Here is a 118,810-nt window from a genome sequence, read left to right on the forward strand (position 1 = left end):
CTGCTTTTTTTCATTTTCTAAATTAGTAACGAAATTTTGTAACGTGTCCTCAATCTGCCAAACACACGAGAATACGAAGAGACGCGGATTAGATAAGTCGTCATCCGTAACCCTGATCAGCCGAGTCAGTTTGTCCGGGAATCCGTCCGTGATATGCAAACAAACAACAAACAAGTTTAATTTTTACAACTCTACATTTGTCATATTTGTCATTCGCGCACGCATGGTGAGGGCTGTTGAATTTATTTTTTTACGAAAGAAAAGTGCCCCAAGCCGAAAGTAAAAATAATTACACAAAAGAAAAAAAACACAAAAGGTGAAAATAAATTAAGCCAAAATCACTCCCCCCCTCTTTGAAATCGTTGTTTGCACTACTTCTTGACGTTGCTACTCTTGAGCACGGCCCCGGCCACCTTGCCACTGCCCTTCGTCAGCGTGACCAGCTTCTGCACCAGTTTGGACACCTCCTCCGACGCAATTTGCTCCTGCTGCTGATTCTCCACGTCCTCCCCGTCACCACCACCTCCCGTTCCGGTTCCAACGGCCGCCGGCTTCCCATTCTTGGCGTGGGCCTGCACGTGCAGCGCGTACTCCACCGCGTTCAAGAACCGGCGCGCACACAGATGACACTTGAGCTCCTTGTTGGGCGTCCGGCTGATGCCGCCACCACCGCCGCGAGACGGCACCGTCACCTTCTTCCGGGTCATTCCGCCACCCCCTCCTCCCCCATTGCTACTGCACGTGGACGTGTCCGTTTCGTCGCCCGAACGGGTCGTCGTCGAGCTGCTGGCACTGCGATTCGCCGAGGACGAGCCACTTCCGGTCGTCGTCGGAGGACGGATCGACATGCGCTGCTGCTTCCTCTTGGCGGCATCCGGCGTGCCGCCGCGCTTCACGCTGGCCGCCCTTTCCCGTTCGCCCTCGGCCAGCAGGCGGCGCTTCTCCGGCAGCGGAACCTTGTCGCAGTTGGACACGACGTGGTTCGTGAGGAACCGGGCCCCGGCAAACGCCTTGCCGCAGTACTGGCACTTGGCACCGGAGCTGACCACGTCGGAGCTCTTGGTGGGGGATGATGGCTGGGGTGGCGAATTCTGGTGGACCGTCTTCAGGTGCGTCTCGTAGGATGACCGCAGCCGGAAGATGCGCTGGCACTGGCCACAGGTGAACGTTTCCGGCTTCTTGAACGAAGACGACACCGCCGCCGACGTTGGCGGACGGATTCGGGATTGCTGGTGAACGGTAACCGGTTTGTTCCGCGGGGACACGCGAATCGCTTCCTTGACGGGGGCCAGCGATTTGCGCTGTTTGGCCGCGGGTTGTTCCGCGCTCGTGAGTTTGTCCGGCAGGGAGGACGTGGCCGTTACGGGGGCGGCTGCTGTGGCGGGACGTTTGCCGAGGAGGGTGCGGCGGGTGGAGGCCGAGGTGAGGCTCGAGGAGGAGGAGCTGCTGCTGCCGTCGGGACCGTTGGACAGGGTTGTCTTGGCGGGGATTTTGAGGGCGACGCGCGGGGCTGTGAAGAGAAGAGGAAAGGGGTTTTTAAGGTTGAATTTGTATTTTCTATTTTAAAACTGTTTCAATACATTTTATTGACCCGAATTTTTTTTTAATTTTCTGTATGCTGTAAAAAAAATAATTTATGGATTTTAAAGGTTTTTCGACTATTTTTTTTTTTTGTGGTTTTTGGGTGATCAAGATTCTTGATTCTAGGCGAAGCAAAAAAAAAATAATTTGAATTATTGTTCCTTTAAAAAAAAAGTCTTCAGAAGTCAACATTTTGAAAATAAAAAAAATAAAATTTCACAGCACTAAAATTTCAAATCTATAAAATTCGGAGATTTTAATAAAACCTTGAAATTCTAGATTTTCTTTTAAACTCTACAGTTGTAAAAACCACAAATTCTTAAATTGTAAAATTCTAACATGTTGTAACCCTGAAATTTTAAAATCGAAAAAAAAAACACTTTAAAAATTCTACAAACCTTAAATTTGTAAAAATCTAAACTTTTAAAAATTCTCAACTCTAAAAAACATTTTTTGACTCAAAAATTATGAAATATTAAAATTATATATACAATTCAAAAAATTTAAAATTCTAAAATGCTGAAATTCTTAAGTTCTGAAATGATAAAAGCCATTTTTGCAATTCCATCGTGAAACTACTCACTTTTCCTGTCATTCTTGAACGACGAAATAGCCTACTTTTCTGTACCAAAAATATCGGTGAACCTCATTGGATAAATGTACGACTCGTGCTGAAAAAATCCTCTTTTTGCAACTTGTTGCATGAACTACTATTAAAAACTCTAAAATTTTAAAATTCTACATAGGAACCATATTTAAATTTTTATTTAAATTTAAAAAAAAATTAACTCTAAAATTTTAAAATTTTGAATGTTAAATTTCCAAAAATTCAAAAAAAGCTTAAAAATTGCAAAATTCTGAAATTAAAAAAAAAAACAAATTCTGAAAATCTAAAATTGTGAAATTCTAAAATTATATAACTCTGAAAATCTTTATATTGTCAAGTTCTATAAATTCTGAAACACTTTTTTTTTAAACTGAAACAAAAACTGTTAAATTTAAAATCTCAAAATTTAGAAATTATAAAATTCATAAAGTTCAACATTTTCAAATAAATAGAATTATTCTGCAATTCTGCAATTTTTATAAAAAAATCTAAAAAAAATGAACTCTAAAATATTAACATTTTGAATCCTAAATTTCTGAAATTCTAAATTTTATTCATTTGAAACTTTAAAATTGTAAAGTTCTTAAATAAAAAAAAAACAAATTCTGAAAATCAAAAACATTAAAATTGTATAATACTAAAATTCTATAACTCTGAAATTCTTAAACTTGCAAGCTCTCAATTTTATAAAAAAACTGAAACAAAAATTCTAAAATTTACAAAACTTAAATTTTTTGAAGTTATAATACTTATAAAAAATAACGTTTTTAAATTCTGCAATTCTGCATATTTTATGTAAACTCTAAAATTTTTGAACTTAACAATTTTCAAATGTTTAATCCTAAATTTTATAAAATTCTTTTCATTTTAAACTCTAAAATTGTAAAATTCAACAATTAAAAAAAAATCTGAAAAACTAAAATTTAAAAACTTCGAAATGTTTAAATTATAAAATTTATACAGTTTAACATTTTAAAATTTTGCGTATCTTAAATTCTAAAAATCCTATGTTATAAAATTCATGAGTTTAAGAATATGAAAATTCGTAATCTCTGAAATTAAAAAAAATATGATCCTAAAATTTATATCTCCAGCAAAACATTGTAAAAGGGCCGATGCCGAAGTGTAAACAAAGAGTCTATCCTGCTCGTTTCTAATGTAAACATCAGATGACGTGAGCAGGACAGACTCTTTGTTTACACTTCGGCTTCAGCCCTTTCACATTGTTTTGCTTGATCTTTTCTTATTTTAACATTCCAAAATTCTGAAATTTTTAAACATCGTAAATAATTAAATTCATAAATTATTAATCTTTATAGTTTTTAAATTCTTAAATTTTAAGACACTTCAATCCTTAAATAAAACTTTGAAAAATATTTTCAACGGCCAACCTTGAAATTCTAAATTCTGTTTTTATTTTAATCCTAAAATTTTAAATTTTAAAAATCTCAAATACTAAAATTTTAAATTTCAACACTCTTAAATTTTAAAACTCTAAATTCTAAAAAATGTAGATTTAAAAATATAAAATTGTTGAATTTAAAAATGTAAAACTCAACGTTTTAAAAAATAATAAATTCTGTTTTTTGTATTGTATAATTGTATAATTATAGAATTTTGTAACCCTGTAACTCTAAAATTAAAAAAAAAACTAAAAAAAAATCTGAGCTTCTAAAAATTCTACAATTCATTGACTTAATAATTCTGAAGTTCAAAAATCACATATATAATTCAGAAAGTTTAAAATTGTAAAATGCCAAAATTCTAAAGTTCTAAAAACTATAAAAATCATCCAAAAACTCTAAAATTTTAAAACTCTATCCAGCTTTTTAAGCGAAAATGGCGTTCGAATGGTGAACGCCCGAAATGTCAAAATCACGCAGTGGTACCAACATTATGATAAAAGTGTGCCATGGCATGACAGCCACATTTTTTTTCTAATGTTGGTGCTACTGCGCGATTTTGACATATCGGACGTTCAACATTGGAACGCCATTTTCGCTTAAAAATCTGGATAAAGGAAACATACAGGAATTTTTATTTAAATTCTAAAAAAAATTAACTCAAAAAATTTCAAATTTTGAATCCTAAATTTCTGAAATTCTGCTAATTTGAAACACTAAAATTTTGAAATTCTTTATTAAAAAAAAAACATTTAAATTGTGGAATTCTAAAATTCCACAACTCTGAAATTCTAAAACTGTAAAATTCTAAAAATTCTGCAACACTGAATTTCTAAAAAATCTGAAACAAAAACTCTAGAATTTAACAAAATTTTGAAATTATAAAATTTAATAAGTTTAACATTTTTTAATTCTGCATTTCTGCAACTTTTATATAAGTTCTAAAATTTTTGAACTATAATTTTAAAATTTTGAATCCTAAATTTCTGAAATTCTATTCATTTAAACCTCTAAAGTTGTAAAGTTCGAAAATAAAAAATTAAAATCTGAAAAACTAAAATACTAAAATTGTGGGATTCTAAAATTCAATAACTCTGAAATTCTAAAATTGTCAAGATATAAAATTCTGCAACAAAAAATTGCTGAAAAACTGAAAAAAAAACTTTTTTAAATTTTAGAGTCATATAAAATTTATAAAGTTTAACAATTTTTGAACTCTAAAATTTTAAAATTTTGAATGTTATATTTCTAAAGTTCTGAAATTCCTAAAACTCTAAACTCCTAAAACTCTAAAATTATAAAATTTAAAAATTCAAGCTTTTAAATTTTAGATTATTTTTGCTTTTTCAATCAGTTTTTACAAATTTTATAAAAATTTACAATTTTAGAATTCAGAGTTATAGTATTTTAGAATTCCACAATTGTAGTATTTTGGATTTTTAGAATTAATATATTTTTTTATTTTTGAATTTTACAGTTTTAAATTTTAAATGAATAGAATTTCAAAATTTTTGAAAATTTTAACAAATTTAAGAGTTGCCGAGTTTAAAAATGTTAAACTTATTAAATTTTATAATTTCAAAATTTTGATGTTGTTAAATTTTAGAGTTTTTGTTTCAGTTTTTTTTAGAAATTTAGTGTTGCAGAGTTTATAAAACTCTAAAATTTTAAAGCTTCAAAATTATGTAATCATAAAATTTATAAAGTTTAACATTCTACAATTCTTAAATTCTAAAAATCCAGAGTTATAAAATTCATGAGTTTAAGAATATGAAAATTCTGAATATGAATTATAAGACACTTCAATCTTTAAAAAAAAAACTTTGAAAACTATTGTGAACGGGCAACTCTGAAATCCTAAAATTTGAAAATAATAAAATTTTGCAACTCTAAAATTCTAAATTTTGTTTTTTTTTTATTTTAAATTTAAATTTTAAAATTCTCTAAAACTTAAAAATTTTATAAATTGTAGATTTAAAAATATAAAATTCTGAAATTTAAAAACTTAAAGCTCAATAATTTTAAAAATTTTAAATTCTGAAATTGAGGAATTTTAAAATTGTGTAACTCTGAAATTCAAAAATAAAAAAAAATCTAAAACATCAATATTTTTAAATTATAAATTTTATAGTTTAACATTCTAAACTTCTGAAATTCTGAATTTCTCTAAACCTAAATTTCTAAAATTCTATAAACCTTAATTTTAAAATATGAAAATTCCAAAATTCTTGAATTCAACAAATTCAAAATTAGTTTTTTTTTAATTCTCATCTTTCAAAGATAAAAAATTTATGAAATTTATTAATTCTAAAACTGTAATATTTTGATATTCTTAAATTTAAGACAAATCTTAAATTTATTTAAACTCTAGTTTTTTTTTTAAATATTGATTAATTTTTTTTTAACTTTTTAAACTTAAAAATTAACAATGTATTAAAACACCTTTTAAGTTTTATTTTTTTCATACAATTTCAAAAGAATGAAAACGAATTAAAGAGACTTAAACGCTCTTCAATTTCAGTTTTTTTTAATTTGTGAATTTATGAAATGTTAATTTAGATTATTCTAAATTTTAGTGTATTTTTTTCGAATTTTCTTTCCTCCGATCTGTGTTAGCTATGTTAGGTACATTAAACGATAAGCATGTTTATTGCTGTTGAAATAGTTGAAAAATTTAAGAAAAAGTAATTTGGAAGCCAATTGATTAGTTCAGAAATTGGCACATAATAATTGAAGTAAGAAATTTTTTAGTAGACCGAGGCAATTAAGTCCCAAATAATAAGCTAAGTAATTGAAGTACAATCTCAGTAATGGGCAACTAACCTGCCGTCGCGGACACGACTCCACGCCTCACGGCGCTCACCGCCGGAAGCACCGACTTGCGGCCGTTGGCCGTCGCCGGTGGCACCACCGACTTGCGGCTCGCGACCGCACCGGCACTGGCCGCCTTCACCGCCGCCACGGCCATCGATTTGCGCACCGGAACCGATTCGTCGCTCTTTTTCACCGTTGTGGTCGCCGCGCTCGGAACGGCCACCGACTTCCGGCGGAACTGGACCAGCTGCTCGGCGGTTTGGTTCGTCTTGCGCATTTCGCGCAGCTTGTCCGGGATGAGGCGTACGGCGGTGGATCGGCGAGAGATTGGGGACGCGACGCGGTTCTGCCGGGCGATGGCCGCGACCTTCGGGATGAGCGACTTCCGGACGAGGGACTTGCGCCGGGAGGAGGCGTCCGTGGTCGGGTTTTTCTTGAGGGATTCGAAAAAGTTTTCGCACGAGTTGGAGTCTCGCTTGGTGTTGGGGGTGGTTCCGGATGTGGTCGGCGGAGCGGGTTGTAGGGCTTCTTCCGGTTCGGTGACTTTGATTTCCGGCTGGCCTGGAGTTGCGGAGTTGACGTCGAGGGAGGCGAAAAAGTTGGCCAACACGTTGGTGCCGTACGACTTGTTGCTCGGGACTGGTCCCTGGAGGCCGCTCCCGTCCAGGGTGACCTTGCTCTCTTCCGGATCCTCGCAATAGGGCGATTCCGCCGGGGTTTTCGGATCGCGCATCTTTTTCATAATCGAGGGCGTCTGGTCCAGCTGTTCGATCCCGCTGAGGTCTTTCGGTTTGGCCACCGATTTGGGCGTCTTTGGGACGGCCGCCGGCGTCGACGAAACGCCCAGATACTTAACGGCCATTCCGGCGGCCACTTGAACAGTCGCCGGCGAAGCGTGCGCAATCGTCGCCTTCCGGATCGTGCTGACCTCCTCCACGGAAAAGTCATTCTCGAGCGTTTGATCGACGACCCCGGACGACGAGTGGCCGGAAATGGCCAACGTCCCGGACAGCGTCGGTTCCTCCTCCGCGACGGCTTCTTCCTCACCGGCCGTTGTTTTGGTCCCATCCTCACTCATCGAGAAGTAAATCGAGCCGGAACCGGACACCAAACTCTCATCGTTGGCCGTTTCGTAACCGGCGGCCAGCGAAGACGTCGTGCTGGCATTCAACGGCCCACCCGCCGACGAGCGAGTCCGAAGTCTCGCCAAACGGTCCATCGTTGCTGTGTGTCTGCGGAAACAAAATTCCTTGTCACATCACAAATTTAGCATCGAACAAAACAAAAACTTACCGAAATTTTCCCTAAAAATATCCAAAACTTCCAAAATTTCGCGAAAAAAAAGCAACTTTTTGCACAATGTCAACGGTCGCGGCTTGCTTCGATCCTCCAACTGTTTTTGTGTCTGTGCGTGTCTGCTGGTTGTGTGTTTTTGTTTTTGAAAAGTTTGCGTTTTTGCGTGGTGACCGTCAGACCGCCGGACATCGACCGTTGAACAAAGCGTTGTCGGGCTGACCGATAGTGGAAAAATCGAACTGGGAGCGATTGGGTCAACCGCGATGATTGGGTCAACTGGATGCCGACACGCACGTTTGAAATCACTCAGTTTTTGTTGAAACTGAACCTACACTGGAATGAATAAATTTAGTTATCTTACTGTAATTTTATCAATTTTGCCAATTTTGTTAATTTTGACATTTTTTTCAATTTGACAAATTTGACAATTTTGAATTTTTTTACAATTTTTACCATTTTTAATTTTTTTAAAAAATTTACAATTATTAAAATTTTACAATTTTTACAATTTCGACAATTTTGACAAGTTTGAAAAATTTTGACAATTTTGAAAAATTTTGACAATTTTGTCAATTTTGACAATTTTGACAATTTTGACAATTTTGACAATTTTGACAATTTTGACAATTTTGACAATTTTGACAATTTTGACAATTTTGACAATTTTGACAATTTTGACAATTTTGACAATTTTGACAATTTTGACAATTTTGACAATTTTGACAATTTGACAATTTTGGCAATTTTGACAATTTGACAATTTGACAATTTTGACAATTTTGACAATTTGACAATTTTGACAATTTTGACAATTTGACAATTTTGACAATTTTGACAATTTTGACAATTTTGACAATTTTGACAATTTTGACAATTTTGACAATTTTGACAATTTTGACAATTTTGACAATTTTGACAATTTTGACAATTTTGACAATTTTGACAATTTTGACAATTTTGACAATTTTGACAATTTTGACAATTTTGACAATTTTGACAATTTTGACAATTTTGACAATTTTGACAATTTGACAATTTTGACAATTTTGACAATTTGACAATTTTGACAATTTTGACAATTTTGACAATTTGACAATTTTGACAATTTTGACAATTTTAGATTTTAGATTTTAGAATTTTAGATTTTAGAATTTTAGAATTTTAAATTTTAGATTTTAAATTTTAAATTTTAGAATTTTAGAATTTTAGAATTTTAAATTTTAAATTTTAAATTTTAAATTTTAAATTTTAGAATTTTAAATTTTAAATTTTAAATTTTAAATTTTAGAATTTTAGAATTTTAGAATTTTAAATTTTAAATTTTAAATTTTAGAATTTTAAATTTTAGAATTTTAAATTTTAGAATTTTAAATTTTAGAATTTTAAATTTTAGAATTTTAATTTTAAATTTTAAATTTTAGAATTTTAAATTTTAGAATTTTAAATTTTAAATTTTAGAATTTTAAATTTTAAATTTTAGAATTTTAGAAATTTTAAATTTTAGATTTTAAATTTTAGAATTTTAGAATTTTAAATTTTAAAATTTTAGAATTTTAGAATTTTAAATTTTAAATTTTAGAATTTTAGATTTTAGAATTTTAAATTTTAGATTTTAGATTTTAAATTTTAAATTTTAAAATTTAGAATTTTAAATTTTAAATTTTAAATTTTAAATTTTAAATTTTAGAATTTTAGAATTTTAAATTTTAAATTTTAAATTTTAGAATTTTAAATTTTAGAATTTTAAATTTTAGAATTTTAAATTTTAGAATTTTAAATTTTAGAATTTTAAATTTTAGATTTTAAATTTTAAATTTTAAATTTTAAATTTTAGAATTTTTAAATTTTAAATTTTAAATTTTAAATTTTAGAATTTTAAATTTTAAATTTTAAATTTTAAATTTTAGAATTTTAGAATTTTAGAATTTTAGAATTTTAAATTTTAGAATTTTAGAATTTTAAAATTTTAGAATTTTAAATTTTAGAATTTTAAATTTTAAATTTTAGAATTTTAGAATTTTAGAATTTTAGAATTTTAAATTTTAAATTTTAAATTTTAAATTTTAGAATTTTAAATTTTAGAATTTTAGAATTTTAAATTTTAGAATTTAAATTTTAAATTTTAAATTTTAAATTTTAAAATTTTAAATTTTAGAATTTTAAATTTTAAATTTTAAATTTTAAATTTTAAATTTTAGAATTTTAGAATTTTAGAATTTTAAATTTTAGAATTTTAAATTTTAAATTTTAAATTTTAAATTTTAAATTTTAGAATTTTAGAATTTTAAATTTTAGAATTTTAAATTTTAAATTTTAAATTTTAAATTTTAAATTTTAGAATTTAAATTTTAAATTTTAAAATTTTAGATTTTTAAATTTTAGAATTTTACATTTTTAGATTTTAAATTTTAAATTTTAGAATTTTAAATTTTAGAATTTTAGAATTTTAGAATTTTAGAATTTTAAATTTTAGAATTTTAGAATTTTAAATTTTAAATTTTAAATTTTAGAATTTTAGAATTTTAAATTTTAAATTTTAGAATTTTAAATTTTAAATTTTAAATTTTAAATTTTAAATTTTAAATTTTAGAATTTTAAATTTTAAATTTTAGAATTTTAAATTTTAAATTTTAAATTTTAGATTTTAAATTTTAGAATTTTAAATTTTAAATTTTAAAATTTTAAATTTTAAATTTTAAATTTTAAATTTTAAATTTTAAATTTTAGAATTTTAGAATTTTAGAATTTTTAAATTTTAAATTTTAAATTTTAGAATTTTAGAATTTTAAATTTTAAATTTTAAATTTTAAATTTTAAATTTTAAATTTTAAATTTTAAATTTTAAATTTTAAATTTTAGAATTTTAAATTTTAAATTTTAAAATTTTAAATTTTAAATTTTAGAAATTTTAAATTTTAAATTTTAGAATTTTAAATTTTAAAATTTTAGAATTTTAGAATTTTAAATTTTAAATTTTAAATTTTAAATTTTAAATTTTAAATTTTAAATTTTAGAATTTTAAATTTTAGAATTTTAGAATTTTAAATTTTAAATTTTAAATTTTAGAATTTTAAATTTTAAATTTTAGAATTTTAGAATTTTAAATTTTAAATTTTAGAATTTTAGAATTTTAGAATTTTAGAATTTTAGAATTTTAGAATTTTAGAATTTTAGAATTTTAGAATATTAGAATGTTGGAATTTTTGTTATTTTATTTGAGCAGTTCTCTAGGATTTCGGTCATTCGATTTTTTTTGTATTTTTTAATCCGACTGAAACTTTTTTGGTGCCTTCGGTATGCCCAAAGAAGCCATTTTGCATCATTAGTTTTGACAATTTTGGCAATTTTGACAATTTTGACAATTTTGACAATTTTGACAATTTTGGCAATTTTGACAATTTTGACAATTTTGACAATTTTGACAATTTTGACAATTTTGACAATTTTGACAATTTTGACAATTTTGACAATTTTGACAATTTTGACAATTTTGACAATTTTGACAATTTTACAATTTTGACAATTTTGACAATTTTGACAATTTTGACAATTTTGACAATTTTGACAATTTTGACAATTTTGACAATTTTGACAATTTTGACAATTTTGACAATTTTGACAATTTTGACAATTTTGACAATTTGACAATTTTGACAATTTTGACAATTTTGACAATTTGACAATTTTGACAATTTTGACAATTTTGACAATTTTAAATTTTAAATTTTAGAATTTTAGAATTTTAGAATTTTAAATTTTAAATTTTAGAATTTTAAATTTTAGAATTTTAGAATTTTAGATTTTAGATTTTAAATTTTAAATTTTAAATTTTAAATTTTAAATTTTAAATTTTAGAAATTTTAGAATTTTAGAATTTTAGAATTTTAAATTTTAAAATTTTAAATTTTAGAATTTTAAATTTTAAATTTTAAATTTTAAATTTTAAATTTTAGAATTTTAGAATTTTAAATTTTAGAATTTTAGAATTTTAAATTTTAAATTTTAGAATTTTAAATTTTAAATTTTAAAATTTTAGAATTTTAAATTTTAAATTTTAGAATTTTAGAATTTTAAATTTTAGAATTTTAAATTTTAGAATTTTAGAATTTTAAATTTTAAATTTTAAATTTTAAATTTTAGAATTTTAGAATTTTAAAATTTTAGAAAATTTTAAATTTTAAATTTTAAATTTTAAATTTTAAATTTTAAATTTTAGAATTTTAAATTTTAAATTTTAAATTTTAGAATTTTAGAATTTTAAATTTTAGAATTTTAAATTTTAAATTTTAGAATTTTAGAATTTTAAATTTTAAGATTTTAAATTTTAAATTTTAAATTTTAAATTTTAAATTTTAAATTTTAAATTTTAAATTTTAAATTTTGAATTTTAGAATTTTAAATTTTAAATTTTAAATTTTAGAATTTTAAATTTTAAATTTTAAATTTTAAATTTTAAATTTTAAATTTTAGAATTTTAAATTTTAGAATTTTAGAATTTTAAATTTTAAAATTTTAAATTTTAAATTTTAAATTTTAAATTTTAGAATTTTAAATTTTAGAATTTTAGATTTTTAGAATTTTAAATTTTAAATTAGAATTTTAGAATTTTAGAATTTTAAATTTTAAATTTTAAATTTTAAATTTTAAATTTTAAATTTTAGAATTTTAGAATTTTAGAAATTTTAAATTTTAAATTTTAGAATTTTAAATTTTAAATTTTAGAATTTTAAATTTTAGAATTTTAAATTTTAAATTTTAAATTTTAGAATTTTAGAATTTTAAATTTTAGAATTTTAAATTTTAAATTTTAAATTTTAGAATTTTAAATTTTAAATTTTAATTTTAGAATTTTAAATTTTAAATTTTAGAATTTTAGAATTTTAGAATTTTAAATTTTAAATTTTAAATTTTAAATTTTAGAATTTTAAATTTTAAATTTTAAATTTTAAATTTTAGAATTTTAGAATTTTAAATTTTAAATTTAAATTTTAAAATTTTAAATTTTAGATTTTAGAATTTTAGAATTTTAGAATTTTAGAATTTTAGAATTTTAAATTTTAGAATTTTAAATTTTAATTTTAGAATTTTAAATTTTAGAATTTTAAATTTTAAATTGATTTTAGAATTTTAAATTTTAAATTTTAGAATTTTAATTTTTAAATTTTAAATTTTAGAATTTTAGAATTTTAGAATTTTAAATTTTAGAATTTTAAATTTTAAATTTTAAATTTTAAATTTTAGAATTTTAAATTTTAAAATTTTAAATTTTAAATTTTAGAATTTTAGATTTTAGAATTTTAGAATTTTAAATTTTAAATTTTAAATTTTAAATTTTAAAATTTAAATTTTAAATTTTAGAATTTTAAATTTTAAATTTTAAATTTTAGAATTTTAGAATTTTAAATTTTAGAATTTTAAATTTTAGAATTTTAAAATTTTAAATTTTAAAATTTTAAATTTTAAATTTTAGAATTTTAAATTTTAGAATTTTAGAATTTTAGAATTTTAAATTTTAAATTTTAAATTTTAAAATTTTTTTAAATTTTAAATTTTAGAATTTTAAATTTTAAATTTTAGAATTTTAAATTTTAAAATTTTAAATTTTAAATTTTAAATTTTAAATTTTAGAATTTTAAATTTTAGAATTTTAAATTTTAAATTTTAGAATTTTAAATTTTAAATTTTAAATTTTAGAATTTTAGAATTTTAGAATTTTAGAATTTTAGAATTTTAGAATTTTAGAATTTTAGAATTTTAGAATTTTAGAATTTTAGAATTTTAGAATTTTAGAATTTTAGAATTTTAGAATTTTAGAATTTTAGAATTTTAGAATTTTAGAATATTAGAATGTTGGAATTTTTGTTATTTTATTTGAGCAGTTCTCTAGGATTTCGGTCATTCGATTTTTTTTGTATTTTTTAATCCGACTGAAACTTTTTTGGTGCCTTCGGTATGCCCAAAGAAGCCATTTTGCATCATTAGTTTGTCCATATAATTTTCCATACAAATTCGGCAGCTGTCCATACAAAAATGATGTATGAAAATTCAAAAATCTGTATCTTTTGAAGGAATTTTTGATCGATTTGGTGTCTTCGGCAAAGTTGTAGGTATGGATACGGACTACACTGGAAAAATAATACACGGTAAAAAAATTTGGTGATTTTTTATTTAACTTTATCACTAAAACTTGATTTACAAAAAACACTATTTTTAATTTTTTATTTTTGATATGTTTTAGAAGGCATAAAATGCCAACTTTTCAGAAATTTCAGGTTGTGCAAAATCACTGACCGAGTTATGAATTTTTAATCAATACTGATTTTTCAAAAAATCGAAATTTTGGTCGTAAAATTTTCAACTTCATTTTCGATGTAAAATCAAATTTGCAATCAAAAAGTACTTTACTGAAATTTTGATAAAGTGCACCGTTTTCAAGTTATAGCCATATTTAAGTGACTTTTTTGAAAATAGTCGCAGTTTTCATTTTTAAATTAGTGCACATGTTTGCCCAGTTTTGAAAAAATATTTTGAAAAGCTGAGAAAATTCTCTATATTTTGCTTATTTGGACTTTGTTGATACGACCTTTAGTTGCTGAGATATTGCAATGCAAAGGTTTAAAAACAGGAAAATTGATGTTTTCTAAGTTTCACCCAAACAACCCACCATTTTCTATCGTCAATATCTCAGCAACTAATGGTCCGATTTTCAATGTTAATATATGCAACATTTGTGAAATTTTCCGATCTCTTCGAAAAAATATTTTGGAATTTTCAAATCAAGACTAACATTTCACAAAGGCCAAACATTCAATATTACGCCCTTTTAAAATGTTTGTCTTGATTTGAAAATTCCAAAAATATTTTTTCGAAAAGATCGGAAAATTTCACAATTGTTTCATATATTAACATTGAAAATCGGACCATTAGTTGCTGAGATATTGACGATAGAAAATGGTGGGTTGTTTGGGTGAAACTTAGAAAACATCAATTTTCCTGTTTTTAAACCTTTGCATTGCAATATCTCAGCAACTAAAGGTCGTATCAACATAGTCCGAATAAGCAAAATATAGAGAATTTTCTCAGCTTTTCAAAAATATTTTTTTCAAAACTGGGCAAACATGTGCACTAATTTAAAAAAATGAAAAACTGCGACTATTTTCAAAAAAGTCACTTAAATATGGCTAAAACTTGAAAACGGTGCACTTTATCAAAATTTTAGTAAAGTACTTTTTGATTGCAAATTTGATTTTACATCGAAAAATGAAGTTGAAAAATTTTTACGACCGAAATTTCGATTTTTTGAAAAAATCAGTATTGATTAAAAATTCATAACTCGGTCAGTGATTTTGCACAACCTGGAAATTTCTGAAAAGTTGGCATTTTATGTCTTCTAAAACATATCAAAAATAAAAAAATTAAAAATAGTGTTTTTTGTAAATCAAGTTTTAGTGATAAAGTTAAATAAAAAATCACCAAATTTTTTTACCGTGTATTATTTTTCCAGTGTAGTCCGTATCCATACCTACAACTTTGCCGAAGACACCAAATCGATCAAAAATTCCTTCAAAAGATACAGATTTTTGAATTTTCATACATCATTTTTGTATGGACAGCTGCCGAATTTGTATGGAAAATTATATGGACAAACTAATGATGCAAAATGGCTTCTTTGGGCATACCGAAGGCACCAAAAAAGTTTCAGCCGGATTAAAAAATACAAAAATTAAAATTGAAGAAAAAAGACCGATTTCGTAGAGAATTGCTCATTTATGTTTTAAGAAATCTAGAGTCTTAGAAATTTAGATTTTTTTTTTGTAATATTATGATTTTAGAAATCTATAGAGATATGTAGAATTTTTAAATTTGAAATTTTTGAAGTGTTATTGTTTTAGAAATTTAGAGTCTCAGAAATGAAGATTTTGAAATTTTGGAATTTTACCATTTTAGCTGTTTAGCTAGGTTTAGGGTTTTAGAATTGGGTCCTAACTAGGGTCCTAAAGTTAAGCTAAAATTTTTGATATTATTGTTCCCAAAGCTTATTTTTCTTAGTACAATGACTCTTTGTACGACAAAAAAAAATGTATTTTTAAATCAATTTTGAAAAATAAACCTCGCGACCCTTCTTGAAAGAAAAGGTTCTTCTTGACAGCTCTTTCCAAGGGGATCATAGTTGATCCATCGAAAAAATGTTGTCTATAGACAACTATAGTCAACTTTTATTTTGCATTAAAATAATCAACAAAAAGTGGTTTCATGCGTGTTTTAAATCGTTGTACATAAAAATTGACATAGAGCTTTAGAGCCCAATTGGGTCCTAAAATGAAGCTAAGATTGCTGATATTATTGTTTACAGCGATAAAGCTTATTTTTCTGAGTACAATGACCCTTTGTACGACCACAAAGAGTTTAAAATTGATTTTTAAATCAATTTTGAAAAATTATCCTCGCGGTCCTTCTTGACAGAAAAGCTCCTACTTGACAGTTCATTCCAAGGGGACCATAGTTGATCCATCGAAAAATGTTGTCTTGTCAATATTTTTTTTTTTTTTTGCATTAAAATGAAAAAATGTGATCAGAAATGGTTTTTAATCGTGTTTTTTACCGTTGTACATAAAAACTGACATAGGGCTTTAGTACCCAATTAACGAATTTGTTCTGTATTCTTTCAACCTCGATTAATATTTTTCTTTTGAACCCTAATTTTTTTAAGGAAACCCAAAACAAACTTCCCTCCGTGCCAGTTGACCCAACCGCACTTCCGGAAGCGCACTTTGCGTTCCACCGCGCGCCTGTCATCCGTTGACAGCTGCTAAACCAGCCATCTGGCTGTCATCACTCTCTCTCCTTCGCACCAGGGCTACCTGTCATCGGTGCCGCGCACCCTTCTCTCTTTCTCTTTCCGGCAATCGTATGGAATTGTTGTAACACATTTCTGCTGCCAAGGTGAATTTTGGTGAAAATTTCGTGAAATTCGTGCAAGATTGTGGGTGAAAGTGCGTGCATTGTGAGCGCCGGGTGACGACGGGTGATTTGGGGTGGTTTTTCGTTGGAAAAGAATTGTTTTTTGCGTGGAAATTGGGTGGTGAAAATTTTGGTCGTCGTCACCTTGGTGCGCGCCAGTGTCAACAATGAATGCGTCTCTAACCTCTTTCTTTCTTGCGGCGGAGGAACGGATTATTACGGAAAATGGTGATTGATTTTGGTTTCGTTTGCAGATGTTTATGCCCAAAGCTCATCGCGTCGCCATCTACGAGTACCTCTTCAAGGAGGGCGTGTTGGTCGCGCAGAAGGATTTCTACGCCCCGAAGCACCCGGAGCTGGAGCAGATTCCGAACCTGCACGTCATCAAGACGATGCAGTCGCTCAAGTCGAAGAACTTTGTCAAGGAGCAGTTTGCGTGGCGTCACTACTACTGGTACCTGACGAACGAGGGCATCGAGTATCTGCGCTCGTACCTGCACCTGCCCCCGGAGATTGTTCCGTCGACGCTGAAGCGGGCGGCCCGTTCGGAGCCCCAGCGCGCCCGTGGTGCCGGCGGTCCCGGTGGACCCCGCGGCGATCGCGATGACCGCAAGGGAGGCCCCGGCGAGGACCGACAGGCGTACCGCCGGACGCAGCAGGCCGGAGGACCGGACAAGAAGGGCGACGTCGGTGCCGGAGCTGGCGATGTTGAGTTCGTAAGTGGTCCCCCCCCCTTTCCAATTGACCTTCAAATACTAACCGACGACTGCTTTTTCCATCTAATTTTAGCGTGGTGGATTTGGCCGCGGAGCCCGGCCCCAGTAAGCTTACCCTTAAGCCGGAGTGGACACGGATTACGGAGCACTTTAACTTTGTTGTTCGTGTACATTTAACAATAAAACAAAGTTCTATGATTTAAGCCACCCCAAACAAGTGCGGAACGCCAAGCGAACCTGTTTTGGATTTTGATTCGGAAAAGAGAAACGTCCCTAAGGGAGATCGTCTGATTTCGAGGTAAGTTTTCAAACTGGACGTTGTTTGGGCAAGAGTTGCTTTATAAATTTTGAGAAAGGAGGCAAAAACTAAACATTAGTTTGATTCACGTCACGAGCAACGTCCTTTTTGAAAATTTATCCTGGATTGTCGGTTTTGTTTGTAATCACTACAAACTTCTAATGTAGAAACTAATTGTATTTGTTAATTGTGAATAATTGTTCAAAGCATCCGAAAAGTTAGTTCAAATTCCGATTTAAACTTAGTGTGAATGTTAAGGTCCAGCTTGTGATGATACGCTTCCTTCCCTTTACTAAGCAATTGAATCCAGAAGGGAAAAGATCACCAGTCCGAGCTGGGTTTGAACCCCGATCTCTCGCTTACGAGGCGGAAGCGTTACGTGGCTCGGACATTTTACTTTAGAGCTTTTGAATTGTAAAATTTGAAAGTCATAATTAAGAAAATTGGAAAATGTTAAGGATTTTAATAAAAAAAATCAGCTGAATTTTCAAATTTCAGAAGCTAAGAGATTTTAAAATTGAAGGTTTGGGATTTTTTTGAATTTCAATAATGAAAAGTTTAACATCAATAGTCATTTCGATTTTTTTTCTATCTCTGATATTTTTAAATTAAATTTTAAATTTAATTATAGAAGAATTGATAAATTTTAGAACTTTCAGAAATGCCATATTCTCGGATTACATTTTCATAATTGAGGAATTCAAAAAAATCTATAAGATTATTAAAATCGCAAATTTTAATGTTTCAGAATTTCACAATATTTCAATTTAAGAATTTAAAAGATTTATAATCTTAATATTGAAGAGTTTTAAAATTCAAGAACATAAGGATAAAAAAATCCTAAATGTTTAAGAATTTTTTAATTTATAAAAAAAAACACAGTAAAAAGGAATTCATAGTTATGGTATTTTAATTTTGTGGATTTTTAAATTATTTGTTTTCTGTTATTTTTTTGAATATTGGAAATGTAGGACATTCAAAATTTGAGAATATCAGAATTTTAAAATTGACTAGAATTTTGCCGCTCGAATCTAGTTCGTCCTATAATAGGTAAAAAGTGAGTGCTGCGATAACGCCATGAGAAGCTCAAAAAATGTTACACCTTTTTTTACAATTCTAATCAACAATTTTTCAACATTTATTCAACTCTTCAATATTTCTTGAAATAATAATGACAGATCAAAGTAGCTCGCGTAACAGGAAGGTCGAAAAAAATTTTGCTCGCGTCAATTTTGCTGAAAAAAGATTTTTCAGTAAAAATCCAAAAAAGATTTTGTAATTCAAAGTTGTCGGTTCCGTTTCGTGGTCCCTCGCGTACAGTTAATTCTCCCAGGAAGAGGAGGAGTGCCCCTGCAAATGAATTAGTGTTTGAAACAGAAAGGAATTTTTGCGAAGAAAAATTCTACTGTTTTTTAAGAGTGTAGAAAAAAAAATCCGGGTGTTTATGGAGCGCCAGTTAAAACAAAGAACCTTGGAAGTTTTTGAAGAGAGCCTTTCATGGGATCGTGACCTTTGGAAGTTTGAAAGAAGATAGATATCGGTACTGTTAAGAGTCCGACGGCGCTGTTGTGGGAAACCCTGGCGCAGTCGAAGCTGTTGGACGGACCGACCGGAACGGGATAAGGTTGCGGATGTACAGCAGAATCCCGGTGACGAAGTTCCATTTTTCTTATTTAATAGCTTTTGTCATGTATGCCAAGCCAAGGCAATGACTTTTATATTTTTTTGTGTCAAAGTTCTGATTTCCATGGCCTTCTTATTTTTTTATTATTATTTTTTCGAATCCACACTGGTTTTGATTGGTTTCGCTCAATTTTTCAGTGTTTAACAAAAATTTTCACATGATATATTTTTGAATATAAAATTATTAATTTGTTAAAGGTACTCTGTTTATGTTTTGGTGGATATAGGAAAATAATTCTGTTTTTCTGATTTTATGATTTGAATGTAATAAAGTTAAACAGATTACAAATTTTGGTTCAAAAATGTTTCTGCTATAAAACAGATACAACTTTGATTCAGAGTAAAATTATTCATAATTTTAATGAAAAAATAAAACTGATTGAAATTTTTGCGACATTCATTAATTTATTAACGTCCGTTTTTATCAATTTTGAATTTCCAATTTGTTTACATATTTAAAAATAGAAGTGTGGGTGATAAGGTGGTAGTTAAGGTAAGAACGAGATTGTCCGTCAGGCCTGAACGCAAACGCAAAATTTTGCGCCTGTCATCATAGCCTGCCAGTCATCGACGATTGAACAAAGCAACCCCTGCAGATTGTTCGACTGACAGTTGATGGAAAAATCGAACTGGCACAGCGTTCTGCGTTCACCACTGTGTCAAACGGACAATCTTGTTCTTAGCTTTACAATCATTTCAAATTAATGAAGTAGTGTGCTGAATATTTTTCTATATTGATGTTTTTAAAGAGGTTACTGAGCTCTATTTGCTCTCCATCGGCTCCACAATTTCTCATTTCATTTGAAATTTTGAAAGTATTTTAAGTATTGAAAAAAAATGTTTTAAAAGTATTTGAAGTATTTAAGTATTGAAAGTTTAAAAAGTATTTTAAGTATCTAAAATATTTAAAGTATTGAATTTAAATATTTAAAGTATTAAAGTATTAAAAGCATTCAAAGTATTTAAAGTATTCAATGTATTCACAGTATTCAAAAAATACAAAGTATTTTGAGTATTTGAAGTTTTGAAAGGATTTATAGTATTTAAGGTATTTAAAGTCTTTAAGGATTTAAAATATTTGAAGTATTTGAAGTATTAAGTATGTATTTGAAGTATTAAAAATGGTTAAAGTATTTTAGGTATTAAAAGTATTTAATATTTATAGTATTTAAAGTATTTAAAATATTTAAAGATTTTAAAGTATTTAATGTACTTAAAGCATTTATTTAAAGTATTTAAACTATTTAAAGTATTTAAAGTATTATATGTATTTTATGTATTTAATGTATTTAAAGTATTTCAAATATTTAAGGTATTTATAGTATTTTAATTATTTAAAATATTCAAAATATTTAAAGCATTTAAAGCATTTAAAGTATTTAAAGTATTGAAAGTGTTTGAAGTATTTAAAAAATGTTAAAGTATTTAAAGTATTCAAAGCATTTAAAGTATTCAAAGTATTTAACTTGTGAGGAATATTGAGCATAATTTGCCATTCATCTGCATTGACTATTTCTTATTCCTGATTTTCTGTTCTTCTTTTACTCTCCCTATCATCTGTCTCTTTTTTGTCATTGTGAGGGGATCATCGATCCATCCGCATTGATATTCTATCTTTTTATTTTTCTGCCTTTCTTTATATTTTCCACTGTCTTTTTCACACTTACTACCAGTCTTTGTGAGGGGATACTGAGCTCGATTTGCTCTCCATCCGCATTGACCTTTTCTCATCTATGATTTTCCTTTTCATCAGTAGTTAGAATCAAAGCCGGGGATCGGGGAGGGAGCATCAGGGCAGTGGACGGTATGCTGTAATGGCGGAGATTGGATGTAGATAGTGGAAGACCAGAACTACGTCACAAGGGGGAAATAGTTTATTAATTATACAATTCTAAAGGATTGCCTAATTACTACATCTATTGACCCCTGTCAGTCTCCAGCTGTCTGCCGCGCCCTTTTAGGCCCCCAACAGGGTGCGAGCCCTGTTTTTCAGCTTTGTCAGACTTTTTTCTGAGTTATTGGAAGTTACTGGCGGAAGGAGATTCTCTTCCCCTGAGGACACCGTGAGTGATTTTGCTCGTACGCGTCCAACCACCCCCTTTTGGCCCTTCATACGGCAGTAATTTGAAGATGCTCCCTTTGAGTCTGAGCCACTGTAATTCTAGGCAACCGCTACATAGGTCATCCTTGTGGCCCTGTTGGTTATCACATCAAATCAAAATCAAATCAAATCAACTTCAATATTTCTTGAAATAATAATACCTCTACCCAAAATTTGACTCAAAAAAGTAAAAATTTATTGGTTAATTTGGTGAATTTTCAAGCTGGGACTGGCCTGACTTTATTTGTCTATCAATAGAGGCAATTAGTCATTTTTATTTTGGGATTTCGGGGCGGCAGTTAGGTGATGAATAGAGCGAATGCGTAACGTGTTTTTCGAATGATCTCACTTTGTTTACATCTACAAATTAGGCAGCTGTTCAAGCACTAGCATGACTTTTTTCTTTCTGATAAATGAGCTGTTTATAATCTGTTGTTTGTGTTTCATTTTGGCTAGTTTTTGATATTTTTTGCTGGAAAATTCTGTGTGTTTTCAAGTTTTGATCGGTTAGAAGAGGTTTTTCTTCGAATGACGAAGAACTGCAGCGAAAGTGTCATTCTGCGATGTTGCAGAATAATTCCCATGCTGATTTTGAAGTCCTACAGCTCTTCCTGATCCAACAAACAGAGAAGATTTTCACTAAACCAGTAGGTTTTCAAACGGAATCAAATCAAGATTAAGACAGCTTTTAGATGGATACAACCGCATCGACTCCATAAACAACTTCAATTCATAATTATAAAAAATGCAATCTCGCCTTCAAAAACCAAAAAAAAACATCATCGAACGTCATCGAAAAAAATAATTTTTTCAGTGATCGATAACAATACTATCTACTTTTGGCGAACAGTAAATTGGTTCCACTTTGACAGTTCAAACTTGAGGCCGTTTTGCGAACCACTATTCGGCACCCAGGTAAAGACAACTAAAGATTTGTAAGAATTGTAAATTTAACAAATTTCGAGGTTATAGTCGTTAGTTAAAAAAAATCAGAATGACAGAATCTACGTAATTTATAATTTAGTTTTAGGGAATAAAAAAATACATTGATAGAACATGAGATTCTAAATGTTGGGAATTTCCGAACTAAAGAATTTTAGAATTTTCTAATATTGTCTTAAGACTTTAGAATTTAAAAAATATAAATTTCCGGGACCGTGGTGTAGCGGTAAGCGTGATTGCCTCTCACCCAGTCGGCCTGGGTTCGATCCCAGAAGTTCCCGGTGGCAAATTTTGAGACGAGATTTGTCTGATCACGCCTTCCGTCGGATGGGGAAGTAAATGTTGGCCCCGGTCTAACCTAGAGGTTAGGTCGATAGCTCAGTCTAGGTGTAGGAGTCGTCTCCCTGGGTCCTGTCCCGGTGGAGTCGCTGGTAGACAGTTGGACTCACAATCCAAAGGTCGTCAGTTCGAATCCCGGGGTGAATGGAAGCTTAGGTGTAAAAAGAGGTTTGCAATTGCCTCAACAATCAAGCCTTCGGACATCAAGTTTCGAGTAGGAATCCCGTAATCGGGAACGCCAAGGCAATGCTGTAGAGCGAATAATTTGATGTTTTTTGAAATTTCAGTTGTTCAGAATTTTCATTTATTCAAATTTCAACAAAATTCTAGATTTTTTTTTTATATGTGGACATTTTTGGAATTTATTATATGTTATATATGTAATTGTTTTTCTTTTTTAAATGTTATTTTGATATTTATTTATTTAAGATTTTGAAGGCTTTAAAATTTTGTGAAATATTTGAAACGAATAAATCAAATTTAACTATTTTTCATTAAAAATATTTGTTTTTAAATTTTGTACTTTATCACATTTAAAACAAATATTTTTTTGAGATTAGTGTGTTTGCCTTGCTCACCTCAATGAGAAAAATGAACTTCTTTATTCGACCTCGTAGACCCACCTTCACGTGTAACTATCGACTAAGAATCAAATTCTGAACAAATGTCTGTGCGTGTGTATGTCTGTAAGTCCGTGCACCGAAAAATATGCACACGATTATCTCCGGACTGGCTGAACCGATTTGGACCGTTTTGGTCTCATTCGATCCGTCTTGGGGTCCCACAAGACCCTAGTTAATTTTATGAAGTTTAGAAAAGTACTTTAGTGTTCTTAATACAATATTTTGAGGTTCTCAGATATTTTGATAAAAATGAAGTGTTATTTATACAATTTTGATGCTGTGCAGTGTATTCACTTTATGAATGCGAGGAAGGCACCAACCACCTAAAGGTGGATTAAGTACGAGATTAAGTAACTTTTTTTTAAAACTATTTCGTTTAAATTAAAATATTCAAAATAATCTCGAAAATAATTCAATTACAAATTTTGATTGTAATTTATCGATGATAAGTCATAATTTATCGATGGTAGATCGTAATCATACCTTCGAGAAATCTCGACCGTGAGTCGAGAAATTTAATTAAAATAATCATCATAAAAGAGTTTTAAAATTGTGGAACGTTACTTTTGATGAATAATTTTTTTTCAATGTACACTAAAAATAAAAACTAAACAACAAATTTGTTTGAAAAAATAAAAAGTGTAAATAAAGTAACACACAAATCCAAGAATCATATAAAAAAAATGCCGACATAAAAACCATCATCATCCAAAATTATTTTTTTTGCAAAAGAAAATTTGTTTGCAAGAAAAGAATATGGCAAAAAATAACTCAATTTTAAATTGAATCTTAGTTTTTTTTTTGTTTTTTTGTCAAAAGCCGCTTTGAACACGATAACAGTTATTACTGCGGGCGTCAATAATTAGAGTTCACGCCTAGGTTCACGCGCGTTGATACGACCGCAGGACAAATAATTAAAAATAATTATTTAAATTATGTTTGGCTGTTGCCAAAGGCTGTCTTGAGTTTTTAGCTGACTGTTTGGAAAATATTCAAAACAAACCAAGTTGACAGCCAAATTAACGCAGAATTTCAGTTCAACTTACTGATTTTTACACCGCGTTAGTTAGGCGGCTGAATCGAAGCGTTTGGTACGGTATGTCCACGCATCCTTCCTCCCCAGTAGATTTTTTGTGAAATCTGATCCGTTCTCAGATTCCTTTCTGCGGTAAACACGGCGCAGTGGAGCTGGCCGCTTCAATTTTTATAATACATTTTCGGGTGGCTGCGTCTGTTTTACATTAGATTCAACTCTCATGCGTAATTTTTGAGGAGAAAAATGCATAGTGAAAAAAAATCTCTTCAAAATTTTACAAACGCCGGCTTGTTTAAGCGGTATACGCACTTCGGAAGGAACCGGTCAAGAAAAAAATCTAATGGGCAGAAGCGGCAGCGCAAGCAAGTCAAAGAGGGTGAAGAAAAGCCCCAAGAAATCGCTCCCTCTCCTTTGTTCTGCTGTTCGTAAAGCTGTTTCTTGACCCCTTTCTTCCGATCTGCATACTAGCCTTTAGACAGCGAATGATCAAGAAGGTTTAAGTTGCCTCAAATAAACGAACATGCATCAACAATGCCTTGTATCCAGGTTTTTAAGCGAAGATGGCGTTCGAATTGTGAACGTCCGAAATGTCAAAATCGCTCAGTAGCACCAACATTTGAAAAAAAAATGTGGCTGTCATGCCATGGCACACTTTTTTCGTAATGTTGGTACTAGAGAGCCTGGAGCTTACTAGAGAACGGACATCTCAAACCAAAAGTACCAATCGAAGCACGAGAACTGTCAAACGGAGATACCAATCGAGCAAAATCCTTTGTCTTATGCTCGATTGGTACCTCCGTTTGACAGTTCTCGTGCTTCGATTGGTACTTTTGGTTTGAGATGTCCGTTCTCTAATAAGCTCCAGGCTCTCTAGTTGGTACCACTGCGTGACTTTGACGTATCGGCGTTCACAATTCGAACGCCATCTTCGCATAAAAATCTGGATAACCGAGGGTATACGACCCATTCGATTCTACAACAATCGCCGCCGATCGTGTCCTTTCCGTCGTTCACCATCCCCAGAATCCAGGATAGAAGAAAAGAAGGTTGTGGCGGAGAAGTCGACGTACATTGCCGCAAATTTCGATCAAGGTAGCGAAACCTTTGAAGTGCCGCAACATTCACCGGCACTTCCGTTACATGTTCTGGTAATCGGCATTGATTGTTAATTTGAAGAAAAGCGACTGTTTTCAAAAGGTCATACAGATCAACGTGCTTCAAAGTACCTACATAACATCAAACGTGTACGTCTGTATGGTAATAAATGCTTTTCGAGCCAACCAGCTGAGGACCTATTCCGGGAGTTACGTTCTGTGACCACAGAAGAAAACTCTGGAAACAGCCGTATGCTCAGTATGCGAGAAATTGATGATCGCATCCTCCGAACTTTCGTGAAGGTGTTGATTTCGTACCGGCAAAAGGAATCGTATACTTTTACTGACATTGAAAAACTCGTCATTTCACCAGATAGGTATAGACATAATGAAAATAAGAACGAACCGAATAACCGAAGTTAACAATAGATGTTGATGAAAGCAGCTCTTCGTCTAAAAAGCATACCTTCAAAATAAAAGACTGCAAAGGAAAGATTCACCGGATTAAAAAGTAGGTAGTAAGGATTTGTAGATGATGACGAACTTGTTTGACCGATGGTGATTACTGTATATTTGAAGTGCTAATATATTCGTCAAACAACTCGCATCGCGTCCGTTTGAACACCAGAGAAGGTACGTCATTCACATTCTACCCAAACTCGTTGCCAGATCACCACGCCATGGCCAGCGTCGTTGCTCAGCAGTTCGATCTGCCGCCGGAACTCTGGTCGCAGATCTTCGCACACTTGAAGCCCCAGCAGCTCTTGCGGATCCGGCTGGTTTGCCACCGCTGGAAGACGATCGCAGATCGCGTGCGATCTCTCTGGGCCCGGCTTCGCATAAAATTTCCAGACGAAGTCACGCTGGACGAGAACTTCCGACCGTTCATCGCACCGGCTGCCGATGTTCAACTGGAAGCGGTGAGGATCGTGACCGTGGATTCGTGGTGGCCGACGCACTTGACCTGCGTACGGATGCGAGGTTGCCACGTTTCACTGGAGTCGTTTCTTGGGATGCTCCGACGGACGCCGAACTTGACTCAACTTGAGCTCATTTATGTGGAGTTTACCTCTAGAGGCAATCCTGAAGTTGTGGATTTCCGGTTGGAGTGTTTGGAGAGTCTTGAGTTGATACAGTACTCCGACGATCTGCTGGACCTTTTTGGGCGGTTGTGTCCGCGCTTGCGCGAGCTGAGTCTGGAAGACGACGGTGAGCACGACCGGGCGACGGCGCGCTTGATCGAGTCCGTCCAGGACACGTTGCAGCGGTTGAAGCTTTGGATGACGCCGTACGTGCTGCAGAAAATGAGCCTGCTGGAGCGCCTCCAGTTGAAGTCGGTTGAGCTGACCGACCTGCAGGAGGACGAGTACGCGCTCAGTGTGAGCAGGTTTCAGCCGAGCCTTGAAGAGTTGCTCGTTACAATCCGACGAAATTCGGTTCTCTGTGAAATTGGCACGAACCTTCCCGGACTCAAACGGCTCACGGTCGGATTGGTGGAGGAAGATGGACTCGACTTTCTGGCCACGATGCCGCTGCTGGAAGAACTGGACATTGGCGGAGGGCAGGAAGCGTTGAACTTCAACGGATTTCACTGCCCAAACCTAACGAAGTTAACACTAGACGGCGTTGAACTCGTAGTGAGCAGTCTACGGTCGCTTTCAAGCAAGCTCAAGGAGCTTAAATTTGAAAAATGCGCCATGGACAGCTGGTCCGACCTGTTGGCAGTTCTGGCCGCGCAATCGTCGCTTCTCCATCTGGACCTTTGGTTCATACAGTTTGAAAACCGAGCCATCCCTACCAGTTCGCCACCACCTCAAACAAACCTAGAATATCTGCGAATCCACCCGGTCACGCCCTTCACCAACAAAATGCTGCTCCATCTGACCGAAATGACCCCGCACCTTACGACCTTGGCCCTGACATCGATGCCGCGCATTGGCGACGCCACGGTTCGGAAGCTGTGCCGCCAGTTGCCGCGACTCGCGCAGCTGACGCTCGACTTTTGCTCCGTAACGGCGGCTTGCGCCAGGGTCGTTGTGGACCGACACCGTGCCCTCAAGCACGTCCAGATACGGGCCAAGTCGCAATCGAAATTCCAGGAGATTCGACGTTTTCCTAGCTGACCACGGTGAAAACAGAATGTGCGAGAGTCTTCGATCCCAAAAGTGAGCCGTTTTTCGTGAGAGTGTTGTTTTTTGCCAGAAATAAAATCACAATTTTATGACAAAATTCGTTGTTTTTATTAAGATTTTGATCAAATTAGCGACTAAACTGATGTCTCATATCAGATTTCTTACCTTCACCCAATCGCCTCCCCTCGTACCGCACCCCAAATCCTTCCAACCGCTCACGAACCTCCCGCACCAACTTCCGGACGGCCTCGTCTTCACCACTCCGAACCTCCACCCGCTCCAACGCGCTCGGCCATCGGATCAGAAGGTGCCGCAAGCCGCCGGTCACCGTTACGCCGTCGCAGGCCTCCAGCATTAGCTGGGTCAGCCGGGGCAACGCGCGGTACACGGCCCGGAACGTGGCGTCGTCCAGGTTCGGGAGCCGGTTCAGCGTCAGGGTCTTGAGGTGGGGCGAGCGGGTGATCAGTTGGAGAAGGGATTTGTTGGGAATTTGGTCGCCGTCGAGGAGTTCGAGAGTTTGGAGCAGGTTGATGCGTGGTTGGATGAAGCGGGTCTCGGTCAGATCGCAATCGCTCAGCGATAGGAGTTGGAGGTTGGGGGAACCGTTCAGGAATGAGGGCAGACTAGCTTGTTCGAAGGACAAGTACCAGAAGCGAGCTTGCCTCAAATTGGGGTTGGTGAATCCGGTGAAGTCGATCGGTTGCTTGACGTATCCTCTGAGGGTCAGTAGCTCCAGGTTGGGCATCGTAGCCAGGAAGGTTGGCCGACCAGCTTCCACTTCTTCAATGTACGTGTCGAGGACTTTGAGTCCGCGCAGGTTGCGGCCAATTTCGCAAAGTATCTGAAAGAAAGCTGACGTTAGATCATCAACGGCGCCCGCCAGGTCAACGGGTAGATGCTCACCGAATCTTGGGCAACAACACCGGGAATTACAAGCCGCTCCAGGGATGGTTGAATGCGGCACAGCCGCGCAGCGTCATGCTGATCATGATCTTGCATGTGAGTAAACAGCGTTACACTGCTTAGCCGGAGAAGATCCATGCTGGTCATGGCTTGAAGAAGCTTCGCCGTGGGGTAGAACCCCAAATGTTGCAGCGTTCCCTGCATCGATTATATCAACCGATCTCGTATCCCGTCCCAGTCCGTTTCCAGCTGATCGTAGGAAAACCTACGCAACCGAGGAAAGATCCGTACGTAAATCTCGAACAGTTCCTCAAAGTACAGATCAAGATCCTCCATCTTATCCAACTTGAAGTTAACGACCGGTTCCTTCCTACAAGTGAACGCAGTGTACCGCAAAGACAGCCGCCTCAAATTTGGCGTACACCTCAACATCTTCAGCAACGTCCCGAGCGCCACCCGGCAATCCCTCATCTCGATGCAGGTCAACCGTTCGCCGAGCGGACGCCACCACGAGCCAACGGTGACGATCTGCGCCCGGGTCAGCTTGAGGCAGGTCACTGATGGCGCACAGCTCTTCATTCGGAATCGCGCGTCCAGCGTGACTCCGTCTGGAACGTGGATGCTAATGCGATCCCAGAGGGGCAGCTCGCGATCTACGATCGCCTTCCAGCGGCGGCAAACCAGTCGGAGCGACAAGAGCTGCTGGGGCGGCAAGTGGGCAAAGATTCGCGGCCAGAGTTCCGGCGGTAGGTCGTACTGCTGCGGACGGGCGACGACGTTGGCCATGGCGTGATGATCTCGCGACGAGTTTGAAGAGAATGCGAGTGATGTTCAAACGAGTTGTTTGACGAATATATTAGCACTTCAACTAAACAGTTCTTTGGAAAAATGGTCTGCAGCCACGCAGTTGTGATGTCATCTCGATGAAGATGTTTACTTAAATTTTTGTAGCATGGTAGGTTTACGAGCAGATAATTCTTGGTTCGTGTTTTGAAGAGTGTCCTGTAATCTTACTCTACTTCCGTGTATGCCCATCCATATCTCTCGTATCTCTTCTGAAGGCGCTCTTACGAATCTGTGTTGAGTATTTTCCTCAATCAATAGATTTAGGGTATTGGAACCATTTGCTATTCCACACGTATATGAGCACATAGGGTTAAACAGCGCCCAGATTCGTGTTACCTTTGATCAAATTCGTCACAGTACCATCGTGGATCACTTCTATTTCAACGGCCGTTGCGGTACAAACTCCTTGCAGCTGGTTGTAGAACTTAAATCCTTTGTAAAACAGCGAGTTTTGCGTGCATGCCTTTTTCCAGTTCTGCAGTCTGAGATCGTCAGCTCCTCAAGTGTCATGCTCATGGATAGCAGTTTCGTCAAGTATTGTGATGCCATTCTTTCCTTCATACACGAAACCAAGTACTCGATTCGTTGCTTCACCGACATTTTCTGCAAACATTGGAGCATGTTTGACAATGTCAGGAGCAGCTCTAGGTTAGTCAGGATTAGTCGCCGACAAACAAGTTTTGAGAGAAACTTTGCATTTTGCAAATTTGACAAGTTGCTGACTTGTGCTGCGCGTTCCTGAAAAATCTGAGTCCTGGTAAATCATGTACTAACCTGCAAGACTTCAACGATAAGGTTTCCCTCGACGACGCGCCCACCCCGATTTCGGATTGTCAAGTAAAACAGTTGGAGCTTGTGATATCGCACTACAAGGAAAACACCACCATTTGTTTCAATTTCCAGGTTTTAAAACATCTTTACTTTCACTTCTCGTTCACACACACACAGACTTGTAATGCTGCTGCTGCTTCTGCTGCCTAAGCTGGCTAGTACAATACCTATTTCTCTTCTCTCTGCTCTGTTTCTCTCTTGGTTTATTTTTATTCAAGTTTTGAATGATTCATTGTTCAAGTAATTCAAATCAGTATCAATCGTGTTGTCATTTACCTTACGCAAAGTAGACCGCAAATGTTTTGTTCATGTTTGCTGAACTCGACTTTTAAGAAATACTTTTCTTCTCTAATTTTCACATAAGATTTGTTTTCTCTCTTTCTCTGGCTCTCAAGTAGTTAAAGGATTGAGATCGCGCGACACAAAACAGACAAAAAAGAATGTTGGGGGACGAACAGTACACAAAGAAGAACCGCTCTCTATCTCCCGTTCAGTTGGCGCGCCGCTTGATCGAAACCTTGCCGCGGCTCAGCTGGTTCGTAAAGATGCGCACCTTCTGCCCGTCCGAAGTCTTCTTCACCCAGATGGCCTCGCTGCCGATGGCGGAAATGTTGGCGGAGAAGCGCTGAATGTCCCGCCCCTCGACGTAGACCGGCTGGCCGCGGTGGAACCAGCGGCGCTCGTACAGCAGCTTGCCGTCCTCGATGCGCGTCTCGACCAGCGGCGCCGGCTGGGCTGGATTCTGCTGGGACGCGACCGGAACCACGGCCGCCATCGGTGGTTGACCGTTGACCGGGGTCGTCGTCGTCGGCGCGGTCTGTGGCTGGGTCGCCACCGGCGACGGTTGTGAAGCTGCGACGACCGGACTGCTGCTGACGGCCGGGGTCGTCGTCGATTGGGGCAAAGCCAGCGTCAGCTCGCTGGAAGTGACCGTTGACGACGGAGTGGCCGTCGTCGTCGTAGACGGTGCCGCCACGCTTGAACCAACAGAGGAGCTGTTGATTTGGTAGCTGGCGTTGATGAGCGGCGTCGGAGTCGGGATCGTCGACGAGGGAGCAACGACACTGTTGTTGACGATCGACGCCGTGCCGTTGTTTGTGATTGGCGCAATCTGCGTGTGAGAGTTGGACGAACCACTTCCGGATCCGCCGTTAGCTTGCTGTTGCTGCTGATGGTTCCTCATGACCTGCGCCGCTTTTCCGCGGCTAATCAGCTTCAAATCGTTCTCGACCTCCTTCTCGTCCAGCAGCAGAACCAACTGCCCCGTCGTCGGCTTGCGACGCTTCTCCGGCACCGGCAGCGGTTCGTTTGGACGGCGGCGCAGCTTTCGTGTGATGGTCGGCTTCACGTCCACCGAATCGCCCGTCAGCTCCATCGTGGCCCGCTCCGTTTCGATCATCTTCCGGCGGTCCTCAAAGTCCGTCATCAGGTTCTCCTTCAGGTCGACCTTCTTCTCCTCGTACTCCTTGACGGCGGCGTTCTTCTCCAGGATGTAGTCCCGCTCGACGCAGTTGATCAGGTACTCGCGGTAGATTTCGTTCAGCCGGATACGCTCGCTGTACTGGTGCTCGAGCTTCTTGACCCGGCGCAAGTACTCCGGGTGGGTGCCGGAACGGAGCTCGTCCAGCTGCTTCTTGAGCGAGGCCAGCTTGTCCTGGTACATTCTAGGGAGAGAGGGAGAGGGGAAGCAGAAAGGGAAAGTGTTAGGCATGATTACCCATTTATGTTCGTCGACGTGCCATCCAAGCAGCGTTGCTACGTAGAAGGACTTTTTTGTGTGTTCCATATGTTTTATGTTAAATAAAGATCAACAATTCGTTACTTAATCCACCCTTAGGTGGTTGGTGCCTTCCTCACATTTAGAGGTTAATGCTATCCAAAATAGACACAAAAGGGAGGATATTTCAGTGTTCTAACAATTTGACTCATTATTCATGCCGTCAGATTGGGTAGTCAGTTCTTCATAATTCAGGGCACTTATGTGCTTACAACTCATGATAGGTTAGTCAGATCTCCAATCTTTTGAGCTCATTGGATAGGTATTTTGATTACCTATCCAAAGATAGGTCGCATGATAGATCCGGACAACGTTTTCATCAAAATATCTGAGATCCGGCTTCCAAAAAGTGCTTATAATTTTTGATAGGGTTGTCAGATCTTCGATCGTTTGAGCTCGTTAAAAAGGTCTTTTGAATACCTTTCTTAAAAGGTATATCATGGTGGTATCTTTCAAAAACTACCCTTTTAACCAGGGTTGCGAATGAGCGAGCGAGCCAGAAGCCGTGCTCGCTCATTCATGAGCATGAGGACTTCACAGGTAGCTCGTGCTCGCTCATGCTCGTCGCATGCACTCTCGCTCAATGAGCGCTCATCAGCAAAGCAGGTAGATTTTTAGTATTGTTGATGAATCGGGCACAGGCCAATTGGATTGCAACTTTTGAATTTCATCAAATCAAACTCATCAAAGTTGCATAGTTAATTTGATTTTTGGTAACCGCGGTAAATTTTCATGAAATAATTCGTTGGCGTCGAACTGTCAAAAATTGATCGTGGTGGATTGCGGATGATATTTTTCTACCACAGTTTTTTGTAAGATCAATACTTTGGTGGATTTTTAACAATTCGAATTTTTTTAAAGAAAATTTACCGTGGCTAACCAAATCAAATTATCAATGAAACAATTATGTTGTCAGCTTATTATTTTTTTCATAGTTTGATAATTAAGAAAAACTAGTTGTGATTAAATTCCCGATAAATGAAAAATGGCTGATTCGCAATTAAAGTGTCTTAATTTGCTTAGAATCCCAGACACTCTTTTTAGTCTATTTAATTTTCAAATTTAGAGTAAACTGTCAAGGTACGGAATTGTTAGTTTTTAAATAAGATGTAAACAGGATGAAAATCGTTTTTTTTATATTAAAACATGTTTTTATTTGTGAGCACTATCATTTCTCATTTATTTATTTGGATCAACTCCAGCATATGAATAAAATAATTGATGTGAAAATTATCTAAGACACAGATTTGACACATATTATGCAACATTATTTTCAAATAATTGACTAAACATGATGAGGTGACCAGGAATTAAAACATGACTTAACGTATTACCAAGAAAACATTTTTGTGTTCCTTAAAAGATACTTCTCAGCTTCATTAAATAGTTCACTTTCACGTGTTAATCTATTATCAACTTTATTTTTCATTAATCGAATTATTTCTACAAAGTAAAAAAAATAGTGTACATTTGGATGGTGTAATTTTGTAAGGTTGAATGTTATAATTTTACCTCGATTTAGACTGAAAAAGTGGCATTACACCAGAAAAGTGGTAAAATTACACATTTTCAGAAGTAAAATTGTGCATTTTTCTGACATAAAAGATGTACCATCTCCCAGATGTAAAATTACTATGGTTTTTTTTACTGTGTACAGATCTTAATTTACCACCATAGCTCTGACTCCAAAACAAGCTTCAAAACAAAAATTATGAAAAATATCTTCATTCAATATTATATCCAAGCCTCCATTAAAAAAAATTACATCGAAGCTCTGCTGAAAAAAAAAAGATATAATCGTTTACAACTCTACAGGTAAAAGCATACCGCTCATTTTGCTCAATGAGCAAAAATGAGCGCGAGCGCGAGCAATGAGCATTTTCGCTCATAAAATAAATGAGCAAACACGAGCACGAGCAAACGTGAGCTAACTCGCGTCGCGCTCCTCTTCACGAATGAGCGAAAAATGCTCGCTCATGAGCGGATGAGCGCTCAAAATCGCAACACTGCTTTTAACAATCTTTCGGACTTTTGTTAAAATCGTTTTATTAGCATAACTTTTGAAGTACTGTTCTAAACTTCATAATATTAACTAGGGTCTTGTGGGGCCCCAAGACGGATCGAATGAGACCAAAACGGTCCAAATAGGGACGTGGCGTTGCATCGTGCTGCCACCTGGTTTTTTTAAGCGCAAGAGTGGAAAAGTGCTTAGTCATCGTCTAAAAATAGACGGCGTCCTATCTCGCCCAGCAAAATTAAGCCGATAAAGTAGTCGGTTTCGATGAGAAAAAGTGGAAAACGTGGTCTAAAAATAGCGACGCCATCCCCCTATTGGTTCAGCCAGTCTGGAGAAAATTGTTTGTTCAGAATTTGTTTCTGAGTCGATAGGTATACGTGAAGGTGGGTCTATAAGGTCTAATTGAGAAGTTCATTTTTCGAGTGATTTCCTTGCCAACAAACAAAACATTTTTTTTTTTTTTTTTTGCTTTTCGGGTGGTTTTTAAACCGCCTTAACTGCCGTTCTACGCATAATTGTCCCATGTCATTTTTGGACGATTTTGACTTTTTGACATTTTTAAGTTTAGTTTATCGTATACTTAAAAAAACACATAAAATCTAGTACCTTGTTCGGAAATTCATCAAAAACAACACCAAGTCTGTTTGTCCCATCGTTAAACTTCTACGCATAATTGTCCCGCCACATATTTTCTTTCATAGAATTATTAGTTTAACGAAGCATTGTGTCTTGTTTACGTATGATTAAGCAAGAGGATCATAAATAAGAGTGATAAACTACTAACTTAGGCGATTAGGAACAAATATGATGGATAGGAACTCGCGGGACAATTATGCGTAGAAACACAGAAATCGGTCGAAAAATTTCAATCCCGTTTTTCTCAGATGCACTTTTTTGAACATGGGACAATTATGCGTAGAACGGCAGTTAAGTCAAGAGAATTTTAAAACACCCAAAAAGCAAAAAAAAAATATTTTGTTTTTTGAACCTTAAAAACACTCCAGTATTCTAAATTTTTATTTGGCAAGTTCAAAACGAATTTCGATTCAATCTACGGATAATCGAGTAAAGACTTGGATTTTAACATTTTATATATTGAAACTTTTTTCTTTGTTTTATTTTTTTATTTTTGTAGTTTCTGTAGTTGCTTTTTTGTATTTTTGTTTTGGTTTGCATTTTTAGTTACTTGTTGTGTTTCAAGTTATTTCTGGAGTTTTTTTTTAAAAGGTCCAATAAACCAAATTTCTAGTTTTTGCTTTTTGGGTGATTTTGAAACCGCCTTGAGTCAGGGGTATTAAAAAACACCCAAAAAGCAAAAACTGAAAATTTGGTTTATTGGTCCTTTTCAAAAAAAAACTCCAGATTTGTTGTATTTTTTGTGGATTAAAATTTTCGTAACTTTGAAATTTTTGATTTTTGTTGTTTTGTGCTTTTGTATTGATGTAATTTAGTTTTATTTTTGAATATCACATATATTTTAACTTCGATTTTGTGAATTTTTGTAGCTTGATTTGTTTTTGTTTATGTGTTTTTCTATTTATGTAATTTGATTATTTATATTTTTTGTTATTTATATTTGCATTTTATTGTATTCTATAGTTTTGTAGTTTTGAATAAATATAATTTTGTATTATGGTTTTGTGTGTGTTTGTTTTTGTGTGTTTGAATTTATGTTGTTTTAAATTATTGTTTTTTTTTGTAAATTGAAATTTCGGTAGTTTTTGCTTTGTATTCTTTTTTTGTAAAATTCTTGTTTATTTTTGTTTTGTTATTGTATTTATTTGAATTGTTGTATTTTTGAAGGTAATTTTGTATCTTTACAATTTTGTATTGTTTGTTTTGGAAATTTCCGTGTTTTATTTTTGTATTTTTTGCATTTTTTACTTTTTGCCTTCCTCACCTCAATGAGGAAAGGCTATAAAATCACTCGAAAAATGAAATTCTTTATTCGACCTCGTAGACCCACCTTCACGTATACCAGGGTGGCCACCAGTTTTGGATTTTCAATTTCCCGGGTTTTTCCCGGTTTTCTCCCGAGGCCTGAAGGAATTTTTCCATATAGTTTTAAATCAAATTACAATGTTTTTTTTATAGACTGACGTTAGTATCAAAATACTTTTTAAACGCATACACAACGTATACTTTTGGTTCAATATTTTTATTTCTCAAGGGAGCTTTCAAATTGAGAACAAAAAGTAAGAAGCCGTTTTTAAAAGTTTTTAGTCCAAATCCTTATTTTCCATAATGCTTGTGATTTTTCATCTCCATGCTCCACCATTTTTCTTAACTTAAAATCAATAAAAAATCGTTTTGTATTAAATTTAAGAATTACATAAATTATTACTGTAAAGCAGGAAATAGCATTTACAATGTTGGGTATGAGTATAGGTAGAAAATATTTGCAAAAGACAACAACATTTATGCAAATACTCTTCAGTTTTCTTTGAAAAAGCTTTTGTAAATCCAAGAAGAACGATTCTTCCAGAGAAAAAGTGCCATATATTTAAACAATCGGTAACTAAAAACATTTTAAGCGGATCGATTTAGTATCTTCGACAAGCATTTAGGTATTGATGAGATGATTTCTAGAAAAAAATTTAATGTAAAAAAAAACCCCTTTGGGTTGGCCTGTACTTCAACCCCTCATCGCGACTCCCAGATCGCGCAAGCATAAACATAATTCTCGATACATTCTTTGTATGAGCCATGCCAAATTTATTGAAAAAAGAAAAAAATAAACATGTTTGGATGTTTTTAAATTTTTGAGTAACACAGAATGATAAAAAATCAATTGACCGTGCTGCGATTTTCTGAACAACACAACCAAAACAGCCAAAATTCAGTTAATCTTTTTTTACGGAATTTTCAGATGAGAATTAAATAAAACCCAACAAAAACTCAATTTTGTGTTTGAATAAAAATAAAAAGTGACTGTTTGTATTGAAATGACTATTATGCAGTTGAACTCTGAAAATATTGTAATTTTAAAATATCTGAAAATTTTATTTAAAATTTAAATTACAATTTATAAAATAAATTTTAAAGAAAAGATATTTTCCAAATGTTCTGAATTTGAACACAATTTGATAGGCATTTAACTGTTGAAAGATTCCCAAATAACTATATAAAAATATCTTAAATACCAAATATTTCCGACATTTTAAAATTGTACAAAAGTACTCAAATCTGATTTAAAAACACAAGCACAAAGTTTCATGGCAGTTTGTCCTTAATAATTTGTTTGACTGAGAAAGCAAAAAATCATCTTATAAAATACTACTGAAAACAGATTTTTGAAATTCCACCAAATGTTTTACAGTAAAAATTGTATACAGTCCGTCTCGATTATCCGAAGGTTTGAACAATAAAAAACAATTGGTTTTTTTATTTTCTTACTGTTAACATCAAATTCGAGTTCAGCGCCTTAATTTAAGTCACTGTTGAGTATAATGAAAATTTAAGTGGAATCAACTGAAATCAATTTTAGATGTTTTCACCTGCATTCAGAATCGTTTTTAGCATGTTTGGGTTGATTTAAAAATCATTAGAATTTTTGAAAATTGTCTATGTTTATTATTTTTTTTCGCTAATTTTTTGTTTTCGTTAAATTTTACATTATTTGAAAACTAATGATTGAAAAACAACTGAACAAGTGTAAAATGCATTTTAAAACACTTTTTCCATGCAAATGTTGAAACTGTGGCGTTTTATTTCAATATTTATATATTTTTATTTTTTCCGAGGCCTTCGGATAATCGAGTCTGAACTGTATTCTTATTTTTAACGGCGCACATCAAGCTAAGCTTTTTGCACCACGATTTTCGGTACGCATATTTTAGTATCTTCGAAATTATGGGAACTATCGGTTATTTATTCCCTAAAATTACTGTCAACAAAAAAAAAATAAAGCAGATTTTGACTCTTTTAACAATCATATTGTTGTTGGGTTAAATCCGTAAGCTTGACAATTTTGGAATAAAAAGACAACAACTTCCTTGGCTGCTGTGCACCCTCAAGTTGATATTGAAATACATAATCAAACAAAAATAAATTGTTTATTATTCTTATGAAATTCAATAATTATTGAAATAAGACATCAAAAATCATAGCGCTGAGTAAATTTTCTATTGAACCGCGAACTTGATCAGAAAAATTGCAACTTATCAAACATTTGTTTTTTAAACCGGGTCCGGTGGTGTAAGTGGTAATCATAGTTGCTTCTCCCCCTCGCCAAAGAAATATACAATAGAATACTCAACAAAAAAAAAAAAACAAAAACAATCAAAGCCTAGTAGCTTGAGTCTATTACACAAATTCAAACATTATTTTCCCGAATTCTTCATTTACAATAACTAGAGTAATATTCTAATAGAGAAAAGTATACGTTGAAGTCATTTAAGAGGAATTTTTCAAATTTTGACAAAACTTTAAATATTTTCCCAATTTGTCAGTCGAATTCCCGAGTTTTTCCCGGTTTTCTCCCGGTGGAATAAATTCCCGGGTTTTTCCCGGTTTTCCCGGTTTTTTCCCGAGGGTGCCACCCTGACGTATACCTATCGACTCAGAATCAAATTCTGAACAAATGTCTGTGCGTGTGTCTGGATGTGAGTCCGTGCACCGAAAAATATGCACACGATTATCTCCAGACTGGCTTAACCGATTTGGACCGTTTTGGTCTCATTCAATCCGTCTTGGTGTCCCACAAGACCCTAGTTAATATTATGAAGTTTAGTGAAGTACTTCAAAAGTTATGCTAAAAAAACGATTTTAGCTAAACTTCTGAAGATTGTAAAAAGGGTGGATTTTGTAAGAAACCCCGTCATGCTACATATTGTTAGAAAGGTATTTGAAAGACCTTTCCAATGCATTCAAAAGATTGAAGATCTGACAACCCCATCAAAAGTTATGAGCACTTAAGTGTTATTTATACACTTTTTTGAGGCCGGATCTCAAATATTTTGATGAAAAAGCTGTCCGGATCTATCATGCGATCCATCGTTGGATAGGTAATCAAAAGACCTTTCCAATAAGCCTAAGAGATTGAGGATCTGACAACTCTATCAAAAGTTATAAGTACTTTAGTGTATTTTATACACTTTTTTTAGGCCGGATCGCAGATATTTTGATAAAAATAAGTGCTATTTTTACACTTTTTTGAGGCTGTGTAGGGTATTCACTTTTATGAATGCAAGGAAGGCACCAACCACCTAAAGGTGGATTAAGTAACGTTTTTGTTAATACATTTTTGTTTTCTTGATTTTTTATATTTTTGCTTTTTATATTTTCTTATCTTGTATTTCTATTTTTTTTTTTTGTAGTTTTGATTTTTGGTAATTATATTTTATTGCTCTGATGTGTTTGTTTACGTATCTTTGAATTTATGTTTTTTGGATTATTGTATTTTTGCAGATTACAATTTCTGGAATTTTCCATGTTTATAATTTTGCGGTTTTGTATTTTTATAACATTTTTTTTTGTTATTTTGTATTTTTATAGTCAAAAATTTTTGCGTGATTTTATATTTATTTGTTTATGTATTTTTGTGTTTTTTTATTTATGTAATTTGATTGTTTATATTTTTTGTTACTTATATTTGCATGTTATTGTGTTTTATAGTTTTGATTGTTTATAATTTTGAATTATCGTTATTTTGTAAATTGGAATTTTGGTAATTTTAGTTTTGTATTGTCATTTTATTTGTAATTTTTGGTTGAAAATTCTTGTGTTTACTTGTTTTTTTTTTTTTTTGTATCTATGTCATTTTGTTTATCTTTGAATAGTTGTATTTTTGTAGGTTTATAACCTAGGGGTCGGACAGATCGGTCAATACATTATTAACGCATTAAAATAATTGGTCAGTATATCGACATTTCGTCAATATATTAACGAAATCCCACCATGCCTTTAAAAACCTTGTTGAGTTGAAATGTCAGTTGAAATCAAATCAAAACAAAACAAATTTCACCGGTTACGACGTCGTTCCAGAAAACCGAACAATACCCGTGGAATCGGTGGCCAGGGAAGGTGGTGACGATGCAGAGAAAGTCAAGTCAAGGTGTGTTTCCTCTTCCTCCGCTGCAAGAGTGCAGTTTGGAAAATGAGATGGTTCTTGGACGTGTGGTATCTGATCGGTTGCAGATCGAACCACCATTAGATCGCGATCCTGCAGCCATTAGACATTTGCAGGAGTTCTCGTTCCGAGTCTAGATCTGCAACGTCCACCGACTCCGGCCTAGATGTGTCCTCTTGCGAGTGTGTTTTGACAAACTCGAAAAACAGTCCGTATTCAAGGAGACAGGTTTTCTAACGAGAAACCATATTTGAAGACACGCAATAAAGTTGTTTTGTTTACGTTTCTTCCCCGGCAAATAGTTCTATCAGAATCGACGGCTCAGATTCCAAATGGCCAGATCATCTTGGTGTTGAAAATGCACCCTACTGGCGAGATCGAGTTCAACAAAATGGTATTCGAAAGCTTGATTAAGTTTATCTACAATGCTTCAATTGACTTTGCCCCGCAGATAGCATCCTCCTGCTTGCCGACTTAATCGAGACCCGAAGCAAAATACGAGCAGAGAAGAGAACCTCCCAAACTCCGTCAACCTCCTCACAGCTACCGAAACGACCAAGAATCGCTTCCCCAGAGATAGTCTCGAGCCAGCGACCTTGGACAAGTAGCAAATACTTTGACGATAAGTACACCGATTGGCGCTGTTCGACGACGACGACGACAGTCTGGAAACGTTCGAAATCCGCTTCAAATCCCCCGCCATGGAAAGTGACGACCTCCCCCAAATTGGTTCCAAATCGAGGAACATAGTGTGGTGAACCAGATCAACCAACTGCCGGACACCGTCACACCGTTTGAAACATCGACAACGACGGTCGGATGGCCTTTTCCGACCACTACGTAATGTGATTTGATCCAGAGCGGTTACAGCCCCAGTACCAAACGCAATCCCAATGTAGCCACGGGCGGTGGCGGTCGGATGATTCCGGGAACCAACAGCAAGATTTACTTTGATCCGGCACTGTGCTCCCAACTCGAGCACTTCAAGCGCGAAGGTGGAGGTGCTAAATCAATGTCATCTCAGTAGCTGAACTTTTTCAACCAGACCTACAAACGGTTCACGGGATTCAAGCCGACGAATTCTGACTCTTTGTGTTAAATCTTTTCATAATTCTTCAATTTGCCATTGTTTGTAAATATACTACTGTTTCCGCTTTTTATTCATATACCACCGAAAAAAGGGAGAGGAGGGGTACGTTTCGTCCTGTAGCATGGCTAGACACCCTGGCAAGAACGCTAACAATGCCATAATCTCGCCATAGCCATAGCCATAACCTCGTAAGCCGTAGGCACGCCGGAAGTCGTCATGGATGAACTTCCCTGGTTGACTTGGGAAAGATGAGCTTCCAAAGATTGTGAGCAATCTTTATGTGTATGTAGTGCTGTGCGACCGGCGTGCTGAAGACGGTTCCACGGAATCCACAGCAAAAGTCCAGGGATGCTGGAAAAACTTTGACACCTTATGCTTCAAGGGCAGATGGAGGCCAATACAACCAATTCTGAAAGAAGTTGTTGGCTTCGTTGTTGAGCTTCCGTGCCGTTAACGTCTTAGGGCACCACACAACTCAAATAGCATGATTGTGGAGTGTGGACCGTTCTGGATGCTTTTACTAAATCCTCGTCCACTTCATTTGATTCTGTTTTTTTCTCGTTGGGCGGCTCAGGCAGAAGGGTCATACGAAGGTTTCGTAGATTCCGGATATCCGTGTCCCAGTGTCTGTGTTAAACTCCGTTTTGCGCAAACTTTTTTGAAAATGAAATGCACGACTCAGACAAGTACATGTTATTGTTTATAAGATGTCAAATTGGACCGAGATTAATAATACTGGGTGGGAACGCTAGCTCAACTATTCGTTGATCTATTGACGAAAATATCAAAACCGCCGTCAATAGATTGACGAATAATAAAACCATCGACTCTGTCCAACCCCTAGTTTATAACTTTCTATTATTGTCTATAAGGCTTTCTAGGCCCAGTGAAAAAAATATAATTTAACCCAAAAATGACGAATTTCTCGTCACAGTGTCCTGATGCAAACAATGATCGAGCTCGAGCTGTCACAGCCCTGCGAAGTATGTTGGCTGACATATCGGGCGGTCAGTCAAAAAAAAGCAGCTAGAAGTCGCCTGACAAAAAACTTTTGCTAGAAAGAGATAGGAAACCTGATGCAAACAATCTTCCAGCTGCCATGTAAACATACCTTGAATGTGTTGGTAAATTTCTGACTAGAAAGCCTTATAGTAAAAATTCCGTGCTTTATTTTTGTATTTTAAATTATTTCATTGAAATATGTTTGTTTCCTTGTTTTGTTTTTTTTTGTATGTTTGCTTTTTTTATTTTCTCTTTTTTTTGTATTTTTGAATTTTTGTTAGTTAGTTTTAATTTTTGGTAATTTTGTTTTATTGTTGTGTTGTGTTTGTTTTCGTATTTTTTAATTTATGTTGTTTTGAATTTTGTAGTTTTGTATTCTTATGATTTGGTTTTTTTGTTATTATGTATTGAGATTTTTTTTTACAAAAAAAATACAAGTATTCTAAAATACATAAAATCTTAAAATTATGTTTTTTTGTGTGTGTTTTGTTCATTGGAATTTCGGTAATTTTTGTTTTGTATTGTATTTTTTTGTAAAATATTGTATTTTTTTTTTGTTTTGTATTTATGTCATTTTGTTTATCTTGGAATTGTTGTATTTATGGTGGTATTTTTTTCTATTTCTGTTTATTTTGAAAATTTCCGTGTTTTATTTTTTTATATTTTTGCATTTTGTGGTTCAATTACTGTAGCTTGAGGGTGGCAACGAAGGAAGTTGTTGTCTTCTTATTCCAAAATTGTCAAACTTACGGACCCAATCCTGCAACTACGGGATTGTAAAATTAGTGAAACTTTGTTGTAAATTACTTTGTGGACAGTATTTTAGGGGAAGAATCGAAAAATATTTCGATAGTACCCGTAGTTTTGAAAATACTAAAATATCTGTAACAAAAATCTGTGTGCAAAAGTTCTGGTTGCTGTGCACCGTTTATTTTTTTTTATTATTATTTTTATTTTTTTTGTAATTTACTTTAATTATTGAAGAATCTTTGAATTGTTTTCGCAGAGTTTTTTTTGTGCTTTCATATTTAATATTTTTGAATTTTATATTATTATTTTGATGGTTTAAAATTTTCAGATCTTTGATTTCTAGAGCAAATCGAAAAAATAGTTGATAAGCATTTTGACAGGGTGAATCTTTTGCTAATTCCGAGACAATAGGTAAATTTTTCACAAAACTCACAAAACTAAGGGTAAACAAGAGCTGGCCCTCACAGCTACCTTTTGGAACACTCCGGGTTTTGTGAAATAGTTATTTGTAGTCTAGGAATTTGCAAAATAGTTCAAGCTGTTAAAATTCTTATGCGCCCTTTTCAAATGTTGCTCAAGAATTTTTGTAGTTTTGAATTGTTGTATTTTGGTTTTGTATTTTAGAATTTATGTATATTTTTTTTGTATTTTTTGCTTTCCTATTTTGTACTAACTCTTCCGGAAAAGATCCAGCAACAAATTTGCATGGTTTGACGTTTGCGGAGGGTACCGAAAAATGTCAACAAATCACTAGGTGCATAAGGCTTTCTAGTCATAAATTTACCAACACATTTAAAGTATGTTTACATGGCTGCTGAGAGTTTGTTTGCATCAGATCTGCTATCTCTTTCTAGCAAATGTTTTTTGTCATGCGAATTCTAGCTGTTTTGCCTTCCTCACTGAGGTAAGGCTATAATCCTGCTCTAAAAATGAACTTCGTATAAAAACGTTGTAGACCCACCTTCATGTATACATATCGACTCAGAATCGAAAACTGAACATATGTCTGTGTGTATGTGTGTGTGTATGTGTGTGTGTATGTATGTATGTGACCAACAAACAAGCTCATGTTTCTTGGCACTGGCTGAACCGATTTGACCCGAACTTGTTGCATTCGACTTGGTTTAGGGTCCCATAGATCGAGTTTTATACAGATTGATATTGATGTACTTTTTTGAAGCCGAATCTCACTTAAATGTATGTAAACTATGTCCGGATCCACCATCTGACCCATTGTTGGTTAGGTTATCAAAAAACCTTTCCAACGAGTCTAAAACATTGAACATCTAGCAACCCTGTCTCGAGATATGGCCACTTAAGTGATATTGAGGTACTTTTTTGAAGCCGGATCTAAAAAATAGATGAAACTTATATACAGCCATTGTTGTGAGGAAGGCTCCAACCACATAGGTGGATTAAGTTAGTTTTTTTTTACTGACCGTCCGATATGTCAGCCAACATATTTTGCAGGGCTGTGGCACAGTGAAAAAAAATACGGCCCGTTGCCACTAATTACTCTAAATCCCAAGACCCAATCTCAACCCAGATTTTCGGTAAATAAGGTTCCTTGAACCAGTAATTCTCCCTATTTTCATAAAAACTTCGGAAACCGAAAGGATCCAACTGGACCATACCTTGTTAAAATGTTTTGCCAGTCCAATAAGCTTCTCCTGAATTTGTTTACAAAATGACTACGTTCGAATTGATTTCCCCCAAGCGTCCATTGACCTTCCAATAGGAATATCCCGAATAATACTCACTGCTCCTTGATCTCGATCGGTTCGTCTGCGTTCCGGTGGTTGCTGCTGGAACCCATCTCCGTTTCGCTGGCCTCTTCCGTGTCTAAAACGGAACAAAAAACACAAACATATTTTTCAACCACTCTCCCACACAAAAACAAACCCGCAGCAAGCCATGACTTCTTACCTTCCTCGCTGTCGTCAACGTTGTCATCGTCGAGTGCCCCGGCGGCGGCGCCCCCCATCATCATCGGTCCGTCCTCCAGGAACGGGTCGTTCTGGGCGTGATGGTTGTTGCTTTCCCCCGGGGCACCCCCGTCCAGCAGCAGATCGGCGCCGTACTCTTGGCTGTTGTTGTGGTTGTTGTGATGGTGGCCGCCGCCACTAGCGCTAGTGCCGCTGCTGTTGTTGATATTATTCATGTACGGCGAAGAAGACATCTTTTTTTTCTTTCCGCTGACCCCTTCGGGAGAAAAAATGCAAACTTTTCCTGCTCCAGCAAAAGACGCCCAGTTCCGGCAGACGTAACAAACCGTTCTTCACGCGGACACGCAACAAAGAGCCTACTGCGGTTGCTTTCAGCGCACGGAAACACACACTTTTTAATCCCGTTTTCTCCGCGATTAAAACACTTTTGTTGAGAGCGAAAAATGTCGCGACTTGCTGCGATGTCGTCCAGCGAATCGTCGTCCGCGGACACTAGAATGATCGGCGAAGGGCAGAGCGAGAGGGAGAGCAGAAGCCAACTCTCGTTTCACTTGCACCAACGCGCGACGGTGACAGCTGTCTTTTGTTGTGCACGGTGAGTTGGAAGGGGGCGAATGTTGAGTTTGATCTACACGGTCGCATTGAACTTGTTCAAGTCGTGGGTAAATTACGACTCGGTGTGAATCTTTTTGGCGCCAAATTTCATCAAGCTGAACTCCAGTGAAGTGCCAACCGGAAAAATGGACCACCTCTGCGGAACCTGCTCCCTCGCCATCGTCCCCCCGGCCAAACCCACCGCTCCGTGCAGCGGTCCGTGCGGCCGTCGCTTCCACCCGGACTGCGCCGGGCTCAACTCGCTAACGGCCGACGTGCTCACTTCCGGCGCGGACCGCGGACTGCTCTGGTACTGTGCGGAGTGCCGTCCGGGTGCGGTTTGGCCGCCGGTTTTCAAGCTACTCAACGGGACGGAGTTGCTGGCCGTTCGGCGGGTTTGTCGCCGGTTGCGGGACCTGGTGGACGATTGTGCGGAGTTGCTGGAACGGATTCCGGTGCGCTTTCCGGAGCGCACGTGGATCGATGAGGAGTACCGGCCGCGGGATTTGCCCCGGAAGGTGCGGATCGTGTCGATGCGGCACTGTATCGTGAACGGGATTGGGGGGTGGTGGGCGGGGGGGTTTGCTGAGCGGTTGTACAATCTGCAGCTGGTGGGTTGCCAGGTGCGACATCCGGTGCTGGTGGAGATGCTGCGGCACATGCCGAACCTGTTTCTGCTGCACATGTACTCCGAGGTGGACGTTCGGCCAGAAGATGACTTGGGGCAGGTGAGGGTCCGGTTGCCGGGTTTGAAACAAATGGGTGTTCATCATGTTCCGTGGGAGGGCTTGAAGGCGCTCGATGCCCCGCTGGAGACGCTGATCCAGGAAGGTCCCATGTGGAAGCAGAATGTCTTCAATGGGTTGTTGAAAGCCGTACAAGGTACGCTGAAGGTTCTTCAGTGGGGCTTGAACACCGAAGTGATGGAGGTCATATCCACGCTGGATCGACTCCGGCTAAAAACGGCCATGCCCTTCAACATGTGCTTCTCGAAGGAAGAGGAATCGCTGATTTTGAGGTTGACCCGCGCCCAACCAAGCATCGAAGAACTTAAAATTAGACTTTCCCGGCTTTCAACCGTGGTAGGTCCTTCGTCATGCAGCTTGATTCAGAAAACTAAGCAGAATCTCTCTTTTCAGGCCCTCTGCGAGGTTGGTCGCAATCTCCCAAAGCTGACCGAACTCTCCGTCTCCGTGAACGACGATTCCAAAGTCTCCACTCCATCCTTTCTAGAGTTCATGCCTGAACTGAAGGATCTGTACCTTAACTACTCCACCAACTCGCGCGAGGTCATCTTCAACGGCTACAAATGCGCTCACCTGGAAAAGCTTGACCTGCAGTTCAACCTGTTCCTCAGTCAAAGCCCCCCTCACCAGGTCCACTTGAAGCAGTTCCTGAACAACTGCCCCGTCCTCCGCCGCCTGAAGCTCACCGTGTGCGCCCTCAACAGCTGGTCCGACGTCCTGACCTTCGCCCTACAACCGCAATCCCCCCTGCGCCACCTCACCCTGAACGCTGTCCGCGCCCTGGACCGTGCCGACCTCCGACCACCCGGACCATCCCATCTGCGCTGTCTCCGCCTCTCCGAGTGCGACATGACCTCCGAGGACCTGACCCGCCTCTTCACCGCCTGTCCCCAACTGACCGAGCTTCGTCTGGCCAAGATGGCCACCGTAACGGGGGTCACCCTCGGGAGTCTGTCCCCGTGGCTGGAGCGCATCACCCTGACCGAATGCAGCCAAGTTACGGACCAGGCGGTCGTTCTGCTCGCAACCCGTTGCCAGCGTGCGCTTAAGCAGCTGACGCTGGTGGACTGCGAGCTGGTCACGGCGGCCACGCAGGCGGCCCTAGGCTCATACCGTGGACTGCAGGTGCGCATTCAACGCAGCCCGAAGATGCCCGCGTGGGTGCCGCGCCCGGTGGACTATCCATGCTGAGTTTGTCGTTGAAAATATGTAGTAGGCCATGCCTACAGCAGCACCACAAAGTCGGACGCATTATTCAATAAACGGTCTAGTCTAGTAACGAAACAGTCTTTCATTGCCTAGCAACAGACTTGACAGTTTGGCGACGAGAAAAAGCAAAACAGTTTTCAAGCTTCGTGAAGTTCAAGCTCTCAAGATGTCGTCTGATCCAGAATAAAGAAGAACGCCACCCAGCAGGAGCAGATTGCGGCGCTCCAACAGGCCAATCGAGGATTTGAGTGAGCCATCGAAGGAAGTTCCGTTACGGCCCGGACGACGGAACTTCCTTCGATGCGTGGTTTGCGCGCTACGAGGACGTCTTCAAAGAGGACGCAAGAGTTCCACGAGCGCTACGTGAACAGCTTCCTGTCGAAACATCGCCCGAGACTTCCGTGGTGATTATTGCATTCGATCGTAATTTCTCGACTAACGATCGAGGTTTGTCGATGGTAAGTCGCAATAGACAAATCCAGCGAAAGCTCAACGCTGCTTTTTGATGGTGAGAGATTTGACAGCTCCCATACTAAATGTCTCGATTTTCATACTTTTTGTTAATTATCTTTTAAAATAAAATACTTAACATATGAAAACTATATATTTTTAGTGCCCAAAATTCCTGCTGAATCGAATGGTGTACTTATCTCGATTGCAAATTTTTTGAGCAGTTTTCATTTTAATAACATTCTAGACACATTTTGTGCACCTAATCAATCAATACTTTTATCATAAATAATCATTTTATTGCTCAAATTGAGTTTTCATGAGCTCCCATATTCAAATACATGGAAGCTGTCATTTCTAACACCATTGGCCACCTAGCGGCCATTTCAAACTGGATTCATCTATTGGTCGATAGTAGATTGAGATCATTCGATCGTAATTTCTCGATCTACCATCGACAAATTACAACCGACGATGGAGAAAATCTCGTTTTCAAAACTTTTATATTATTATTTTATTATAAGTACACGATGGAGCTCTGGGTGTATTTATGTTTTGTATTATGTGTTTACAACAGGAAGTTTTTTGAAGTTTGAAATTAAATATGTCTTTATTGAACATTCTTATAATAACTACATTTCTTTTACATGATAAGTGGTATGGCCTAATGCTCTTCATCTTTGTTGTATTTCTGGAGCAACATTTGAAAAGGGCGCATAAGCATTTTGACAGCTAGAGCTATTTTGCAAATTCCGAAACAACAGGTTACTATTTAACAAAACTCGCTACGTTAGATGGTAGCTGGGAAGGCCAGCTATTGTTTAACACATCGAGTTTTGTGAAAAAGTTACCTGTTGGCTCGGAATTTGCAGAATAATTCTAGATGTCAAAATGCTTATCCGCCCTTTTCTCGTGTTGCTCCAGATTTTTCGTTTTATTATGAACCAGCCTGATGGCAAGATTGTCAAATTGTATGTATGGGCCGCGATACTCACACTGGTTGGACCGTGGACCCCGCTATTTGGTCGCTTTACCCCTCTGACGCTAAATATAGGGTGAAAGAGCCAGCAAATGTGCAATTGAAAAAAAGTTTTTTTTTGTGAAAAAATATTTCAAATTGTGTTTTTGATGAATAATTTTGAATATGTTTTGTCGAAAAATAAATAACTAGAAAAAATAAAATATTATCCAGCCTTTTGAGGACGAAATCAATCGTTAACATTTTTTAATGCTAACTTTATAAACATATTTTAGTGTTAAATGAGATTAAATGTCAATATTCCAAGAAGATAATGTACAGCTTGTGACGATAAACTACCTTTCCTTTACTTAGAAATCGTATCCAGAAGGAAAACGATCACCAGCTATGCTGGTCCGCACCGGGTTCTGAACTCCCATTTGCGAGGCGGAAGCCTTACCGCATGGCTCGGTCTTAACAAAAAAATTAACTAGACAATAAATAACAATTTCAAATTACAAACCTAAATATTAAATAAACTTATTTTCAAATTTACTTATGAATGGCCTGTATACCCTATTTTGTGCAACCAGTTTATGGAGAATTCACCCTATAAGATCTGTCAAAAGTGAGGTTCACTTTTTGACAAGCTTGCCACCAGTCTGTTATTAACTGATCACATTTATTTATTTGCTTCAAATTGTTTTACATTATTGCATTGAATTGAATACATTTGGGTAAAAAAGAAAAAAAAATCACTTTAACAACTAATCCTAACCTAAAACTAAAAAAAAATAAATCCATTGAAATATTCAAAATCACTAGAACGAGTAAACTACGAACTGTATTTTAAGATGAATGCTCCAAGAGTTCTTACTTTTTCCTGGCGAGTTTTGCAACCACGCAGTGTTGTTGTCATCTCGATGAAAATGTTCAGAAGTTTTTGTGGTGAAAACAGGTCACTGCTGCCTTCACCCGCTAATGTTGGATTGGTTTTCCCTCGGTTGCTGACTGAAGCCAGGAGGTGTTGTATTCTCTGCAACTTTTTGCCGCTGATTCAACGGCAATGGCTGCAGATTTGGAACCACTCGAACAGATCCCGCTCCAGGTGACGCCAAAGCAGGAAAATCCACGTCCGTGACAGTTGGTGGTGTTTTGCGACGATTTGGTTGGTGCCTCGTCGTCGCTTGCTGCCGAATTTTCACAAACTCAGCACGTTTTGGGCAGCTTCGATTCTTGGTCGAATGGTCGCCACCGCAATTGAAGCATTTCGCTTCGATGTTGTTGTATTACGTTATTTATTACCATGCCATAGTTTCGTAGTTTATGGACACTCCCTACAAACGTCATTCATTCACGCGCGCTTTCTCTTTCTTTCTCACTTTTCATTCATTCTGTATCCGAGTGCCGAGCAGTACAGTCGTGTCAATAAACGTTAGTTTGTTAAGTTAATCAAACTTGTTTTAATTGACTACCAAATAAAACATGGTGTCAGAAGCACTCGTGGACTAAAGGTGATTTCCGGCGTCATTTGAAATCGCGGAAAGTGTTCGGCGAGGAAAAGTTCGATCGAGCGACGAAGAAAATCATCAGCGGAAGTGATCGCGAAGCAGTTGCGCAGTGAAGAGCGAACTTGTTTGATCCTGTCCAGCGACATATTTTTCTTTAACGTCGTGTCGAGGCGAAGTGTTTTCCCACAAAATGGATTCAAAGCAGTTTGCCGAGTTTATGGGAAAGTTCCAGAAGATGATTGGATCGAGTTCAATTAGTTGGGTGGTGACGCGCGGTCAATTATGTGGCATTGTGTGTGAAAAGAAGAGAATTTTATTTCGTGTTTCATCCTGGTTGGCTTGCCCACAAGCAGAAAAAAATCAGTTCAATTTGTTGGGTGGTGACGCGCGGTCAACTATGTGGCATTGTGTGTGAAAAGAAAAGAATTTTATTTCGTGTTTCATCCTGGTTGGCTTGCCCACAAGCAAAAGAAAATCAGTTCAATTTGTTGGGTGGTGACGCGCGGTCAATTATGTGGCATTGTGTGTGAAAAGAAAAGAATTTTATTTCGTGTTTCATCCTGATTGGCTTGCTCAAGTCCTTCCTATATCATCGTTGATCGGGAGGCACGACGTCGTGTGAATTGTTGCATTAAAATAAGTTTAAGTATTACTGTAAATGACTGTAAAAAAGTTCTTCCTATATCATCAATGTCGTCTGGGTAATCGTGATGAAAAATTACATTTATTCAGTATTTAAATACCTGTGCGCGAGTGTTTTGGTGTGCTAATTAGAAAGACCTTCCCATAGCATCGTTGCTCGGAAGGCTCGCCGACGGGTTTGTTATGAAAGTCCTCCCCATAGCATCGTAGCTCGGGAGGCATCGAAAAGCCAATACCTTATCCTACTAACCCCAAAAAAAAAAAAATCACGTGATGCTTGAAGGAGATGCTGTGGATTCAACGGTCTCAAGCGGTATCAACAAGTATATAGCGAAAAACTATGTGCTTGATGAGTCTGCAACTTCAACTATCGGACTAACATTCCTCCCTTTTGTTGAACTGCAGGCTTCTTGGGAGGGCGCCGGTATTGACTAATAAAGTCGGGGTCTTCAGGGGTTAAACAGTGAACGAATGGTTGGCTCCCACTGATCATTTTTGATTCATTGTTTAACTTCAGCTGATCTGTCAATAACGGAGTAGCAGCTCATTGGCAGTCAACCATGCTCATGCTCATGCTCAAGTTCCAGGAGATGATTGGATCGTTGAAGAAGGCGCCGGCTGCGCCTGTAGAAAGACCGGCGGCAGTGGCATCGGTTCCTCTTCCGCCTCCGCTGGAACTGGATGGAGACATGGAGAGAAACTTCGATTTTTTCGAAGAAAGTTGGAAGTATTACGCCAGTGCAGTTGGGATGGACAAGTGGCCAGAGGCTCAAAACGAGCAGAAAACCAGCATCCTGCTGTCGGTGGTTGGAACGGAGGCTTTAAAGAAGTATTTCAACATCGAACTGACCGCCGTGGAGAAGAAGGACCCGAAGCTGGCATTGGCGGCGATCAAGCGGAAAGTTGTACGTGAGCGGAACAAGTTCATCGATTGGTTTGATTTCTTCTCGCTGTCTCAGGGGATGGAGGAAAGAATCGATGACTACTTGTGTCGATTGAAGTCACAAGCGAAGGTGTGTAAGTTTGGAGTCCTGGAAGAAGATTTGCTGAAGTACAAGCTCGTTACGTCGATCAAATGGTCGAAGCTGCGCACGAAGCTGTTGACGATGCAGAATCTGACGGAGGCACAAGCAGTTGATTTTTGCCGCGCGGAGGAAATTGCCGAGCAGCACCCGATTTCCGAGCAACGAAATGCAAGCGTGAACAAAGTGAAGAAGCATGCAAAAAAGTGCAAGTTTTGTGGCGAAATGCATGACTTCACGAAAGGCAGTTGTCCAGCGTTCGGCAAGCGGTGCTATCGTTGTGGCGGAAAGAACCATTTTGAGGCAGTGTGCAAGGCAGAGCGTCGGAAGAAGCTAAAGCGGAAGTCTCGTGTGCAGAAAGTGCTTGTGGATAGCAGTACCGACGGTGACTTGACGGAGACGGAGTCGACGAGCAGCGAAAGTGCAACAATCGGAAAAGTTTCCGATGGAAGTGGTGGGCATGTTGAACCTAATCTAGACATGTGCATCGCTGGAAAGTGGCAGTCAGTTCAGTGCGAATTGGATACAGGGGCAAACGCCAGCCTCGTGGGACACAGTTGGTTACAGCGGATGACCGGGAAAGCCCACAGTGATCTTCAACCGTCGAAGTACCGCCTTCATGGCTTTGGTGGCGGCGAAATTCCTGTGATCGGTCAGACGACTATCCGTTGTCGACAATACGGCCGTAAGTACAACCTAGTCCTACAAGTGGTCGATGTTGAGCAAGGTCCGTTGCTATCTGCGCACGTGTGTCGCACTTTGGGCTTCTTAGAGTTCGGCAAAATGACTCGCGTCAACATGCCGGTTTCTACCAAGCGCAGCATCTGCCGCATTGAGGCTCAGTGTGCAGGTTGCGTTGCCGGGCAAGATCGTTAACCAACAAGAACGCGCCACGTGAGATACCGCTGTGATTGTACGACAGGCGGCCCGCGGCAGACGCAGACGGATGATCCAGTCCGCGCACGGCGAAGCACGAATGGTGCTAGCTGTGGTCTTGGCCGCTACACGAAGTTTTCGAGACTTGGTGAGTCCGGATCCACGTAATGAACCCAACACGCCCAAGGTAACCCATCAAATCTCGATACCAGTCAAGCTTTATGCCTCTAGCAGTCACACATCATCCGAACAAGCTCCAGTGGTCTTCAGAAACATCCAGCATTTTGTGGTTTAGTTTTAGGTCTTTATTTTTAGTTACACATTAACCTCATTCTCAAGCACAGTTCTATTTAGTTTTCTTTTTGATAAAACAGGGAAGATGTTGTATTACGTTATTTATTACCATGCCATAGTTTCGTAGTTTATGGACACTCCCTACAAACGTCATTCATTCACGCGCGCTTTCTCTTTCTTTCTCACTTTTCATTCATTCTGTATCCGAGTGCCGAGCAGTACAGTCGTGTCAATAAACGTTAGTTTGTTAAGTTAATCAAACTTGTTTTAATTGACTACCAAATAAAACAGATGTTCTCGTTGATTGTTTCGCAAGCTTGAGTTTTGTGCTCACCTCCGCAGGTAGCACAACGACTCTTGATGAAACAGTTCCTTCCACCATGTCCTAACTGTAAGCAGTTCGAACATTGTGTCACGTCTCAATGCACTGGACGATAACGTTCCCAAGTCACGATGATGTTGAAAATTGGGTCCTAAAATGAAGCTTAGATTGCTGATATTATTGTTTACAGCGATAAAGCTTATTTTTCTGAGTACTATGACCCTTTGTTCAACCACAAAGAGTTTAAAATGGATTTTTAAATCAATTTTGAAAAATTAACCTCGCGATCCTTCTTGACAGAAAAGCTCCTACTTGACAGCTCGTTCCAAGGGGACCATAGTTGATCCATCGAAAAAATGTTGACCCAATTGGGTACTAAAGCCCTATGTCAATTTTTATGTACAACGGTAAAAAACACGATAAAAAACCATTTCTGATCACTTTTTTTCATTTTAATGCAAAAATTTTTTTTGACAAGACAACATTTTTCCGATGGATCAACTATGGTCCCCTTGGAACGAGCTGTCAAGTAGGAGCTTTTCTGTCAAGAAGGACCGCGAGGTTAATTTTTCAAAATTGATTTAAAAATCCATTTTAAACTCTTTGTGCTCGTACAAAGGGTCATTGTACTCAGAAAAATAAGCTTTAACGCTGTAAACAATAATTTCAGCAATCTAAGCTTCATTTTAGGACCCAATTGGGTGCTAAAGCCTCGGCTAAAGCCCTATGTCAATTTTTATGTACAACGGTAAAAAACACGATTAAAAACCATTTCTGATCACTTTTTTTCATTTTAATGCAAATTTTTTTTTTGACAAGACAACATTTTTTCGATGGATCAACTATGGTCCCCTTGGAACGAGCTGTCAAGAAGGAGCTTTTCTGTCAAGAAGGACCGCGAGGTTAATTTTTCGAAATTGATTTAAAAATCCATTTTAAACTCTTTGTGGTCGTACAAAGGGTCATTTTACTAAGAAAAATAAGCTTTATCGCTGTAAACAATAATACTAGCAATCTAAGCTTCATTTTAGGACCCAATTGCCCGAACTGCTTTCAGCTCAGACGGCGTTGTCGATCCTTTCTCGAGATGAACCAGGTACAGTTGATCACGATACTTGATGTCCTTGTTGTGCCTCGTCATCTTGAAGACTTCGATCACGTTTAACTTAAGAGTTTTGAGCTCTTCTTTCAGCACACTCACATCCATGTCGTACAGGCCTCGGAGGACCTGTTGCATCTGGCGTTTACCTAGATCGTCATGGCTGTAGTATTCAATCTTTGTGTTGTTCAGGAAATCCCGAACGTAGTTGTAATCCTTTCTGGTAGGTAGTTTCTCTTCCCTTTGGTTACAACCACTTATGGTTGTAGCTGAAGTTCAGTTTGTCATCAAGATTCATCATTACAGGCGGAGTTAAATGATGGTCCACAAAGGAATGAACACAAAAGGAAGTAGGTTTTTAGTGCCACTGCTTTGGTGGCTTTTCCTGCCTTAAAAAAGTAAATATATTCATGTTAAAAAAATCAATTCTATCAATTTTTCTTCTTCTTCTTCAATTTTTTTTTAAAATTTTAAAAATAACAAAGCATTTAAAATCTGAAAAAAATAAAAATAAAAAAAAAAACAAATTTTAAAGATTTTACAAAATTTGTAATTGTAATTGTAATTTGTAATTTATTGGAAACGATAGCCTGTTAGTATAACACTTTTTATCAGGTTAAGGAAGGACGTTGTGATGATTACTTTAGATCCAAAATAAACGAAACAAATTAACACCTAGATCTAGTTTTGTAAATGACTTCTCAAAGAACTTTTGAATGCTGATAAAGTTGGTTTGACCTTAACTTCTGTTGGTAGATTGTTCCAGCTTGAGATCCCAGCAATTAGCACACTTTTCCCACTTGACGTCGTGTGCTGCGGGACAATCAGCGATCGCGTTCGTTGCTGCTGGCCGTGGACAAGGTGATCTAGAATGTACTCTGGCAGATCGTTGTTATAGCCCCGCCGCATAAAGCAGCAGGTCCGGAAGTGGTAGTTCACAGGCAAGTCGTGTCCGAGGATGGTGTGCCGTACATCTGCTGTAGTGTCACGGCGTCGCAGGTTGTACACGAAGCGTACTGCAGACTTGTAGCACCGGTGCAGTTGGTTCTTGAGCGCTACCGACAGTCCGTGATAGTACACGATGTCACAGTAAGTGAAAAACGGCACCACTACCGCCTGAACCAGCTTGCGCCGTGTTGGCCTCGAAAGCACACCAGCAAAACGGCGGAAGGTTCGCAGCGTGTTGTAGGATTTTTGTACGACGCTGTTTACCTGATGCTCCAAGATTACCTGATGCTTCAAGATTTCAAAATTATTAAAAATTTAATAAATTTCATAAGTATCATCAAAAAATAAAGTTTGAAAAAAAAAACATTTCAAAATATCATAAATTTAAAAGTTTCAAAAATAAAAAATTTCAAGTGCTCAGAAACCTTAATTTTTTTTTAAATTCTTATTTTTTTAAATATAAGATAGTTACATTTAAAAAAAATCTAAAATATCATTTTTCTATAAGTTTTATAAATTTCATAAATTTAAAAAATTTCATAAATTGAAAAAATCAAGTTATTATTTTTTTCTATTTAAAAAATTTAAAGTTTAAAAGTTTCAAAGAATTTCAAAAATTTAAAAAAAGATCAAAAGTTTAAACCTCGGTTTAAACGTTTAAAAAAAATTAAAAAAAATCAAATATTTAAAAACTTAAAAAATTCAAATTAAAAAATAATTGTTTTTGATTTTTTTTTATAAATACAGGGATTTGAAAAAGTAAAAAAAAAATGGTAAAATTTTTCATAATTTAAAAATTGTATACATTTTATAAATTTCATCAATTTCAATTTTAGTGATTTCTAATCTAATCTAATCTAATCAGACCCTAGCGCAGCCAATCTTTCGAAGGGATCCTGGAGAGTGCCTTAGGTTAGATGACGCCTAGCACTCTTCTTGTCATTTATTAACATTTGTAGTGCGCCATTGCACTAGAATGCATTGAAACATCACAAGCGTTAAAGCGGCCAGGCCTACTGCGTAAAGCCGTACCGCAGAGATGATTCGTAATTGGGTTGAGTTTGAGCACTGAGTGTTCGAACAACAACACAATTTTGAATCGACAGGGGAGGAAGAAGCGTGGGGACACACCACCATACGCTCCGAGATTTGATTGTATTCGTTGGGAGCACCATGCTAAGAAGGTTTGGTACTCCGGGACCCTCTGGGATGGGACATTGTATTTCCACGAATGCCCTGGACACTATTTTCCGTGGTTATAGCGCCACAACTCGCTCCCTGTAACAGTATTCCTAATTCCAGTCCAAGCTTACCAAGTCGTCATGGCCTAGTGGTTAGCATTTTTGCTTACCAACCCAAAGGACGAGGGATCGAACCCCACCTCGAGCGACTTTGATTTTTCGTTCATATTCATCATTTCAAATTTGTGTGTTCATAACTTTCTCGTTGGGAGCAGATGGGAATCGAACCCAGAACCATTCGCTTACAAAACGAACACCGTAACCAGTCAGCCACGGCCGCTCCTCAATTTCAATTTTAGTGATTTTAAAAGAAAAAAATAATAAAATAAAAATAATAAACTTCAAAATAAAATAATAAACTTCAAAAATTTTAAACAAAAATAAAAACAACAAATAGGGGAACTATACCCTTTCTCAGCCTATTTCTATTATCGGCCTATCAGTATGTACTTTGATCACGAATTACAGCTTTCTTAAAGTGTTTTTGACTATTCCAAAGTATTAATGGGTTTTGGTGCCACTGCTTCGGTCGAGGCTTCGGTGGCTTTTCCTGCCTTAAAAAGTAAATAAATTCAATTAAAAAAAATTCAAATCAATTTTTTTTTTAAATTTCAGAAAAATTAAAATTTTTAAAAATTTCAGAGAAATTAAAATTTTTAAAAATTTCAGGAAAATTAATTTTTTTAAAAATTTTAAAAAATTTAAAAATTTAAAAAAATATAAAATTTCAAAAATAAAAAATTCAAAAAAATTTTTTTTGAAGATTTTAAAAATTTCAAAATTATTACAAATTTCGTAAATTTCATAAGCTTCATAAATTATAAAAATTTTATAATTTTTTTTAATTTTACAAAATTTTGAAGCTTCAAAAAATTTCAAAAATTAAAAAATTAAATAAAAAAAATTAAATTATTCAGAAACTTAGAAACTAAAATTTAAAAAAAAAATTAATATTTTTTTAAGTACGAAACATTTCAAAAATTTTAAAACATTAAAAAAACCAAAAATATCATTTTTTTATAAATTTTATAAATTAAAATGAATCAATTTATTTTTTTTTATTTTACAAAATTTAAAAGTTTCAAAAAATTTCACGAATAGCTCAAATAAAAGTGAGCTCTCCATTATTGATAGATCTCAAAATGTTGATTCAATAGCGGAAAACGGCAAAAGTGATGAGAATTGGTCGAACGCGAAGTTTAATTTGTTTTGGAGTTAAGCATAAATAAGCATAGGTGCCCACCCGCAGTTGCTACTCCGTTATTGACCAGGACCTCCAGAAGTTACATCCACGAGCCGTGGAAGATGAGTGGGTGCTTTCTTTCCTCGCTTCGCAACTTCTCAAAGGCCCCTATCATGCTGATCAATACCGGCGCCGGCCACGACCAGTGGTAGAGTCACGGGGAAGTGGATGGGAATGTTAGTCCGATACTTGAGTGATAGAGACCGCCCAATCGACTGCTTCTCCGACAAAGTATCACATGAGTTTTGAGGGGGTTAGTAGATGGGTATGAGGTCAGGATTCACGAGTGGCAGTGATGTGACCATGAGCATTTTGTTTATCGGTTGAAAATTTTAAATCTTAGGCAGCCGGCTGCGGAAAGATAAACTAGTGATGATTTAGAAAGTTTTTTTAATCGAACGCGTGCCAACCGAGCATCAGTGCTATGGGCTGGACTTATCAGTATATTCTTACTGTTTCTACAATTTAGATAACGCGAGCAAATTTCAAATCTCCTCGCAGCAATACACGCACAATACACGACAAAAATGCGAAACAAAAGGCACACACAAAAAAATCACTTTTCACTCCGAATATTTTTTACGACCACGCGCTCCCTTTGTCAATTATGCACAGTTTAATTTGTTTTGGAGTTAACGATTAACTTACACGAAAAATGCGATTGATCGAGAGTTGGCAAAACAATCGGATTCGAGATCGGATTCTCTGTTTGTCAAGTTTGACATCTACGTCAAAAACACAAATGACGCCGACTCGGTTTTGGTTGGAAATTTGACAGTGACAGCTCGCGTGAAAATCAAATCGTGACGCGGCTACCACGAACCAAAATATTCTGTCTCCGACAAATCCTCGAGAAATTTCGTGAGCACAACGTGCCCACACATCACATTTTCATCGATTTCCTTCCTTGGAAGGGGAGCCAAAATTTGCCGGGAAATGGGACGGGGGAATCTTGACGGACGAGCGTGAGGTGATCGAAATGTGGAAGCAGCACTTTGACGTCGGGGAAAACTACGTCAGTTTGGAAATTAGGAAAGTTGAGAATGCCACTAGGAATGCCATCAAGAAGCTGAAGAACAACAAGGCAGCTGGTATGGATGGTATCGGAATCGAACTCATCAGGCGACCTGTCTGCACCAACTGATAGTCAAGATCTGGAACATAGAACAGCTACCGGAGGAGTGGAAAGAGGGCGTAATAGGCCCGATCTATAAACAGGGGGGACAAGTTGGAATGTGAGAACTCGGTCTACAAAGGTCTGTTGGAACGAGTAAAGGATGTTGTTGGGCCGTACCAAGCCGGATTCGTAGCGGGGAGATCGACGATGTACCCAATATTTTGGTTACGTCAAATTCTCCAAAAATGTCGAGAGAACCAGATTTCAAAGCCGCGTACGATCAGAATGGTGAAATCAACGATTAACGGGCCTAGGAGCCGGTTAATGTCGGGAAAAAGTCGTAACAGTTGTCAAAAATAACCTAGCGTGTCGTCACGAACCACCCCTCCCTCCCTCTTCCCCTGGTCTTGCTTTGTCACGCTAGCGAACCTTGGTCCTGAATAACGTTTGATGCACGCGTTCTTTAGGGAAGGGGCTTGTCGGTCCAGCTGAGGTACCTCGCGCACGCACTGCACACACAACAGGGAAAATAAGTAATTTTGACTTTTTGTTTTTCTCAATTCGTCAAACTACAAAAACAACTTGTTATCCAATGGAAAACTGTTTATCCTCAATATATAATTTTATTTTTCGTCTTTTTACTACATTTCAAGCAATCATCGTACACATTGCTGGCAACTACATTTGTTTCGCACAATTAATTTACGCTTTTTTGTGTGTGTTTTTCGTGTCAACTTGTTTCGCAAAAGGACTCGCCCGGCACTTGTTCTTCGCTTTGCACTTGAGTTTTTGATATTGTTTAATATATATGTAAAAAAAGAGTAAACTTGCGTGTTATCAATATAGTAATAATGCATAAGAAGGCAAATAAGTAAATTAAAATAAATAAACCGTCATAAAATAAATTCCAAAAAAGAAAAACAAAAATCTTTAACCTCCCCCTCACTTCCTCTTACCACCGCTCCCCTTGGCCGCCGCCGCCGCCTTCTTCTTCGCCAGTGCCTTCTGCCGCTTCTCCTCCTCCTCGAGCCGCATGTCCTCGAGGTCCTCCTGCAGGCCAATCTTCTTGCTGATGTACTCCTCGCGCTGCACCTGCGCAAAGTTGGACTCCATCGTGCGGTCGTCAAAGTCCTCGTCCCGGTAGCGGCTCTTGTCGTAGCCGAAGATGGCCCGAATGTGGGAGGAAATATCTTCCTCGGCGCCCTCGTCGTCGATAAAGTCGTCCATCTCGGAGTCGTACTCGGAGTCGGAGTCCTCGATGACGGGGCGGCGCTTCTTGAACTGGGAGGAAGAGGAGGATGACGGGGGAGGGCCGGGTCGTTTGCGCTGGACGTCCGGTAGGGGGAATTGGCGCGTCCGTTGGACGTCCGCCGGGGGGAATGGTCGAGATTTGGGTTGGCCGTTGGAGGCGGGTGGGGCCACTTTGGCGGATGACGACGACGATGTCGAGGGCTTGCCGGAAGTGGCGCTTGAGATTGGCTTCTTGGCGGCGCTTGAAGAGGGCGTCGGGGTGGGTTTCGAGGGCGTTGAAGAGGTTGGCTTCTTGGAGGTGAGCGCTGCTTCCAGCTTGCTTCGGGCGGGGTCAACGGGTTTCGAGGGAGCGCTCGGACGTCGCTCTTCCGGTTTTGAAGATGAAGCTGAAGTTGGTGGCTTGAGCGCGGGTTTGCTGGTGGAAGTGACCGTGGCAGCTGGTTTGTCCATGCCGGAGTTGAGCTTCGGAATGCGGCCGTTCGGGGCCATCACGTTGACGGGTTTGGCCGCGCCAGTTGAGGTCGCGGACGGCGCCGGTGGCGCCTTCCCGGACTTCATCGCGTCATACCTTGCCAGCTTGATCTGTTTCTCCTTCTCCGACAGCTTCGGATCGTTCCGTATCCGGTCCCGGATCTTCTTCTCCTCCAAGTAAGCCATCCGCTCCTCGTACTCTTTCTTCTCCTTCTTGGTCATCAACCGTTCCGGTTCCTTCTTCTTCTTCTCCAACGTATCCAGCGGCGTCTCCAGCTTGACCGGTTCCATCTGCTTCTGCTCGGCCAGCTTGAGCAGCGTGGCGAAATCCGGCGGAGGAGGTCCCTGCGGTCGTTTCGCCTTCTTCTTCGCGGCTTCCTCTTTCGCCTTTGCTTCCGCTTCCTTCTTTCGCTCCTCCTCCGGATCGTACCGATCCGGACCCACAACCTTCTTGCTACTTCCGGCCGTCTCCTCCCTCGTACTCCCCTCCCCCCCAGTCCCATCCTTTCTCTTCCTCGTCCTCGGAGCATTCTCCTCCTCCTGAACCCGGTTCAACGCGTCTTTCACCCGCGCCTTCGCCTTTTGCATCTCCTCCTTCGACATGGTCCGCTTCTCCCCGTCCTTGAACTTCTTCTCCTCCGGCGTCGCCTTGTACTTGTCCATCAGCTGCTGGTAGATCGCGGACGCCACGTTCGACGTGTACCCGTAATCGTCCTCGTCCGGCTGTTCCGGGCCCTGCAGCGTCACGGCCGTGTCCTGCGTGTCGATCGCGTCGTCCAGCACCGACTTGTTCGCCGACCGGATCACCTTCAGCATTTTCTCGATCTTCCGCTTCGCCTTCGGATCACGCTTCGCGTTCAGCTCCTCCCGCTTCCGGCGGGCCTCCTCCTCCTTCTGGCGCTCCTCCTGCTCCCGCTTGGCCAGAAACTTCTGGATGTTCGCCGACAGCTTCTTGTCCTTGGACTCCTTCTTGGGCGGCGCAAACTTGGCCGGGTAGTAGCGGGACTGGCAAAAACCAAAAACGATTAGCATATGTTGGCCGGAAGTTCCCGCAGGGAACCAACCAAGAAGAAGCAACACTCACCTCAGCCTTGGGTTCGCTGCTGGTCGAGGAGGCCGCATTGCGCTGAGCTACGCTCAGCAGCTTGCCAAAGTCCATGGTGGAACGTCGATTCCACACAGATTCCTACGCGAAATTAGTGTTTTCCTCGGATTCAGACGGAAAAACGAAGAGCCATAACGAGAAAGGGGACGATTGTCACTGAACGAAGTTTTTCTTTTTTTTTCGTTGGTGTGGAATGTGACAGCTGTCTGGCGTGTACGGATGCGCTGACAGCATCGAGTGTTGATGGTGTGCGTGTCGGGTGGGGTGCGTTCGCGGAGCGGTTTGTTGACAAGGCAGATAGGGTGATAGGTTGATGGAATGTTCTGGAAGGTGAAGGAAAGGAAAGATTTTTTTTCGTGCGACTTAAATTTTAAAACGTTTCAAAAAATTTACAATCGTTCATCACCATTATCAAATTACATTAAAAAAATCCTAAATAATACTTACATTTTTAACCTTAATATAAAAAGGCAAAAAAAAAAAAATAACATTAAAAACTAATGACACCCAGTCACGAAATATTCTAGCAGAGTTGGTTCTGTTAGAATCCTGCTAGAACGGTGGAACATTTCTGCTAGAATGCTGTAAGAATATCCAGCTCTGTAAGAACTCTGTTAGAATCCTGCTAGAACGTCGTGACTGGGCAAAACCTAGGACAAAACCCTAGTATGAATGTCATTAAATTCACTGGCAGAAAATTAAAACCAAAAATAAAAAAAAATACAGAAATTTTGTTTAAATAAATTTCACGGCGTGTTTTCTGGGCAACCTTAAGGAGAAAAAATAGTCATCACTACTTTCAAAAGTGCCTTATAGGAAATTTTCTCAGCTTTCCAATGCTTCTAAGAGCGAAATGTTTCATCGGGAAATTTCTGAGATATCTCCTTTTTAAGTTTTTTCTTTAAAAATCCTTGATCATTTATTGGTAACTTTTAAATAACAGCCCAGGAAACTTATCAAATGATGTGTTTCGTGTGTATTTTGCTGACCAAAATGTGCAAAATAAGACAAGAAACAACTTTGTAGAAAGTTGCAAACCGCTAAACATTTTGAAAATTAAGTTTTAACCGAATTTTTGAATATGTGGGATTTATTCAAATAATAAAGTAATAAAACCGTATTGAAATATTATTTTTACAAGAACAAATAGATTATAACATAATTGTTGTGTACAAATAACACCGGTCTGCTCTGATTCAGCTTGGAATTAGCTGATACAACCGAAATTTCTACAGGTTTGAGATTGATAGGGTATTACAAGACATTTTTGAATAAATATCATATTTCCTTAATCAAACACTAACTAGTTGCATGGATACAAAACATGTTTTATACTCGAAATTGTACTGCAAATTACTGTTGCTAGCTTTAGGAGAAAAACTTTTCATTAGTATGAAATGATTGTTTCAGTTTTTTTTGTATTAAATGATCAAGGAATTAGCAATATTTTAGAAGTTTATAAAACTCTCATCTTCAATCTCATCTAAAAAAAAATATATATATGTCTTGATTTTTGTTCAAATAGTTTGGAAAGAAAGTTTCTGTTAGATTTTTCTTTTGTTGAAATATTATTTAATTTTTGTTCAAACAAAAATAAATGTTTGTGACGGTTTTTTCAGAATTCTGAATTGGAAGACTCGAGTTTTATTGCTACTGTAAGTGCATTTTCTACAGAAAACATTTTATAAAATTTTATTTTTATTTTATACTCATGAAAATATGACATTTGAAGCTTGCTACAGTAATGTGTAGTACATTTTCGATTTCAAATCATATTTTTATTTATGTTCCTGGTTAATGTTTGCTTAAGAAAATATCAAATTTATTCATTAAAATTCAATAATACCATTAACAATCACAAACCTGCCAAAGTTTCGGTTGAACAAGCTGAATCAGAGTAGACACGTGATATTTGTACACAAAAAATATGTAATTCTTGTAAGAAATACATTTTTACACTGCTTTATGATTTTAATTTCTGAATAAATCCCATATATTCAAAAACTTAGACAAAAAATAATTTTCAAAATGTTTAGCGGTTTGCAACCTTCTACAAAGTAATTTCTTGACTTACTCATCAAAATGTGCAAACATTTTGATGAGTAAATGACTCATGAAACACATCATTTGATAAGTTTTCTGAACTGTTAGTATAAAGTTTGCAATAAATAATAAAGGAATTTAAAACCAAAAAACTTAAAATAGAGATATCTCATTTTGCTCTTAGAAGCATTGGAAAGCTGAGAAAATTTCCTATAAGACACATTTGAAAGTGGCGATTACTATTTTTTCCTGATAAGGTTGTTCTAGGAAACACGCCGTGAATTTATATCAAAAATTACCTAAAACAAAATAAAAAACCACGTACACAACATTGAAAATTAAAAAAATCTATAACATGGAAAATTCAGAAAACCTAAAATTCAAAAGATAAAAACAAATATAATTCTTAACGTGAAAATATTCAAAAACAAAAACTCTGATTCAAAAAATCTGTTATTTAGACAAAAATAAAAACTAGTACGGTATTTGTCCCTGTTTTGGGCCTAGTACCTATTTTGGATCTACCATAATTAATTCAACGAAATTGTTCATTTCGCCGAACCTGGGCACGAATCTGTCACTAGAGTTATCTAAGCCCGATCTCACGCACACTAGCTTACCATTTGTTTTTGCTGGCAACCACAAATTTCAACCTAAAAATCCATCGTGTACGTACACGCAATACATGCGCACGTAGATAGCTCTCTTGAGAATGATGCCGGTTGCACAATCCGATTGCAAAAACAATCACTAAACTGCCACCAAATCAATAAAATAACTGATTAAAGTTGCTTTGCCCATATCGGAGAGCTTTGATATATTTACGAAACATGGGCTGAACCCACGCTGAACCGTACGTCAAAAAAGTTCGCCACGTGCTTCGAGATTTCAACCAATCAAACGGTAGGACGAACATATGCACATTAAAGGTCGGATCCTAGAAGCAATAGACCTAAAATAGAGACAAAAAATGTTTTAGGTTTTTCGAACATATACAGCGATACCTACATGATATTTTTTTTTATCAAAAATGTGATTACGTACGAGCATTATCATTAAAAAAAAAACAACTTGTACATCAAATTAAAATTGCACTCTGCTTAGTACACTCAACCCCCGGTGGTTGGTCACTTTTTCGTTTGACACTTTTTTAGTTTGTACCCCGTTGGTTGGTCAAAGTCAAACTAAAAAGTGACGAACTGTCACTTTTTACACGGCGCTCACGCACACTATCAAAACAAACGTTTGGTAGTTTGTGTGAACTACGTGTAAAAGGGGTGTCAAACTAAAACGTGACCCCGTTCGTTTGACAACAGTTGGTGTCAAACCATCGGGGTTTGAGTGTAGCTTATTATCGAACATATATGCGAAAATGTGACTGTTACATTGGATGTATCAAAATGGCCAAATCAAATTTCTATCAATGTCACCCCGGGCTATCAAAGTCACCCCAGTTTACGGTATGTTTAATCCAGCCCAAACATGCTAAATATGATTATCAATGCAGAAAAATGCGTTTATATTGTTTTTAGTTGATTTAACTTTTATTTTCATTACAATTTTGAAATTAAAAAAAAATATTTGTTGTCCCCTGATTTTTCGGACCAATTTTGAAGGGGGAGCGATATAAACTTTGAAAAATATTTGCAACGGCCTCTCTATTTCAAAATATAATATCTAGCATAATATGAAATTTTGGAAAGTTCAGAACATCATAAATTCAAATATTTAATAATGCTACAAGGTGCAATTGGAAAGTTCTAAGAAATTATAGATTACATAAAGTGAAAATATGTTGACATATATTTTTTAAAGAATATTTTTCTAACTTGAAATATGATTTCAAAAATGTCTGACTTAAGGTGGCATTTAAGAATTATTCAATTAAAACATTTAAGAATCTAATAATTTCAGAATAAAAATTTAAGAATTTAGTTTTTTAACAATTTGTACCTGAAATTAAGCTTAAATTGATGGAATTATTGTTGGGAATGAAAAGCTTAGTATTTGAGAACTTTAGAATTTTGCAATTTCAAAATTTAAGAATTTAAAAATTTTAGAATTTCAGAATTTTAGAATTTTAGAAATTAAGAATTTCAAAATTTCAGAATTTTAAAATTTTAGAATTTTAGAGTTTTTGGAACTTAAGAACTTTATTTTTTTGGAATTTACAATTTTGGAATTTTTATTTTGTTGGTTGGTTGCGAAAGATTTTTTTAGTTTTGTTGGTTGTTGTTGAAATATGTAAGATTATTCCTTTTCTAAATCGTGGACATCGACAATAAGTTATTACGTATGACGAAACAAAACATATTTCTTTTAGGCAAATATTTATTTCAAAGTATGTTCAAATATATGTACTAATAGGTGACATTACAATATCATAACGGTAGGCGTAATATATTTAATGGAATATAATAGTCATAACATTTATTACAGATTTTTGTATTCTTACCAGCTTACATGTTTGTTTGCTTGCTGCTACCAATCTGGCCCAAACTGCGAGGAATCATCTATTAAAAATCCATAAGTACCACACAATAGAATAAAACTCATCCTCACAGCTTCCGATGCTCAAACAACAATTTCAGAAACGACCTTTTTTTTCAGCCATCCTTTGTCAAAATTCTTATTTCTACCAACTACCAAACAGCCAATCAACGGGATGATCTAGAGATCGTTTTTTTTTCGGTTGTGAAACTGATTATCCGCCCCATCAAACCGCGGCCTACTTATCCACGGACAGCTTCATCAGCGTGGCGCAAATCTCCTCGCTGATTTCCTCCGCCTCCGGCATCTCCGACAGCACCCAGGTGTCGTCGGTGCTGGCCAGCTCCTCGTCGCAGATGGGACACTTTTTCTGGTGGATGTTCCACTGCTCGATGCAGGGTGTGCAGTAGCTGTGCGCGCACGGCAGCGACACTTCCGGTTTCCGCTCCAGACAGATGCAGCACTCGTTGCAGTCCGGTTCGGCGGCGCCCGACAGGTCTGAAAAGCTGGAGCCGCCGACCGATCCGCCCGAGGCGATGTTGTTGACGTGTTCCATCAGGATCGATGCGGTCGGGTTGGGGGGAAAGAGGGGGAAGGGGGGTTGGGGTGAGCTTTGGGACGTGGGACTAGCGCCCAGGTCGGGCTTGTCGAAGGAGCCGGCACAGCTGGAGGCGCCGCTGTTGGGACCACCGGTGGAGGTGGTCGTCGAAGAGTGGGTGGGGCTGTTGGTGGCGCTGCGGATGCGTTGCGTTTCGACGGTGACCATCGCGTGCAGGTTGGTTTGGAAGGTGCGGAACACTTGGAGGAATTGCTTGAGGTTGAGCAGCTTGTAGCACTCGATCTTTTTGGTGGACGGGTCGATCTTGACGCAGGCGATGCGCACCGTGCCCTTCCAGAGGACGCTGCTGTCGGTGCCGCGCTTGACGGCGAACACGAGCTGCTTTCCGCTGGGGTCGAGGCATTTGCGCGACCTGTGGGGCGGGTGAGATTTGGTTAAATATTGTGCCTATTTGAGCCTAATGGCGTGGGACTACACTCACAGGCTGTTCAAATCGGCGAGACACTTCTGGAAGTCCTCGTAGCTGAGGCTGCCGATTTCCGAGAAGATCTGGGCCTGCTTTTTGATCTCGAACTGCAGCGAGTCGACCGTGTCGCACGGCAGGATCTTCTGGGGAAGGCTGCTAACCTGCTGGCCCATCGCGACAAAGCTTGGGCGACCGCGATAACGCGGTGGCGTTCTCGACGATGACTAATTTGCAAACAGACTGATAGCAGGAAAAATTCTCAGCGTGATTGGTGGTTTCGGATTACCTGCTACGTATTAGACGAAGGTCGGCCTTAAACTTCAAAACTTGTTTGGGTTTTTTTGTTTTTGCTGCTGGTTTGAGTTCATTTATTTGCAGTATTGTCTTCCCGGAGTCAATTTCTATGCAAATGAATCATATTTTTGAAAGAAAAGTCGGTTTACTTTGAAAGTTTAGCCCAAACCGGAAATCTTTCAAACATAACCTCAAAGCGCCACGTGCGAGTTGCAATACTTTTCCCCGCCCGAAAATTGCACCTTTTGAGCAAGTCACGCAAAGCTTGCGCAGCTCCGCGAACGCACCCCACTTTGTGATGCTGTCAGCTGCGAACTTCTTTGACTGACTGTCATTCGTGTTTTGACTTTTGTCGCGTGTGGTCCTCCTGCTCCTGCCAGGTGTTTGCGGCTTCGTGGCTTTGCGAGCACGCAAAATCGATTCCAAGTGGCCGCCCGGATTGTGAAATTCGACCACCGTTTCCACAGCACTAGGAATGACCGACAAGGAGTCCATCCAGGCCGAAATCACCGCCCAGGGGGACGTCGTCCGGAAGCTGAAGGCCGCCAAGGAGGACAAATCGAAGGTTAGTTTTTTTTTGCCTGCTTGAGGTGGAGGTCGATTCCGGAATGCTGCCGCGTGGTCCACCGCCGACGAGCCCCCAGTTTGACAAGCCTCACGACGTCACGTAAAGCAGCGAGAGAGAGAGGAAACCAGCTGGGCTAGTTTGAATGTGGTTCACCTTCACTTTTCAAGCAACCTTCCTCTCCCCAACTAGAGATGAAGGTGGAGGAGGGTTTTGGCCAGGGAAGTGGTCCACCGCACTGCACAATTTCAACGGTTATGGCTTTCACCGTGAAGTAACTTTAAGCGTCAGCTGCGCTTTGTTCTGCAGTTTCTCGCGCTAGGAAAAGAGAGAAAAATAATGAGTTTCGGTTGTTGGAGGCTTGAAAACTGGATCACAGAATAAAAGAAGGAACGATTGCAATTGGCAACAATTCGGCAAGGGGACATTGAACGGGACAAATAATTCAGGGTGAACTACCTTTTGAGAGGAGTTTTAAAACTGTTCATTCATTGATGCGTGATTTACCTCAAATTTGCGATTGAGAAAAGAAAAAACCTAAAAAGTTCTAAGAAAATTGCACAACTCCCGGGCAATTGCATCATATTTAGCACAGGGACGTATTAGAATGGTGGCCTTCTATTGTCCGAACTCCGAACGAATGGATGATGAAAGATATAAAAATTGCGCACTTTGTTATTTAGCCACTGGATTTCTAAGTTTGCTCTTAAAACAGAAAGTAACCTAGCTGTAAACAGAAATTGTGTATTTTGATGAAAACATTAGATAATTCTTAAAATTGTACTGAACAGAGAATTTTGATGAAATCAATGCTACATAAATTAGCAATCCGTCAAAAAAAATCTTGTTTCATCGAATTTCAGATTTTTTAAAAGCATTCGGAAGCGGAATTCTTTTTTTTTCTTGATAATCAACTTTTCAGGGCTCAACTATGAACGTGGATTTTGTTTTTTGCTCACAATAAATAAAAACAGAGGAAACTGCCATAAAAATAATCACTTAGTTTTCTGGCAAAAAAAAAATATTAAATTTAAAAACATTCAGAAATTCTGAAATAAAAAAAAATCATATATTTCCATAAATCCAGTATGCTAAATATAAAAATCACAAAGTTACAAATAAAGGTGTTCAAAAATTTAAAAAAAAAAAACAATGTAATTATAAACTTAAGAATGTTTACAACGTTTAATAAACATAAAAAAATATTTAAATCAAAAATAAAATTTCAAAGATTCAGAGATTTGGGTAAAAATTAAAAATCTTAAAATTGAAAAATGGCAAATCATTTCAAAATTTCAAAACAAAAAAAAAAACACGACAATGCAAAATTAAAAAATAAAACTAATCAACTCAGAAACACAAACATAAAAATAATATAAAAATTTAAATAATCATTATTCGAAACATTAACGTGGTGATTATTGCATACGATCGTAATATTATGATCGTAATTTTACTGTTGAGAATTCGAAGAATTGTGGATCGAGAAATTATGATCGTTATTTGTAATACCTTTTTTTGAATATTTTTTTTTAAACGGAATTTCAATTTCAAACATTTATAAAAATTAATATTTTTTTTTAAATTTTTGAAATTTTTAAAATTTTATAAATTTTAAAATTTTTAAATTTTTTGAAAATTCGTGAAACTTTTAAAAACTTTGAAATTTTTAAATTTCTGGAAAATTTTAAAATTAAGAAATTTTTTGAAATTTTTGAATTTTTTTAAAATTTTGAAATTTTTGATTTTTTTAAATTTTTGTACACTTAAATTTTTTAAAACACATATCGAGATTTTCTCGATCGTTAGTCGTAAATTGTCAATGATAGATCGAGAAATTACGATCGAATGATCTCAATCTACTATCGACAAATTACGATCGTAATATTACGATAGAGAAATCTCGATCGTGAGTCGAGAAATTACGATCGAATGCAATAATCACCACGTAAGTCTACAAAAGTCTACAATCCAAAAATTCCAAAGATTTTTTTACCAAAATTTATTTTTTTGGAAAATTAGAAAAAAAGGATCTTAATACTATTCTTAAAATGCATAAAAATATAAAATAGAAATCATAAAATTCAAAATAATGTGGTTCAAACATTAAAAAATAACCAAATGTATTTAAAAATTACATACAAAATAAAAAAAGTTTTTTTAGGAATTTTGAAAGAAAAAAAAATCAATAATAAAAACAAATTAAAATGGCGCAACATTCGCAAAAAGTAAAAGTACGAGTATTCAAAATTTTAAAAATATCGAAAATATATAAACTCCAAAAACACAAAAAAAATATTAACTTAAAAAAACTAAATTCGAAAAACTCAAATGAAAATTATCAAAATTCAAAATATTCAGAAATCTGGAAATTAAAAAAAAAAAACAATTTAAAAATGTAAAAGAAAATCGAAAATTTAATAAATTGGGTGTTTAAGAAAATAAAACTTTGAATAAAAACCAGCCTAATAAAAACATAAAAAACATTGATTTAATTTCCAAAAATCTATATTCGAAATATTTGCAACTCAGAAATAAAAAAAATAGTTAAAAATACAAATATTTAAAATTCCACAAAATTAAAATAAGTGAACAAAAAACTCAGAAATGCAAAAATAAAAAAAACTGAGAAAAAAACTGGAAATCTCAGATATAAAAAATAAGAGCCTAAAAAATTCAAAACAACAAAATTTAATTTAAAAAAATCATCTAAAATTTATAAACTTAATGAATTTATTTACAAATTCAAAAAAACACACAGAAATTTAGAAACTCCAAAACTCAAAAACACAATCATTTCGAAATTCGAAAAAAAACTCAAAATTGAAATAATATTTGAAACATTCAGAACTATTTAAATGAAAAATCTACTATTTTAAAATTCAGGTGAAGAAAACTAGTTTAAAAATACAAATAATCAAAATTCCAAAAATTTAATAATTGAAAAAAAAACTGAAAAATGCAAAAATAAAAAATATGAAATTTTTTAGAAATCTCAGATATAAAATTAAGGAGGTTTAAAAAAAAAATAAACAATAAAGTTTAAGAGCGAGTTTTTCACCAATGTGTAACAGGTCGTATCGGCCGATTTGGATGAAACTTTCAGCGTTTGTTTGTCTATCCAGGTTTTTAAGCGAAGATGGCGTTCGAATGGTGAACGCCCGAAATGTCAAAATCGCGCAGTAGCACCAACATTAGAAAAAACATGTGGCTGTCATGCCATGGCACACTTTTTTCGTAATGTTGGTACCACTGCGTGATTTTGACATTTCGGGCGTTCACCATTCGAACGCCATATTCGCTTAAAAACCTCGATACATGAGATGAACTCATGCAAAATATAAGCCCTCTACGACAAAGGGATGTGGGGTAAAACGGGCTTCGAAGTTTGAGGTCCAAAAAACCTAAAAAATCTTAAAATTGCTCGCATTTCCGTAAAACTTTATCAATTCCAACTCTCGTAGATGCATTTGAAAGGTCTTTCGAAGCACTTCAAAATGGGCCATAGACATCCAGGATCGGTTTGACTTTTTCTCATAGCTTTTGCAAATTACTGTTGAAAATTTATTTTTTTAAAACCTTAATATCTTTTTGCAACAGCCTCCAACACTCATACTTCCATAGGTCAAAAGATAGGTAATTTCATGGACTATAAGCCTGCGGTATTAACTTTTTGGCCAATCGCAGTTTTTCTCATAGTTTTTCGATTTTTCTACAACAAACTTTTTACAACGTTAGTTTTTGCCCTGTAGGCTCCCATAGCGACACTTTTTGGTCTCAACCTTGTCATTTTCGGAATCCTCGGAAAATTTCACAGAAGCAGAATTTACAAATACTGCCTCTTAACTGAAAAAAATCATCCAAAGTTTATAAATTAAATGAATTTATTTAAAAATTCAAAAACCTACAGAAATTTAGAAACTTAAAAACGCGATCATTTCAAAGTTTGAAAAATCAACAATTTCAAAACTCAGGTGTAGAAAATAGAGACATTGGAATTAAAATATTCGAAAATGAAAAAAAAAACCTTAAAAATTGAAAAAATAAAATAAAAAAATCATAAAAAGAAATCTTGAGATTAAAAAATTAGAAGGTAAAAAAATCAATTAAAAATTAAAAAAAAACTATAAACTTAAATCTTTGAAAAAAAAAATTCAAAAAATAAAGCAATATGAATAAAGGGATTTAAAAATTAAAAAAAACACACGTACACGCAAGTTGGGAAACCGTTCTAAGCTGTTGGGTTGGGTTACTTATGGCCCCAATTTGGAGCCAATTCTGAAATGTTAAGTACAGTAGTTGTTCGGTAACTGGGCGTTGTTTAACTGGGCGCTCGATAACTGGGCCGTAGCCTAGTTAAAAAGCAGACAAACGTCAAAAAACCAAAACAAACCAAAATGACCGAGGGGTTAATGGATGCAAAAATCATATTCAATAAATAAACATACTTTTTTCAAACTTTTTTTTTAATTTCAACGTCAATTAAAGTAAATGAAAAGTAAGCATTGTAAATAAATTTGAGTAACTTTTGTTTTTAGATTTCATCTGGAAAATATTGTACTTCGGTGGTCCCCTCGTTATTTTTTGTTCAGCCCAGTTAACGAGCAACATTCGGTGACTGGGCAACGTTCTCAGCCCATTTACCGAACAACTACTGTAAAACGAAAAATGAAAACGCGTTTTGAATTTTGCTCATACATCAAATTCAATGTAATTAACTTTGACTGAAGTGCTAAAATTTTGGCAGTGAAGAATGTTCTTCAAGCGAACGATCACGAGAAAAAGTTCTAAAATTGAGGAAATCACCGTTACCACCACTTGGGTCCAAAACAGGTTCTAGGTAAAAAATATGGACATTTGCCCAGCTTTCAGAAAAAAAATCTCAGTTTGAAAAAAAAAATTCTAACAAAATTTAGCAAATAACGAGACACAGATTTTTGAATCTTTGCATACAATTTTTGTATGGAAAGCTGCCAAATTGTATTGCCCACTTGTCTGTGGCAGGTTAGAAAATAAGAGAAATCGACGCCAACATTTCAAAAAGCATCATGTATAAACCATGCGTTTTGAGAAAAACGCATTTGAATGTTGAGCATCCATTTTCAATTCCCATTTGAATATAAAAGCAAAATAAGATGTTCTAATGATAACAAACGATGAAAAACGTTGCTTTTATTGATACTTGATCACTAGCGTGCACAGGGTGGGGCAACATGGGGCAACTGCCCCACCATCCTCAGAAATTTGTTCTACATTTGGTCAGGGGGTGTCCACAAATGACGTATTTTTCAAAACTTCCATATTATTGCCCCACCTTCCTCAAAGAGCTGGGCACGCTAGTGTACTTGATCATCCAAATTCAATAAAACATTATTTCCGTAATTTTATTTGAGAAAAACAAACATAACTTCGTTTGAAATCACCAACGTCGATATCACCCTGCTGTCACTGAGGGGGGCGCTTTGCTATGATTCGTTTTTCTTCACCAAATGTACATGGCGCTTTTTTCATGTTGCTTTTTTTTCGTCACGAGGTTTATGTAGCCTTTTGTTTGACAGGTTGACAGGGCTATATAAACAGGGACTGCTGATGGCAGATATTTTGTTTATGTTACTTTATTTAAAATCATGATTAAACAGACTTTACTGAAGTAACTTTTGCTCATTTTTGGTGGAGAGGTAGCTTATTAGGAGTACTTTCAGAATATGCAATAACCCAGAAAGTGTCAAAGTGTACATGATGCCTTTTGAAATGTTACCGTCGAAATGAGTAAACTGCCATTTAGCGTGCGGTTTGCGGTTCTGTCAAATATATTCACTCTGCTCTCGAATAAAACTTTGACGAAGGTATACGCGATCTTTATTTCTACTGCTCGCTACACTTTTTACAGCAAAATATATATAAAATCTATCGAAGCTTGCGAGAAAATTTCAATTTTATTCAAAAAAAAAAAACTAAATTAGTTTAATTTTGTTCATTAAATGAACAAAATTAATTTAATTTTGCAATTTTATAATTTTATTACAATCGGAATTTCCTCACAAATTTCGATACCAACGTAAATTAAATCATCAAATCAGTGTCACCATAAGTAAGGTACAAGCTGTAAATTACCTAAATTTGTTTTTTCTTGGTTACTAAAAAAATGCAATATTTGTGTGTGGAGTGCATCCCTCGTACGGCGCCAAATCAAGTCCCTCGTTTTATGCGTGTTGTTTGTTTTGACAGGTGCCCGTGCTGTCGCTTGGCAATAGGCAATCAAACGTCAAAATTAACCCCCACTAGAGGGCGCTCAAACTTGGGGTGATGTTTTCATTATAAGACTACAGCGAGTAAATTGGGTACTAAAGCCCTATGTCAATTTTTATGTACAACGGTAAAAAACACGATTAAAAACTATTTCTGATCACTTTTTTTCATTTTAATGCAAACAAAAAATTTTACAAGACAACATTTTTTCGATGGATCAACTATGGTCCTCTTGGAACGAGCTGTCAAGTAGGAGCTTTTCTGTCAAGAAGGACCACGAGGTTAATTTTTCAAAATTGCTTTAAAAAACCATTTTAAACTTTTTGTGGTCGTACAAAGGGTAATTTTACTCAGAAAAATAAGCTTTATCGCTGTAAACAATAATATCAGCAATCTAAGCTTCATTTTAGGACCCAATTGGTTTGAAATTTGAAATTGTTTTATTTCATCATAAAATCGACATTAAAAGCAAATTATACCATTTTCAGGTAAGAAATAAATAGCTTAATTGATATAAACGAAAATATTTTTGTGATGGTCGATTTAACCTGTTCATTATCTGATTCAAAATAAGGGAATGTTTTAATCAACCAAAACATAACTAATCAATTGAGAATGTAGATTATTCAAGTGGACAATTATTTTTTAAAGTCACTTCTACCATAAAAGCAAAGATCTGCTTGAAAAATTATAATTGGATTGATTTTCAAAATTATCAATTTAACCTCATTCTCGCGTTTTCAATCCGGATCTCAGAATTTTCAATGAAAAAGGCAACTTAGCGAAAAAATCAAAAAGTCAGTCGATAGAACTTTTTATTTCTTACCTCCTGTTAACTTTATTTTATTCCAAAAGATCAATTTTCTTTTAAAAAAAATTAGAATAGTTTTCACTCCCCTTTGCACTTATCGCGCAAAACCTTGCACCAAAGTTCTCCTACTCGAATGTAGGTGGCGAATAGAGTTTTTAGCTTTGGTTTTGGGGGCCTATTAGTCAGAAAAACAAATCAATCTCAGCAAGCGGGACCATGCGCACAGCACAGTACAGATCAGCTGCGAAAAGACACCGAATATTTTAATTACTGTGAAATTGGGAACTTTTAGAGTAATTAATAGGAAATATTGGAAAAAAGGTGTTTACTTTGGCCATTTCGCTCACAGAACCGGTGCTCGATCCGACTTCCTCCCACTTCTCAATAGTAACTACTGTTTGTTTGTCCAAGCTTGTCTTGTAGTACTTAATAGTCAGCATGCCCTGTGTTGCTTGTCTCTACTTCCTTATTAATTATTTCTCGATTCGTTATCCTCAATCCGACGATGATGACGATACGTTGCAGTAATCCAAAAAGCCACCACACAAAACGCACCAGGTCAATAAACTTTTTGGCAAAGAAATAAACCTCGAATCAACCACAGAAACGAAGGAGAAGTAGAAAAACACTTACTCAACCATGCTTTTGCGCCAACTGCGAGTTGGCGTCGCGACGCTCCTCAAAACCGCCGTCCACCGCCGATCTTCAGCGGCGATCACCGCACAACACAGCAACTGTCGCTTCTGCTTCCACTCGGCGAAAGTGGCCACAATCGCGACCGACGACCGCCAACTTGCACAGGTGCGCGCGTGGTCCACTTCTTGACGGGTTGATCGTACTGAAATTTGTCTCTTTATCTTTTCTCGTTGCAGATCGATGAGGAGGTCGCGAAGCTGTTGGCCCTCAAGGCCAAGCTGCAGGGACTGGACGGGGGCGGTGCAGAACCCGGCAACAAGAACATAACGCTGAAGACGCCGAAGGGCACGCGCGACTATGGGCCGGAATCGATGGCGCTGCGGCAGCGGATCTTCGACAAGGTGATCGCGGTGTTCAAGAAGCACGGCGCGGAGACGATCGACACGCCGGTCTTTGAGCTGAAGGAGGTGCTGACGGGGAAGTACGGCGAGGACAGCAAGCTGATTTACGACTTGAAGGACCAGGGCGGGGAGATCCTGGCGTTGCGGTACGATCTGACGGTGCCGTTTGCGCGGTTCGTTGGCATGGGCAATGTGTTCAACATCCGGCGGTACCACATTGCGAAGGTGTACCGGCGGGACAATCCGGCCATGACGAAGGGCCGCTATCGGGAGTTTTACCAGTGCGATTTTGACATTGCGGGGACGTACGATCCGATGCTGCCGGACGCCGAGTGCGTCAAGGTGGTGGCGGAGATCTTGGCAGAGCTGGACATTGGCGAGTTTGTGGTCAAGCTGAACCACCGGAAGCTGCTGGACGGGATGTTCGAGGCGTGCGGCGTCCCCGCGGACAAGTTCCGCACGATCTGCTCCTCGGTTGACAAGCTGGACAAAACTCCGTGGGACGAGGTCCGCAAGGAGATGATCGACGAGAAGGGACTGGACGGCGCGATCGCCGACAAGATCGGGGAGTTTGTCCGCCTGAGCGGCGGCGTTGACCTCGTTGACAAACTGGCCGCCGACGAGAACCTCAAGAACATCAAATCCGCCGTCGAAGGAATCGAAGACATGCGACTACTGCTCCAGTACTGCGCAGTGTTCGGTCTCCAGGACCAGATCATCTTCGACCTCAGTCTGGCCCGTGGCCTCGATTACTACACCGGAGTGATCTACGAGGCGGTCCTCAAGTCGGAACCCGCCCCGGCCGCGCCCGCCCCCAAAACCAACGGCACCAAATCCAAGGCCAAGCAGCAGGAGGAGGAGGTCAGCGTGGGTTCCGTGGCCGGCGGTGGCCGCTACGACAACCTGGTCGGCATGTTCAACCCCAAGCGCAAACAGGTCCCCTGCGTTGGCGTTTCGATCGGCGTCGAACGCATCTTCTCGATCCTCGAAGCAAAAGCGCAGCAGGAGAAGATCCGCACCACCGAAATCCAGGTGTACGTCGCGTCCGCCCACAAGGGGCTGCACCTGAAGCGGATGGAGCTGCTGGGCAAGCTGTGGGACGCCGGCTTCAAGGCGGAACACTCGTACAAGCAGAACCCAAAGTTGCTGGCCCAGCTGCAGTACTGCGAGGAGAACCAAATTCCGTACGCGATCGTGCTCGGGGACGGGGAGTTGGCGCGGGGTGTGGTCAAGCTGCGCGAGATTACCAGCCGCAAGGAGGAGGAGATCGCCGTGGATGGGTTGGCCGAGGAGCTGCGGAAGCGGTTGACCGTTTGAGCATTTCTTTAGTTCTTGTTCCAGTGAAACTTTGCATATTAAAAAAGTTATGTTCATCTGCTTGATTTTTTTTCGTTGCGTATCATTTCAATTCCATTTTATTCACCTTTATCCAGCAATAGTGGAACCATGTAGCGACTTAGGGTAAGACGCATGCTCGCGAATCGTGTTTTTTTTCGAAGAATACAGCAAATAGCTTTTGAAGCAATCGGGGTTTTGTGCGTTTCGCTTTCGAAAGAAATTCCTGGGGGGTATGTATATAAGACCTCCATACTCGCAGGCAACTTGGTCCTGGAATCGAACGTGATCGCTAGGTGAACAATTCGATCATCTTTTACTCCAAGTTTTTTTTGCACGAATTTTAGTGTTACAAATACCGGTGCTAAGAATAAAAATAATTCCGTTTTCCTTCCCCAAGCACCGGAAAATTGTAGCGGGTGTAGGGACACTTTGCATAGACGCCCTTGCCCCCCATCACGTCACTGAGGAGCGACGAGAAATCAGGCAATCCACAACTCTCAGCGAACGACCAAGGGAACACCCTACCGCGTATATAATAAAGGAGAAAAGCAACTCGCGACAAAACTATGAGGCTAGGAATTTTGACAAAAAAAAAAAAATGTTCGCCTTCTTTTCTGTCCTACAGTAGCAGAACAGAGCGAAGAATGTCGATTGAAATTTCCGCCCTTTGAGGTTATGTATGCGAATTCTGTTTTGTTAAATTCCAGCGTTCAAAACAACTTTTGAGCAAAAATTCAAGCTGGTCCTTTGTAAACTTTTTTTTCAAAATTATTTTTTTTTCTAAATCTTTTTTATTGCTTTGATTTATAGAGGGCAAAATGTTTACACTCGTGCTACTTGAAATTTTTTCTAAAAAGTTGTTCTGAGAGCTGTAAATACAATTTTAAGTTTGCATTCCTATATAACCAAACAGCGAAAATTTGAATCGTCATTCTTCGATGCTTTGCGTCATCTGCCGGAATTATGGAGCTTTTAATCGCAAATAGTCCGATCAATTAAGTCCAAAAATAAATATAACAAAAATCAGCTCCTCAAAAAAATAAAAAAATAAAAATTCGATTGCAAACTTCTTAAAATTTAAATTCCTTTGACATATATTACATTATTCCACAAATCATAGTTTTTTTTTACCTTTTTGCGGCATACTCGCAAACAAGAAAAATTTATGAAAGCTGACGTTTTTGCAAACAAATGTTGGCAAACTAACAACGCAGACAAACTGTCAAAAAGTGCGAGTTTGTTTGCCGTAGTCTTATACCTCCTTCACTGGCTATAAAAGGCTATCCAGGTTTTTAAGCGAAGATGGCGTTCGAATGTTGAACGTCCGAAATGTCAAAATCGCGCAGTAGCACCAACATTAGAAAAAAAATGCGGCTGTCATGCCATGGCACACTTTTTTCGTAATGTTGGTACCACTGTGTGATTTTGACATTTCGGGCGTTCACTATTCGAACGCCATTTTCGCTTAAAAAGCTGGATAAAATCACTCGAAAATTGAACTTCTTTAATACACCTCCTAGAAATGCCTTCACGTATACACATCGACTCAGAATCATTTTTTCCGCACGATTATCCCAGAACTGGGAACAATTTTGTCCCGGTTTGGCTTATTTGGTCCTTATTCGGGTCCCTATTAAAAATATACGTGGTGATTATTGCATTCGATCTAAATATTACGATCGAAATTTCTCGACTCACGATCGAGATTTCTCGGAAGTTAGATTACGACTTACCATCGACAAATTACGATTTGTAATACCATTTTTTTTGAATATATTTTTGTTTAAACTAAATTTTTATAAAAATATTCTGAGTTCAACATTTTTTAATGTAAAAAATAACAAAATTAAAAAAATCTAAAAAAAAAATCAAAAGTTTTACAAATTTTAAATTTATTTCAAAATTTCAAGATTTATAGAAATTTCAAGATTTTAAAAATTTTCAAAAATTTCAAAGCCTTCAAAATTTTTTAAAAAATTTCAAAAATATAAAAAAATTAAAAATTTCAGAAATTTAAAAAAAATCAAGATTTTCAGAAATTTCAAGATTTTTAAAAACCTTCAGAAATTTTAAAAATTTCAAGATTTTCAAAAATTTTAAAAAATTTAAAAATTTAAAAAAAATTAAAAAAAAAATCAAAACATTCAAAAATTAAAAAACTATCCAAAATTTCAAGATTTTCAGAGATTTTAGGATTTTAAAAATTTTCAGAAATTTAAAAAAAAATATAAATTTCAAAAAAATCTAAAACTACGAAAATAAAAAACTGTTTTTTTATTTATTTTTTTAAAAAGAGAATCAAAATAAAATTGAATAAATTGTAAATAAATACTAAATAATAAAGTCAAGAACAATTTAACAAACATATTTAATTTAAAGGTACGAAAGATTTTTTTTTATTTTTTAGAATTTTTATTTTTTTAATTTTTTGGAATTTTTATACTTTTTAAAATTTTAATTTTTTTTTAATTTTTGAAATATTTGAAATAAAAAAAAAATTAAATTTTTGAAATTCTTGATTTTTTTTTATTTTTTTTAAATTTCTGAAAATCATGAATTAAAAAAAAAGTTTCGAAAACGAGCTTCGAACCCATATCGAAATTTTATCGATCGTCGGTCGTAATTTGTCGATGGTAGGTAGATCGAGAAATTACGATCGAATGATCTCAATCTACTATCGACAAATTACGACTTACCATCGAGTGAGTCGAGAAATTACGATCGATTGCAATAATCACCACGATAAAGTTTAGTGAAGTTGTTTTTGAAGTTATGCTCTGCCGTTCTACGCATAATTGTCCCATGTTCAAAAAAGTTCAACTGAGAAAAACGCGATTGAAATTTTTCAACCGATTTCTGTGTTTCTACGCATAATTGTCCCGGGGATCCCTATTCACCCCAATTGTCCCTAATCGCCCCAGTTAGCAGTTTTCACCCTTATTTGAAATTCTCTTGCTAAACTAATGGTAAACATGATTCGTAAAACTATAAGGTTTTACGCCGACTCGATTTGGAGGTTAGAAAGGAGTGCACTGTCTACAAGGACTTAGCACAGTTCGATGCGGTCGTCGATTTTGTTCGGGGAAATTCGTCGACAATCGACAAAGACCGTGTAAACAGTGCACACGAGCTGTCAAATGACGTCACGGTGTAAAACCTAATTAAAATCGACGACCACATCGAACTGTGCTAAGTCCTTGTAGACAGTGCACTCCTTTCTAACCTCCAAATCGAGTCGGCGTAAAACCTAATTAGGTTTTACAGCGTGACGTCACGAGCGCACACGCACACACATTTTTAAAGAGACACACGTGCAAAAAATGTAAACAGTGCAGCCAAGCTGTCAAATTTCTAACCTCAAAACCGAGTCGGCGTAAAACCTAATTGTGTTTCATATATTTATAGGACCTTAAAAAAACTCTAGGAATCTTCTTCAATTCTTCAAATTCGCAGTCGACAAAAACAAGTTTTATTTGTTAAAATAATTTACTGTCATTTTTATTAATATGTATCCAACTTATCATTACAAAGCTATATTTGTTGTAATAAGATACATGATGTTATTTTTGGTATAAAATACTGGTATGATCAACACACACATTTAGAATTTCGAACCCCTCAATATCTCCGATAATTCAGCAGCGGACTCGGCCTAAATATAATCCTAGTCCTGTCGCCAAAATCCTGATCGAACCTCCTCATGAACCCATCCTCCGCCGCCGCCAACCTTCCTTCCGGCCGCGGCCTCGAGTAATGATACTCATCCCGGTACGCGTACTCGCGCGGATCTTCGTACACCGTGATCGGCGCCCTCGGTGCCGTCGCAAACATTGGCCTCGGCTCGTAGAAGCTCTTCCGCTGGAACAGCTCGTCATAGTTGCGCACCGGCACCAACGGCGGAAGTTGTTCTTCGTGGTGGTACGATCGCTGATCGTAGTCGCGATCCGCGTGGAATCCGTCCCGGTAGTCGTGCAGGTTCCCGCGATCGCTGGCCGCCTGGTGGTGCAGGTCTCCCCTTCCGCGAAGATCAACTCCGCCGAAGCGATCGTCGTACCGATCGCGCAGTTGATCGTTCCGCAGCTCCTTGTTGTACAGGTGATCGTTGTAGTTGTTGCGCAGGTTGTGCCGGTTGTCGTAGACCTGCTTGCCGCCGCGATCGTCCGAGTCCTCGTAGTACGAACTCTTGCTGCCGTTTTCGTCCTTGTGGTACGAGTTGGAGAACCCCGACTTGATCTGCTTCCGGTTGTGCGACTTGTCCGCCTCGAAGTTCTCCCCGGCCAGGTGCTTCACCTTGTCCACCGAACCCCCCTTGGACGAGTCCGCCACGCGATGACCGTTCACTACATTGTCCAACGCGTGGTAACGCACCGCATCGGCCGCCGAGTTGATCTTGTCGCCACCCTCGAACACGTGATCCCGATGAAAGTCCCGCAAGTCCTTCACACCCCCAGTCACTCCCTTGGCCGAACCACCAACGGTGACCTTCGTCCCGACGACCGCCGCCAGCACCGGCGACGAACTGTACGGATACCCGTTGGCGTACGGATACGCCACGATCACCTCCGCCAAGATCCCAACCACGATCACCGCACGCTTCCAGACCATCTTCGCTACTGAACGTACCGATCGACCTCGCCGGGCACATTTATAGGCGCCGATCTTGACCTGCACCGTCACGACGACGACGATTCAGCATTCGACACGGGATTCACGATCGCCAAAGGTGAAGTGACCAACTCAACCATGAACCTGCGGCGAAGTTCCAGAAGGAAGAGGTCGATCGCGAATAGCCACACCATGCGGGTGTTTTGGCACTAATTTGCGTAGCGGGGAAGAAGTGACTCAGGCTGCACGCTTCAGTGGGTATTGGGTTTGTTGTGCGATGACCGATTAGGCTACGGATTTTAGTTTGGGGGGTTGTTTTGAAGATGTTGTGGTGAAGATCAGCAGGTAACTGGACTAGTTTAGCGCTTTGAAAGATTTGGAGACGGACGGAGATTCAACTCTTCATGTGTCTTCGTTTGGAGAAATAATCAACAGTAGATTATTTTTTCAGTTCAGTTAAAATTTAAATGGATCGGGAAAAGTTTACTGAAACATTTACTGAAAACTATAGCAATGCAAACCCGTATTTTCTTTTCGAAAATACTCAAAATTTCATAATGTGCAATATGGGTATCTAACGAAGCGAAATTTGTTATGCCTTTTTCAAGTTATTAAATATTTTTTTGGTAAAATATTAAAAATTTCCAAATTTGCATTGAATGGTCCATTCAATATATAACTTCGTTTAATTCTCATATTGTGAATTTAGAAAATTTTAGTATTTTACAAAAAATATTTACTAAAGAGCAATTCTCTGAGAATTCAGTCATTCGATTTTTTTTTGTATTTTTTAATCCGGCTGGAACTTGTTTGGTGCCTTCGGTATGCCCAAAAAAGCCATTTAGCATCATTAGTTTAATTATAATTTTCCATACAAATTTGGCAGCTGAACATACAAAAATGATGCATGAAAATTCAAAAATCTGTATCTTTCGAAGGAAATTTTTGATCGGTTTGGTGTCTTCGGTAAAGTTGTAGGTATGGAGAAGGACTACAATGAAAAAAAAATTATACACGGTAAAAAAATTCGGTAATTTTTAATTTCACTTTTTGTCACTGAAACTTGATTTGCAAAAAAAAAAAACACTTTTTATATATGTTTTAAGGGGCATCAAATGCCAACTATTCAGAAATTTCCAGAATGTGCAAAAAATCTTTGACCGACTTATGATTTTTCGAATTAACGGTACACATCAACCATAGCTTTTGCACCCAGATTTCGGATACAGACATTTTAGTATCTTCAAAAATACGGGAACTATCGATATGATTTTTTATTCATCCCCTAAATTACTGTCTTCAAAGTTATTTACAACAAAGTTTGACTATTTTTACAATCAGATTTTTTCAGGATTGGGTTCGTAAGTTTGACCAATTTGGAATAAGAAGACAACAACTTCCTTGACTGCTGTGTACCCTTAATACTGATTTTTTCAAAAAATCTAAATATTGGTCGCAAAAAATTTTCAACTTAATTTTTCGATGTAAAATCGAGTTTGCAATCAAAAAGTTCTTTAGTGAAAGTTTGATCAAGTGCACCGTTTTCAAGATATAGCCATTTTTAGGTCACTTTTTTAAAAAAATAATCGTGGTTATTAATTTTTTTAAAATAGTACCCATGTTTGCATATTTTGAAAAAACAAAAAATGAAAAGCTGAGAAAATTCTCTATATTTTGCTTTTTTGAACTATGTTGTTACGACCCTTATTTGCTGAGATATTGCCATGCAAAAGTTGCAAAACAGGAAAATTTATGTTTTCTAAGTCTCACCCAAACAACCCGCCGTTTTCTAATGTCGATATCTCAGCAACTAATGGTCCGATTTTCAATGTTAAAATATGAAACATTCGTGAAATTTTTCGATCTTTACGAAAACAACATTTTATTTTTTTTAAATAAAGACTTACATTTCAAAAGGGCCAAAGATTCATGAATGTTTCATATTTTAACAAAAATCTATACCTACAACTTTGTCGAAAACACCAAATCGATCAAAAAATTCCTTCAAAAATACAGATTTTTGAATTTTCATAAATAATTTTTGTATGGACAGCTGCCAAATTTGTATGGAAAATTATATGGACAAACTAACGATGCAAAATGGCTTCTTTGGGCATACCGAAGGCACCAAACAAGTTTAGCCGGATTAAAAAATACAAAAAATAAAATAAAAAAAGACCGATTTCGTAGAGAACTGCTCTAAATTGAAAATGCATTCAAAATTTTTCTTCGTTTGATACCCTTATTGCAAATTATAAAAATTCAGGGTTGTTACGGAGAAGTCGAAAAAAAATCCGCGCCAAATCCGCGCCGTCCCAAAACCCAATCCGCGCCATATTAACAAAAATAATTTCACGACAAACATACAAGAGAGTTTATTTTTTATGAATTAAAAAAATATTTTGGAACAAAAATCAAGAGATCCATCGAAAGGAATACAACAATCACAAACGATTAAATACAATTGTACTCAATGATGAGCATGAGGCCGAATCTCAGAACGCAGAATCTTGAAACGCCGAAAATTTTATGGACAAATTTATTTTTGCTAGGATGAAGTAAACCAGAGGGAAAAGCCATAACAATAATTTTGGCAAAAAGAGAAATTCTAAATATGAATTAAAAAAATTTGAAATATAAATATGACAAAAAAAAAATCAAAAATTTATGGAATGAAAATGATCATAAAATTTATAAATTTGAAAATCTTAAAAATTCAAAAATCTAAGGATCTGAAAATTTAAACACAATTCGTACTTGATGATTCTCGCCAAAGAGTCACTCATAAAAATCGAACCACCAAATTTGTATTATTTGATTTGGAATTTAAGAATTTCAGAATTTGAGCATGTATTATTTTTTGTTCTCTTGGTCGTTTTTAATATTTAATTTTAAGAATTTATCATTTTTGACTCTTCTAATTTTTAAATTCTTAAATTAAATTTGAATTATTTTTTTTAAATTTTGAATACCAGCATTTTTCTAGTTATGATTTTTTTTAATTATAAATTTATTAAATTTCGTATATTTAAATATTTGTATTCTAATTTTTAAATTTTCAGTAAAAAGACTATAAAAATCAAAAATATTTTTAATTTCGGAATCTTCGAGTTTCGAATATTGCAGCTTTAATTTTTGAATGTTTTGATCTTTTATTTTTTCCCAAGAAATCTAGAAAAAAAATCTATCTATGAGGTGGGTTTTACTACAATTCAACGGCGAAGAGCCAGCATCCGCAGTTGAGCACAGTACGGCCACGGAAACAAGCCCCAATAATCATTTTTCTTACATCCAGGTATATAACTTCGAGAAAAGTTTGAAAAATGATTCACATGATTGAAATCCTTTATAAAATAAACAATAAATAAGGTTAAAAAGAACGATACTCAAAACTCAAAAGATATTAAAAATATTCAAAGCCGGTAAAAATTAGTTGAGTGTACTAATAAAATTGTTTAAGAAATTCTCATCAATACATTTAAAAAATAATCTTTTCATGAAGATTTTTTGACGTTTTTTATTAAGAAAATACAAACAAACATTTTCGGAAGAAAACTCAATTTTGTTTCAGTAACATAAATCGAAACAAATTTAAAAAAAATCCTCGATTCCCTGATAATACTTTTCTTTATTACTTGAAAGTAATTTTATCTCTCTCAATTATATTAAATATTAACCAAATTTCACATCCGCGCGAAATCCGCGCCTAAGCAAAATTAGCCAGCAAATCCGCGCGATCCGCGCCGTCCGTAACAACCCTGAAAATTGCAGTTTTTTCGAAAAAAAATTAAGTTTTATGTTATTTTATGAAAATTTGAGTATTTTTTTAAGGTGAAAAGGCATTCGAAATTTTGCCCAGATTGCAATTTATAAAAATTTAAAACCCATATGGCAAATTGTAAGAAAATTAGTATTTTCGAAAAAATACGGTATTTTCTGATAGTTTAAGTATTTTACAAAGCTTTCTTCTTAAATAAAGCGAAAATGTATCAAAATTTCGTTTTGGTTAGCCATGAGCGCAAATTATAAAAAAATAGATAATTTGGAAAAACCATTTTTTTTATTTGAACATTAAAAAAAATTCTAAAAGGTGAAAATGCAACGCAATCTCTAAATCTCAATTCTGTAAAAAAAGAAGTTTTTATAAATTTTCAAATAAATTTTGACTTGAAAGGTATTTTAATGATTCACGAGATTTTAACTATGTTTTCACTATATTCATAATTTTAAAATATAATTTGTTGTATTTGTGTGTTTAAAAATACGGTATTTTGAGAATATTTTAGTATTTTATAAAATTTAAGTATTTCATGCCAAAAAAACCCTACTTATAACTCCAATAAAAAAAAACAGAAAATTTTATACGCAAAGGACATTTACTGAGAAACTTACGTAGTAAGTTTTGCAGCCTGCATTTCTTTTTTAGTTAAAAGTCTAGAAAAATCGTAATTTGACAGATCGATCCAGTTCCTCAAATTAGGAAATGTAGCAAAAAAGTTAGTTAATTTAGCTTGATCAAACATTAAAGCGGCCAGTCCTACTGCGTTGTGTTTACCGCAGAGAGGATTTTTGAACGAACCATATTGCACAGAATCAACAGGGGAAGAAGGACGCGTGGACATACCGTTAAAATTTATGTGTATGGCTAAATCCAGCTGGAAAATGCTATCAGTATTATATTGGAAGTCGCGTATTTTCAGTGAGTCTGGATTTTAAGGTATGCTTGAAAGGTGTTTTTTTTTATATTCCAACTAGTTTTCTTCTTTCTATTTCAGCCACTAGCCAAAACCCACAAATATAATAAAAAAACACAACATACAAAAATGAAAAAAAAAATTAAAGATAATACTACAAAAAAAAAACTTGAAATACTCATAAAACAAAACTATTGTTCATAAAATGTAAATGCTTTAGATAGTTTCAACCAAATTAAGAGCGCAAAAGAAAAAAAATTATCGAGGAAATCTTTTATATTTTTAGTGGAAGTGAAATAAAAATATAACAATAAAAATTAAAAAAAATAGAAAAAATATCACACAATAATTTTTTGTTGAACAATTTGATAATTACTTAACATAGCAATATTGAATACATTAAGTTTAAAAAATATCAACAATTGAGAAAAAATTAAAATAAACTATTTAAAATGTAGAGAATTTGTTTAAAAACGTTACGTCAATTGCCATTTGAAAAATGAGTAGAAGTTCTCTACAAGTGCGCAATTATTTTTTCGCGATTTTATTTTTTTTATTTGGATTAAATTTGGTTATACAAAATGGGGAAAATCTGTATCTTGAGAAAAGATTTCCTGATCTATTTGGTGTCTTCGACAAAGTTGTAGGTACTTTTCGGAAAAAATAATAATTTTGTAAATTTTTTGATTTGTTTTAGGAGATATTATTTTTTGAAAAATAAAAAAAGTGTTTTTCAGATCCCTAAAACAATCCAAAAGAATGCGTATTTTGGGACATGAACTTTTTGTGATTAAAAGGTAAATGAAAAAAACTCGGATTTTTTTCCGTGCACCTATTTTTTCGAAAAGTCCTAATCTTAACCTACAACTTTGCCGGAGACTCCAAATCGATCAGGAAATCCCTTATCAAGGTACAGAATTTCATACATTTACTTAGCCATTTTGTATGACCAGCCCCCAAAATTGTAAGGAGACTTGTTTGGAAAAACTTATGATGCAAAATGACTACATTTGATATAGGGAATGCAAATCGTAGAGTCACTCAAATATAAAAATTTGCGGTTAAAAAAAAATTGGTAAAAATTTCTAGCATTTAATCTTAAAATATTTTTTTTTATTTATTGCATAGGATTCTCCAAATCTAGAAATCAAAATTCATTTGAGTTGACGACATAAAAGTCCCTTTCTTTCACATCTTTACTGACATTTTAGGCTCCGCCCCCCTTCAAAAATTTGGCCGTGATATTACCAACCAATGAAAAGACGCGTAAAACCACACGAACCGTAGTACAATTCTTAAATTTTATTCGGGCAAAAATTGTTGTTGTTCAAGAATGGGTAATTTTAGCAGTAAGTTTTTTTGTTGTTGCTTTTTAATAGTAGTAGAGCTATGCGCAATAATCATCATCATCTTCTTAATTACTCTCATATCATATTTTTAACCTGGATAGAAGAAGAAGAAGAAAGGGGGGGAGGGGGGGGGGATCGAACAAACATGGATGATTAAAAAGCAAATGGTTAAAAAGTAAAGTAAGTAGTTGAAGCAGTTTGCGACATGAAAAAAAAACGAGTTTGGAAAAAGGGGGAGGAGTTTTAAACTGCAAGGGGGCGTGGCTAAAAAGGGGACAAAGAAACAAACCTTTTCTCTCACTCTCTCTCCTTACTCGTCATCGTCCAGCGTCTGCGAGACGAGAAATTCCGCCGCCTGGTACTCGTTCCGTTCGCACGCGATGTACGCCTGAATGACGAGATGTTCCGGATAGCCGAGCGCCTTCAGCCGGTCTATCGCGTCCATGTCGGACTGGGTCAGGCTGTCCACCATGGCGGCGGCGGTCGTTTCGAGCTCGCGCGGAACTCCGCCACCGGATCGGCCCCCGTCCGACCCGCCAGTGCCTTCGGCGCCCTCGTTGATCAGCGCCAGGAACTCGACCTGGTTCTCCGAGATGATGCGCATCAGGTCCGGATTGCTCGACTGGATCTTCTGCAGCAGCTGGGGCAGCAGGCTCGGATCTTCCTGCAGCAGGCGCTTCATCTCCAGGAAGGTCGGATGTTCGCGCAGAAACGCCAGCCGGCTCTCCTGGGAACCGGCGGAGAGGAGACCTCCTCCGGAACTGGCGCCACCGACGCCGCCAACGGCACTCGGCATCGAGCTGGTCGCAATCTCCGACAGCAGATACTCGACGGCCCGGTCCGGATTGTTGTCGCAGATCTCAAGCGCGATGCGGGCCTCCTCCTCCGAGTAGCCCATCTCTGTGAATGGGAGAGGAGAAGGAACATTTAGTTAAGTATCGACAGCTTACTACAGGGTTGCCAAATTTTTGGTTTTAACAACTCGCTTTGAAAGAGTCTTCTCAGTGCACTTCCAACGAACAAAAAGCCAATCTTCTTTTACCCTAATTAAACCTTTTAAATGTTCATTTTTTTATTTAGGTGCTCATAACTTCATACAGGGTTGCCAAATTAGCCAAAAAAAATTATCAAAAAAATATTGCAAAATTAAAATCGAAAATAAACAAATAAATCTAAAAATTCAAATTCTAAATCCAAAACCAAAATACAGAAAAATTCAAAAGCAAAAATAATAAATAAAAAGAAAATAGGAGCTTTAAATTTGAAAAAAAGACACAGAATATTGCAATATTTTAAATAGTACATATATAAAATAAAGGTTTGACATATAAAAAAGACGTCGTTTACAAACTACGTAGCATTTTAGGGAAAAAATGGAAGAGGCAAGGTTGTCTGTATGACGATTCATAAGAAATGGTTTTCATGGGATCCCATTTGCAGGGTTGTTACGCGAGAGTCGAAAAAAAATCCGCGCCAAATCCGCGCCGACCAGAAATCCGAAACCGCGCGAAATCCACGCCATATAAAAAATATCGCGACCAACATTTTAGATATTTTATTTTTTAATGAAGAAAAACTAATTCAGAAATTATTTGATTAAAAAAAAACTCGTGTTATGTTTAACGTGACGACTTCCATCGCTGTCATGATTTTTCGTTCAAAGATATAAATTTTGCGTCGCTTTCAATATTTTGACAAAATTCCTTCTACAAGTTGTTTAGAATAGTGCTCTACACATGCTGATTCCTTTTGGTAACGATTATCCCATTCCTTGTGAAGTTATGGAAATCGTCATTAATCGATGATTGCCAACTAGGACGTCAATGACTGTGCCACAAAATTTTATAAATTTTGAAGCACAATTGATTTAGATCAAAAATTCTTTCAGTGGCTTCAAGAAGGCAACAACCGGCACACGCTGATTCCTTTTGGTGCTGAAATTCGTTAAATTGAATTTAATACAGAGCATTTTATAGTGATGATCAATTTTCTTCGAAAATGATCAACGGCTACACCTTAAAAGCTCCAAAAGAATGAAAGCAATAAAACCATTCAAAAAAAATCCTCGAGAGACGATCAAGGCAAGGGTCATGAAAAAAAATCTTCAAAATAGAAAATACCTCGGATTAGTTTTCAAAAAGACGTAAGAGCCATTTGTAAACAAAGCCCTTTTTGCACCGGTAATCGACGTGTTTACGAAAAATCATTTTAAAAAATGCTTGAGATTGTTCATCTACACGTCCTTCAAGTGCCCTACACTTAAAACAAATGAAATATTGTTAAAATTTTGAGAAAAACGAAAATTTGTATCGGGGGTCACGGTGGCTCTTACGGCTTTTTGAAAACTCGTCCGAGATACAATATTTAAAAACCTTAAAAATTAATTTCAAAAATATAACCTCAAAATTAAATCAAAATCTAAAATTTTAAATTTCGAAAGTCTAAATATTCAAAATCTAACAATATTTATACAGTTTGTAATCCAAAATCCTCGCCAAAATTTCACTCCGAAAGAAATTTTATTTCCGATATTTAAAATAATGTCTTCTCATAATTTCAAAATCTTTTACATAAAATAGGACTTCAAAAATTTGGAATTCAAGAATTTAAGAACTAAGAATTTAAAAATAAAAACATTTAAGAATTTACGAATTGGATAAATTTTTAGAATTTTAGAATTTCAGAATTTTATAATTTTAGAATTTTAGAATTATAGAATTTTAGAACTTAAGAATTTAAGAATTTAACAATTAAGAAATTAAAGAATTTAAGTATTTGAGAATTTTAGAATTTATAAGCTTAAGGATACTAAAACCATTTTAGATTTGAGATTTTTTTCTGGATTGTTTTGAATTTGATATTTTTTAGTTTTTAAATTTTGATTTTTTTAATCTTCAAATTTTCGATTATCCAAATTTTTGGTATTTTGAATTTCAGATTGCTAAAATTTTGAATTTTGAAATTTCCGATTTTTTAAATTACGATTTTAGAAATTTGGAAAAAAATAATATGTATTTTGATTTCTTTTTGTTATTATAAAAACTATTAAAACATTTTTTTTCGAATTTATGAATTTCTGAAGCTTTGAATTTGGAATGTTCTGATCTTTTTATTTTCGCCAAGAATGTTTAAATTTAGAAAAAAAATATTTCTACCGATTAACTTCCATTCCAAAATTCGAAAGTGGAGGCCAGCTTTTGTTACGTCCAATCAAGCTCATATTTGGCGCCCACCAGAACAAGCCCCAATAATAGTTTTTGTTACACATTCTAATGTCTATATCTTCGGGAAAAGTTTGTAATATTTGATCTACAAAATTTAATAAATCGAGCATGAAATTAAAAATAAATAAGGTTAAAAATCATTACTCAAAACTCAAAAGAAATTAAATATTTAGAGCCGGAGATGTTAAGAAATGACAACAAACATATAAAAAATAATTTCTACGTTATCTTTATCTTCATTTTTCTACGTTTCGTACTAAGAAAATACAAACAAACAGTTTCAAAATTGCCATCCGCGCGAAATCCGCGCCTGAGCAAAATTATCCAGCAAATCCGCGCCAGATCCGCGCCGTCCGTAACAACCCTGCTTGAAAATTCCCGACTATTCCCAGAATTTGAACAAAAATTTCTGAATAAAAAAAAATTTTAAATTAGAAACATTTAGTCTACTTTTGAATCTCATTTGTTAAATAATCAAGGTTGGTTATCGATAAAAAAATTTCGTCGACAGTATTATCGTCCACGATAATGGTTATCGTTATCGTCGCATTATAAATGTTTTAACTAAGAATATATGTTTTGAAAATGTAAGATTCAATATATAAATACTCAAATTGTTCATAAAATACCGTAATTTTTCGAATGTTCTGTATCAAACGTAGCAAAATTCCAATGCTTTCTTACTTTTTTATATATTTTTTTTAGAATTACTAAAATTTCCACAAAATACCGTCTTATTTTCGAAAATACTCAAATTTTCCAAATTTACAATATGGATATCAAACAAAGCGAAATTTGTCATGCAATTTTTAGTCTTTTTAAGAGTATTTTTGAAAAATACTAACATTTTCACAAAATACCATATTTTTTCGAAAATACTAAAAATTTTATAACTGGAAATATGGGTATAAAACGAAGCGAAATTTGGTATGCTTTATCACTTAATAGAGTATTATTTTGTCAAAAACTAAAATTTTCACAAAATACCGAATATTTTGAAAATTTTCAAAAGTTGCAATACGGATATCAAACGAAGCGAAATGTTGTATGCTTTTTCACCATATTCATGTTTTTTTTGGGAAATACAAAAAAAAAACACACGCAAAATAACGTATTTTTTGAAAACACCGAAATTTTTAAACAAAATTAAATATGGGTATCCTAAGAAGCGAAATTTTGTATGCGTTTTCACTTTATTAGTTGTTTTTTTTTGTTGAAAATTAAAATAAAAAAAATGAGTTTTTTTTGAAAAATATGGTATTTTGTTAAATTTATAGTGGTTTCCAAAAAAGACTCTAAAAATTGAAAATGCATAACAAATTTCGCTTCGTTTGATACCCATATTTTAAATTTTTAAAATTCTGTAGTTTTTTTTTTTTTGAAAAGGTCCAATACACCAAATTTCCAGTTTTTGCTTTTTGGGTGTTTTTGAAACCGCCTTGAGTCAGGGGTATTCAAAAACACCCAAAAAGCAAAAACTGAAAATTTGGTTTATTGGACCTTTAAAAAAAAACTCCAGATTTTTAGTATTTTCGAAAAAAAAGGTATTAAGTGAAAATTTTAGTTTATCGTTTTTTTATGAAAATTTTAGTTTTCAGCCAAAACAAAACTCTAAAAAGTGAAAACGCATGTAGAATTTCGCTTCGTTTAATAATGTAAATTTTGAAAATTTGAGTACTTTCGAAACAATACAGTATTTTGTGAAAATTTAAGTATTTTCAAAAAAAAAAAAGACTTTAATAATTGAAAAATGCATAACAAATTTCGCCTTGTTTGATACCCATATTTCAAATTTTTGAAAATTTGAGTATTTTCGAAAATAATACGGTATTCAGTGAAAATTTTAGTTTATCGTTTTTTTATAAAAAAATTAGTTTACAGCCAAAACAAAGCTAAGTGAAAACGCATGCAGAATTTCGCTTCGTTTGATACCCATATTGTAAATTGGAGTACTTTAAAAAAAAAACAGTATTATGTGAAAATTTGAGTATTTAAAAAAAAGACCTTAATAATTAAAAATTGCATAACAAGTTTTGCCTTGTTTGATATCCATATTTCAAATTTTGAATATTTGAGTATTTTCGAAAATAATATGTTATTTTGTAAAATTTTTTGTATTTTTGAAAAAAAGAAAAAAACTCTGATAAAGTTAAAAACCATACAAAATATTGCTTCGTTTTATTGCAAATTATGGACATTTGAGTACTTTCGAAAAAAATACATTTTTTTTTACAATTTGAGTATTTATACTTTGAAACTTACATTTTCAAAAAATATATATTGTTATTGAAAGCATTGAAAATATAATAAATAATATGGTTGAATTAAGACGATTTTAGATTAATTTTAAAAAAGGTATTAGTCTATTACACGATTTGTATTATACAACGAACAAAAAATGGAAAATTAAACAAAGGATTATTCACAAATTCAAAAATGTTAAACAAAGAAATAAATAAATGATGAATCCCTAAAATATAATTTTAATCTCAGAATTTTTAAATTTCAAATATTTAACCCCTCCCCGCCCAGACCAAAATCAAGATTTTTTACGTTTTTTCACATTACTCGTAATTGGATCAACCAAATTGGACGAAATTTTAATGGTTATTAGTTAACATTCTATATTAACTAATGCAGGTTGAAACAGCTTGAAAAAATGAATGGTTGCAGAGAAATTTAATTTTGAATCCAAAAATTAGTGGTGCTCTGGAGTAACCATGGGCGTTAGAGGGTTAAAAAAGCATTATATTTTTGAAATAGTTTTTATTGGAAGTTATAATGATTCCTAAAATTGTAACTGTGAAAAAAAAACCCCTGAATAAAACTCAAGCACAGAGCGGATTCGTTAATTCGAATGGAACTGCATTCGAATGAGCAAATCCAAATTTGCTAATTGGAACGACTGACAGCTGTCAAAAGCTTGAAACCACACGTGTTCGGAAATTGTCGAACAATGGTGTTGAAACGTCAACATCGGTTTGACAACCGGTTTTGAAGGTTTCCTACCTAAGTGGCTTCCCTGGTTACGTCATTTGTGAATGACTCTGATCCCTAAATTTAGAAAATGTTAAAATTCCATATTGCAGAAATTTTATTAAATCATCGCTCCTGAAAGTTGAATAAATCATAGATTTTTTAAATGTTATTTTTATGGCTTGAAAGCATTAATTTTTAATCTTTTAAAATTTTTTTTTTTTTAAATAATAAACATTTTTAATAATTATTTTTAAAATATCTATAATTTTTTTTAAATTATTATTTTTAATTAAAATTCAATATTTTTTTAAATTTAATTAATAAAGAGATTTTTTTTAAACAAAATTTATGAAAATAAAGAAATTTGTATTAAAAAAAAAAATATAAAAAATACTTGATCTCTTGAATTTTTTGTAATTTTGAAACAAAAAAAATAGTTATATTTAATAAATGTTTGAAAGCTTTAATTTGTTTATGCTTTATTAAAGAGTTTTTTAGCGGAAGGCAAAGTTTTATTGATTAAAATTTTGTATTTTTCAAAAATTTGGAAATAATATTTTTTTTTTAAAATAATTAATATTATATTTTTTTGAAATATAATTTTTGTAATGATTTTTTATCAATTAAAGCTAACATTTTTTTGATTAAATTATAATAAAAAATATTTTTTTGTATTTTTTTAAGCATTTAACAATAAACATTTCAAATGTTTGATTTTTTGTTTAATTTTAGAAATTTTTGTACAACTGTAGTTTGGCAAACTCGCAAACAAAGCAAAATGTAATGCAGGTTGGCGATTCTGCAAACAAACAAAGCAAGCTAACTGCCAAACTGTCAAAAGTGCTAGTTTGTTGGTTTGTCATAGTCTAATACCTTCTTTAAGATCGTGATATTACGATCGAGTAATCTCGATCCCCATCTTACCTGTTATCCGCTGAATCTTAATCTGGATGTCATCCTGGGGCGGTTCCGGCTCCGGCTTTTTATCCTCCTTCGGTTTGTCCTCTTCCTTGGGCTTTTCCGCAGCAGCCGCCGCCGCCGGAGTGCTCTCAGTGCTACTCTTGGCCGCCGCCGGAGCAGCCGATGTCGTGGCCGCTGCCGGTTCCGCCGGGGCCGTCGCCGGCTTCTTGTTCATCACGACCACAAACTTTTTGTCGTCCAGATTGTACTGGCTGAGCGGGTCGTCGTCCTCCATGATCTTGCCCAGGTAGATCAGCCGCTGCCGCTCGACCGGGTAGTCCTGTTTGCTTTCCTGGAAGAACTTCTCCTTGAGCGTCCGGACCGTGTCCTTCTCCAGGTCCACCTCGATGTGGAACGCCTCCTGCTTCAGCGTTTTGATCGTGATCTTCATGGCTTAGTGCGCGTTCCTGAAACAACTTTTATAACCAACAAAAAAACGAAATCAAAACAACACACAAAAAATATCAAAAGTCACACGTTGGCCACATCCTTGCGGAATCGTCCTCCTCCTGCTTCTTCTTCCCACCGAACCTCACCTCAAATCTCACTCTCCAAAAACGACGCAATTTCCTGTCCACTTTTGTACTCCGTGACCAAATCACGCACACGCACTTTGTTCTCGCTTTGCTGAGCTGCCTTTCCCCGTTCGAGAATATTATCCTGTTTCTTTTCCTTTTTTTTGCGAAATTTAGAATTTGCACTCGCAAATGATTTTCATATTTGCGGCGGCGGTGATGACAAAAAAATGTGACACTGACAGGTCGAGCACGCGCAGGGCTGGCACATTTTAAAGCGCGGAGGAATCTGCACGTGCTTTGGGGAAAAGTCTGTAGATGGGCTGTTCCTTGCAGATTTTGTTTCCGAGGACAACATTTTGGTTAAGGCTCTGAAAGGCATTATTCTCGAGCGGCCATGTTTGATTTATGAAAAAAACATTCAAATCTTGATTCAGAATTTTTCAATTGAAAAGTGGTTTTCTTTGTGTTGTTTGTAAAAGTATTTTACGTACCGTGATTATTTTTTTCCTATCAATTGAGTACTAAAGCCCTAAATTTTTATGTACAACGGTAAAAAACACGATTTAAAACCATTTCTGATCACTTTTTTTCATTTTAATGCAATTTTTTTTTTTGACAGGACAACATTTTTCGATGGATCAACTATGGTCCCCTTGGAACGAGCTATCACCCAGTCACGAAATATTCTAGCAGAGCTGGTTCTGTCAGAATCCTGCTAGAACGGTAGAACATTTCTGCTAGAATGCTGTAAGATTATCCAACTCTGTAAGAACTCTGCTAGAATCCTGCTAGAACGTCCTGACTGGGCAAGTACCCAGTCAAGGCGTTCTCGCAGGATTCTTAGAACGCTGCCATCTTCCTGCTAGATTTTCTCAAGAATTCTTTGAGAATTCTAGCTCAAATGTAATATCCGGTTCTAGCAGAAGCCGGCGAAATCAACCGGTTCTGTTAGAATCCTGCTAGAATTTTGCTAGAACTATTCTGACAGGCTCCAGCTAGAATTCTGTAAGAATTTAGCTAGAATGATCAAATGGCAGAAAGTTTTGGTGATAACCAAACAATTAAAAATATTCAATTTAAAAAACATAACACAAGAATCTTTATCAATTTGTTAAAGACTCAATTTTCAATTACACTTCATCTTCACTTCACATTTCCTTCGTTTTTCCTGTGACTTTTGGTGAGCAATCGGTAGTGCTGAGGGCAAATATAGTCGTCTTCCGGCAGAATTCCGGCGGATCCGGGAAATATGCCGTCAAACTTGACATGTCCAACTTAATTTCCAATTAGCGGCCGCCGGAATTGAGGGTGCTGGTGGTGAAGTTCCTCCGTGGGCCATGTGGTTCTCGCTGACAGTTTTCCTAAAAATTGATCGAACCTTCCAGGTCGAGGCAATGGAAACCGTGCCTGTGGAATTAAAATGGAAGAATTATAGAAACTTAAAGGAAAACATCTATAAATGTTTTTCTTACCATATTCGGGTTGGCCAGGCGGCCGACGGAACGACGCCGACGCTACTTTTTCTGATGGCAAATTTTTGTCACGCGATTTCTGACAAGATGGCGATCACAATGTAGTTTGGCGAAAATGACGTCATTTTCGACGAACTTTGCGCTGCCAGATTGTTCTAACAAAATTCTTATAAATTTCTGGCAGATTTCGCTCTGTCAGAATATTCTAACAAAATTCTTACAGAGTTCGGACAGCCCTGCTAGAATCATTCTAGCAGGATTCTGCCAGAAAATTCCGTATCTGGGTAGGAGCTTTTCTGTCAAGAAGGACCGCGAGTTTAATTTTTCAAAATTGATTTAAAAATCCATTTTAAACTCTTTGTGGTCGTACAAAGGGTCTTTGTACTCAGAAAAATAAGCAGTAAACAATAATATCAGCAATCTTAGCTTCATTTTAGGACCCAATTCAATTGGTTAAAAGTTTGAAAGTTTAATTTTTTGACGTACACTGTAACTGAAAATCGCACTTTGTGAGTTCGTTTTCGCACCTTTTCATACGATTTTTTCAGTTCAACTACGATAACACTTTTTTGTTTAATCGCAGTCTACACTCAAAGTCAAAAGTATCCTTTTTTCAAGTTTACCTGTCGTCACCCCTTTAAGGGTATCGAAAATGTACTGATTTTGACATACCCTTTTAAAAGGGTGACGCCGGGTGAACTTTAAAAAAGGATAGAAAGTATCCTTTTTGAGGATTGAAAGTACCCTTTTGAGGGATACTTCTGACTTTGAGTGTAGATCGCAGTCGAACTGAAAAAAATGTATGAAAAAGTGGGAAAACGAACTCAGTAAAGTGTGATTTCATTTTCATTTCATTTATTGCGCGTATCTAGATAATATCAATTTCAGTGATTTTACAAAACGTCTGGGTGGTATGACCGCATGACGTGCGGCCTGTTAAAAAAATACGATCATAGCAACCGTTAAATATTCTGTTCTATGAAAATATCTGTCACTAATCAACTGTTTTTTTATTGAGTTGGCTTTTTCCTGCTTATAAAAAGAAATTTGCTGTTCACCCGAAGGTTTGGTTTAAAATTGATAAGTTTTATTGTTACTAATAGTTATTCATTTGTATAGCTAAAATGTTATACCCTGAAGATGATTTGATTACATATGACGCATTGAACTCTGCATCCGATTCATCGGAAGACGAGTCGAGCTACGAGGATCTACTGGATCGATGTGATGGGGCCGATTCTGCTTCGTACCTCGTAAACGAATTTTTCGCGCGTGATCAGTCGGGGAATAGAGAAGAGACGAACAACGCAAGCGAACCACGTGCTTCCGGCTTTAAACCAAGATCGGTTTCCAAGAGAAAGGTAATTGATCTGTTACAGTTTGTAAAATGTTGACGATTGATCTTGTTGTACGACTTACAGAAAGGGTTGTCTACATTGAACGAGCCGTCAGGAAGCAAGAGGCAAAAAGAAAAGCCGTTTAAAGGCGAATATATTCGAAAATCAAACTTCATTTCAACAATTATTTCATGTACAAGTACAATAAAAACTAATGCTAAACCTTAAGAGCCTTATTAAAACCCACACTTGGATCAAAAAGACCCCCCGGAAAGTATCCACAATCTCTGCACACTCCAAAATGTTGCAAAACGACTCGAGCATTCCGTTAACACCCAGAAAACAAAGCATTGAAGCTCTTGAACAGCGAGTAAGCTCGCCTCGGAACACGATCCGCTCTCCAATAGGAGCGTACCCCTTGGTCCTCAATATTCCTCGGTTGTCAACTGCAACTCGCCAAGAAACTCAAATTATGAATGACCCACATCAGAACAGATATTTCAGCTTGATACCGGGCACACATCTTGAGTCCGCAACTGCACCGATGCTTCAGAACTTTCCAGATGTATCCTTCGGCATGCAATATGCGATTGATGGTTCTGATGCATTTTTGCTAGCCGAACTTGAGCTGAAACATTGTTTCGCCTCGTCCAGAAGGAGGTCGATCTAATATGACCTTCCGGACGGTGAAAATTTTATATAAACCTGCTCCCTTTCCTTTCTCGAGCAAAGCTCGTTTTCGTCGTGCATTTCAATCTAGTTTGAAATCGTAGATGGGTGCTTGCCATAAATTTTGGCCAATCTAGTTTTACTTAGTTTTAAGTAGAAAAAGTCGTAAATGCAATGGAGGGCCGTGTTGGGTGAAGCGTGCTTGTGAAGCACTTCCTGCCGAGCATGCGCCATGTCTAAAAAAACAATTGATTTGTGTTCAAATTTACTTTTAATATTAAAAAAAAATACCACCTTGAAAGGTTAAGAATCGATATTTTCCTCAGAATGACAGTTGTTGGTGAAAATTATATTCATTTCAATGCTTGCTGTACCGTTTCAGTTTCAGTTCAGTTAGTTTATCTGTCATGCGGCTGTCATGCGACCATTTTTATGCGGTCATACCAACGCCAACAAATTCTAATTATTAACGCCCGCAGTAATATTTGGTTGCTTTAACAAATACATTGCACTGATAATCAACATTACACACTGTTCAGTTCACTTTTACACACTTGTATGGGATTTTTCAGTTCAAGTATGATTACGCGAAAGTGTGTAATCATACTTGAACTGAAAAATCCCATACAAGTGTGTAAAAGTGAACTGAAAAAAGTGTAATGCTGTTTACCAGTGTGGTGCAGTTGTTATCCTGAGCTGAGATATGGACTACCTTTCAACAGCTGATTTGTTCTTAATAGAGCTATCTAAGCCCGATCTCACGCACACTAGCACACCATTTGTTTTGCTGGCTGGTACAAAATTTAACCTCACTTTTTTTCGTGTACGTACACGCAATACATGCGCACGTAGATAACTCTATGGGGAGAGAGTTTACTCTTACTAAGGAGAACGAATTGGACAGAGAAGGAAAAAAATGCAAAAATAACCTTCGAAATAGCTAATAGATGTGGGATAGTTAGAGGAAAGGAGGCGTTACTTATTCTAATATCACAGCTCAAGGGGACAACTGCTGCAGCAGGGGATTGACTGAGGTGGCGCACCCCATCCAGAACTTCGGTAGCACTCGCTGGAGCCAATCGTCGATCAACTCCATCTTAGCCATCCTGTGGACGTCTTCAGTCGGGTGGAAAGGTTCCAGTAGGGCGTCCAATTTTCCCGGGTTTTGAATTTCCCGGGAAACGGGAAAAATATTTTTGAAATCCCGGGAATTCCCGGGATCCCGGGAAATTTTTGAAGCAGTCATAAAATGTATGTTTTCATAATATTTGATATGTTTTCAAGCTCAATAATAATAATTGGTGACAATCTACACTTCAGTCTAAACAAGGACGACAATTTTTAAATTACTTAAAAGAAATTAAAATTGTTTTTTTTTTTATTTAAAAAAAGTTCAAATTTAAATTTTCAATGTCATTCAAATTAAATAAGTGTTTTATAAATAAATGTCTTCTATATATTTTAATATATGCCATAACTAGAAAAGCAAGACAAATTTCTTTGAAAATATCTACAAAAACGAGAAGCGACAACAAAACAAGAGTGTTTTATTTAAAAAAGGTCCTATAAGCTATTGTCCTTCATATTAAAAAAAACAGTCAATGCAAAATTTTAGATAACTTTTGAATGTTTTATTTCATATAAAACATATTTTAATAATTCTCTTAAAGTTACTACCGCCAACTAGTGAAAATCAGGAATACAGACTGAAAAGGTACAGGAGATTTCAGAGCAATACATTTGGAAATCGGTGTACTAAATTTTTTTTCTGTTCCTGTTTTAACCGAAGTAATTCAAAAAACGATGCATTTTTTTCTTAAATAGCTGTCTTATTTCGTTACTTGTCCCAAAATCCGGAGTTTGATGGAAAATAATTTAAGATTATAATTTTCAATTTTAATATCATAAATAAAAATATGATAAATAGTCTTCAAAAATACGTAAAATTAAAAAGAAAATATTTAAAGCGCCAGGCATTTTGCGAATCTATGACTAAATTTTAATCAATTTTCCCTTATCAGTCAAATTAAAGCTGATATATGCCGAATACAAATTTTAATGATTTAAAGTTCGTATCGATTACTATGTACTTTACTGTTCATCTATTTCTACAACAAAATTTGAATTTTCAGACAAAAATTTGATTTTTTTTCAATTTCGGGAATTCCCGGGACAAATTATGAAAATTCCCGGGATACGGGAATTCCCGGTTTTGGAAAAATCCCGGATTTTGTCCCGGGAATTCCCGGGATGGACGCACTAGGATCCAGGTTTAGCATCATCTTCAACAGCCGGTTCGGCTTGACTTGAAGTTTCTTCCGGTGGGAAGCGGCACAGTCGTACCACGCCGGGTAACCGTACGTCATCGCCGGCTTGAACACCGTCTTGTAGAGCAGCAGCTTAGAGTTGATATCCAGGTGGGACCGCCGGTTGACGAGAGCATAGAGCATCTTCCCAATTAAATCGTTTTCCGCATGACGGGTTCATTCCGCTTCGAATTCCGCTTCGAAAATTGCTTCGAAATTTTCTAAACGGAATCTCCGGTTGGACTCCGTTTAGATTCCGTTTGAGCCATTTTAGCACATTAGCGACACCTGCTGGTGTACGGCAGAACCTGATGACATTTCGCCGGAGTTCGCCGAAACGGTTATGTTGTTGATTTTGACAATCGGGCGTGGGTCAAACGTCAAAGTGTTGAAAAAGGAATGCGCCAAAACTTGTTCATTCCTGTTTTGTTTTAAAACGTGCCGCGTTTTCTGGGAAAAAAAAATCTCTGATTTTTTATGAATAGATAAGAGTCAATAGAGCAAGAGTCCGGAAATGGAAGTGAGATTTGCGGTGCGGGAAGTGTCAGCAGTAGTACCGGAAGGCAGACGAAGAGCTCGGTGGTGGCGTCCCGTTCCCGTCGACGTCGATGGCCTGTGTAGGAAGTACGAGCATCACGCGTGTCAATTCTAGAAGAAGCGCCATCTAGCTTTAGCCTTGAAGTCTTCTAGCGTCGTCGTCATCCTCCAGGACGGACCACGTGCCTAAGCAGGAACCGACCTAGTTAGTGCACTATTCCAGTGGCCACAAGCGGAATCGTCCGCCGTGTACTTGCCTTCGTCATCCTCTACCGCAGCCGATCTGAGCATGATGGGAAGCGGCGGTAGCATGTCAGGCAACCGTAGTAGCCACCCCGGTCCTTGGAGTTTGTGCTCGCCATTGCTTCCATGCGCTAGACGAAGGAGTCGAGGGTACGGCGGAGCAGATCCCGAGAAGTTGTTCACCTTTATCAGCTCCGCCCGGAGGTCCTGATTCTCCCATCTATCATCCTGGAAACAACTCGCAGCAAGCGTCAAGCTTCTTGCTTTCGTCTTCAATGGCGTACGGTTCGGACGAGCAGTTCCAGTGTCGAATGTCCCGTAAACAGCCCCGAGCAGCTGAACCTGCCGACTTGGTTAATTTATGATCCATGTACGTGCAGCATCCCACTTTGTAATTTTGTGAAAATAAAGATCATTAAAAGGGGGGGCTTCGTTTGAATAATTCTCGGAATAATTTAATTCAAAGTTTAACAAAATTTTGTTTGTTGGATTTCAATTCAACCAACACAAAAAGAAACCACTATAATCCAGCTGAAAACTAACCCGTCCATTCCGTTTCGCCGCGAAAACTCAAACGGCGAAAACTCAAACGGAACCGGTTGTTGCGTTTGAAACGGAATGCGTTTTAGAATCTAAAACGAACACTGTTTAGAATTCGAATCGAACTTTTTTCGCTCAAGCGGAATTCTAAACGGAATTTAAACGGAACGCGCTGAGTGGGTTGGTGATCTTACCGCATTTGATCGTAGCGTTCTGCCCACTCAGCGCGTTCCGTTTAAATTCCGTTTAGAATTCCGCTTGAGCGAAAAAAGTTCGATTCGAATTCTAAACAGTGTTCGTTTTAGATTCTAAAACGCATTCCGTTTCAAACGCAACAACCGGTTCCGTTTGAGTTTTCGCCGCAAATCGGTTCAAGTGGAATTCAAACGGAATCGAAACGGAATGGACGGGTTAGTTTTGACAGCTGCTTCTTCTTCTTGTTTTTATTATAGTGGTTTTTTTTGTGTTGGTTGAATTGAAATCCAACCAGAAAAAACAAACTGGATTTTGTTAAACTTTGAGATTAAATTTATTAATTATTCCGAGAATTATTCATAAAAACGAGTCCCAGCCCCAATTCCCTTTTAATGATCTTTATTTTCACAAAATTACAAAGTGGGATGCTGCACACGTACATGGATCATAAATTAACCAAGTCGGCAGGTTCAGCTGCTCGGGGCTGTTTACGGACATTCGACACTGGAACTGCTCGTCCGAACCGTACGCCATTGGAAGACGAAAGTACAAGAAGCTTGACGCTTGCTGCGAGTTGTTTCCAGGATGATAGATGGGAGGAATCAGGACCTCCGGGCGGGAGCTGATAAAGGTGAACAACGGTGCTGCCGTCGCCTTCTCCGGGATCTGCTCCGCCGTACCCTTCGACTCCTTCGTCTAGCGCATGGAAGCAATGGCGAGCACAAACTCCAAGGACCGGGGTGGCTACTACGGTTGCTCCTGACATGCTACCGCCGCTTCCCATCATGCTCAGATCGGCTGCGGTAGAGGATGACGAAGGCAAGTACACGGCGGACGATTCCCGCTTGTGGCCACTGGAATAGTGCACTAACTAGGTCGGTTCCTGCTTAGGCACGTGGTCCGTCCTGGAGGATGACGACGACGCTAGAAGACTTCAAGGCTAAAGCTAGATGGCGCTTCTTCTAGAATTGACACGCGTGATGCTCGTACTTCCTACACAGGCCATCGACGTCGACGGGAACGGGACGCCACCACCGAGCTCTTCGTCTGCCTTCCGGTACTACTGCTGACACTTCCCGCACCGCAAATCTCACTTCCATTTCCGGACTCTTGCTCTATTGACTCTTATCTATTCATAAAAAAATCAGAGATTTTTTTTTCCCAGAAAACGCGGCACGTTTTAAAACAAAACAGGAATGAACAAGTTTTGGCGCATTCCTTTTTTCAACACTTTGACGTTTGACCCACGCCCGATTGTCAAAAATCAACAACATAACCGTTTCGGCGAACTCCGGCGAAATGTCATCAAGGTTCTGCCGTACACCAGCAGGTGTCGCTAATGTGCTAAAATGGCTCAAACGGAATCTAAACGGAGTCCAACCGGAGATTCCGTTTAGAAAATTTCGAAGCAATTTTCGAAGCGGAATTCGAAGCGGAATGAACCCGTCATGCGGAAAACGATTTAATTGGGTGGATGTGCTTGGCGAGAGTCAGCTATAAAGTGTCATTTTCAGTTACAGTGTAGGTGATTAAAATTTAATTTAATTTTCAAAGTTCCTGGTTAGCGTGTGCGGATGTTTCCAAACAGAGCTGTCATTGTCAAGGTTACGCGTTTGTTGACTGTCGTTTTATCCTGTTTTACCAATGGAACCGTCGGTTCCACCGGAATCCGTTACGTCGGAACCCACCGACTGCTGCCCGCTGCACTGTGACCACCAAGCTTCGCTTCCGCCGGAGGTTTGGGAGTTGATTTTCCTAAATTTGGACGCCGTCGCGTTGGCCCGGGTTCGGCTGACGTGCGTGCGCTGGCGTGACATCGTGGATCTGTCGTCGGGCCTGGCGGAACGCTTCGAGCTGACCTTTCCGAAGAACATCTGGATGGATGGTCGGTACGAGCCGGAGAATCTGTTCCGTGCGGCGCGGAACGCACAGTTGGAGGACTGCACGATCGTGACGGTGGAGCATTGGTGGCCGGCGCTGGCCCGTCGGTTGGTCCGGCTGGAGCTGGTCAATTGCACGCTGCCGTTTCCGGTGCTGATGGGGATGCTTCGGGAGGCGCCGAACCTGCGCCAGCTGCATCTGGACGTGAGCATGCCCGGGGAGGGGGGCGATCTCGGGTGGTCCTTCGATGACACGCTGACGGACTTTGTACTTCCGAGGCTGGGGCAGCTGAAGGCGTCGTTCGCGAATCGCCAGCTGGGCCGAATCTGTCCCAATTTGAAGCTTTTTGGCCAGCTCGAGCCGGACAACGCGCTGTTTGACGACTTCGGCGACATGGACCAGTTTGTGGCGGAAACGCAGGGCTCGCTGCTCGGGCTGGTTTTTGCGCTGACGCCGAAGCTGGTGGAGGCGATGCGTCGGATGGACCGACTGCGGCTGCACCGGGTTCAAATCCAGAACCAGTGCGAGTCTTGGTTGGTGGTCCAGTTGACGCAGTTTCAGCGGGACCTTGTGGAGATTGAGGCGACGGAAGCGGTGCTGACCAGGGAGGACCTGTGCCAGATTGGTCGAAATGTGCCGAATCTGATGTCGCTGTCCGTGACGGTGAGGCCAACGGAAGACGAGGAGGACGGCGTGGGAACGCCCATCTACCTGCACTTCATGCCTTCGCTGGAGATCCTGACGGTGCACCACGCGGAACGGCTCATCCGGATCGACTTTGGCCAGTTGGCCAACCCGCGGCTGAGGCACGTCAGCCTGAACGACACCCGCGATTGCGTCCGGCTGAAGGAGTACCTGGGCAGGTGCGGCGCCTTGCAACGGTTGGACATGCACGCCTGCCGGCTGGACAGTTGGGCGGAAGTGTTCGGCGCGGTTCAGCAGGCTCCGGCGTTGCTGTTTCTGCACCTGAGCTGCATCCGGGTCGAGAGTGGATTGGATTGCCTGACGGAACGGGTCGGGCGCCTGCAGTATCTGACGCTGAGGGCGTGCGACGTGAGCAAGGGCATGCTGCTGCACCTGATTGCGGTGTGCCCCGGGTTGAGGCAGGTCCAGCTGGGCCTGATAGTGACCGTGGACGATGCCGTCGTGTTGGCGCTCTGCCTTGGGCTGCCCCGGCTGGCGCTGCTGATCGTGTTTCGGTGTCCCGTTACGGACGAATCCGTGGGCAGTTTGGTGCGGTTTGGCGGGGACGCGCTGCAGCACGTGGCCATCGTCGACTGCGAGCGGGTGACGGCGGGCGCGATCGCCAAACTGGGCGAACGGTTCCGGGTGCTGTACGGGGCGTGAGATCAATAAAAAAACCGACTGTTGCGTTGAAGGAAACTGTTTTATTTCAAATTTCGAGCGAATTCCGATCAAACCAACGAGCTTTTAGGGAAACTTACACTCGATGTATCGATGATGACCCTTGAGCAGCTGTTCCATCGCCTGGCGAAACTCAAAGCAGCCATTAAGTTCCAAATATTCCAACGAATGGGCGTGTTCCACGATGTACTCAGCACTGGTGATCATAACCGAACAGATTAGTAGGGCAAGCTTCTTCAATCGGGGCAGTTTGACGCACATATTCCGTATTGTAGCATCGTTGACCTGGGGCATGCGATACAGACGTACTTCTTTCATCCGACAGGAACTCGTCGCTAACCAGTCGACCATTTTGTTAGTCAAATTTTCGCAATCGCTCAGGTGGAGGGATTCCAGGTTTGTCGTCAGTTGAAAGGTAGAAATATTGAAATCATTGTTCAACATACGTAGGTATTTCAGTTCCAGGTGTCGCAACGACGGAAGTTCCACCAACGTGGTAAACAGTTCTAGCAAACTCTCCAGAACGCAAGAGTCCAGCGATAGCTTTTGCAGATTCTTGGAACCTGCCAGGAATGTCGGCAAACTGTTGGCAACGAGGTGGAATTGATTAAGTTTCAGTTCCACTAGATTGGGACACTTGAGTGGGCCAAAGTTCAATTGCATGGTAAACAAATAATTTTCTAACGAAAGTTTTTGCAGCTGGCTCATGTTGGCCAGGAATGAAGGTTCGAGCAATCCTTGCCGATCAATCAAAACCGAAAGCTGCTTGAGGTCGGGCAGATTCTTCCCAATTTCGCAAAAATCCTGTTGAAAAAGGTGCTTTAAAAATTACGTTCATTTTAGATTTGTAACCATTTCTTACCGGCGTTGAAGCTTTCAATATTAGGAAAATTTTCTCCAAAGATGGTTGAATGCGACTCAGCTGGACTGCAAATTCACATCCACCCTTAAATCGTAGGGTTTTTAGCTTCAGGCGCTCCATCTTGGCGATTTCCTTCATCAGGTAAGGCGTAGCCTTAAAATCCAGTTCTTCCAGCGTCCCCTGGACAAAATTCATCAGCCGAGCTGTGATTTCTTGGTAACCTTCATTCAAGTCCATTTTTAGGTTTCGCAGCCGCGGAAACGTCTCCACAAACGCATCGCAAATTGAATATTCCAAGTAAAGCTCCTCCATTCGTTCAAGCTGAAAGTCGACCACAGGTTCCTCCTCACTTGTCTCCCTAAAACGGCTTAGGTGCAAATGTGTAAGGTTCGGGGTGTGTCGCAGCATCCCAACAACCAAGTTCAAGGTCACACTACCATATCCCAACTTAATACGCGTCAAACGTTCTCCGAACGATGGCCACCAGCAATCAACATCTTCGATTGTGGACCAGTTCACACAGAAACCAGTGACGGGGGGCAAGCTCTCAGGATGGAACCGCTCGTTTGTTGTGCTATAACGCACACAGACAGATAACGTGTTCCACAGCGAGCGCTTCCGGTCCACGATGGTCTTCCAGCGGTGGCAAACCAGGCGCATCACAAGCACCCGTTTGCCGGCCAGGTGTGCGAAGATCAGCTCCCAAAGCTCCGGCGGAAGGTGCAACTCCGGCTCGGACAGGGTCATCCGATTGACCAGTTCGCTGACGGTGGCCATGGTCTGCGAGTGGAGATGAAATGAAGGAGAAATGAATAATGTTGGATTTTGAAGGAAAAAATTGCGCACATTTTCAGTTAGGAGCTCCAAAATTTGCAGAGAATCGGTAACACGTGCGATACTTTCCCGCCCAAACCGTTAACGTCAACAAGGTAAACAAAAACTTACACGTTCTTGTGGAAACAGCTAGATTTGAACGTTTTTGTGCACGGTCTACACGCTTATTTGAAATAACTAATTACTGCCAACTTTGCACACTGCTTTCGTCAAAACGGTCAAAATCGAACCTCCCCAGTCACGACGTTCTAGCAGGATTCTAGCAGAGTTCTCACAGAGCTGGATATTCTTACAGCATTCTAGCAAAAATGTTCAACCGTTCTAGCAGGATTCTGGCAGAACCAGCTCTGCTAGAATATTTCGTGACTGGGTCAGCTTTGAACAGCTTTGAACAATATTTTTTATTGATTGCACGCAAAATCCAGATAACACAGTTCTTTGTAAAATTTGACACAGATTGCCCAAAACCAGGAATACACAGAATCTGTGTAGAAGCCTTGTACACAGAACTGTCAAATCGGTGTTATTTTGAAACAGCAATCTGTGTAAAATTTTACACATAATCTGGGTAAAAAATTACATTTAATAATTGTTTTGAAATGGGAATTTATTTAAACAATATTGTTTACGATGAAAAGGAAAAAGAAACATCATGAAAGATTTACAACTGTAAGTTTGAAACTGACTACATTTCATTAACAATAATTATACACTTTGGGCCAAAGAAGTTAATTCTGCTGCACTTCTAGCACCAGTTCATTAATTCGGGGAAAGTTCCGAGGAATCCGAGTGGCGCATTCAAGCGGAATTGACGTAGGAACGACGACGGTAGGAAGGGGTATCTTTCCGAGCAAACCTATTATAAAACGCCAGATCTCATCTTCTATTTTTCTGATCTTCTTAAAAATATTGCCCTGATACAAATTGTAGACTAACAGGATAGTATACACTCAAAGTCAGAAGTATCCCTCAAAAGGGTACTTTGATTCCTCAAAAAGGATACTTTCTATCCTTTTTCAAAGTTCACCCAGTGTCATCCTTTTAAAAGGGTATGTCAAATTCAGTACATTTTCGATACCCTTTTGATGTAAGGTATGCACTTCGGAAGAAACCGGTCAAGAAAAAAATCAAATGGGCTGCAGCGGTAGCGCAAGCAAGCCAGAGAGGGTGAAGAAAAGCCCCAAGAAAAGGTTCCCTCTCTTTTGTCCTGCCGTTCGTAAAGCTGTTTCTTGACCCCTTTCCTTCCGATCTGCAGACTAGCCTTAAAGGGTGACGACGGGTGAACTTGAAAAAAGGATACTTTTTACTTTGAGTGTACCGAACGTAATGGAATTATGCACGGAAAAATAAAAAAATAAATGCAAAAAAAAAAAACAATAATAAAAATAAATAACATTTTAAAAATCCAAAAACTTGAGAAATATAAAAAAAATAAACAAAACATTTCAAACAAATCATTTTTTTAAATGAAAAAAAAATAAATAAATCTGAAATTACAAATAAAAAAAATCCAAAAATCATTAAAATTTAAAAAATCATAAAAATAAAAAAACAACTTTAAAATAAAAAAAAAGAAAAAAATACATTAAAAAAACTTATTTTTTTAAATTAGGCAAGCACAAATTTTATTTTAAGTGTTTGTCACCCCCTCCCTTCCCCTTCAAAGTTGGTCTGAAAACCCAGGGGGCAAAAAAAATTCAAAAAACTTCAAAATGTCATATGAAAATTTAAGGGCAATCTACCCAAGTAACCATCCAGCACTTAAACATGGTCACTGTTTAGCACTGACAGCGCATTTACAGCTCCAAGTAAAAGCTAAACTGCTTTGACAACAGCACTAATAGCTACTCCAGTGCTGAACAATGGCCGAGTTTGGACTTTACTCGGCTGGTTTAGTGCTGGCCCCTACTGTTGTTACCCAACCCTGCAGAAAATGTCAAAAAGTTGAGAGAGGCAAAAATATTGCTCTCTCTCCCTTTCCTTCAGCTCCCCATGCTATTTTTAGCTGTTTTGTTTACTCTGTACTCGATTACCGACACAGCTGACCGAGTTGGATTTTTTTGTTGAAAATTAGTTGTTCGGGATTCGAAACCATTAGTTGCAAGCTGCCATCGCCGGGTGTGGATCTTGAGCCGGTATCCTCTCGCCTAAATTGGAAGTGGATCACTGATGTGATTATGGAGCATCTTATCGACTTGAATTTTAACACCAACACGAACGATCATCATGCTTTTTGTGAATGCAATTTTGATTGATTGATGGATTGATTGAAGATCGGATAAATTAAACAACAAAGTTCATCAAACAACTATTCATATTTTTATTTCACACAAAAAAAACACGCGAGAAATAACAAGCACTTGAAACAAACCCATGGGGAAAATGACGGGAAGTTTCCGGAGGTTACTTGGAGTTTAATTTGTTTTCCAATGATGGCTTTTTTGGCTTTAGAAAGCGGATTTCGACATTGACGTCGTCATGTCTCCCGGAAAAATATGCTAATTTCCATCGCTGAATCTGCTGTGAGTTTACTTTCTTCATATCCAGATCCAAGTCAGGGAGTAAAATGAGTAACCAGGAAGAAGTTTTCTGAAAATATTAGTAAATTTTAGTAAAATGATATGATTTTATATATGAATTTAGTACTTACATTATTTTTTAAAGTCAGCAAACCCAAATAAATGAAGTGAGCAAATGATGACAGTTCTGCATGAAGACATGCTATCTCACTCCCTCTTCCTACGTGGGCAAGGCCTAGTTGCCAGTTTTGAGAAAAATGATGAACACAGTTGCCAGCACCAGCACTTAAGCAGCACTTAGTCAGCAATACTGAGTGCTACAATCTTAGTGCTTATCTGCATTAACACGTGCCGGTGCATGACTAACATGCACTAGAGTGCTGAAGTATTGCTGATTAAGTTTTTGTTTTAGTGCTGGTTGGTTACTTGGGTAGTGAAATCAATTGAAAATGCACTCCCCTGCGATTAGAATCATTTTTAGCATGTTTGGGTTTATTCAATGTACAGTTCCGTGAACTGGGGTCAATCGGGACAAATGGGGCGAATTGGGACAGCAGTTTTAACCATGTTGGAGCACAATATTTTGATTTTCCTGGTTGGTTTCGGTTAGAACAGACTCAGGCCAACAAAGTGTGTCCATCCGTTTCCAAATTTAAAAGCTTTAAGTGCTCTAAAAACTGCTGTCCCTTTTCAGACTGTAGTCCCGATTCACCCCAGATTACCGTACCGCAAAAAGTTTTATTTTGCCTAATTTTTTTTCAAAATACTTTTTTTTTTATTCAGATGTCATTCCATTTTTTTTGCCCTCCTCCCTCGACCACGGGCAGAGCCGAGGTACAAAAACATTGAAAAATATCTGCAAAAATATAAAATACAAAAATATCTGCAAATATCAACACAAAAAATCAAGAATAAAATATGACAACATAATGAGAATAAATCAAAATAAATGTATAATATCTGAAAAATAAAAAACCATTTGAGAAAGAATGCTATGTTTGGATCTAGCACTGCGTTCGAAGTGACAATATTGACATTTTTGAGTGTTTATTTTCTTTTTAAATGTGTGTGTTAAAAGTGTGTCATCCTTGATTTTTTAAACAAAATTGGACTTTTAAAATTATATTGATTTTTTTAATTTTAGAATTATTGAACTTTTTGAATTTTTCAATATTTCAGGTTTTTGAATTTTTAAATTTCTTCTGAAATCAGGGTCCAGATAAAGTAAATTGGGTCCTAAAATGAAGCTTAGATTGCTGATATTATTGTTTACAGCGATAAAGCTTATTTTTCTGAGTACAATGACCCTTTGTACGACCACAAATAGTTCTAAATGGATTTTTAAATCAATTTTGTAAAATTAACCTTGGGTCCTTCTTGACAGAAAAGTTCCTACTTGACAGCCCGTTCCAAGGGGACCATAGTTGATCCATCGAAAAAATGTTGTCGTGTCATTATTTTTTTGCATTAAAATGAAAAAAAAAAAAATGATCAGAAATTGCCGTTGCACATGAAAATTGACATAGGGCTTTAGTACCCAATTTAAGAATTTTAGAATGTTTAGTTTTTTTTTAAATATTTTGAATTTTTGTTCATGTTTGCTCTCACCAACATCCACAAATCTTCAAAACACGCACTTTATACATTGCTCCCGGCTTGCCGTCCTTCTTGACAGAAAAGGTCCTACTTGACAGCTCTTACCACGGGGACCTAGTTGATCCATCGAAAAAATGTTGTCTTGTCAACTTTTTTTTGCATTACAATGACTAGGAAGCCTTATTGAGTTTCGTGAGTATCAGATTTAATTAAATTTAACAATGAAAATGTTTTTTTTTATCTCCAAAAAAGTCACTGTCTTTGAAAGTCTTCTTCTTCGTCACAATCAACAAAAAGAAGACTTCCCCCGCGAAAAAAAAAAAAAACAAATGACGATAAAGTCGCAAAAGTTAAAAACTGACAATAAATCATCGAACCGTTTTATTGTTGTCTATAATTGGGTACTAAAGCCCTAAGTCAATTTTTATGTACAACGGTAAAAAACACGATTAAAAACCATTTCTGATCACTTTTTTTCATTTTAAAGCAATTTTTTTTTGACTAGACAACATTTTTTCGATGGATCAACTATGGTCCCCTTGGAACGAACTGTCAAGTAGGAGCTTTCCTGTCAAGAAGGATCGCGAGGTTAATTTTTCAATATTGATTTAAAAATCAATTTTAAACTCTTTGTTGTCGTACAAAGGGTCATTGTACTCAGAAAAATAAGCTATATCGCTAGAAACAATAATATCAGCAATCTAAGCTTCATTTTAGGACCCAATTCCCCATTCTTCGCTGCGTTTTGATCGAAATCGAGATTTTTTCTCTTTTCTCATTTCCTCCCCTCTTCCTTGCGACTCACCCTTCGGAACAACAATCAAATTTGCACGACCCACATGTGAGAGGGGAGCGCGGGATTGCCTACTTGCGGGCTCATTTCTCTTAGAAAACCCCTATTTTTGTAAAGTTTGCAGTTCAATGGTTTGCCGCTAATTTAGACTTTAATTAAAGGACGACCTTAATTAGAACGGAACATGCCTTGTAGGCCAATCAACGCGGGACTTGGAATCAAAATCGCTTGATTAAATAATAGAGCGTTGAGGTCGAAGCAAACCGTCTGAGTTTTTTAAGGTCAGCGCCTACTGCGGTCGACCCCTTCTCAAACTAGAACCCGAGCAGTTTCGAGGTTAGAATTTAGAGCCGGTTTAATTACAATGCCATTGTGTTGCATTTTTTCGGCAATTCGTCGTCACCCCGGGGTTTTCGATCTTGATAGAGGTGGACAAAAATGTTCGGAAGAAGTTCTCAACACGCGCCGTACACACGTGGTTCAGACTTTATAAAGAGATCGCTATCTCGCGACTGGGTGGATGACGTCTGTCGGTTCGCCGCCATTATGGCGCGTTGACAGTTCTTGGCCGCGTCGCTGCCATTAGAACCAGATTATCCCGGGAAATTAACTTGATGCGGTCGGGCGATAGTCTATGGGAAAGGGATTTGGAGGAGGGTGGTGGCGTTTGCTGGTCTTTGTTTGGGTAGAAATCGTGGAAATAAAAAGTGGGAAAAGGTTGCAAAATCTGACGTTTGCAGCGTTAATCACGTTTGGATTGATTTTATGGCATGGGAAAATGTTAGGAATTTGACAGTGATGGTTGAGGTGTCAAAGTGTCAAACTGAATCAAGGCAAATCATGCTTAAGGTGAGGTTAGCTGTCAGACCTCACAAAACCAATTGTTTCTTTGTTTACATAATTTTCGATCGCCTAATTTCACCCTTGCACGCAAGTTCCCCATGTAAACACGTCAAATAAGGTGAAAATTTGAGTAAAAACATGCCATTTATCCCTCTTCCGTGCCTTTTAGGCCCAACCAGAAGTCATTTTGCATTTTCCACCCCCCTTCCACCGTATAATTATCGAGTTTACGCATTCCGCAGACGTACATCAGCTGGCCCTGGTCAAACAAACAATTTTCCAACCTTGGCTCGACCGGCGATTAATTTCCTGTGTTTTTTTTTCGTTCCAGAAAATTTCAAGAAACACGTAATTTAAATTCACCACGTGCTTCTTGTTCAAACTAACCTGCGGCCAGTGCTCCCAGCCGTCGTCGACGTAACTGTCAACTGTCACGCAGCGCGTCGAAATTTGCATAGAAATGCAATTTTCCGCCCGTCGTTCCGTGCTGGATGACGGATTTAATTAGATTTAACAATGAACCACTAAATCGGAAGCGCAAGGTTGCATGCGAGCTCTAGCTTTCAAGTGGAAGGACAAGTGGCAATTATTTTTATCGATCGCCCAAACGTCATAAGTCATACAAAGTTCGGGGTGACTGTTTTGGTCGCGTGGCACTTTTTCCCTAAAAATTAAATTAGCATCACTCCGCAGTAGGCGAGACGTGCCCGAAAAGGTTGTAAAAATCTAACTGTATGGCTTACTGCGACACTTATCTTAATCAGCAATCGCAAACTTCCCTCCCGTGGCTTTTTCCCCCGATCATCCCAGTAATTGTATTACACACTAGTTTCGGTGAACGTGCACTGGGTAAATGGTTCGAAAAGTCACTTTGAGCGTGCACGTGCCGCCGATTTTGATCTTGCTAATGAAAAACATAATCCAAGGATTGCTGCGTTGACAAACGAACGCGCCATAATGGCGGTTGACCTGAATCAGTTTTTATGGCGCTCGCCATAATGGCCGATCTGTCAAATCGGTTTTATGGCGCTCTCGCAATTTCAATTACTCACTCTGATTGTTATTAATGCAAAACAAATAGACAAGGGATAACGCATTCGCTGGAATCCTTTTATCCTTCGTTATTAGGTTTTTTGTACCCGTGTGCATTTCTCCCAAGAATGACAAGCTTACCCAGCAAAAAATCCCAACCCAAAAAAAGGGTCATGTGAGATCTACCGCTATTGTGTCCCCTTCAACTACACCTCAACTATCTGGTTTGTTTACGATCCGGATCCGGCTCTGAATGCGTTCCCATGATTTGAATAAAAAATCAATTAATAAAACTTAATCCGCTAGACAATAAATTACACCCCGAACCAGCCAGACAAATCCCTTTCGCTCTTGCCGTTCCCCTCACATGGTCCTCCTTTTATAACCTCAAAAAGTCCTGTTTTTATCTTTTTCTCCCATACACGTCGCAGCAAGCTGCGGCATTCCGCATGGGATGCCAACTAATTACGCAAGCTGCGCTTGACGTGCACGATATCTGTCACTTTTGACGCGAAACTTCCCGAAAAAAAACCTCTCTTCAAGGACCTCTTCATCAAAGTAGTCCGCACTTTCTGTCCTCGCCAACTTTATTTATGTCAATCGATCGACGCGCCATCTATATTCATAACCTTTAGCCACTGCGTGGCTTCCGGCGATGTCAAGTGTCCGAAATTTTCACACTTTCTCAGATAATTAAACCTTTTTTTTTCGCGAAAATCATGATTAAATTTTAAAGCTTTTCACATTTTTCCAATGAGCGTGTACTTTTGACAGCTTCCTACACGCTTGTGTTTACCTTTCTTATTTTGGGTAAAATTAGAATGAATTAGGTTGATAATTCTGCGTCACTCTGTCTGTGACACTCACAACTCCCAATAAACCGATGACAGCCGCATTCGGCAATGAGTTGGGAATATATTTCCGGAACGCAACACCAACAAAAAAAGGTAGGACCAAACATTCACACGTGGTGATGATGAGGATGAAGAGAGCTGCTCAAGTGGATGATGTGTGTCGTTTCCCTCCCACCCTGAAGAAATGGGTTTGTTTATTCAAAGTGTTTACGGACACTCGAGCTGAGGATATATTTTTTCTGTTTTTGGGTGATTTTAAGTGAGGGTTTGCTTAAATTTTACTGGGTTTGTTTGTGGAAACGGGAGTTGTGAAATGTGGGTCACATTATTTGTGAGGAAAGTACCTACACGGAATTTAGTGTGTATTTTGACAGTTAGCTACACGCTCATCCAAAACACTCAGATTTGATCACCAACAGAACTCACTCGAAAGGGGAGATATCACACTGTTAAATGATTATGAATAAAATGAACGTAATAATATTTTTTGTTATTCTGTATGACCTTACGAAAACTAAGTATGTTTAAATGAACGTGTTGCTAACTGTCAAATAATACGTATCATTTTGTGAGGTTTTCTTTGATGATGACGTGAAAAGCATGTTTCGATAACCGGATTCAGATTGGTTAGAAACATAGTTTTAAGTCAGTTCTAGAGCAAATATCAGTAAGATGCAAATTTAAGAACAACAAAAACATTTTTTTTTATATCATCAAAATTTGGAAAAATTGTAGTTTTGCCTTCCTTTTCCGAATCTGTCGGCAAACGTCAATCCATTGACAGATGAACGAAGAGATTTGTTTACATTTTTCGACTCTAACCGCAAACGTCAAACAATACAAAATTGCTGCCGGATCATTTCCGGAAGTGATTCGGAAATAAATACGGCAAGCAATTTGTACTGATTTGACGTTTGCGGGGGGTGTAAAAAAAATCACAGCAAATTTCCCCTGACATCTATTTTAAAACTCGTTTTCGAGTAAGTCCCATGTTTACGCAAACTTAATGATTTTCGATAAGTGTGTAGCGAACTGTCAAACTACCTTGCAAACTACACACTATTCGCTGTGAGAAAGGTTAACGTGAAGACTTCCATCATTGTCATGATTTTTCGTTCAAAGATAAAAATTTTGGGTCACTTTCAATATTTTGACAACATTTCTTCAACAAGTTGTTTAGAATAGTGCCCTACACATGCTGATTCCTTTTGGTAGCGATTATCCCATTCCTTGTAAAGTTATGGACATCGTCATTAATCAATGATTGCCAACTAGGACGTCAATGACTGTCCCACAAAATTATATAAAATTTGAAGCACAATTGATTTAGATCAAAAATTCCTTCAGTGGCTTCAAGATGGCAACAACTGACACATGCTGATTCATTTTGGTGCTGAAATTCGTTAAATTGAATTTAATACAGAATATTTTATAGTGCACGGAGAAAAAAGAGTTCCCAAAATCGTGAACAAGCGTTCATGAAAATGAGAACCACGAACAAAGTGTTCAAATTTCATGGTACGTTTTCCAAAATCGTACCATGGAATTTGAACACTTTGTTCGAGGTTCCCATTTTCATGAACGCTTGTTCACGATTTTGGGAACTCTTTTTTCTCCGTGTGATGATCAAATTTCTTCAAAAATGATCAACGGCTTCACCTTAACTACTTTGATGAATTTTAAGATGATAATCTTGCTTGTAAACAAAGCTGGTTGGTGGGTATTCAATCAATTCACGTGTTCGAGGTGTCGGCAATTCTTGCTTCTTTGCTTATGGTACGTTCGTTTGAACAGCCAGTGCGGCACTGAGTGCCGCACTCGTTGGTGTCAGTTTTGTTTCAATCGAACGTCATCTGTCAGTGTGCTTGGAACTCGCATGAAACTGAAAAAAATATCGAGTGCGGCACTAGAGTTTCAGTTCCAAGATGGCGGCGAAACTCGTGCGGAATTAGCGCGAGTTTCTTCAAAGAAACACTTTGACAGCTCTGAGTGCGGCACTCAGTGTGGAACTAGCCATCAAACGAACGTACCATTAGTTTCTTAGAGCTTAATACCAAATTGTTGAGTCTAGATAGCTTAGAGATTCGTGAAGGAGCCATTACACTACCGCAAACAAACTCGCACTTTTTCGTGTTTGACAGTTTGCCAAACTCGCAAACTTATTTGCGACAAACTCGCAAACAAGACAAAATGTATGCAGGCTGACGTTTGTACAAACAAATCCAGGCAAACAAACAAAGCAGGCAAACTAGCAAACTGTCAAAATGTGCGAGTTTGTTTGTTTGTTTGCCGTAGTGTAATAGCTCCTTGAGAAAGGTTGACCGCCGTCACGAGGAAGGATTTTTTTTGAACTTGCATAAAATATGTTCATGTTTATTTCAAAAGGACGCAAGAGGCATTTGTAAACAATGCCGTTTATAATGGGTTTTCAATCAATTTATGGGCTAGAGGTGTCGGTAATTTTTGCTTCTTTGCTTACATTCTTAGAGTTAAATGTCAAATTTTTGAGTCAATAGTTGAGTCTAACAAATTCTTAAGTAAAATATTCTCCAAAAGTTGGACACTTCTCATCACTTATTGCTAACTGTCAAATATAAAAACTAAATTCGGTGGGTTTATTTCGTTAAAATCGAATAAATATTATAAAAAAATCGGATGTTGGTAATAATTTTGAAGAAAATCCTTGCAAAAATAGATAAAGTTTACTCAAAATAACTTAAAACTGAGTGAAATTTCAATCTAACATTTGCATCAAAACTTCTTTCTGGGTAAAAGTTCTGTGTTGAGTGATTTT

At 37.2% G+C, this 118,810-nt stretch overlaps 11 protein-coding genes and 1 long non-coding RNA gene across 14 annotated transcripts; 4 read left to right on the forward strand and 8 right to left on the reverse strand.

The window, feature by feature from the left end:
• Positions 1-359: 359 nt before the first annotated feature.
• Positions 360-7,826, reverse strand: LOC119767686 (uncharacterized serine-rich protein C215.13). Its single transcript, XM_038256845.1, has 3 exons — positions 7,699-7,826; positions 6,415-7,637; positions 360-1,510 (listed from the first exon to the last, which is right to left on the reverse strand). The coding sequence occupies exons 2-3, from the start codon at positions 7,622-7,624 to the stop codon at positions 372-374; spliced, it is 2,349 nt and encodes a 782-aa protein (XP_038112773.1). The 5' UTR covers positions 7,625-7,637; positions 7,699-7,826; the 3' UTR covers positions 360-371.
• An 8,703-nt stretch (positions 7,827-16,529) lies between these two features.
• LOC119767687 (40S ribosomal protein S10b) lies at positions 16,530-17,611 on the forward strand. Its single transcript, XM_038256859.1, has 3 exons — positions 16,530-16,644; positions 16,917-17,378; positions 17,452-17,611. The coding sequence occupies exons 2-3, from the start codon at positions 16,917-16,919 to the stop codon at positions 17,485-17,487; spliced, it is 498 nt and encodes a 165-aa protein (XP_038112787.1). The 5' UTR covers positions 16,530-16,644; the 3' UTR covers positions 17,488-17,611.
• Positions 17,612-25,315: 7,704 nt separating this feature from the next.
• LOC6050193 lies at positions 25,316-27,723 on the forward strand. Its single transcript, XM_038249254.1, has 2 exons — positions 25,316-26,005; positions 26,164-27,723. The coding sequence occupies exon 2, from the start codon at positions 26,175-26,177 to the stop codon at positions 27,615-27,617; it is 1,443 nt and encodes a 480-aa protein (XP_038105182.1). The 5' UTR covers positions 25,316-26,005; positions 26,164-26,174; the 3' UTR covers positions 27,618-27,723.
• Positions 27,717-28,733, reverse strand: LOC6050194. Its single transcript, XM_001866805.2, has 2 exons — positions 28,530-28,733; positions 27,717-28,467 (listed from the first exon to the last, which is right to left on the reverse strand). The coding sequence occupies exons 1-2, from the start codon at positions 28,731-28,733 to the stop codon at positions 27,754-27,756; spliced, it is 918 nt and encodes a 305-aa protein (XP_001866840.2). The 3' UTR covers positions 27,717-27,753.
• A 1,528-nt stretch (positions 28,734-30,261) lies between these two features.
• Positions 30,262-45,367, reverse strand: LOC6050195 (sin3 histone deacetylase corepressor complex component SDS3). Its single transcript, XM_001866806.2, has 3 exons — positions 44,839-45,367; positions 44,673-44,754; positions 30,262-31,870 (listed from the first exon to the last, which is right to left on the reverse strand). The coding sequence occupies exons 1-3, from the start codon at positions 45,089-45,091 to the stop codon at positions 30,697-30,699; spliced, it is 1,509 nt and encodes a 502-aa protein (XP_001866841.2). The 5' UTR covers positions 45,092-45,367; the 3' UTR covers positions 30,262-30,696.
• Positions 45,368-59,715: 14,348 nt separating this feature from the next.
• Positions 59,716-62,153, reverse strand: LOC6050198 (protein SPT2 homolog). Its single transcript, XM_038248597.1, has 2 exons — positions 61,937-62,153; positions 59,716-61,857 (listed from the first exon to the last, which is right to left on the reverse strand). The coding sequence occupies exons 1-2, from the start codon at positions 62,009-62,011 to the stop codon at positions 60,073-60,075; spliced, it is 1,860 nt and encodes a 619-aa protein (XP_038104525.1). The 5' UTR covers positions 62,012-62,153; the 3' UTR covers positions 59,716-60,072.
• A 4,160-nt stretch (positions 62,154-66,313) lies between these two features.
• Positions 66,314-67,855, reverse strand: LOC6050200 (RING finger protein 141). Its single transcript, XM_001866810.2, has 2 exons — positions 67,531-67,855; positions 66,314-67,461 (listed from the first exon to the last, which is right to left on the reverse strand). Exons 1-2 carry the CDS (start codon positions 67,686-67,688, stop codon positions 66,729-66,731), a joined length of 891 nt encoding a protein of 296 aa, XP_001866845.2. The 5' UTR covers positions 67,689-67,855; the 3' UTR covers positions 66,314-66,728.
• A 292-nt stretch (positions 67,856-68,147) lies between these two features.
• Positions 68,148-78,000, forward strand: LOC6050201 (histidine--tRNA ligase). Of its 2 annotated transcripts, XM_038259035.1 has the most exons (3): positions 68,238-68,374; positions 75,960-76,235; positions 76,307-78,000. In XM_038259035.1, exons 2-3 carry the CDS (start codon positions 76,074-76,076, stop codon positions 77,786-77,788), a joined length of 1,644 nt encoding a protein of 547 aa, XP_038114963.1. In that variant the 5' UTR covers positions 68,238-68,374; positions 75,960-76,073; the 3' UTR covers positions 77,789-78,000. The 2 variants fall into 2 exon arrangements, with proteins under 2 accessions (XP_001866846.2, XP_038114963.1); XM_001866811.2 differs by lacking the exon at positions 75,960-76,235 and having other exon boundaries at positions 68,148-68,374.
• A 3,427-nt stretch (positions 78,001-81,427) lies between these two features.
• Positions 81,428-82,483, reverse strand: LOC6050202. Its single transcript, XM_038248714.1, has one exon. It carries the CDS (start codon positions 82,412-82,414, stop codon positions 81,428-81,430), a length of 987 nt encoding a protein of 328 aa, XP_038104642.1. The 5' UTR covers positions 82,415-82,483.
• A 5,907-nt stretch (positions 82,484-88,390) lies between these two features.
• LOC119765291 (UV excision repair protein RAD23 homolog B-like) lies at positions 88,391-96,381 on the reverse strand. 2 transcript variants are annotated; one of them, XM_038248854.1, is made up of 4 exons: positions 96,157-96,381; positions 95,585-96,036; positions 88,747-89,357; positions 88,391-88,550 (listed from the first exon to the last, which is right to left on the reverse strand). In XM_038248854.1, exons 2-3 carry the CDS (start codon positions 96,009-96,011, stop codon positions 88,768-88,770), a joined length of 1,017 nt encoding a protein of 338 aa, XP_038104782.1. In that variant the 5' UTR covers positions 96,012-96,036; positions 96,157-96,381; the 3' UTR covers positions 88,391-88,550; positions 88,747-88,767. The 2 variants fall into 2 exon arrangements, with proteins under 2 accessions (XP_038104782.1, XP_038104781.1); XM_038248853.1 differs by lacking the exon at positions 88,391-88,550 and having other exon boundaries at positions 88,744-89,357.
• A 2,129-nt stretch (positions 96,382-98,510) lies between these two features.
• On the forward strand, positions 98,511-99,139 carry LOC119765366. The gene is made up of 3 exons (XR_005276668.1): positions 98,511-98,674; positions 98,730-98,971; positions 99,032-99,139. It is a non-coding gene; the product is annotated as an uncharacterized LOC119765366 (long non-coding RNA).
• A 7,554-nt stretch (positions 99,140-106,693) lies between these two features.
• On the reverse strand, positions 106,694-108,507 carry LOC6050204. Its single transcript, XM_038249116.1, has 3 exons — positions 108,392-108,507; positions 107,546-108,325; positions 106,694-107,487 (listed from the first exon to the last, which is right to left on the reverse strand). The coding sequence occupies exons 2-3, from the start codon at positions 108,320-108,322 to the stop codon at positions 106,750-106,752; spliced, it is 1,515 nt and encodes a 504-aa protein (XP_038105044.1). The 5' UTR covers positions 108,323-108,325; positions 108,392-108,507; the 3' UTR covers positions 106,694-106,749.
• Positions 108,508-118,810: the final 10,303 nt, after the last annotated feature.

Source organism: Culex quinquefasciatus, chromosome 1, assembly GCF_015732765.1.
Source record: "Culex quinquefasciatus strain JHB chromosome 1, VPISU_Cqui_1.0_pri_paternal, whole genome shotgun sequence".
NCBI lineage: Eukaryota > Metazoa > Arthropoda > Insecta > Diptera > Culicidae > Culex > Culex quinquefasciatus.

Bases quoted from the DNA above. Each gene is read 5' to 3' on its own strand.
- LOC119765291 (XM_038248854.1), bottom strand. From the start codon at position 96,011: ATGAAGATCACGATCAAAACGCTGAAGCAGGAGGCGTTCCACATCGAG. The intron at 89,358-95,584 runs GTAAGATGGGGA...TCCCATTCACAG, and splicing joins TAAGATTCAGCGGATAACAG to AGATGGGCTACTCGGAGGAG.
- LOC6050201 (XM_038259035.1), top strand. From the start codon at position 76,074: ATGCTTTTGCGCCAACTGCGAGTTGGCGTCGCGACGCTCCTCAAAACC. The intron at 76,236-76,306 runs GTGCGCGCGTGG...TTCTCGTTGCAG, and splicing joins ACGACCGCCAACTTGCACAG to ATCGATGAGGAGGTCGCGAA.
- LOC119767686 (XM_038256845.1), bottom strand. From the start codon at position 7,624: ATGGACCGTTTGGCGAGACTTCGGACTCGCTCGTCGGCGGGTGGGCCG. The intron at 1,511-6,414 runs GTTAGTTGCCCA...TTCTCTTCACAG, and splicing joins AGTCGTGTCCGCGACGGCAG to CCCCGCGCGTCGCCCTCAAA.
- LOC6050198 (XM_038248597.1), bottom strand. From the start codon at position 62,011: ATGGACTTTGGCAAGCTGCTGAGCGTAGCTCAGCGCAATGCGGCCTCC. The intron at 61,858-61,936 runs GTGAGTGTTGCT...GGTTTTTGCCAG, and splicing joins GCAGCGAACCCAAGGCTGAG to TCCCGCTACTACCCGGCCAA.
- LOC6050200 (XM_001866810.2), bottom strand. From the start codon at position 67,688: ATGGGCCAGCAGGTTAGCAGCCTTCCCCAGAAGATCCTGCCGTGCGAC. The intron at 67,462-67,530 runs GTGAGTGTAGTC...CCCGCCCCACAG, and splicing joins CTCGCCGATTTGAACAGCCT to GTCGCGCAAATGCCTCGACC.
- LOC119767687 (XM_038256859.1), top strand. From the start codon at position 16,917: ATGTTTATGCCCAAAGCTCATCGCGTCGCCATCTACGAGTACCTCTTC. The intron at 17,379-17,451 runs GTAAGTGGTCCC...ATCTAATTTTAG, and splicing joins GAGCTGGCGATGTTGAGTTC to CGTGGTGGATTTGGCCGCGG.
- LOC6050204 (XM_038249116.1), bottom strand. From the start codon at position 108,322: ATGGCCACCGTCAGCGAACTGGTCAATCGGATGACCCTGTCCGAGCCG. The intron at 107,488-107,545 runs GTAAGAAATGGT...CTTTTTCAACAG, and splicing joins TATTGAAAGCTTCAACGCCG to GATTTTTGCGAAATTGGGAA.
- LOC6050202 (XM_038248714.1), bottom strand. From the start codon at position 82,414: ATGGTCTGGAAGCGTGCGGTGATCGTGGTTGGGATCTTGGCGGAGGTG.
- LOC6050195 (XM_001866806.2), bottom strand. From the start codon at position 45,091: ATGTCTTCTTCGCCGTACATGAATAATATCAACAACAGCAGCGGCACT. The intron at 44,755-44,838 runs GTAAGAAGTCAT...GTTCCGTTTTAG, and splicing joins CGTTGACGACAGCGAGGAAG to ACACGGAAGAGGCCAGCGAA. The intron at 31,871-44,672 runs GTGAGTATTATT...CTCTCTCCCTAG, and splicing joins CCGATCGAGATCAAGGAGCA to AATGTACCAGGACAAGCTGG.
- LOC6050193 (XM_038249254.1), top strand. From the start codon at position 26,175: ATGGCCAGCGTCGTTGCTCAGCAGTTCGATCTGCCGCCGGAACTCTGG.
- LOC6050194 (XM_001866805.2), bottom strand. From the start codon at position 28,733: ATGCAGGGAACGCTGCAACATTTGGGGTTCTACCCCACGGCGAAGCTT. The intron at 28,468-28,529 runs GTGAGCATCTAC...GCTTTCTTTCAG, and splicing joins GTGTTGTTGCCCAAGATTCG to ATACTTTGCGAAATTGGCCG.